At 40.9% G+C, this 144,179-nt stretch overlaps 1 protein-coding gene and 1 pseudogene across 1 annotated transcript; both read left to right on the forward strand.

Annotated features, from left to right (window-relative positions):
* Nucleotides 1–1,614: 1,614 nt before the first annotated feature.
* On the forward strand, nt 1,615–1,993 carry LOC122422022 (annotated as a pseudogene).
* A 35,474-nt stretch (nt 1,994–37,467) lies between these two features.
* LOC122422023 (translation machinery-associated protein 7-like) lies at nt 37,468–108,926 on the forward strand. Its single transcript, XM_043438192.1, has 4 exons — nt 37,468–37,476; nt 40,058–40,144; nt 43,366–43,422; nt 108,735–108,926. Exons 1-4 carry the CDS (start codon nt 37,468–37,470, stop codon nt 108,924–108,926), a joined length of 345 nt encoding a protein of 114 aa, XP_043294127.1.
* Nucleotides 108,927–144,179: the final 35,253 nt, after the last annotated feature.

Raw genomic sequence — 144,179 nt, forward strand, 5'->3', positions numbered from 1 at the left:
TGTGACCCCATGGACTGTAGCTTGCCAGGCTCCTCTGTCCATGGGACTCTCCACTCCAACTGGAGTGGGTTGCCATGCCTTCCTCCCAGGGATCTTCCCAATCCAGACATTGAACTCAAGTCTCTTACATCTCCTGAATTGGCAGGCAGGGTCTTTACCACTAGCGATGCCTGGGAAGCCCCCCCCCCTCCACCAGTGACAACTAAAGCACTATTTGTTTTCATTTTTATTTTCAAGAAGGATAACAGCTGTTTCCCCATGCATGTCATCCAAGTGAACTCCTGATAATTATTATATTCTCTTTGATTTGATTGTAACTGATTACCAAAAGACCTGGGAAGTCTGGCCTTCTTTGAGCACTTGACCTTACACATTTGTATGGAATTCCAAAAGTGGTGATGCAGGACTAGAGCAAGAACAAGAAGGGGGCTATTGATTGCTGACTCAGTAGCCACACCTCCCTTCTTTCCTGTTAATTCAGTGTCCACTACCTTACCGATGACTCCATAGCAGATCATGATTGAGTGGTAGGGCTTCTCAACAGGCGTATTGTTGGCATTTGGGTGACATAATTCTTCATCACAAGGGACTCCTCTGAATGCCACATATCTCCTTCCTGTATCCTGGATCCTAAGTACTTCGGTAGGGCATTTAGTCACTTTGTAAACCTAGAACAGGCCTACTCATTTCTAAATCTGTCTATTGGTGCAGGGACACCTCCATCAGGCAATCTGGTTGTCTCTTTACATTAGTAGTCATGGTTTGGTGGCCAGAGTCATCCAGGTCTGGCCAATGTAGACCTGAAGGGAAATCCACTTGGAGCTTCTAAAAAAGATTCCCTCACTAAGTGAAAGAGAGCCAGGGACAGAAGAGTGTCTCTTTCATCACTGGGTGTGCTTGTGTCGATGTGAAATGTGGAGCTACCACAGCAATTTTTCACCTGTGGGGGCAAAAACTGAAAATGGGAAAATGGCAAAGTGCAAAAATGGAAAAATCCTGGGCCCATGATGACATCACTGAGCTGCAAATTAGCAAACCTTGGGACTGCCTGACTTGAAGCGTGTTATCCTTGTTAAAGGCTCTAGAATGGGGGAGGGGGGCACTCAAGCCACTTGCAGCTCAGAAGACCCAACTGTTACATGATCCAAGGGCCCTGGACATTTGAAGGGAGGGCAAGGAAAGAACTATGATGGGTGTGGGGTGCCAGAGACAACTTTGGCAGATGATGGTACAATTATAGGGGGAGAGGGGAAGGGGTGAAATCAGAGTAGTGGAATTAGAAGCCTAACTCTATCGCTAAATAACTTTGCAACCTTGAGTAAGGTCAGTCATTATCTCAGCCTTACATTTCCAATCTGAAAACTGTGAGGATGAAATTTACAAAAGTTTTTAGCTCACACCTACGGGCCACCCTGCACCTACAGGACTGCTGTTTTTCACTGGCCCCTCCTCCTGACAGCTGTGTGGTTCAGCCATACAGACCACTAACCCCACAGTCTTATAGCCAGGCCTCTTCACTCATCACACCTGTGCATTTTCTGAGCCACTTGAATTCAGGGACCCAACCTAAACCCACTCCCTTCACCCAGCTCACTATCTGCCTACACTGCAGCCATGGCTCCTATGAAAAAGCTTGTGGCAAAAGGGGCAATGAAAAGAAGCAGGTCCTGACGTTTCCTCTTGATAGCGCCCATCCTGTCAGAGATGGAATCATGGGTGCTGTCAGTTTAGAGCAGTTTCTTCAGGAAAGAATCAAAGTGAATGGAAAAGCTGGAAATCTTAATGGAGATGCTGTAACAATCGAAAGAAGCAAAACTGAGATTACCGTAGCTTCTGAGCTGCCTTTTTTCAAAAGGTATTTGAAATATCTCACCAAAAATATTTGGAGAAACATAATCTATGTGATTGGTTACAAGTAGCTGCAAAGTTACAAATTGCATTACTCCAGTTTAATCAAGATAAAGAAGAGGAGGAAGACGAATATTTTGTATGATGTCTTGAATAAAATTTGGGCTTCCCAGGTGGCTCAGTGGTAGAGTCCACCTGCCAATGCAGGAGACGAGGGTTAAAAACCCACCCTCTCCCCTCCTAGGAGATGTAGATCTTGTATTTTACGGCTCTAATATGAGTGCCATTTGGGTCAAGAATCAGCCTCAGGATCTCTGCTATTTCTATGCATCTTTATGTCTGCACCAAATGAATTCCATGTTAATTAAAATACCAAAACCCCATTCCAAGACACCCACAGTTAAAAAATCACCAATTTTTACTTTCAAGGAGCACCTAACATACAGAATACATAAATGTTAACCTTGCACATTGCATCCCATCCTGTTAAACTTCTTATTAACGTTTATTTGCAGAAAAGTAAAAATTACTCCTCTTCATCTACTTAGGAGTATTATATAAACCACTTAGATACAGGATTCTCTAGTGCCATCTAGGGGATTTCAGACCACAAAAAAAAAAAAAACCACGAGAATCGTCAGCTCAACTGAAACAGAAAAACAAGAACTGAAAAATCAGCTATGAGTCGCAATGCAATTTCGTATACATCCCCAATAATGTTTCGGTAATCTTTTATTTTTCAGTTTGGATGGCTGAGCAAGATCACACATGGTGCAGCATCTGGGGACACATAAACGAGCAAAATGTGTAACATTGCACCCGTGCTCTGTAGCCTGATATTTCAAAAACATAACCCTGAGAGAAAAGGTTTCCCTGTTTAAATCAATGCCTCTTTCTAAAACCAAATCAAGCAGGGTTGCTGATATCTTAAAATGTGTTCTCTGCATTCCTCATTCCTACATATTAATCAGGTGCAGTTAAAAATCTCAGCAAGCTCCTTATAAAGTTAAAGAGAAAAACCGAAAAGTGATGCACTTTGCAAAGACCTCACCTTCATCCTCAGGCCTGAGCACAGGGCCAAGCAGATTGAGGTCACAGCTAAGATTTCATTTTACTGAGCTGAGGTCAGTGGAGTGAAAGTTGCTCCGTTGTGTTGGACTCTTTGCAACCCCATTGACTACACAGTCTGTGGAATTCTCCAGGCCAGAATACTGGAGTGGGTAGCTGTTCCCTTCTCCACGGGACCTGCCCAACTGAGGGATGGAACCCATGTCTCCCATATTGCAGGCAGATTCTTTACCAGCTGAGCCACCAGGGAAGCCCAAGAATACTGGAGTGGGTAGCCTATCCCTTCTCCAGGGGATCTTCCTGACCCAGGAATCGAACCAGGATCTGCTGCATTGCAGGCAGATTCCTTACCAGCTGAGCTACTAGGGAAGCCCAAACTGGGCTCAGTAACTTCTAAATGGTGTTGATTGGCAATGTGCAGTCCATCACTTCTAGCATGCTATGGGTGACCCAATTACAGTCGTCTCCATGGACCTAAATAGCACATTTCTGGGGAGGTTTACTTGTGTGATGACCCTGTGTGAGGCACTTTTCCCATTGGGGAGTGTATTTAATCCTTCCCTCCAAACCTCTGATTCCTATAAATATGTAATTCCTATTTTATACAAGAGAAAACTGAGGCAAAGAGAATGGAATAGCCTCTTCAAGGTAACACAGTAAAAAATGTATAAGCAAGGTTTCAAATCCATATCAGACTTCAGCCTCAAGCAGTGTGCTTCTTCCAATAAGTGGAATTTCAAATATAGTATTTAAATATGACTACCAAATGTCTTGCAAACTATTTCAACTAAAGGGAAAATGCTCATCAGGCTGAACCCTGTGAAATTCCTGACAATCATTTTGTGCTACAGAAAGAGCACTTACATGCAATTTAGCACATGGGAAGGCACACTCAAAGAAGTCCGGGGAGAAAAGAGACCTGTGTCTAAGGGTGCGAAGTACCCTGGGCTCTGCTGTGTGCTCACCACCCCTAGACTCCAACCCCAGGCATCTTTTACAAGCAGCAGAATTCCCACACAGAGAGACGGTCTTCATGGAGAAGCCTAGGAAGGGAAGAGATTTTTGTGTCCAGGTCAAGAGTGGGGTACGTGAAGAGCCTGACCACCTGAACAAGGGGCCAACATCTGGCCTGGGTTTCCAGCACCCGCATGTGAAATGACCCCACTCCAGGATGAGGTCACACTTGCGGGGAGCCCAGCAGGGCCCCAGTGATGTCCCAAGGTGAGGACCGCTGGCCTTCCCTCCCTGCTCCTTAAGAGGACGAGCTGAAGTTCTAACAATTCCATCTGGTAAGTGTAGCTCTTGTAAACAGGTCCCAGGTTCCTGTCACTGTGCTGGTCTTCTGGCCCGAGGTCGTATCCTCTCTGTCTTCTTCCCCCTCCAGACACGGGCTGCCCTTCCTACATACCTCCTGCCTGCAGCTGGCAAGCTCCTCGAGCCTTCAATCTTGCCTTCCATATTCCTTTTCCTACGGAGGGTTCACCTCGCCTCCAAAGCTAAATCCATGTCCTTTTTATGTGATCCTTTAAGGCTGGTAGGAGGAAAAGGTAGCTTTTGTTGTATATGATTTGCCATAAGTTTTTCAATTCTTCGCTACTTCAGACATTCTTCATTAAACTGAATTACCTCCAATGATGCAGCTTCCTCATGTATACTCACGTGCCTGTCAAGATGACGGTTCCTAAACTTCACCTCCAAGATGTATTGATTTTATTTATCCCACAAGTATTCTGTGATAGTAGGTGCTGGCAAGGCAGCTCTCACATAATTTCTTCAGATTAACTTTGCTAATATCTGGCTTAAATAAATGCTCTTTCTCGGTTGCTTCATTTGGCTGGAATAAGTCTCCATGAAAGAGTGAATGTGTTGAGTTTGATGGGGTGATCAGGAATAGATGATGGGTGGGTAGATATTTTATCTAGTAATGGGTCAGAGCACCTTATTATTTTACAAAACTGAAAGCATTGACTGTTTAATGGTGACTCTCAAGCAACACTGATGGAGCCTCAATGGGCCTTACAAAGGCCATATACTTGAAAGTAGAAATGATCAAGGCTTATTGGTTCTCATTCCAATAAAGCTAATGACTTCTGCTTAATATGCAGTCAAAGGCTAATTGGTTTTAAGCAAAGATTTCATAACTGACTTATACTTTGTTTCAAAATACTTTCTCTCCATCCTTACCTTTCAAATATAGCAGGGGAAAATATAATTTATATATGAGTATATACAACCTCCTTCTTTTGTTCAACCCATCTCCATCTACCCATAAAGGAAATATTTTGCAGAGTTGTCAAAGTAAACAAGGAGGGACAGAAACCGGGGTCCACAGAAATGGCTGTGCAGAAGCATTTCATGGAAAATTAAAAGACAGGAAAGAAAACAAAAATTGAGCATGGACAGATGCTGTGCCAAACAGGTAGGAGAATGAGAGGAGTGTGAGCAAAGAATTTAAGAAATACTATCATGCATGATGAAGGGGAGCATCTTTGACTTTATTGAAAACAATCAAATAAAATAACATTTCTCTATTATTTCAGAATGCTGAACTATAACCAGTTAATTATGATCCTACAGTGAGACCAGGCCATGTGGAGCCCTAAGATTTACTCCTGATAACCTGAGGTGAAGAACTGACTCATTTGAGAAGACCCTGATGCTGGGAAAGATTGAAGGCTGGAGGAGAAAGGGACAAAAGAGGATGAGATGGTTGGATGGCATCACTGACTCAATGGACATGAGTTTGAGTAAACTCCGGTCCGGGAGTTGGTGATGGACAGGGAGGCCTGGCGTGCTGCAGTCCGTGGGGTCGCAAAGAGTCAGACATGACTGTGCAACTGAACTGAACTGAAGATTTACTCAGATTACATCACCTCATGGGAAAGAGATGGGGAGACAGTGCAAATAGTGGCAGACTTTATTTTTGGGGGCTCCAAAATCACTGCAGATGATGACTGCAGCCATGAAATTAAAAGACGCTTACTCCTTGGAAGGAAAGTTATGACCAACCTAGATAGCATATTAAAAAAGCAGAGACATTACTTTGCCAACAAAGGTCCGTCTGGTCAAGGCTATGGTTTTTCCAGTGGTCATGCATGGATGTGAGAGTTGGACTGTGAAGAAAGCTGAGCCCCCAAAAATTGATGCTTTTGAACTGTGGTGCTGGAGAAGACTCTTGAGAGTCCCTTGGACTGCAAGGACATCCAACCAGTCCATCCTGAAGGAGATCAGTCCTGGGTGTTCATTGGAAGGACTGATGCTGAAGCTGAAACTCCAATACTTTGGCCACCTCATGTGAAGAGTTGACTCATTGGAAAAGACCCTGATGCTTGGAGGGATTGGGGGCAGGAGGAGAAGGGGACGACAGAGGATGAGATGGCTGGATGGCATCGCCGACTCGATGGGCATGAGTTTGAGTGTACTCCGGGAGTTTGTGATGGACAGGGAGGCCTGGCGTGCTGCGATTCATGGGGTCGCAAAGAGTCGGACATGACTGAGTGACTACTGAACTGACACTCATGTGACGTACAATAAGAAAGACTAGTAGCATTGTGACTAGAATTATCCTGCCCTATTAGCCTGCCCTATTTCCTCTAGGGCCCAGGATTTATGGCATTATTTGTTTTTCTGATTTTTATTGTCAGCTCTACACAGCATCCTGACAACCAGTGTCTCTGCTATTCCCCTTGCCTCAAATATTCCTCACCTGAAAAAAATCTCACAGTATCAATTCTGAGTTCTTCTGAAAGAGAAGAGGATTATAGATAGAGAATGAAATAACAGTTGAGATTAGACCTTTAGTGGGAATCTACTCGACCATTTAGCAGGGCCTCAGCAAGTCTGCAAACCATCAGGAAGCTCACTAAAACCCAAATTCCAGAGTTCCATCCTCAAAAATGATGACATCCAGACATCCAGTATTTGGAGGTCCAGTGATTTTCTTTACAGCCTTATTAACAAAGAGAACACTAAGAAAGTTCTCTTTGCTGACTTCTTTTTTGGCTTTTTTTTTTTTTCTTGTTTGTTTTCTGTTGACATTATCTGTCAACAGAAAGGCACTGAAGATAGTAAGCTTCATTTTAATTGTTGACAACACATTCTATCACCTTATACCTCTTGCTTATCACAATCTTGGTCACTAATTTTGGATTTCACTAAGCCCCAGTTTTACTAGTCTATGAAATGAGATGTTGCAGCTTTCCTTTCTTCAATATGGTTTTTTTTTTTTTTTAATATCCTATTGGATGGTTTGAGATGCACATTAACTATTCCTGACCATGAAAGGCTTATTACGTTTTAGGCATTTAGGTGTTTAGCTAAATTTATGGCATTACATTATAAGTTTTTGATGTAATATTCATTAGTGACATCTGAAATGTGTTGACAAGTACACTGGCATTGATTGGAATTAGAAAAATTAAGTTGGTTTAACTTTTAGATTGTCTACAACTGCATATTTCTGACTCTGTGAGCTTAAATAGGTAACTTTACCTCTTTGATCTTCATTATTTCATGAATAAAATGACTATTAGAAAATTATTTTAATAAAGATAGGAAATGACTAAAATAAACACAATAGAATCTTAGTGGCTCGATACAACAGAAGGTTTTTCTTATTCACCTAGTGTTCAGTATGGGTGTTTAACATTGTCTTCCGTGCAGGGATTCAGGGATTTAGGCTCCTTTCATCTTACAGATTTGTCATCCCCTTCACTATCTGTTGGGCTCCCCTTGTAGCTCAGTTGGTAAAGAGTCTGCCTGCAGTACAGGAGACCTGGGTTCGATCCCTGGGTTGGGAAGATCCCCTGGAGAAGGAAATGGCAACCCACTCCAGTATCCTTGCCTGGAAAATCTCATGGACAGAGGAGCCATGGCTGCAGCCCATGGGGTCTCAAAGAGTCGGGCACTACTGAGCAACTAACACTTAACACTTAACTTCACTATCTGTAGGACTTCCCTGGTGGCTCAGATGGTAAACAGTCTGCTTGCAACACAAGAGATCTGGGTTCAATCCCTGGGTCAGGAAGATCCCGTGGAGAAGGGAATGGCAACCCATTCCAGTATTCTTGCCTGGGAAATCCCATGGACAGAGGAGCATGGTGGGCTACAGGCCACGGGGTCTCAGTCGGATACAAATTAACAACTAAACAACAACAACAAATGGGCATATATGACTCCAAGGAAGCCTAGAAAATAACTTGTTTTGACCCAGGAGAAAAAGAAACTAGGGTCTTACAAATTCATAACATCCTCTGCCAAAAACACTTTTTTCCATGATTGTAGAGAGGGTCATGTGAGGTAATGAGCATGCAAAACTACTTTGTAAATTATAATCTGCTGTGAAACTACAGAATGCTATTTTTATTATAATTACTATCTGTAATGTCTCTGTGAATACCTTACCACCAGGGAGTGGTAGCCCCTTTGGAAAGAAGAGAGTTTATGGATATAAAAAACACTTAAAATTTTGGGATTAAGCAAACTCTAAAAATTATGTTTTATGAAACAGGGCAATCAGAGCCCTTTTCTCCAACTTGGGCACCTTGGAACCCTGAAATTTCTTCAAGTTTTGTATGCAGAGAAACAATTACTGAAGCACTTTCCAGGTTATCTCAGTGGTCAGATTATTTGCTGTAAAATTGAAGTTTATATATGATACCCTTCAATGCCAGAAACAATGAGTTGGAAATATAAAAATGAATCTACCCATAGTATTAACTAATTAGCTAAAAATCCATGCTTAATATTCTCGAAGAGTAGGGCACTGTGATGGGGAGATAGGGCACATCAGAAATCATATAAACCAAGATAAAAACAATTCTCAGTGTGATCTCTTCAATCAGATTTTGAAGGTCTCACTTCTAAACCATTTAATGTTTGAGATCAGGTCATGGTATTTTTTTTCAACAGCCTTCTCACAAAGTAGCATGAGGAGCACAATTATTCCACTAATTTTAAAAGAGTTCACTTCTGTTTGTGTCTTTTAAATGATGGAACATGGAGAAAATGAAAATGCAGAAGACTGAATTAATTATATTGAATAGGGATAAAGCAGGAATGATTCATTTATTTAATTTTTAGCCAAGAGAAAAATTGAAGGGACTTCCTATGAGGCAATTAGCCATTCAACCTTTGTAATTTCAAACAAAGCAACTGAATCAGACATTTAAAAGGGTTTACAAAGATCTCACAAACTATAGGAGGTAGAGTACAGATGCATTTGCAGACCACTGTATTGACTAGTGGGGATGATGACGCCTGGTTCAGAGTGGTGACCTGGGTGAGTCTCCATGTCTCCATATTACGTATAATCTCCGCACTTGTAAATAGCCTGTGTTCAATGGATAGGGTATGAGTAAAGCAGTTTGTTCAAGCCAGTCCAAGTTTACGCTTATTCTCCAGCATAACTGATGGCTCGGTGAGTCAAGAACCTGCCTGCAGTGCAGGAGACACAGGAGACGCGGGTTTGATTCTTGGGTTGGAAAGATCCCCTGGAGGAGGGCATGACAACTCGCTGCAATATCCTTGCCTGGAGAAGCCCATGGACTGAGGAGCCTGACGGTCTACAATCCAAAGGGTCATGAAGAGTCAGACACGACTGAACAACCAAGCATGCACATTCACTCTGTAGAGTGTTCCCAGTTTGGACAATTCATTATGTGGACAGGCTGTCAGTGGAGATGTGTTCACGGCTTGATAAGCGGAACTTGGGAAGCTGGCCCTCATGTCACCTCATAACAGCTTCAAAGATGATTAAAACATCAAGATGCACAAATAACTGAGCACAGAGAACGTAATCGTATCTCCAGCTCACAACTAAAATTCTTACTTTCCTTCCCGGTAACATGGCCAGAGAGGTCCGCAGCAACAAGGAGATGGCCAATCAGCACTGATTTGTGAACTTCCACCCCAGAAATAAGTGGTGGGTGGTTATCTGAGAATCTGTATGAACTTGTTTCACCATTGCTAAAAGCCTAAACTTTGGCACCCGAAGTAACTTGCCCAGTCTTATTAAAATGCAGTATTCCTCGCTTTGATCCAGTAAAAACAATGTCTCTGTTAATCAATTTAATCCTTTACTTATATTTTCCAAGGGTGAATCTTGGGTATATTTATTTATTGCCTCATGATTGATTCTGAACTTTATTAATCATAATGATAACATTTCATATGACAAGAGGTCAGAGAGAACTTGGGCAGCATCCAGTTCTACACACTTCAAGTTACAGTACCCAGAGAGAACTAAAGCATTAGCTTATTGGAAACCTGGGGGGACTCTCCCAGCCCCCAACTCCTCACCTGGTGTTCCTGCATCCCATATCCAAGTCATCACAGACCAACACTTGACTTCTGCTGGCTTCCAGTTCCTGCATTAATGTTTGGAAGCATTAATACTGGAAATGTATTTCTTTCTCTAGAAGAATTAAGAAAGAGAAAATGAGTTTAGCATTCAGACAAGATCAAGTAAGTTCAGGTATGATCATAGACTAAGCTAGCACTTCAGTTAGAGAAAGATCAGTTCACCCAAGCCATTCTTTCTAATCTGGGGAATAACTGTAAAACTCTTGATTCCTCCTGAGATAGCATCTTGCTTGCATGTGTGCTAAGTCGCTTCTGTCGTGTCTGATTCTTTGCAACCCTACAGACTGTAACCCACCAAGCTCTTCTGTCCATGGGATTCTCCAGGCAAGAATACTGGAGTGGGTGCCATGCCCTCCTCCAGGGATCTTTCTGACCCAGGGGTCGAACCTGTGTCTCTTACATATCCTGCATGGCAGGCAGGTTCTTTACCACTAGCACCACCTGGGAAGCCCTGGGATAGCATCAGTCAAGAGCAAATGATAAGCTTTCTCCCCTTAAATGTTCTCGGAGCCCACAATCAGCCATAAAAATTCTTAAACCTTCCATATAAGGATCTTTCCTTTGTTCACTGTTGTGTCCCCAGGGCCTGACCTAGTGTCTACCCAAGAGCTATTTCGTACATATTTGTAAATTCATGAAGAAATGATGAAATTCCCCAAGGGAAAATGCAGCCAGAATATGAGTCTGCTGGGCAGTAAGCAGCCACGTGTCCGCCTCACTGTCAGGGCTCTGTAGAGTTGAGGAACCACCAGAGTCCCTGGGAAAACTGAGAACTGCCTTAGAGCCCAGAGAAACCAAGTAAGAAAGAGGTTTGCAGAAAAGTCATTAGCACTGCAAAAAGAAAAGAGTCCTTCCTGGATGAGAATACTAGCATAGAAGAGACACAGCAAAAAATATATGCACAAGGTAAATTGCTTATTGCGGAGGATAATGAAAGTGAAAGTGTTAGTCGCTCAGTCGTGTCAGACTATTTCCAACCCCATGGACAGTAACCTCAGTCCATGGAATTCTCCAGGCAAGAATACTGGAGTGGGTTGCCATTCCCTTCATTCACGGAATCATCCCGACCCAGGGATCAAACCCATGTGCCCTGTATTGCAGGCAGATTCTTTATCATTTGAACCATCAGGGGAGGATAATAACATTTGGGATATGAGTGGAGATGGTTGCTGATAGCTGTAGACAACAGAAATAAGAACTCAAACTGGCTTAAATAATCCTAATGTTATATTTTCTGACATAATTGCTAGCCCAGGGTAGCTAGGCTTGTGGGCTGGGGAGTTCAGAGAGTCAAAATGTCATCATGGGTCCAGGTTCCCTCCAACCCCTGGCTTCTCAGAATCCTCACTATCAACATGACCTCTGAATGGCAGCACCATGGCTGAGGCAAGTGTCAAATCTAGATAATAATGCCCACAGGAAGAAGAGAGACAAACACTCCCTGTGGCTCTCTTTGTTTTATTTATGTATGTGTTGTTCATTTATTTTTGAAGAATGCATGCTCTTTATTACTATTAATGAGGCTTGTAATCCCCTGACTATCATTTTCTCCCTGAACCAGAGCAAACATAATTCTTAGAGTCAGAAACTGCAGCTCTCCTTTACCAGCAATGAAACTTTTCCAAGAAGCTCTCAGAGTCTTTCCACTCACATCCCATTGATTGGACTCCACTTCTTTTCCTAACACATTCCTCAAAGCAAATGGACATCCCCTTGATGCTCTTATAGGAGCTGTGATAAGCTTAAGCTAAAGCCTATGGCTGCATAGGGTGAATACCTAAAAAAAGAGTTATGCTAGAGAGAATAAAAAGAAACTGCTGTGTCAGCACCCATTAGGACTCCAGAGTAAGAGCATCAATGATTAATTAGCAACCTGGGTTAACTCTGTGACAGGTGAAGACTGTAGCAATCCCCAAAGAAATATCTCACACAGGTAAGGTACTTAGTTTAAACAATCTTTCCAGATCTCTGAAGAGGATGACAACTGTTATCCTACTATCCTCTTTCCAGATAAGGAAACATAAGAAACAAAGGTTCAACTGACACACACACCAAGTTATATAATCAGGAAGTGGCAGTTGTATATGAGGAGTCAAACAGTTAGTGAAGATGTGTCTGACTCCCTGTAATCAAAATTCCAAGTCACAGAGTTTTGAAAGAAAACTTCCAAGCAAATGCCCAAGACCCTACGAAACCATATGTTAGATGTATTTCAAGAATCGTAATCACATTATTTTGGTACATCATTTATTCATTTATTCAGTGACTTATTATGTGCAAGACAAATTGCCAAATACTTGAGACTAAAAAGATGAAAAATACTCCACCTCTGTGTAAAGTCCTGAGTTCACCTAACAGGCAAGAGTAAAAGGTAATCATCAACCATATTTCCTAATCCTAAAATGTCATCAACTGGAAAACATACAAAACCACACTGAGAAAGGAAAGGGGAGAGAAAATACAACATTAAGTGCACATATTGATTGTAAACCATGTATAAGTTTCAGAATGGTTCTAACCTGGAGGGAAAGACTGTCAGAAGAGGAGCGCTCTGCCAGCCACAGCACAGGTTCTATAATAAGGCAGACATGCAATGTTTCATGCAGGCACAGAACTGAGTGTTCTCCAAGGAGGGTGTGGGGGTGGTCGATGGAGAAGTTAACATTTTAAATAGGAGCACAGGAAAATGAGTTGAGCTTTCCAGCTAGAGAGAATCTAGGAAGAAAGAACACAATAAGAAAACTGGTACAGATGAACCTAGTTCCAGGGTAGGAATGGAGATGCAGGTGTAGAGAATGGACATGTGGACACAGTGAGGAAGGGGAAGGTGGAATAAATTGGGAGATTAGGTTTGACATAAATACACTCCCATGTGTAAAATAGCTAGTGGGAGTCTGCAGTGTAGTCCAGGGAGTTCAGCTTGGTGCTCTGTGATGACTTAGAGGAGTGGGATGGGGGCAATGGGAGGAAGGCTCAACAGGGAGGGGGTTTATGTATACAATATAGCTGATTCACATTGTTGTCCTGCAGAAACTTCCCTGGTAGCTCAGCTGGTAAAGAATCCTCCTGCAATGCAGGAGACCCCGGTTTGATTTCTGGGCCAGGAAGATCCCCTGGAGAAGGAAATGGCTCCCCACTCCAGTATTCTGGCCTGGAGAATTCCATGGAGTGTGTAGTCCATGGGGTTACAAAGAGTCGGACATGACTGAGCAACTTTCATTTTCACTTTTCCCTGCAGAGACAAATAAAACATTGTGAAAGAATTATACTCCAATAAAATATTTTTAAAAACACATGGCGTGGGAAACAACAGTGAATAATCAGTTCATTGTAGCTTCAAGGCAGAATCTTCCTCATTAAGGCAAGGGGAAAAAGACACAGTGAGAAAGGCAGTGAGACAAAGAGAAAGAGAAAGAGGGAGAGAGAGAGAGAGCTGGGTACACATATAATTTAAGGCTTTTCAGCATGAAACATTCGCTACCCAATTATTCATTGAGCTACTGGAGCCGAATGCCTCTTGATGAGAGTCCTTAGCCCCCCGCTTACTGGCCTGGCCCTGTAACTTTGTTTTCCTGAGCCTCATCCCCATCCTATGTAACAGTGGCAGAGTTCCCAAGCCTACTTCTCAGTAGGAACTCTCAGGGCTTACTGCCAGGCTACCCAGGAGGCCGAGAGCTCAAAGCTTGATGTGTGGCAAGCATCCAATAAATGATAGCAGGCTAAGAAAAATGAGGAAAAGAGTTCATTACTCAGTCCTGACATTCAAAGAAACACCTCTCTTGGGTGCTACTCACACCCCTTCAGGAGAGCAAGAGGGTTTAGACAGAGAGACTGTGACCCTAAATGTAAAAACAGCCCAGTGCCCCTCATTTCTGCCACCACCTGGGAAAAAAATGGCAGGGTTGAATCTAGGGGAGAGCAGAATGGAGATGACAGAGAGAGAATTATAAGCTGTACCACATAGTAATTTCTGGAGACGGCATGGGTGGGGGAGGATGAGAGAATCTCCCCTGAGGTGTGGATGATTTCAAAATAAGGAGACTGGTATCCCATTTCATTTGAAGATGGTTGAAAAATGGGAGGTTTACAAATGAATCAGTGGGGTGTGACAGAAGCAGATTGAAGTGTTTCTTGTCAAAAGAATGGATCTCACCCCATTCTTTATGCTCTGAAGGCACTGAAGGGCTCTCAGTATGATTCTAGGCCACTGAAGGGAGAGGCACAGAGGCTGGTGGGGCATCATGCTAGCACACTCCTCTGGACAGCGGTCCACAGTGTGGGCACTTGGGCTGGCAGAAGCCCAAGTGACAACCCCTCCACCCCAAGAAACAGAAGTAAAGCTGAATGCTAATGGAACATGGGTGGAGATGGGGACACACGTGCCCCCACATAACACAAGCCCACCACCCTAGCTGTGAACCCAACATTAAACAAGTCCAGATAGAGACAGCGTATGCCACCCAGTCCCCCTGCCAGATCTCAGGTCTTCTTGCTGTGAGCCTTGAACAACTCCCATAGTTGAGACCAACCCAGTGATGATTTGGAAAACTGTCACCAGCAGAAACTCAGGACATGAAACACACAGGCTAATCTCCTTCCCAGTAACCCAGATGCCATCCTGGGAGGACAAGAAGAGGAACCTCACTGAATATCTACCTCAAGGACACTAAGCTTTAAACCAGTAGACCTTTGGGATTATGTTTTCTGCCATGTGTTAGTCTGTCCAGACAGCTGCAACAAAACAGCCTAGACTCGGTAACTTATAAATAACAAACATTTGTTTCTCACAATTCTGGAAGCTGGGAAGTTCAAGATCAAGACGTGGATAGATCCAGTGTCTGGTAAAGGCCCAGTTCCTGGCTTCTTGTATCTTCAAGTGGAGAGTAGAGTGAGCAAGCAGGCTCACCTGTCTCTTCTTTTTTTTTTTTCATTTATTTTTATTAGTTGGAGGCTAATTACTTTACAACATTGTAGTGGGTTTTGTCATACATAGACATGAATCAGCCATGAATTTACATGTATTCCCCATTCCCTCTCCACCCGATTCCTCTGGGTCTTCCCAGTGCATCAGGCCCGAGCACTTGTCTCATGCATCCAGCCTGGGCTGGTATCTGTTTCACCCTAGATAATATACATGTTTTAATGCTGTTCTCTCGAAACATACCACCCTTGCCTTCTCCCACAGAGTCCAAAAGTCTGTTCTGTACATCTGTGTCTTTTTTTCTGTTTTGCATATAGGGTTATCGTTACCATCTTTCTAAATTCCATATATATGCGTTAGTATACTGTGTTGGTCTTTATCTTTCTGGCTTACTTCACTCTTTATAATGGGCTCCAGTTTCATCCATCTCATTAGAACTGATTCAAATGAATTCTTTTTAATGGCTGAGTAATATTCCATGGTGTATATGTACCATAGCTTCCTTATCCATTCGTCTGCTGATGGGCATCAAGGTTGCTTCCATGTCCTGGCTATTATAAATAGTGCTGCAATGATGACATGATCCTCTACATAGAAAACCCTAAAGACTCTACCAGAAAATTACTAGAGCTAATCAACAAATATAGTAAAGTTGCAGGATATAAAATTAACACACAGAAATCCCTTGCATTCCTATACACTAACAATGAGAAAACAGAAAGCGAAATTAAGGAAACAATACCATTCACCATTGCAACAAAAAGAATAAAATACTTAGGAGTATATCTACCTAAAGAAACAAAAGACCTATACATAGAAAACTATAAAACACTGATGAAAGAAATCAAAGAGGACACAAACAGATGGAGAAACATACCGTGTTCATGGATTGGAAGAATCAATATTTTCAAAATGGCTATACTACCCAAAGCAATCTATAGGTTCAATGCAATCCCTATCAAGCTACCAACGGTATTTTTCACAGAACTAGAACAAATAATTTCACAATTTGTATGGAATTACAAAAAACCTTGAATAGCCAAAATAATCTTGAGAAAGAAGAATGGAACTGGAGGAATCAACCTGCCTGACTTCAGACTCTACTACAAAGCCACAGTCATCAAGACAGTATGGTACTGGCACAAAGACAGAAATATAGATCAATGGAACAGAATAGAAAGCCCAGAGATAAATCCACGAACCTATGGACACCTTATCTTCGATAAAGGAGGCAAGGATATACAATGGAAAAAAGACAACCTCTTTAACAAGTGGTGCTGGGAAAACTGGTCAACCACTTGTAAAAGAATGAAACTAGAACACTTTCTAACACCATACACAAAAATAAACTCAAAATGGATTAAAGATCTAAATGTAAGACCAGAAACTATAAAACTCCTAGAGGAGAACATAGGCAAAACACTCTCCGACATAAATCACAGCAGGATCCTCTATGACCCACCTCCCAGAATATTGGAAATAAAAGCAAAAATAAACAAATGGGACCTAATGAAACTTAAAAGCTTTTGAACAACAAAGGAAACTATAAGCAAGGTGAAAAGACAGCCCTCAGATTGGGAGAAAATAATAGCAAATGAAGCAACAGACAAAGGATTAATTTCAAAAATATACAAGCAACTCCTGAAGCTCAATTCCAGAAAAATAAATGACCCAATCAAAAAATGGGCCAGAGAACTAAACAGCCATTTCTCCAAAGAAGACAAACAGATGGCTAACAAACACCTGTCTATTCTTTAAGGGCACTAATTACTTTCTTAAGGGCTCCATCCTCATGGCCTAATCAACTTTCAAAGACCCCACCTCCTAACACCATCACATTGAAGGTTAAGGTTTCAACAAATGAACTTGGAGGGTCATATACATTCAGCCCACAATATATTAAAAGAGGCCATGAGAGATGAGTTAAAATGAGTTTAATCATAAGAAACCCAAGTTTTGTGCATTCTAGTTTTTCCCAGGAGTTGAGAAAATTTCAGCTAACATTATTGAACCTTTGATTTTGTCAGTGGTTAAGTTACACATTTACATGGTTTGCCGAATTTAATCCTTCTAAGTAGATAGCTGCTACTGTTATTTCTATTCCACAGGTGAGAAAACTGATGTAAGAATTCTGTGCTCTTATGTATGTATTGAGCAGAAACAAGAGTTAAAGGAGTAACAAGCTATTTTATTCTATCTCTCAAACACAGCAGCAAACATCACCTTCATGGGGGAGGAGTACAAATAGCGCCTGACACCCTTGAAATACTATCTAGTAAAAACGTGTGTTCCCAGCCCATGGGGTCTCCCCGCCCACATCAGATGAGAAGGACAACAATATCCCAGGCAAATTTGTGATGGAGTTTTGGCCAGCACCTCTTGTTCTAAGTTGAAAGCCTGGACTCTGGATCTAAGCTGACCAGCCTTTTAATCCTACATCTGTGTAAACTGGGTAACATAATTTCTCTGTGCCTCCGTTTCCATATGCATCCAAGAAGATGAAAAATCCCAATGTGTCAGTATTGTAACAAGGACAGGAAGCAAGATATGTGCAATGCTTTGTGTAACACCTGGCATAATGCTGTTACTTTTGCCATCTTCACAGCCTCATTCGCAGATACCTGTTCATTTATTAATAGGGAGCGAAGTTCTCCTCTCTGACTCATGAAAGGTATATTTATGAATTTAAAAGTTTTCTCCCTCCCAGGGCATTTCACTATCAGCATCATGAAAGTCATAGCACCTTTAAAGACACAAAAGGATCAATTTATAAAAGAAAGATTTAAAATTCCCTGTCAGGATGGGGATTTTTTTTTTATTAGATTAAGATTTTCCATGGATCAAATTAAGATTAAGATTTTCCATGGGTCAAATCCCTTTCCTAAAACAATAAGAACATCATTTTAACTTTTCCTTTATTTCTAAATTCACTCTCTTCAGAAAACAAGTGAGATGGTCAAGAAATGAAGGTAATATATTTTGTGAAATATTTGTTATTAAAAAAAAAATAAATAGAACATCAAGAAAGGAGATAGAGACAACCTGTTCTTCCAAAATCATGCCAAGCTATAGAGTCTAAAAACAACAGACCTTGATCTGAGTGTCTTATGAGCTAAAACAAAAATGTTTGTGTTGTTCCTGGGAATTTACACCTTTAAAGCATTTCCACCTACATGTTTTATTTGTTCCTCTCAGGAATCCAGTGAAGAAGAAATTATACTCCCCATTAAGTGGATAAGGAAACTGAGATTCCAGAAAACAAAACCATCAGACCCAGACATCTTACATCTTTGTTCAATGGCTCTTTGACTCTTCTGTTACCCCATAGCCACCTACTTTCCAGGACAAGGTAGAATTTTGAAGCAGAAAAGGACTTTCGAGGTTATATAGTCCAGTTTTTAGAGAGTTGTTTTGAATTATGCATGTGTTTCAATACTCACATAAATAGTATTAAATCTAATAAAATAATATTGAAATTGATGGTTATCAGTGGTACATGATTGACAACACATCTGGCCACTTCCTTTGGGTTTGAGATTGTCTATTTGATGACACGGAAGTAGCTAGAAGGTCAAATTATATATTAGGGCCTGATCCAGGTCCCTTTGGTTTTCTAATTTTGGGCATCAAGGGTCTAACAAGAGTCATATCATTATCCCTGATAAGTCATGAATTACTCATGTTTTTAAAAACTCTCCATGGTTAAATAATACTTAGCAACATCATCCTCCAGAAGCATTTCTCTCCAGTCATGATTAGCCCTTTCTAATGATTCCACTCAGCTAGGATTTTTAGTGTTTTTTAATTGCATATTTTATGATATTTTAATTTTATGTTTATTCATTATTAATCATCTTTATTATATTTTAATTGTCAATGCAGCATCCTAAGCAGTGAGAGGGAACACTTCACAAATAAGAATATTAATTTATTTGCCTTAAAATAACAATTAGGATTTTAATAAAATTACTTCCCTTAATAGGTCTCTGTGGAATGCTAATTCCCCACCCTTTAATGAACTAATGAGATACGAGGTGAATTTCATTAAGCACTGTGCTCACTTCTAACCAAAAAATTGTGAGCAACAATAGTAAAACGTTCAAAATATTTACCTAAAGCTAAGTTGCTGATTCCCTCTAAAACGAAATCTAAGAGTTGTGTACAAAGAACTAAACCTAAATGCATCCTCCCTCATTCTGGTGACTGTTGAGAGGATTGAATACATTGACACTGCCCATCCCATTGTGGTCTCCAAACCACTTTGCAGTTTACTTGCTCCCCTATCAGGAAAGGGCTCCCTATGAGCACAGTTCAGTTCAGTTCAGTCGCTCAGTCACGTCCAACTCTTTGCGACCCCATGGACTGCAGTACACCAGGTCTCCCTGCCCATCACCAGCTCCCAGAGTTTACTCAAACTCATGTCCATTGAGTCAGTGATGCCGTCCAACCATCTCATCCTCTGTCGTCCCCTTCTCCTGATTTCAATCTTTCCCAGAATCAGGGTCTTTTCAAATGAGTCAGCTCTTCGCATCAGGTGGCCAAACTATTGGAGTTTCAGCTTCGACACGAGTCCTTCCAATGAATATTCAGGACTGATTTCCTTTAGGATTGACTGCTTGGATCTTGTTGAAATGCAAGGGACTCTCAAGAGTCTTCTCCAACACCATAGTTCAAAAGCATCAATTCTTCAGCACTCAGCTTTCTTTATAGTCCAACTCTCACATCCATACATGACCACTGGAAAAACCATAGCCTTGACTAGACAGATCTTTGTTGGCAAAGTAATGTCTCTGCTTTTTAATATGCTATCTAGGTTGGTCATAACTTTCCTTCCAAGGAGTAAGCGTCTTTTAATTTCATGGCTACAGTCACTGTCTGCAGTGATTTTGGAGCCCAAAAAAATAAAGTCTGCCACTGTTTCCACTGTTTCTCCATCTATTTGCCATGAAGTGATGGGACTGGATGCTATGATCTTTGTTTTCTAAATGTTGAGCTTTAAGCCGACTTTTTCACTCTCCTCTTTCACTTTCATCGAGAGCTCTTTAAATCTTCTTCACTTTCTGCCATAAGAGTAGTGTCATCTGCATATCTGAGGTTATTAATATTTCTCCCAGAAATCTTGATTCCAGCTTGTGCTTCTTCCAGCCCAGTGTTTCTCATGATGTACTCTGCATTTAAGTTAAATAAGCACAGTGACAACATACAGCCTTGATGTACTCCTTTTCCTCTTTGGAACAAGTCTGTTGTTCTGTGTCCAGTTCTAAGTGTTGCATACAGAGCACACAACTCTGCAAAACATCCTCAGTTGCAGGACCATTCAATGTAATAATATTGACTACTGATGATGCTGTCTTGCACCCAAAGATGTCACAGGTCTCTAGAAACATCATGTAAGCCCCACAAGTTCTCAACACCAGGAGAAGACTGCTTGTCCAGTCTTATAAACAGGGGAACCTAAAGGCAGGGAAAGAAAGCCACTTCTGTGATGCTTCCTGGACATGCTGGAAAGTCACATGAAGGAACAAGCTGGCCACAAGCAGGCTGAACTTGCCTGGCCCTTCATTAGACACGGACTATCTTAATGGCTCTTGAATTTGCCATTAAGTTCTCCTACTTATGTTGTCAACACAGGAAAGAAGTTGTGTGTGTTCTTTTGAATGATTATATTTTTTTTTTGTTAAAAAGCAGAGACATTGCTTTGCCAGCAAAGGAAGAAGTTGTGTGTGTTCTTTTGAATGATTATATTTTTTTGTGTTAAAAAGCAGAAACTTTGCTTTGCCAGCAAAGGTCTGTATAGTCAAAGCTATAGTTTTTACAGTAATCATGTACAGATGTGAGAGTTGGTCTATAAAAAAGGCTGTGCACCAAAGAATTGATGCTTTCAAACTGTGGTGCTGGAGAAGACTCTTGAGAGTTCCTTAGACTGCAAGGAGATGTAATCAGTCTGTCTTATAGGGAATCAACCCTGAATATTCATAGGAAATGTTGTTGCTGAAGCTGAAATTCCAATACTTTGGCCACTTCCCAGATAACTCAGTTGGTAAAGAATCTGCTTGCAATGCTGGAGACCCTAGTTCAATTCCTGGGTCAGAGAAGAAATAGGCTACCCACTCCAGTATTCCTGGTCTTCCCTTGTCACTCAGCTGGTAAAGAATCCTCCTGCAATGCAGAGACCTGGGTTTGATCCCTGAGTAGGGAAGATCCCCTGGAGAAGGGAAGGCTACCCACTTCAGTATTCTGGCCTGGAGAATTCCATGGACTACAGTCCATGGGGTCACAAAAAGTCAGACACAACTGAGTGACTTTCACTTCACTCACTGACGTGAAGAACTGACTCACTGGAAAGGACCCTGATGCTGAGAAATTGAAGGCAAAAAGAGAAGGGGTTGGCAGAGGAGGAGATGTTTAGATAGCACCACTGTCTTAGTGGTCATGAATTTGAGCAAATTCTGGAAAATAGTGGAGGACAGAAGAGCCTTTCAGGCTACTGTCCATGCATACATACTAAGCAGCATCAGTCATATCCGACTCTTTGTGACCCCATGGACTGTAGCCCGCCAGGTTCCTCTGTCCATGGGATTCTCCAGGAAAGAATACTGGAGTGGGTTACCATGCCCTCTTCCAGGGGGCCTTCCTGACCTAATGACTGAATCCAGTGCCATGTCTCTTGCATTGGCAGGTGAGTTCTTTACCACCAACACCACTTGGGTGGCCTAGGCTACAGTCCATGGGGTCGCAAGGAGTTGGACACAGTTTAGGGACTGAACAACAACTACAACTTTTTTGTATTGCTGTCAAGGTTTGTTTTAATACCACCCATCGATCCTCAGCTTTCTTGTCACTTGACCGTTTTAATAATCTGCTTCCATGTTGCAGCAATAATTTTTGAAGTTGATATTTCCTCTTTTGGCAGACAACGCTACAGCCATTGTGGAATTAACCTAATATTCTTCCAGTATCATTTTAAAAATAATGCCATTATAATGGCTTTTTTGGTCATATCTGTTACTGTAGGAGGTATTGTGATGTGTTCTTATATTGTTAATTTTCCAAACACACAATTTATAAAAATCCTTCCCCAGAAAAGAAATACAAACATTAGTAAATCTTCCCATGTAGGTAGAAGTTTTTTGTTTTGTTTTGTTTCAATCAGTGGTTAAAACAATTCCTTTCACATGACTTTATTGCTTACCTTTGAGGTCTCTGAGAGTAAAATAATTCACTTCAATGGAATCACTGCCATTAGTCTATTTACCACACTGAAGTTTATCAGAACATGACTACTAAATGCAATTAGCAGGAAAAAAGAAAAGCAACTCCATGAACTCTCAATTAACAGTATGATTCGTGCTCTGACACCCACTCCTATACACACATACACACACACACACAGACACACACACATCTTTTGCAGTGTAGTTTTGCCTCCAAACATCTCTTAAAAAGTATTTGGTTACTTATTAGGAGAATGAGTTCCTCTCATTTTTTAAATGACCCAGTAAAGTATCATTGTAAAACCTTCTACTATAAAGTCCAATTCCCATGATATCACAAAAACCAGCCCAAAAAGAAGAACCACAGAAATGTTATTTGTTGAGACTAGAAATAAGAAGGCCTTCAGAGCTCTCATTTCCAAGTTCTCTTTTGATCAATCAAGAAGTGAAGTCTAACAGAGATGTCATAAATCTAAAGATATTTAACACCATAGCAACCTAAGGAATAAATCTAACAACAGCAGGACCCACTTCAAAGAGCAGAGGGTAAATGTTGGAAGTAAAATTGTCTTCAGCAAAGTGACAAAAGAGAGGGACAGTTCCAAAAAACACTTGGGTTAATTTTATTTCTCTTTCCATGAATCAGTCATGAATTCTTAGAGGAAAGTGTTGATCAAAATATCTTTACAAATAACAGTAATCAATAGGGATGACACCAACATATAGTCTGATTTTTGAGGATTAAACCATAAAGTCAGCATTAAGAAATGTAAAACATGCAGCAGATGCCTGAAAGACACAATGATTTTGTATAAACAAGCAAGTAAATCAAAATGGACTTTACATAATGAAAAGTACAAGCTTATCTAAAGAATGAGAGGACCAAGGGCAAGGGATGGAGAAGGGGCCCCTTGAAGCTTAGGAAAACAGAGTCAGAGGGCCTGGTGTTGGCAGAAGAGGCGGGGCCTGGCTCACAGGCTTGAGTCTTCTGGCTCCTCAATGTTACTTTTGTGGAGAATAGACTTGAGTTATCTTAGCTCATTATCACTAGACATTAAACACCATCCTAACACAAACTTCCTTTGCCATAGTGCTGTGCTAACCAGGCAGTCTTCTAATTCTCAACTCACTTCCATTACAGATGTGCCACCATTCTAGTCTAGCTATGTTGGTAGTTAAATTTATCTTGGGAAATCACCAAAATTGGCATTTCAGTTGATACTTTCTCCATTGTGAGTTTGTTTAATCTGGTTTATAGAAACAACTGGAAAAATAACAAAATATATCTAAAGAGTTTAGGTCTGAAACTGCCTTATCCATCTTCCCCTCTTAGGCTGTATCTCTTCCTCAGAGTCGTTGAATTCCTGTTGTCGGCCCACCATCATCACATCTCAGTGCCTATTGCTAACTGGCCCCTCTAGTTGATCTCTGCAGCTTCAGACTAGCCCCCTAGATTAGGTTATCCTCACTTCCCCAGCTTAGAGGTTTTAGATCTCTATATTACAATTGTGACTAAGACCCCTGACATCTGGGCACCCTACCCAGCTTTAATCCAATAAGAAAATAGATCAGATAATGGAGGACTCAACCTTCAGGCAAAAGATAATAAAGTTGACAATTTAGAGTGAGACCCTAATGCCTTCTTAACAATTTTGTTATATTTTCTTCTTCTCTTTATTGTCCTTCCCCCAGACTTGGCTGAAACCCAGAGAGAAATCTCCTGACTTCAGCCCCTACTGAAAACCACCAGCAGACTTCCTGTTATTCTTAGCTGGAAGGCATGCTTAGGATTCTGTGTCTCATATGAAACTTGGGACCCAAAGGTCGAGGGGACAATTTGAAATGCTTTCATCAAATACCCATGGCCCTTTAGGTGTAGAGTCAAGGAACTTATGAGCTGGAAAGGACCCAAGAGATCATCTAACCTCACCCATCTATTATGACTCCAGACTGTTCCAAAGTCACATATATAAGAAATGAGAGGGAAAACTATACTTACCCTCAAATCCAAATATTTTTACATTCCACCAAGCCTCTTCTTAATTTAATTCAGTTCAGTTCAGTTGTTCAGTCGTGTCTGACTCATTGCGACCCCATGGACAGCAGCACACCAGGCCTCCCTGTCCATCATCAACTCCTGGAATTTACTCAAACTCATGTCCGTCAAGTCTGTGATCCCATCCAACCATCTCATCCTCTGTTGTCCCCTTCTCCTCCTACCTTCAATCTTCCCCAGCATCGGGTTCTTTTCAAATGAGTCAGTTCTTTGCATCAGGTAGCCAAAGTATTAGAGTTTCAGCTTCAGCATCAGTCCTTCCAAAGAATATTCAGGACTGATTTCCTTTAGGATGGACTGGTTGGATCTCCTTGCAGTCCAAGAGACTCTCAAGAGTCGTCAACACCACAGTTCAAAAGCATCAATTCTTCAGCACTCAGCTTTCTTTATACTCCAACTCTCACATCCATACATGACTACTGGAAAAATCATAGCTTTGACTAGACAGATCTTTGTTGGTAAAGTAATGTCTCTGTTTTTTAATATGCTGTCTAGGTTGGTCATAGCTTTTCTTCCAAGGAGCAAGCGTCTTTTAGTTTCATGGCTATAGTCACCATCTGCAGTGATCTTAGAGCCCAAGAAAATAAAGTCTCTCACTGTCTCCATTGTTTCCCCATCTCTTTGCCACTTTTTAATACTTCGATAGTTAATTTCATTATCAGCAAATAAATGGGTTGAATTTTAAAACTTGTTACAATCTCTTTACAATTGTAAAGATTGTTACAATCTTTTTAACAGTTTGAGATAATCTGTTATAGTCTCAACAATCTTGCTGAGTTGTTGAGACTATAACAACCTCGGCAATATTTCTGGTATCAGATTCCTATCCCTATTTCAATTGAAATTGTAGAGGGAAGGAACTATTAGGACACTATTAATTTGCAGGAAGTTCTGGTAGCATTACCCACCTGGGGGAATGTAAGACATTATCCACCACCTACGAAACACATGCTGCCTGAGAATGAAGCCAACACAGAGAGAAGGTAGATCTGAGAGCTAGAGACAGCATCCTGACAATGTCCCTGGGACATCTGGAAACAGGTAAGCTTAAAGTCAGGCCTGACTTCACACCTGAAAATTGTAGTTCTATGAATTTAAGGGGAAAAAAAATCTCATTTTTACTTCAAGTAGTTTGGGTTCTGTCTCCTTCACTTGAAATCAGGAAAAAACCTAATACAATGATAACATTTTCATGCAACTTGAAGGAAAGTGATGGTCAATAAGGTTCTGAATTGCAGAACAAAGTATTAAAAAGTGGACTGAGTATTCCAGAAAGGCTTGAGTCAGAACTGTGATTTGGGAAGGAAACTATCTTCTCTAGAATCCAGTTTTCTCATCTGTAAGACAAGATGGTACCTCTCTCATAGCGCTATTGTGAGAACTAAATTAGTTTATAAATGTAAAATGATTAGATCAGTGTCTGGCACATATCTTTATAGTAGTGTGCATTTTTTTTTTTTCTGGAAACCTTGAAACAATTTATTGTGTTGCTTTATACAAGATTAACAATTTCCACACCACCCCCAACACCAACATAGTCGCTGCACAAAAGCCACAGCCCTTTCACACACAAGGATTGCCAGCAAGGGGAGCCCGCAGCGTGGTGGCCGGGATGCCTCTGCCTGCAGCCCTCCTTGCTGTGGCTCAAGTCACTCACTCTTCCGTTACTACAAATAAAGCATCAACAAGGAAAAGAAACCTCATCAACTCCCCATCAAAGAAACGTTTCCCTGAGGCAAGAGGCATCGCTAGATTCCTAAGAGGAGGGCATCCTGCTCCGGCCGCAAGCTGGGTGGTGCCGGGAGGTGGGGCACGGTGGGAAGGGGCCCGGTGTCCTCCCGCCGCTCAGCGCTCTCGGACGGATGGCCTCTGCGCCGCTCTGAGCTCAGCAATACCAATCTCTTCTTTGGCTCTTTTGCTACTACCTAAAACTAGTCTGTAAACTGGAAACCCAAGTTGTAAAAAATAGATATAATAAAGGGACAAGGACTCCACTTGGCCCCGTGTGACACACATGTTGGTTTTTCTGTTAAAAAAAAAAGTCAGAGCAGAGGCCTGGCCAGCTGGCTGGCTGCGGTCTTGCTCCCCAGGGAGCCGGGCAGCCTCTGAAAAGTCACGAGACACCAAGCATCATATCCTGGGAGTCAGGACCCAAAAGAACTGCCCATATCTCCACATAGGCAGGTGCACATTCTGAGGAGGCTGTTTACTCTCAACATAAGGGAAATGACTTAGCTGGAGCAGTCGGTTCAGACTTCACAGGACAAGCAAGTGCCTGAAAATCCTTGAGAAGCAGCCACTGGCTGAGTGGGACGCTGCCCGGTCCATCTCCCAGTGAAGGCAGAGCCTGCTGTCTGGAAAGTGCGGACCTCAAGGCCTGCTTCTGCAAGGCAGACACTTCCCAAGGGCCTGTGCCCGCAGCCTGAGCATGGTTTTACAATAAACTGGAATGTCTACCTGTAGCCTGGAACTCCTCACATCCTCAGCCCTCAAAGAGACGAAGAAGGAATTCGGGGCTCTGCAGCCTACCTGCATGAACTTGGGAGAAACAAACTGGAGGCCCTGGCTGAGCTGGGACCTGGGAGGCGGGGGGCCTGGGTGACCTTCCAGTCAGGATGGCCCAGGTTGTGATGTGCAACCATAGAAAACTCAAAGAAGCTGGCTCTGTCTTAGATACAGACATGTCTTTAAAAAGGTCATCATCTGAGACCCACTCAGAGGGCCGAGTGGACGTGTCCAGTCCTGCTCCACCATAAAGGCACTGGAATTATGTCTTCCTAGGAACAACATGACGTGTGGAGAACAGTCCAATTCTATCCAATGCGTTTAATGGTTAGGATCAAAATTTTACATTGCTGTTGTTGTTGAGTCGCTGTCATGTCTTTGCAACCCGATGGAATATATAGCCTGCCTGCCTCCTCAGTCCATGGATTTCCGAGGCAAGAATACTGGAGTGGGTTGCCATTTCCTTTTATATTAGACATTAATTAAAAATGAAAGCTAAAGTGTAACTTATGGCAAAGGCCACTTGGGCTACACTCAAGTTGAGAGACCTCATTGCCCCTGGCCCAGCACCCAAGGAAGCTGGGGGAGCCCCAGATAGCAGGGGTTAATAAAAGGGCTCACTTCCACAGCTTTGAGCATCACATACAGGTTCCAAAAGCGACCCTGCCAGGTAAGTGCTTCATTAATATGAGTGCATTTGTGTGTACATTTTAGCTTTACTTTTTACATTCTGGAAGAATCAAGATCTTATTTTATGCTGTGGCAGCTATAGTCATCATACTGCCAATTGAATTCTTCAACCCAGGTCCAAAAAGACAGTGACTTGTCTCTCTCATCATTTTTATTACAGTGATCTTGCCAAGCTCTTAGGTTTTGAGGAAATCCCTTACCCATCTCATTTCCAGGCAGAGCACAAGTCAGAAAAACTGAGTAACAAACTTCTCCACTTAGAAAAACACTTCCTCGCCACAATGAACTGACAGCATTCTTTTGAACTCTGCCTTTTCCATGTTTGTGATGTGAATAGATCTTGCAATTAATTATCAACATGAATAATATATGACTGTGAGCCCAAGAAATAAGTCAAAGGTTCCAATTTTTTTTTCTCTAGTTTCACCCGTGAGTGTTCTTGCAAATTCATGTTCCATTTTAAACATGTCAACATATTTGGGGATAGAAACATTTTGGTGCTGGTCTTCTCAAAGGTGGCTCATTAGTGAACAGCTCATGCAATTGATAAGTTACCAAACGAGGATGGAGAAACTAACATTTCTTATCTCTGCCTTTGCATGTTCAAGTGTCTCAGATGTACTGATGAAACTTTATTTTCTGTCTCTGACTCTGTCTCCCTCCTCTTTCTCGTTTTCTCTCTCTCCACTGTGTATTACAATAATTAGTTAGAACAGATTGGAGTTTTGCCAACATGTAAACTCTTTCAATGTGTCCTTTGGTCACCTTTATTTTCCCTCTAACCACAAGCTGGTGGGTGGTGATTTAGTCTCTTAAGTCGTGTCCAACTCTTGCGACTCCATGAACTTTAGACCACCGGTGGCTCAGTCTGTGGGATTTCCCAGGCAGGAAAACTGGAGTGGGTTGCCATTTCTTTCTCCAGGAGATCTTCCAGACCCAAGGATCGAACCCAGATCTCCTACATCGCACGCTGATTCTTTATGGACTCAGCCCCCAGGGAGTGACAGGCCTTTTTGATAATAAATGGAGGCTTTGCAGCAACTGCAAGATTTCAGTTACAATGTCTGCTATCTTAAGACATAATAAATGTTCAGTGAAGGATATAGTTCCAAGTTCCATAGGAAAAAGAGTTTGGGCTAAAACAATAGTGGTTTTTTTGTTTGTTTGTTTGTTTTTTACATTCTGGCTGCAAGGCATGTGGGATCTTAGTTCCCCAACCAGCGATCAAACCCATGCTTCCTGGGGTGGAAGCGCAGTCTTAATCACTGGACCACCAGGCAAGTCCCAACGACAGACATTCTTTATGACAACACTAGAGCTAAGTTAAAATGGTGATGCTCACTTTTTTGGGCATGCTTTCTAGGTATCCTTTTTCATTTTTTTTCTCATTAATGACTGTGAAAACCAATATGGGAAGCAGCATGCACAGGCTAATTTGGTTGACCGACTAAATCAAATGGGCTGTTAGTGAATTACTAGCAGGGCTGTGGATTTGCGTGAATAATCTTGGCTGATATCCATAACATCGCAATCACACTTCTGCTAGTCTGTGTTTCATGAGGGCTGACTGGGCATAATTGCTTCCTCTCTGGTTGTGCCAGTGAACTACCACTCCTGGTGCTGGCTGCTCAAGGCATCAAAAAGCCCCACTCCTCTGAGCCTAACAGAGGTGGGGGAAAGCAGGCCATTCTGTCTCTTTCTTGACAAAGGAAAAGGGACAATCCTTCCTCCCTCCTCAATATCTCTAGGCAAGCATTTAGCAGACAACAGAGCCCAACCTCCGGAAGCAGAGACCTAGGCTTCAGTTCCAACCTGATCAGGCACTAGTGCCAAGGACTTTAGCAAGTCATTTCAGTTCTGTGCCACTCATTTCCTCATCTGCAAAATGAACTTACTAATGTCTACCTTTCAAGGCTCTTGGGAGAATCTGATGACAGATAAAAAGCAGGAGCCTAGGAGATAGTAGTTCTTGGTAAAAATTTCGAAGAAAGTAAAGGAAAAAATTAAGAAACAGAATTTCATATATATATACTTCCCAGGTGGCTCAGTGATAAAGAAGCTGCCTGCCAATGCAGGAGATGCGGGTTCAATCCCTGAGTCAAGAAGATCCCCTGGAGAAGGAAATGGCAAACCACTCCAATAATCCTGCCTGAGAAATCCCATAGACAGAGGAACCTGGTGGTCTGTAGTCCATGGGGTCACAGAAGAGTGGGATGTGACTTAGCAGCTAAGCAACAATAGCAATATGTATATATACTTTGCAGTACACTTGAAACTAATGTAACATTGTAAATTAACCATACCTCAATTAAAAACATAAAGAGAAAAGGAAACAAAATATTAATAGTATCAAAGCAACAATAGTACTATTATTAAACTAATAATAGCAGTTATTATTAAACTAATTCTATGAGATATTATCAACAAGATTATCTAAAAATGATTCCAGGGGTTTTCTCTGGATTGTGTGAATAGGAGATAGCTAGCACTGGGGTTTACTCCTTCCCTCAGCAAGAAAAACTTCTCTTTAACTCAGCTCCCAGTGGGAGGGGGCTGTTCTTCCCAGCAGGAGGATCTGCAGTGACCCACACCTCCCAAAATCTATGGGTCCTGGGGAAGCTAGTTTTCCCAGACAACCCCTGTAACAGCAGCACCTAAGTCCCGAGAATCTGGATTCCAAGCAGCGTATCTGTCTTTTCCCTCCACATCATACCCACTTGACAAGGCCCCTGTCCCATGTTAGATTTTCTGTCTTTGTCTGTTTGAGCCGCTGTAACAAAATACCCCAGACTGGGTAACATATAAAACAATAGAAATTTATTTCTCACAGTCTGGAGACTGGAAGTTTAAGATCAGGGGGCCAGCGAGGTCAGGTTCTGGTGGAACCCTCTCCAAGTGTCTTCATATGGTAGAAGAGATTTCTGTGCGATTTCCTTATAAAAGCATTAATTACATTCGTGAGGGCTCCATCCTCATGACCAAATAACATCCCCAAATTCTACCTCCTAACCCCAACCCACGAGGTGTTAGGATTTCAGCATGGGGATTTGCGGGCACACAAACCTCCAGACATAGCCCATTATAAGAAAACACGGGAACAGAGGACAGGTTTCCTCTTCGGATACTTATCCCCGAGGTTTGCCCAGCAGAGTACCTGGTCCTCAAGCACATTTCCTTGGGGATCATGCAAGATATCAGGACTGTGTACTTTTTCCTGCTAATTCTTGTTGCATAAATTTCCCAAATGAAACCTGTTCCTTAACCACACCCTGTGATACTGAGGAATTTTTCTGGAGACTATTGTGCTTAGTCACACAGTTGTGTCGGACTCTTTGCAACCCTTTGGACTGTAGCCCATCAGGCTCCTCTGTCCATGGGATTTTTAAAGCAAGAATACTGGAGTGGGTTGTCATTTCCTTCTCCAGGGGATATTCCCGAGTAGAATTGAACACACCTCTCTTGTGTCTCTTACGTTGAAGGCAAATTCTTTACCCACTCAACCATTGGAGGAGCCCTGGAGCCTATTGCACAAGTCTAAAACTCTGGAATCTTTTTTACTAATCAATTCTAAAGATCCATCAATGAATTCTAGTTACATTATCTGTCATTAAATGGCACAGAATTTGTTCTCTGGCCAGAGCACTCTACTAACCTCAGGAGGGCCAATTAATTAAAGCCTCCTCAAAGTGTTTCATTTTTGTCTTTATCATGTGGTCATTTCGTATATTTAGTGGGAAGGAAAGAAATACAATATATTTAGCAGGACAAAACAAAAATACATCCTCAGTGGTACCTGTGTCGCCCATTGATTGATAATAAATTATGAACCAGGCACCATGCAAGTCACTTAATAGATAGTATTTTACAAAATTCTGACTTACTCTCTGATAAGAGAACTGGGATTCAGGGCGGTTAAATAACTTGCCTGAGGTCACACAGCTAGTGAGTGATGAAAAGAGTTTGAACTCAGTTCTGTTCTTGTAATAATAATTTATCCTGCTTCCTAAACAACTTGAATAGCCAAAGGGAAACTCAGAGCAGATGAATTGAGCTGGACTCGACACCCACACATTTAGTCTCTTTCTTTCCAGTCACTAAAAAGGTGCCCCAAGGGCCTGAGAGACTGCATGTGTCTCTGTAAGTGATCATTTATTTCCAGAGAGTGACTTAGTCATTAAGGAATAAAATAAGTAGAGTAGTTCTAGACACACAAATCACATCGCAAAGTAACTTTGTACACTGATCAGCCCTCATAAGGCTCATATTTAAATTCCTGTCATATTCAAAATGTTGGAAGTATAAGTTGAGCTTTTTCAGTGAATAGGAAGAATAAGGACCGAGTTTCTAAAGTTATAGCAAAGTCTACAAAACATGCAAATGAAATAAAATGATATTTTTCAAGCTTCACAAGCTTCATAGTGTTTCAAGTTTACATATTTACAGTTTTTAGGGGCTAAAAGTACAATCCCCTTAGAACAGCAAAAAAATAATAAATGAGCAAGTCAGCACTACAAGTCACTTGAATATGCTTTATAAATTCCATTAATATTACCATAAATTGTAAACATGTTAATCCATAGGAAGGTAAAAATGGAACTCACATTTGTTTAGGACCAATTGTGTGCTAGATTCCGTTCAGGAATATAATCCCATTTAATCTTCAGAGAGTAAATATTTGTATTTATTTTTGCTTCCCATCATCTTATTCCCTCCCCTACATTTGAGTAATTCTCCACCTGATGAGTCTTGTTGCAAGGCTGAAACTGCCTCTCACTTTGGAAGTTGCAACCCTTTCAGCCAAAGTCAATAATATGCTCCAGTTTCAGAAAACCAGTTATGCCTGCCCCAGAGTATGAACAAGGAATCAGTGAGACAAAGAAGCAGCAATTCCACCACTATCCGTGATAATATCCCTTGACAGCATCTCTTGACTTTGGCCATTATTCTTTCTGCCTCCATGCCTGATTCCTCATCACTTCAGGTGATTCAATGAATCCCATTTCTGCTTAACTCAGCCAGATTAGGTTTCTGTCACTTGCCACTCAGAACCCAGCCTGATCCACCTTACAACAATCTATCCTTTGTCAGGAGTATTATTATCCCTATTGTATAACCAAGACAATGCAGCTTTGAGATTTCTAATGATCTTTCCAAGATCATGCAGGTTGTAAGGAACAGTGCATCAGTGACAGAACTGTGCACAATAGATTCTCTCTGTGTTATGATAAGAACTACAAAGAGGTACCCAAAGTTTGTGTTAACACTGCCATCACTTGATGAAAACTACCCAAGGAGACAGCTGCCGAATGCCTCCTTCTCCAGAGTTGGAGTTTGCAAGGTTGAACTGTTAAGCAAATTGACTTAAGAGACCAGAATCATATGCTGTCTTTTGTCAGGAAGCACTCTCACTATCCCAAGTAGAAGTGAACTTCCCAGGTAATACTGTGTGTTTTGATATTGACATTGCTATTTTGGCCTTGCAAAGCCAACCACCTGGGTTCTTGTGCAGAGTTTAACCTCAGGAGATACAGGAAGCTTCATCTGAACTCCAGCCCTGCTCACTCCATGACAAGTGAGAGGAGGATGGGAAGAAGGAGGAGAGAAGGTTTTTCCATTATGCCCCAGCACAAGAGAACTTCAGGGGCAGGGGGTGGGGGGGGGGCGGTCTGCAGCTCCTCCAAATGGAGGCTGAGTGTCACAAGGCTGGGATCTGTCTGTTTTCTGACACAAGGAAGGAGCAGTGAAGAAAAGTCATTGCAGAACGTGAGCTTGTCACTTCTGTGTTTATAAAATGCTCCTTATTTGTACATGGCAATTAATGGGAGTACATTGAAAGGAAGCTGGAGGAATCCAGTGTTTTGAAGTTCAAGTTTTTCTATCTTCCATTGATCACATATGTCGATAAATATACTTGCTGGGTAGAGAGCGGCCTGAGTGACACTCCAAGCAGTGACGACTGGGACTTCCCTACCAGCTGGCAGAAGACCTTGCCTCAAATGAAAATGGACACTGGTTCTTGTGTTTAAATACAGAAAACCCTGCAGTGTGTCCTCCAGGGTCTGCCAGATCTCTGTTAGAATGAAATAGGACCCACCAGTGGGTCTGTAGAAGCCCTTGCTTTTCAGATGGGAAAGGCTGATTCATCCCACCTCCCCTTAAAACCTTCGAATAACTGGCCTGAACATCCTTGTTGTCTTCAGAATGTGGGCTTCAGGATGTGCTTAGGTTCATGTCTTCTGAATGTGCCTGGGTTCAAACTCTGCTTCTGTGTTTGTTACTCCTAATTTTTGCCCAAGTTCTTTGCTCTTTATGTATCTCACTTTAGTTATCTATAAAATGGGAATTATAACAGGACCTACCACACTGGTTTGTCATAAAGAATAAATGAAATCTTTCCTTTAAAAGTTCTGAACATAAACTCAAAATGATGCCTGTCTACAAATATTCATGTACCTCTTGGCTTCTAGAGAAAGATGAGTTAAAATTTTATGATTAGCTCAGTGCTTCCAAACTCCCAAGTGCCCCAGTGTGGCCAAGTTACCCCTCCACTTCCCCAAGCCTCACTTCCACGTGTGTGAAAATAACCAGAGGTAGACTGTTGTTGTTCAGTCACTAAATTGTGTCCGACTCTTTGCAACCCCAAGAACTGCAGCATGCCAGGCTTCCCTGTCCTTCACTATCTCCCAGAGCTTGCTCAAATTCATGTCCATTGAGTCAGTGATGCCATCCAACCACCTTATCTTCTGTCACCCCCTTCTCCTCTTGCCCTCGGCCTTTCCCAACATCAGGGTCTTTTCCAATGAGTCAGCTCTTGGCATTAGGCAGCCAAAGTTTTGGAGCTTCAGCTTCAGCGCCAGTCTTTTCAATTAATATTCAGGGTTAATTTCCTTTAGGATTGACTGGTTTGATATCCTTGCTGTCCAAGAGACCCTCAAGAGTCTTCTTTAGGACTACAGTTCAAAAGCATCAATTCTTCAGTGCTCAGCCTTCTTTATGGTCCAACTCTCACATCTATACCATGACTACTGGAAAAACCATAGCTTTGACTATATAGACTTTTGTCAGCAAAGTGATGTCTCTGCTTTTTAATATGTTATCTAGGTGTGTCATAGCATTTCTTCCAAGAAGAAAGCCTCTTTTAATTCCATGGCTGCAGTCTCTGTCTGCAGTGATTTTGGAGTCCAAGAAAATTAAATCTGTCACTGTTTTTACTTTTTACCCATCTATTTGCCATGAAGTGGTGGGACTGGATGCCATGATCTTTGTTTTTTGAAAATGGAGTGTTAAGCCAGCTTTTTCACTCTCCTCTTACACCTGCATCAATAGTCTCTTTAGCTCCTCTTCACTTCCTGCCATTAAAGTGGTATCATATGCATATCTGAGGTTATTGATTTCTCCTGGCAGTCTTGATTCCAGCTTGTGAGTCATCCAGCCCAGCATTTTGCATGATGTCCTTTGAACAGAATTTAAATAAGCAAGGTGACAATATACACCTTGATGTATTCTTTTCCCAATTTTGAACCAGTCTGTTGTTCCATGTCTGGTTCTGTTACTTCTTGTCCTGCTTAGAGGTTTTTCAAGAGACAGGTAAGGTAATCTGGTAGACTATAAGAAGCCCAATGGGCTTGAGACAAGGGTCAAATGCAAAAAATATAGAAGCTGTCAAAAACAACTAAAAATTGGCAGGGATGATTAAAAATTTTCCTAGACAGAAATCAGGCTTCTTGCTGTTTCTTGAGCATGCAGATGATATTCTCACCTCAGACCTTTACCCACACTGGGCTCTCTGTCTGGAACTCTCTTCCACCATCACGTTCCACCGTTGGCTCCAGCTCAAAGACCAAAGACCACATTCTCACAATAGTCTACCCAACTCCTCTATCTTAGTTAAGCAACACACACATGTACACACACACACACACACAGACTAGTCCCTTGTCTTGCACTGTTTTATGAAGCCCACTGATTATATATTTGGCATACTTATTTGTGGTCTGTTTTTTTCCTGTCCCCCTCCCACCCCCACCCTACTGGAACATAAACTCCTTGAAGAGCCCTGTCCCTCCCGCAGCTAGAGGAGCAGCTGGTACATGGTAGGTGCTCCAGGAATACTTATTTGATGCATTAAAGAATGAATTCTCTGTTACTCTAGTATTTATTATATCAGTTAACACCGTGGCTATAATCTACTTACTTCAGTCGCAAGGCATTTGAGTGGCCAGGGTTTTTCAAGGTCACCCGAGGACGATGATTTTCATGCTATGCTCTCTGGCACAGCTTCCCAAGCCAGACAATTCCTGACACATTCAGCTCTCAGGGCCTTCACCTCCCTCCTAGAGCAGAGTTCTTCCCATATTCTGAATGGGGCTTGATGAGGAAAAGCTTGAGAAGCACTGTTCCTGGGAGCCTGTGATTCCAGAGAGGTGCCCCAGGACCCCTAGCTTAGCATGGTGTGGCATGGTACGGTGTGGTATGGCAGGAATCCAGTGGCTTGACTCCTGGATGCCCCACCCCATTTCCAACACAGTGTCTCCAGTTCATCTCTGCTTTATGCAGTAAATGTCTAAAAATTGTGATATGCAAGAAACGAGTCCACAGCAACTTAAATCCAGACTTGAGCAATCCAGACAGAGGCAGATTATATCCTTGGAGGCACCCTTGCAGACCCTCTACAAAAATAAACATCTACCCTTCAATGGTGAGTGCCTCATTGACAACATTCCTCTAAATCACAAATTATCCTGCAGAAGGTCATACGTCCTTGATACCTTAGAGAGAATGAATTCATTAACCCATTTTCTGAAGAATTTTCAGGAGAGCTGCTGTCCAACGAAGTGAGACAGAGCCATAGCACTAGGACATGATCAGAAAAGGCATGAAGGGAGGGGGGACACCAGAGACCAATGTCCCAATGTCACCCCTGCTCACACTGGTTATTGATTAACACTGTCCCATTGGCCCTACTCTGTCCCTTGCACAGATCTGTTGGCCTGAAGCCATTCATGAGCCGGCAGCCAACACGGCTTCTCATGCAATCCTTCTCCACATATCCTGCCAAGGAAACAGGTTTTCAATGGCCTCCGTCTGTAGGATATTGCTACCCATTCAGGGGTAAATTTCCAGTCCAAGGTAGCATAATAATTCCCATTAATGATGATATTATTCATGCAGCTAAAATCTGCATGCCCCCAGCTAAAACATTCCCTTGTAGAGGCTGCAACCCTTATCTATTCAGAAATCCTTCATTACAGGTGGGTAATGTGTTTGCTCTGTATAGGAGTATGACACACGGTAATAGCCTCCCTCATTGTGCCTCTGAATCCTTTAAAACACCAGGGGATTTTTATGTGCACCTTTAATCACTAAGCCCAGACTTCTGTTTGTGAGCACCCTGCTATCAGAGCAGATGATGGGAAGTGGTGCTTTCAAGCCCTGTATTAGGAGAGTCTCATTCATCGCAAATATCTTCTCCACTCATCCCTGGCGCTATTGACATTTTGAGCCAAACAATTTTTGCTGGGGCAGAGCGGCACTATCCTGCACATCGTAAAATGTTTAGCAGCATCCCTGGCCTCTACAAGGTGCCAGGAGCATCCCATCCACAGTGGAACAATTGAAAGTGTCTACAGGCCATCAAATAGCCCCTCTTGGGCCAAACTGGCCCCAGCTGAGAACCAGGAACACAAAATATATTGAAAGGAAAGGAGAGATATCCCCTATTGTCCTAAAGCCCAAAATGTGAAACCCAGTCTACACACAAAGAACCCACACAAAAGCAAGAAAGCAGGTATTTTTTGTGTCCGATGAAACAGGTAAGTGGGCCTCCTAGCTGGCTCAGTGGTAAAGAACCTGCCTGCCCATGCAGGAGACATGGGTTCGATCCCTGACTCAGGAAGATTCTTTGGAATAGGAAATCGCAGGCAAGTCTAGTATTTTTGCCTGGAAAATTCCATGGACAGAGGAGCCTGCTGGGCTACAGTCCAAAGGGTAACAAAGAGTCAAACAAGACCAAGTGACTGAGCACAAGACAACAACAACGGTCTCTAAGTGACGGGAGCAGGAAAATTAACTTGGGTTTTATGGGTTTTAAGCTAAATAAGTTAAGAATCCCTGATTAGAAAGGGTGATAGAGATCATTCTGGACGACTCCCCCATGATACTTGGGAGAAAACTCAAAAATGGTAAGTAACTTCTGAATGGTCTCACAGTGATGAAGACAGAGCTTGGACTCATTATTCAGGTCCCCAGACTCCAAGTTTTTAGCTTGCTACTTTTTAATGTATTCCTTTATTTATTCATCAGGCATGTATTTTGCATTTAATCCAACGTAAAGGACTGAGCCAAGGTTTGCAGATGAAAAAAGAGGCATATTTCCCAATAACGACAATGAAGACCATTCATCAGATACCTCTTATGGATCCATGGATGAGGCACTTTAGGTCTAGCACGTCAGTCAATCCTCATTTAAAAAAAAAAAATCTATGAGGTCAGTACTAGTTCTTCACTGGTGATAGTGATAGGTTCAATTAGACACTGGAGCCCCATAACTCAAACGACGTTTACAAAGCCCAGCATTGTAATTGGAAATGTGCCAAGTGTCTTTCAGGAGTGATGTATCCACCAGAGCAGAGAGAAGTCCACAATCCCTCACTGTTGGTAAGGGAACCATCACCATCTGCCAGCTACACATGATGAGTGGCGAAAGAAGGGACCGCAGCAGCAGCAGAGCTAGGGTCAAACCCTGGCTCTGACCTTTTTCTTTGCATCTTTTGAGCTAATCACATAAGTTCACTGGACCTTGGTTTCCCTGTTTGTAAAATGAAGACCTTAAGACATTCAGTAGGCAGTTAGTGTGGCTAGGAAATAGATCATATCTTAAAGTCCCCTCACGTAGCCCCTCGTAAGAGTGAATATTCACTATTTCCTTTTCTTACTTTTTCTGCACTTTGGTTTCTTATCTATAAAATGGAGATAATAAAAGTAGCTACTTAGTAAAGTCGTGAGGGCTAAGAGGGTATATATTGGATTAGCCAGAAAGTTCCTTCAGGTTTTCCACATGATGTTTCCATAAGATAAAATGCATAGGGACTAGAGGTTAATACATATCAGATTTAGTTATTTTTGCAAATGCAAATAGCTTTGGAATAACATTAGTAGATGAATCAAAGGTGAGGATTCACACATGCACCAAAGAGATGAAGTATCATGCCTTCCTTCCAATGCCCACTCCCCTCCCTGCTCATTCTATAGATGAACACGTAAGAAATCTAAGACCTTAAAAATGGAATAATTTTCCCAAGAGTTCTCGGTAAGCTGCTTTGTACCTCCAAGAGCTACTCTGAATCTGGCTGGAAGTAAGTTTCCTGTGGGTCAAAAAAGTGACACACCAGTCACAGACTGTCCATACTGAGGTCTCACTACAAATTTCTTTGTGCTATTACTTAATTTGAAGAGTCAAACGTGACTAACAACAGAGTAATGCCCACGTGAAAATACTGCCTCAGTTCCTGCAGGGTCTCCCCCAGCTGGAGATACCACTGAGTCACTCAGTTCTCAGCAATTATCACTGCTTCAGAAAGCCTTTCTCTGACTATTCTATCAAAAATAACATGTCTTCAACTGAAGGTAACATTACCTATATCACATCAGGCTTCTCAAAATTGATGTACTGAAATCTAACCCCCAGTGGGGTGGTATTTGGGGGTGGGATTTGGGAGGTGATTAGGTCACAGGGATGGAGCCTCGTGAATGAGATTCAGTGCCCTTAGAAAAGAGACCGCAGAGAACCCCCTTGGCTCCCCCACCATGCAAGGATAAAGAGAGAAGACAGTCATCTATGAAACAGGAAGCTGGGCTTCACCAGACAAGGAGTATCTGGAACTTTGATCTAAGACTTCCCAACCTCTAGAGCTGTGAGCCATAAATTTCTGTTGTTTACATTATTCATGAACCACCGAGTCTATAGTATTTGTTTATAGCAGCCCAAATGGACTAAGGCACTTGGCTAATTGCTTATGTTCTCAGAAGTTTAGGTTCTTCTTCTGCAAAACAAGGATAATAATACATTCCTCAGAGACTTCTTGTGATGAATAAATGAATTAATACGTGCAAAGTGCTTAGCACAAGTCAGGGCCAAAAAGTGATATTTATCATTATAATTCTGAGCTGGCTTAGGTGTAAACCTCAAGAGGAAAAGTCAATACCAGTGCAGGCTTTAGAAATACCCCTTTGAAAGGTAAGAAAAATTTCATGCAACAGGACTCCATAAATTGCTCTTTTACTGTGCGTGACAGTGTTAAAGCAGCTTCCCCAAGGACCTCTAATTCATCAGGAGAATCTGCTTCCTCCCTCACGCTTTCTGCTCACCCTCTTTTCTCCCATCTGCACCATTAGCAGGGAGCAGATTTCCAGAGATCTGGGAAAGCACCTGAAAAACAGAAACGCCATACCAAGAACGGTGAGGCTCTGGAGCCCGTACAGGTAATGGGGTCGAAAATGAAGATGTATTAGGGGAAGAGAAGTTACAACTCTGCTGATTAAGTGACGAAGTGAATGGAAATGAAAAACATGGCTTCAATTATTAAGTAATCTTCGCAGCTCCAGGCAAAGGTAACGGATGAAGGGGGCTGGATACCGTTAGAAGTTGTAGAAGGATCTGGCCACTGAAACCTGAGGCCTCCCTGTGACACACAAAGGCAGTAACTTTACTCCCGGTGTTTTCTGTATTTGCTCATGGTTTCTATCTTTTCAAAGGCATTTTCAATTCTCTGGTTAGCTGGCTCTGCTCACTGAATAAATAAAGGAAATGTCTTCAGATTAACACACAGATAAAAACACAAGTTTCTGCCTATAACCTGAAAAATTGAGCTGAAATATTTCAATAAGCCATTTTGGATTCTAGATGCAGCGTTTTGCTTAGTTGTTCAGGTGTGTCTGACTCTTTGTGACCCCACGAACTGTAACGCACCAGGTCCTCTGTCCATGGGATTCTCCAAGCAAGAATACTGGAGTGGGTTGTCTTGCCCTCCTCAGGGAATCTTCCCAACCCAGCGATCGAACCCTGGTCTTCCATATTGCAGGCAGATTCTTTACTGACTGAGTTAGTAGGGAAGCCCAAGAATACAGGAGTGGGTAGCCTATCCCTTCTCCAGGGGATCCTCACATGAATTTTAGTTAGTATATTTCAAATAACAATTCAGAAGTCAACTTCAGAATGTTCTTCTAATCAGCTATGCAAGGACCCCAGATAGAATTTTCAAGTTATCATTGCAGTGTCAAACAACTGATGAAGAAAGTGGAGGTGATGATGAAGATTCTCATAAATAGAAACTGTTGTGAAAATTTGCCCCATATATAGACACTTTGGACTTCCCTGGTGGCTCATATGGTAAAGAATTTGCCTGTAATGCAGAAGACCCAGGTGCCATCCCTGGGTTGGGAAGATCCCCTGGAGCAGGAAATGGCTAGCCACTCCAGAATTCTTGCCTGGAGCATATCATGGAGAGAGGAGCCTGGTGGGCTACAGTCCATGTGGTCACAAAGAATTGAACACAACTGAGCGACTAAGCGCACACACATACACACATGCACACACACATTCATAGGTACCTTGGGAGGAGGAAGGTTTGAGTATTTTTACCAAGTGATGTATTCTTCACTAACTTAAGTTGTAATAGTGGTTTCTCCCCTGACCACAGGTACTTGCTGGAGTTGAAATCTATTTCTCTCTGTTTTTCTCTGTCTTCTCTCTTTCTATCTCTCTCTCTCTCTTTTTTATCTAAGGACACAGTCTCTGGCAGTTTCCTAGAGGAAAGATTCTGTGGCTTAGAGGTTGGGTTAGCAAAGATCATGCAAGATGCCATTGCAGAGGAAAGCAAAGAACAGAGAACCTCACAACTCCTGGGAGAGAATGATGGTCTTGGCTCGCAAAGACTTTCCCAGTTCCCCCACCTCAGTTCCTAGGAGCCTCATTGTGCCTCCTGTTCTGTCCAGAGATTACAGGAGAGGGAACCTGATAATTAACTCCCTTCTCCTTGAGACTCTCTTAGTTTAAGGGAGGATCTCAAGTCTCACAAAGGTAACTAGCTGATTTATATGAGGCTAGAAGTCTCTCAATCACATTTCTGACAAGTGGCCATTCAGACTCTGCTTGAATACCTCTTATGACAGCAAACTCATTACTTACTAATGTAGCTCATGCCATTTCTGAACAATTCTTCCTGGCCAGGGGGCCAATTGGTGCAAATAAACATTTCCATTAATTAGTCAATCAACTAATAACATCAATTCAAGGCTGAGGATGCAAATACAGCCCAGAGCAAGAAAGGTTCATCACAATCCTATTATGCATCCTTCCCCCAAACCTTCTTTCCTACAGCATTGCTGGCCCATGCACTAAATAACGGATCAGGAAGCATGGAAATCTGTTTGTCAGTTTGGTCTCTGTCCACATTTGAACAGCTAGAAGGATAGTATCAAAAGAAAGACAAAAAATTGCTTAGGAAACATTATAAAGCACTCTGTCTGCCTCCATTAGATTAAAGCTGGGGAGTCATAAAAAAATGCTTTTGTGGCTCTTCTTGTCCATAGTTCTTTGAGTAAAATTGTGTTTTTTATTCTGGTGACAGAAGTAATATGTTTTCATTGTAGAAAATTCAAAAACATGGTAAAACACAAAGAAGAAAATAAAAATCATCCATAACCCCACTACCCACAGATAAACGCTGTCATTTTGAAGTATATGCTTCCAGAGGGTTTTGCTTCTTTGTTATATTCCTTAATTGGGATCATATTTTTCATTGTGTTTTATAATTTGCTTTTATTTAACGTAACAATCTATTATGAACATTTTAACAAGTTACTAGATTTCTTCTTCAATGTAATCTTTAATGGTTATAGTATTTGTATACATACAGGTACATAACCCGTTTATACATACTTCTGTTTACAGTATATACATATGCTATCTATTTATATATCTGTTTGTAATGCTGTTGATGGGCCCCTAGGCTGTTAGCAGCTTGACATAATATACTATTACACATGACAGATCAGGACCTCTGGGACTGCAGAGGAGGAGCCCAGAATCTAGACTTCAGGGGTCAGAGAGAGTTTCCTGGAGGGTGTGACAATGATTACTACTTCTCAGATTAGAAAGTACAATAGTAACATTAGCTGTTTAGTCTTCATGGTCAGCGAAGATGGTCTTATCATTTTCCTTGTCCAACTAAACTTTAGACAGACTTTTTCCTGACTCTAAGCCCTGACCTCCCATCTCTTTAAAGCATTTAGTTTAGAAAAATCTGTCAATTCTTTCTTTGCTCCTATGACAGGTCAATCTTTTTAAAAGCTTCTTGCCAGTTTTAGGGACCAAGAAGGTCTTTCTCAAGGACCTGGGAGCCATCCATTGGAAATGCCATCTTGGAGGACAAGGATGCCCCTATGTCTAAGTTTCCCCGATAAGGCAGGAGCCTAACTTTGGCAGGCACCTTGCTCCAAGCTATCAAACTACCTCAGATCATGAGAAAGTTTACTTTTTCTTTCAGTGAAGCCAGTTAGCAAACACAGACGGCCTGGAATTTGCCCCCATCTTTGCTCTTAAAAGCTCTCCAGTTCTTGGTTTCAGCAGTTAAGCTCAGACTGTGTTCTGGCCTCTCTTCCTTATTGGAATAGTCTTCCGTAGAGTCTTCTTTGCCTATTAGGCAGCCTTTGCCTCAACACCGTGCAAGTTTCAAGAGCTGCCACCCCTGATTGTGCAAGTGAGGAAAACATGGCAACAAGAGCCGTAAAGGAGCTAAGAAATTTGAGAGCACCCAGAGCAGATACCAGCAACGTGTTTGAGTTCTCTCTGAATGGCCACATGCTGAGCTGCTATAAAGAAGCTGAGATTAACTGGAGCAGTTGTGTTATGCCAATGAGAGTTCTGAAAGCTCACTGGCTGCTCTGCAGCTTCTTCAGCCACAAAATGAGAACAGTAATAGTACCCAATTACAGGGTTGTTGTGAAGATGAAATGAATTAGCACATGAAAAGTAGCCGTTCCTGGTACATAGAGAGTGCTGTTCTTATGAATGGCATTACAATTATTACCAAGGAAGAGCACCGATTTTAGATTCAGAATAGACTGGTAACCAATGCCAGCTGCATCACTTACTGAGTGAATTGTGCAGTTTGTTTGTGTCCTTATAGATTGTTCAAAGGTTCAAATTGACTAGTACATACAAAACAAATCATTTACATTGGTCCTATGGTGAGCAGAATTCTAAAATGGACTTTAAGGTTTCTAGTACCAACTTATTCATTTAAACACTAACATAAAACCTGTAACCTGTAATCTATAACCCTTTATAGGCACTGCTTATAAAGGAATTTTGCAAATATAATTAAAGTCCCAAATCAGTTAACCTTAAAATACAAAGATAGCTGCAAAGGTATAGTCTAATCACCCATGCCTTTTAGAAACAAAAACTTTCTTGGCTGGTCAAAGAAGAGAAAGAAAAATTCCAAAAGTGAGAAAGATTCAGTATGCAGTTGATGTCTGAAGTTGTAGGGGGGCACCTGGAAGGACCTGAGGGCAGCCTCCTGGGGCTGAGGCTGTATGCCTGTGTGCATGCTAAGTCATTTCTCTCATGTCCAACTCTTTGCAACCTTATGTCCTGTAGACTGCCAGGCTCCTCTGTCCATGGGATTCTCCAGGCAAGAATACTGGAATGGGTTGCCATGCCTTCCTCCAGAGATCTTCACAATCCAGGGATCAACCCACATTTCTTACGTCTCCTGCATTGGCAGGTGGGTTCTTTACCACTAGTGAGCAGCAAAAACCATTCCTACATCTCAGAGAACCTACGCTCCAGAGAACTGAATTCTCCCAACAACCCGCATGTGAGTACAAGTAGGCTCTTTCCCACATCCTACAGAGGAGAGCACCGCTTGGCCTATATCTTCATTTCAGCCTGTAAGATTGTAAGAAGGCAGCCAAGCCTGCCCCAACTTCTGACCTACAGAACCATGAGATAATAAATGAGAGTCATGTTAAGCCACTACATTTGTGCTCATTTATTATGCATAAGTAGAAAACTAACACAGTCCATTAGTTATGTGGAAAGTTTCTTTTTTTACCCCAAACCTCTTTTAACCACTGTCAAACTCAAATCAAAGGCGGATCCAGGGGCAGCCATGTAACACACTCTTTCCTGGGTGCCAATATTCCCTGACCCAAGGTCAAAGTATTACACTATTCCCCAAAGGATACCCTGGCCGCTCAGGCAGATGTCCTGGTTAAAAGTCTAGGGCAGCCTCCAGAGTCCCTTTGAACACATACTTGCTTTTCAAGCCTCAGCACCAGTGTACTAAAGAGATCAGACTGTTTTCAAAATCGAGAATTGCAGGCAAGTCCATTTGTCCCTTTTTATTGACATTTCTGACCTTGCAGGAAAAACATGTTATGTTCTGTTATAAAAATTATCAGAGAGTGCAGCTTGCTGAGTGATGTTTTATATTAAAGGACAGAATACTCAAAGCCACTCTCCTTGAAGGAGTCCTACTGCCACTAAAAATCTCTAGAATCTTGGTGAGATTTTCTTCCCCCCTAATGTCAAGTCCTCTTTGTTAACTGGGCCTCAATGTTAGTAAGTAGGTGGAACCATAGTGTGACATTTTCTTGATTGACTCTCTCCAGCAAGTTTAAGTACAGTTTTAAATCTAAAAGTAAAGGCTTAGGCCTTACAAGAAAAAAAAAATTATTTTCTAAAAGTTCTTGGTGATTATTGAGGATGCCTGTGAACACTGAGTTTGTTTAGCTGTTGATTCTTTTGACAAGTCTCAAAATAAAACCCCAAACCAAATTAGGATCAAATAAACATAAGTCCTCTGGGCTCTACATTATCCTATTCAGATGTCTTAAGATAGAAAACTTGTTCTATTTAGGATAACCCTGCTACATATCTACCCTAATCTACAGTGACAGAGTGTCCATGTTGGCCAGTATTCATTCAGAATTGAATTAAGTATTTACTCATATATGTTAGGGACAATGACAGATGCTGGAGATGCAAGTTTGAAGGAGATATAGTCCATATGTTGAAACAGATAAAGCAGATATTAACCTTTATAAGGAACTCAAGCTATCCTTTCATCCTTCCCTATGAATGGATCAAAATTAAAAGTTGGGATTCCCTCATGGCTCAGATAGCAAAAAAAAAATAAATTAATTAAAAGCTGTCCTGTGTTTTATAATAAGATAGTTGGGCAACTGAGGGTCAACTCCTACTTGCCTAACTACTAGCTATGTAACCTTGGACAGATCATTTAAGTTCTCCAAACCCCACTTCCATCATCCATAAAATGGTGGGGGGGGGGAGGTATAATGATAATGAGATAATAAAAGTATTGTGATGATGCAAGGAGATGGTCCATGTAGAAACACTTAGCACAGTGCCAGGTCCATAGCAAGCAAGGGGTGATGATGATTACCATTATTATAATGATGATGATAATAAAAGGCCTTACTTGGCACATACTAGTGCTAGGAAGGTGGATTTTTCTGCACGATTAGTGAAACAGCTAGAACTCTGGCTCCCGTGAGCTGCGGCTTTTCTAATTTGTCCCTGTAGATTGCTTGTCAGCACAGGGCAGGTGGTTTCAGTCTTCCTGCAGAGATGCCGTTCCCAGCTGGAGAGGTTTAGGGTAATAAGGCATGAGACCTGTGAGAAGACATGTTCAGTTTGGGAAGCTTCCCAGAAAAGGACAATTTTCTAGGTGGACTAGAAGAGAAGAACCAGTGTTGACAAAACGTTCTGATCCATGCAGAGGTAGTTGGAACGGCTAGATCATGTGTGAGAGAAAGGAGACGGTAAAAGTAGAGGCCACTAAAATAAGGAGAATCTTGTGAAAAATTTCCTGTACTATGCCGGGGAGTTGAATGCTGAAGCATATTGTGTACGATTGTGGTATGTTCAAGTCTACATTTTTAAAAAGATCACCCCTAGCAACCACAAGGTTGGATTTATAGAAAGGCAAATGAGAGGCTGGGATCTCAGGAGGCTTTTATGCTGGAGAGGAAGGAAGGGGTGGTTAAGAAAACAGTCATTATGCTGTGGAGTGTGGCACAGAACCATAGAAGAAGATGACGTAGTGTAATACAGACCCTACACGGACCGTGACCCCTGTAAATTACAAAGCCCCACAGTGTCTTGCTGATGCTACAAGAGCAGTTAACTGCTCTCTACTTTTTGAGCCATCTTCTCCCTTCTGATGTGAAAATCTGAGTTTCCAGTTACTCTCACGACTTAGCCTTCATCTTGTAATCTCTTGGTCCATGTTAAGCCTTAGTCTAACTGCATGCTTTGTGCAAATCTCCAAGACCTAAAGAGTTTTTTCAAAGGCATAAAAGGTAACTAATTTTACACAAACCACATTTCCACTTCTTCATGGCCTGCCTTCCTCTGGAGAGAGAGAAACCAAGTTTGGGATAATTAGGATGTGGGGAATGGTACTATCCCAGTAACTGCTAGCAACTAGGGTATGACTCTATTACCACTTTCCTGTGCAGGGAAGATATTTTCATTTCAAGGGCTGCAAACTCCCTATTAAATCAAAAATATATCAATTAATTCACCTGCAGCATTTTCTGTTGTTGATTTTCTCTTTTGATCCCCTTATTTTCCTAGCCATTCTGAACTGAACTCAAATTAATAACTTATACCTTTGCAATGAACAAAATTTAAAGAAACTTCTGGTTTGAAAATTGTCTTACTGATAATTTTCATCTTTAAAAGATATTACCAATGTTGTATTTGCATTTAGTTAAAGAAATCAGGGCTTCCCAGGAGGCTCAGTGGTAAAGAAACTGCCTGCCAATGCAGGAAACATAAGAGACACAGGTTCATTCCCTGGGTTGGGAAGATCCCCTGGAGAAGGGCATGGCAACCCATTCCAGTATTCTTGCCTGGAGAATCCCATGGACAGAGGAGACTAGCAGGCTATAATCCACGGGTAACAAACAGTCAGACACAACTGAAGTGACTTAGCATGCATGCAAAGAAATGAAATTACTCCCACTCACAATACCTATACCTAGGTGAAGAATGCACAATCGGCAAAAGTTGTAATGATTTACTCTTCGGTTGATTTCTTGATTCTGCTTTTCAGATCTAGTAATAGAGAGTAGTTATCATTATTATTATGCTTTTATATTTCAAAACAAGGTATATCCTGAAAAATCACTATGAAAACTAAAGTGCACTCATTTTTAAGTCACAAACAAGCTGAAATTGATAAAAATAGATTTTTTTGTTTATACTTCTAAGTCTGTGCAAGAAACTACTAGCAATTCAACAGGCATGAGATTAATAAATATTTCTTGATTACGAACGTTTTACAGGCTCCAGAAGATTGTCCATTACTTTTAACACTAGTCATGATTTCCGATGACTGGACTTGAAGAAAAATTTACATTTGAACAAAAGAGGTTCTAGCATCTGCTCTAACATATATTTTTGATGTTACCAATTTGTGCCATATTTCAATCTCCTCATCAATATTTGGTATGCTTAAAAGTTGATCTTTAACCAACACGATTATATAATTTAATGACATTGGAAAACAAACATCCACAAAATATGGAAATTGCCCATTAAAGTTTATTTCAAAATAAAAGCAAAATGAAGAGAGATAACTATTTAAATAAATGTATTGAGTTCTTTAAAAACTCAGCTAAAATGTATATTCATCAAGGTCAGTATCCACGCCTATTTTTCTCTTCTTTCTTTGATTCCCTTTTGTCATATTTCCATATGTGCTCCATAAATATTAATTAAAAAATTGACTGTAATTATGCCACAGGTTGACATTCATGTCCCATACTTGGCTAGAACATACAACAATGAATAGGACAGAGCCTCTGCCACCACCACAAAAAACAAATAGCAGCCCAATAACCCAGACTCTAGAGCTTAGTCATCTAATGAGGCACATAACTTTCAGCAATTTCTGTTCCATTTTCTTTACATGGAATTTTTTTGTCCTTTCTGCACTGAGACCTCACAAAAACATTTTTTGTACAAATATGCTACCTTATCTAAGCAGAGACTATGATAGATTATAATAGCTCTTTGGTCAAATATTAAAAACATAGGGAAACTTGGGAAGATAGTCCTTTGGTTTCTGCAACCCAGAGTGCTTAAGCTGATTTTAGGCAATTAGCTATCAAGGCTGAATTTTCTTCCTGCCATTTGTTTTGTTTTCTCTGGAGGTACCAATCCATCCACTGCTCCTACAAACATTCCTGAGGCATTTAATATTGGCCAGGCCCTATGCCAAATGGGAAAGTAAATAATAAATATAGTCCCTGACCCCAGGTAGTTTATAATCAAGTAGAGAACATCTGTAACCACTTAAAAGTATTACATTAGTTTCTGACTGCAGTTCCCTGTGAATATGACCTGACAGGAGGCTATGAGGTGAAGCTCAAAGGAAATCATGTGTGTAAAATGCTAAGTTTAAAGCCCGGGACAGTTCAAGTACCCCCACCAGCCCTTGCAGAAGACCATGGAATCAGGGCCCCTGGGAACAGACACTGGGAGTGCTTAAAGAGCCTCTTTCCTGAGAGATGGGTGGGAATGGTACTATTATGGGTGACTGAGAAAGCAATGGAACCGGGAAAGAAGAGGTCCTGGAGATATTATTTTCCATGTGTAGCTTTTGAGAGGATAAAGCCAAAGCCAAAATAATTTTCTTTCCTTGAATATCAACTGTTAAATACCAATTCTTCTTTTATGTACATCCTTCATTTTCTTAGCACCTGCCTGCCTTCCTAAGGTAGTTTTACAAGCCTTCACTGGATGACCTCAGTACGTACTGTGCACTAGCACCCCTGTGCCAGGAAGTATGCAGAAGGCACCCTGCTGAGCCGTCCAAGGACGAGCTGCTCTCCCCGGAGAAGGAGGGTGGGGTGGCCCTGCCATGGGATCGAAGGCATGTAACACAGCACATGGGCTTGGAGCAAGGCCTGCCAAATTTCTAGTCACGGGGATATTACTCTTCCAAATCCTGCAGGTCATCCAGGATCTGCACTCTCTCTCTCTTTCCCTCGATCCTTTTGTTTCATCAACCAAGTGCTTAAGATCCTGCCTGCTAAATACTTCTCAAAATGGCCTCTCCTCTCTACCTGACTCCACTAGACTTCTGCTGTGGCTTCCTTCTTTACCTTGTTGCCTTCAGCCCTTCAGCTCCTTAACATGTTTTACAAAGTCCTTTCCAACCTGTCTCTCCCTAACTCTCCAACCACATGTCCCACAGTGCAGTCTGCACTTCTTCCTCCAGCACACACGCTGGTCCTTGGTCTAGGATGCTCTCTCCAAACTCTTCCTTCTTCTTTGAGGAAATATAATGACATTACCTCCACATACGGTGACTAACTTGTCCCAATTTATATGGGAATTGCTAGGGTTTACCCTGGAAGTCGCATATCCCAGGAAATTCTGCTCAGTAACCCCCTTTCCTGATGGTTCAGACGGTAAAGTGTCTGCCTACAAGGTGGGAGACCCAGGTTCAATTCCTGGGTTGGGAAGATCTCCTGGAGAAGGAAATGGCAACCCACTCCAGTATTCTTGCCTGCAAAATCCCATGGACGGAGGAATCTGGTAGGTTATAGTCCATGGGATCGCAAAGAGTCGGACACGACTGAGCGACTTCACTTCACCCCCTCTCTAAGCTTTCCTTGCCCCTCAGGTCAGGACATCTTCTCTGTGCTTCCGTAGTGCATGTATTCTGTCCTCACCACGCTGTAGTATAATTATGGATTTATTTATCTTGACTCACCCTTTGACTCTAAGCTCCTTGAGGGCATATTTATTTTCTTCTTTGAATGCAATAAGCACTTAGTAGAAAGGAAGAGAAGGAAGGAGAGAAAGACAGAACAAAAGAAAGAGCACAAGACTGAAGTTATGTTACAGTAAATCTCGTTGAACTCCAGCTGACAAAGACATCATATACCTCTCTATCGCCATGCTTTTTAAATAAGGAATATCTGTTGACTTAGTTTTTCTTCATAAGTGCACTTCTTTCTACAACAGTGCAAGGGGACTTCCCTGGAGGTACAATGGTTAAGACTCCATGCTTCCATTGCAAGTGCTGCAGGCTCAATCCCTGGTCAGGGAACTTAAGATATCACCTGATACATGGTGAAGCCAAAAATAATAATAATAAAAAATAAAGTAAAAATTTTTTTTAAAAATTAAGAAAACGTTCATGGAAGTAGAGAGCAGTATACTACTCAATAAGATATCTTTTCCAGGAATATACTGACTGGGGACTAAGAATAAATGTTAAAAAGCTGCTGTGACAAATAAGTACCAACACTTCAATAGTGGGACATAATAGAAGCTTATTTTTCATTTAGATAAAGCTGAATTTAGAAAGTGAGTGCTCTTCTACAGCAGACTCTTCTCCTCCATGTGGTCATTCAGAGTCCCAGGCTCTTTGGGGCTAGTATCTCTGCCATTCCCTTGAGTTTAGAGTCCTCTAAGCCTAGGCAACACAGAAAAAGAGCCTAGAGGATAGACTATGGGAGGCTACATAGGTCAGTCATGATGCGGTTTGTGCACATCTCTTCCCTCTCATGCCATTGACTAGAACTTGGCCCATTGCCACAACTATCTTCATAGAAGCTGGGAAACGCAGCCTGTGTGCCCAAGAAGAAGCAAAAACTGGTTCGATGAGTGACTACTCAGCTTCTGCCACTTCACTGAAACAAAATTTACTCCTACTAGCTGGGCAAACTTGAGGAAGTTAGTTAGTCTCTCTCAGACCCAGTTTTCTTACCAGTAAAATGGGAATGATAATGGTGCTTAACTCACAGGGAGGTTGTGAGATGAAGCTCAGATGAGGTAATAGACATAAAATGATAAGCTCAAAGCCTGACATAGTCTATGTGCTTCATAAATTTGCATTAATTATGATTATGATTATTACCTACTGCTATTACTATTATTACTGGTATTACCACTACCCACTTTTATGCCAAGGGCATTTTGAGCAAGAAGTTATCATTAAAATTGTTTTCTGGAGCCCTTAAAAATTTTCTTCTGGAGCCATAGCTGCCTTCACACAGTCTGTCATTTCCTCCATCAATCCCACCCTCAGGTCGTCTAGCTGCCCTTATAAATCCTAAGCCACTAGGAGGAGAGTAGCAGAGAGTTCAGTTCTTTGACCACATATATACTAAATGTCAAGCTTTACAAGTGGCAGTATTATCCATCATCAGACAATGATAAACTATAATGAAATACAATTTCACTTGTACTCAACCATGTATTTTATGAAGTAGCATAAAGTTTTACCATTAGCCTCAAAACACCTATGATTCCTTTTGTTCTATTTTCCTGGGCACCTTCAACAAAAACAACTATTGATTTTGAGTTGTCTGAAGTACACTCTGTAAAAAATTACCCTCAGTCCATGGCTTTCTTTTTACTACACTCCAATAATGAGGAAAAATAGGAGGATGGCAGAGAAATACACATCCAAGAGAGTTGTATGGAATCTTACAGCTAATGGCAGCCTCCATTTTAATTGTGCTCAAACCTGAGTCTAGAAACCAAATCCTAGCACTGCAGATCTGTCTCGAATAGAAACAGACATTCTTTCTAATACCAAACTGAGTCAAAACAGAGACAATAGAGAAATATTATTTCAATTTCACAAAAGACTCTTCATAGGTTTTTTAATGACCCATTATCATATTTGATCCTCACGATACCCCGTGGTGGAGATAATATGTCCCATAACAAAATAAAGTTTTTGAAGTTAGTTAAGAGGTTGCTCAGGTGATAAGGAAGTCGTATGGTGGTAATAAGAACCCAATTCTTCTGCTCTAATTCCTGGAGCATCACTCATTCCTCATCGTGGAATTCTTTACAAAGTCAGGAGGATTTAATTCTGCAATGGATGCAAGGATAAGGTGTGAGTTCCAAGAGCAAAGCCCTTAGAACTGAAGTCACACAACACCTGAACCTGATTATATTTACTCGAGTGGCCTAAAGGAACATGGGCAGCCATGAAGTCTCCTGCATCCTTAGAGGAGAAAGATGCATCTCTCCCAGCTTTATTTGGGGTCATGGACTTTGGACTATATTGAGGTTGTGATATGTTTTCACAGTTCTTGGTTTCTGTGCCTCTCCCCCTAAGCCCACATGTTTCCAAGCTTGGCTCCTTTGACATACACCCTTCTACTTGGGTGCACCCTGGTTTTCAATAGTGCGTGATAAGAATTCCACAATGAGGAATAAATGATGCTCCAGGAATTAGAACAGAAAAATTGGATTCTTGTCACCAGCATACTACTTCCTTACCACCTTGGGCAGTAGACACAGTGGCTTGTATGAAAGGAAGCTTTTCAAACAGTGGGGGTGTATTTCTTTTCCTTGCTTATTTCCCCAAAATGCCTGCAGAAAAGAAAGATAATCAGCATCTGAGCAGCTGTGGACAATTCATTCACAAGGACATGCTTATTTCTTCCTAACTGATGGGAATTTATTTTCAGATTATCATTTAAAACATAGAGCTGACCCCAAACCATTATCCCAGTTACTTACTAATCCTCTCTAGCTTGCGTGTTTCATTACTGTGTGCAATTTCTTTTGTTTTATTATGTCGTGTTTTACCATCCCCCTCCCCCCGACTGCTCTGCTCAAGCTTGATGCAAGGTATGTAGGTGGGGGTGGTGGGTACTCATGGAGATATTTGCATGGCATCTGTCTCACCTACAGCACTGTCACCTACTAGCAGAGATCCTTCTACAGAGGCACTAAAACCACCTCCAGGAGGCACAGATGCTCCATAGCTTCCTAGAATCATTTGGAAACAAAGTTGCCTGTGTACACCCATAATTGTCAAACTCATTTGTAGCCTCTGCATTGCCACCACCAACCCCCACTGCCTTCTCTTACCCTAAATTGTTCCCTGAAAATGTAAGTTCCTCCCAAGCATGTGTTACCCAAAGAATAAATGCAATCATCTTACAGAAGCATTTATGCAGGAAGACAATAATAAAGAACGACTAGAAGAAACTGGTGGCAAGTCAAAAGCTAGTAGCAGCTGATTGCTTTTGTACAACCTGTCTCAGGCAATTTGGTAAGGGTGATTTCAAGCCACCCGTGGGAGACACCCAGCCGGTTAATCGTCTGCCCCAATCTGCATCAGATCTTTCCAGCAACGGCCTCCTCCCCCAAGTCATCCAAATGAAAAGGCAAGTTAGTACACCTTCGCCATTAGCTGTTCACTGCAGTGCCGTCTTGTTTCACCTGAACTTTGTCATTTGGAGGCTAATGTTAGATAAAAAGGATAAAAGGCTGCTTTACATTTTATCTAGCCTGTTATTGGAGTTTGAAAGGCTTCTGTTCTTCAACAAAGCCCTCAGTGGCTTGGCAAATGTGACAAATGTGATTAGGCTGGAACATCATTTTAACAGTCAAACTCAGAGGTAGTGCGGAGTTTCACAGAAGGACAATGAGGACCATCGCTAGAGCCCTTCCTCCATCACCAGGTCCTCGCAGAGAGCTGAGTGCTGCTCCAATATGCATTCCCATCAACACAAGGCACAGAGGTCTTCAGGGCACAGTGAATGCCTTTCCAATTGAATTGAATGCAAAGGAGTTTATATTGAAATAGCCAAAGGATCCTCTTACTCTCAAAAAGGTCTCCTGGTGGGTGATTTTCATTTTCTCCTTGGCCTTTTCTACATTTTTTTTTTCAGGTTCTCTGACACAAAATTTTATTACTTTCATAATCACTTACTTGAAAATCAGTTGTATAAAAATGAAGACTCCTGAGACCCTGCCTCCAAGAGGGTAAATTTCTATCCTGAAAAATACATAAAATGCAGGTTTTGCCGTGATCCCTACAACCTTAGCTTTATGAAATGATCATCAGCATAGAGAGAGGGAAAAGGTGTCTGGGACCAAGTCTTATACATCTCTGTAGCTCCCAGGACACAGTGATATATCAAAACCATATTTGTACATCAGGTACCTCATATACGTATGTGTGGTACACACGTGTGCAAAAGCTCTGACTACAGCTTCATGGTTTCAGCTTAGGCATTTAGGTAACATATATTTCCTGCTGGAAAGGTAGTCTAATCCCTAGATTCTGGGAAGTATGGCACCTTTCTGTGGCCACAGAACCAAATATGTCTTAATAAGAGCCCTCACAGCATAACTGATGAAGCCTCAGTTTTCCTTCACCCCCAAAACTTCGGTGTCCTTTTTTTTACCACACTGAAAGGGTCAGGGTTGCTGTCACCATCTGAAAGGATTCAAGTCTGCTGGAGCAAGCTTTCACTGCATTGGAGAGCTTCTCCCAAACTTCTAGGGGCTCCACAGTCAAGGGAAATACCTCGAAATCAATAGAGAGAAAGGCACTGTTCCCTCCGCTGCCCAGTCTGGACAGTGGCAGAGATACTGCCTGCCTTCTCTCTAAAGTTGCCAAGGTTTTTTCCAATTCTCTTTTGATTGGAAACAAGACTGGGAGAGAAATTCACACCACCATCCTTTCTCTTACTGAATTGACAGCTTTGTTCTTGCCCCTGCTGTTCATAAAAGGCTACTCCAAAAACCCAGGGTGATACCTGGCTCTAACTAGCTTTCTTGGAAAAGCAGGGTGTAGAGGTCAGTGGAGGGCATTGGGGTCTTGACTTAGGTAAAGCACGAAGGTGGGGAAAGAACCCAGGCTGAGGGGACTCAGGGGCTCACCGCATCCAACCCTCTTTTCCTCTCCCAGATCAGCTTCTTTCTCCGTATCAGCTGTGTTTTCTCCAAACTCCAGTAAGAAAGCTTGGTTGCTTTGCTCCTGGAAGTTCTTATCTCAGATGGTTTACACATCACAACTGGGATTAACGCTTCAGTTTGAAAATCTAGGGAAGGATTCTGACCTGGCTGAGGTTGTTGTGAAGTTAGGGTTCCAAAGCAACACTACATTCATTATCTCACTTGAACACTACCAGAAACCTACTTACAAATATTATTGCATGTTTGCTCAGTCACTCAGTCATGTCTGACTCTTTGAGACCCCACAGACTATAGCCCCCAGGCTCTTCTGTCCATGGGATTTTCCAGACAAGAATATTGGAGTGGGTTGCCATCTCCTCCTTCAGGGGATCTTCCCGACCCAGGACTCGAACCCATGTCTCTTGTATCTCCTGCACTGGCAGGTGGATACTTTACCACTGCATCACCTGGGAAGCCCACAAGTATTATTACGTGTTTCAAAGATGAGGAAACTGAGGCTAAACAGACTTAAGTGACTTCCCCAGTGTCTTGCAATTCAAGAATGAGAGCAGAGAAGCCCCTGCAGTAGAAAATAAAAATAGAAGGCTATAATAAATATGCTGTAATAGTTAAAATCAATATATTGTTTTACTGAGACCATAATAAGCATCTTTTATGCATTACCTCATTATCCTTTCAGCAACTGAATGGTGAAGTTTCTGTTATTATCTTCATTCTACAGAAGAGAAAAACCAAGAGATAATGGGGTTTAATAACTTGCTTAAAGGCCCACGGTAAGGGAAAAAGACTCAGTGACATGTGTGCTCTGAGCCACTAGTCTAGGTGGTCCCTATGCCTAAGAATCTGTTAATCTATTAGCATGCAAAAGTCCACTTTATGAAACAACAAGGATAGATGATATATAATTCAATGGGAAATTGTGTAGGATTCACCATGAGTTCTATAGGAATTCAGAACAGGAAGAAATTAAATCCATGGGACCTAAAGTAGTCAGGAAAGATGTGATCAAAGTTCTGGACTCCAAAGGATATGGGGGAGTTACTTGAACAAAATGTCTGACTAATGGCATTTAGGGAAAGAGGACAGCGTTAAGAATGGAATGCAGTCAGAAATAACTGTTTTTTTTTTTTTTTTTTAGATGTTTTCCCTCAGTATCCTTGCAATTTATTTGTTGAAGATGATGAGTTGACTGTTCCTGGACTGACCCATGCCCTTCTGCCCAACCCCCCTCCCCATCATCCTATTTCCATCACTTAGTGGTTGAGTAATCTGCTAAAATGGTGGTGGCAGAAAGGTCCTTCCAACAGAGAAAGGTGTAGACCCACTGTCATAATAAAGGGGAGTTACCCCTCACTTTCGTTCTGTGTGTGTTTGCTCCAGCTGCAGCACCACAGACTGGGTGGCTTAAGCAACAGAAATTGATCATCTCCCAATTTAGGAGGCCAGCGATCACGGGCTCGACAGGGTTGGCTCCTCCAGGTGGTTCTGAGGGACACTCTATTCCAGGTCCCTTCCCTGGGTTATGATGAGTGAGTGAAGTCGCTCAATCGTGTTCGACTCTTTGCAACCCCATGGACGGTGGCTACCACGTTCCTCTGTCCATGGGATTTTCCAGGCAAGAAATAACTGGTATTTTTGAGGATGGAGAGAAGAAAATGAGTAGACTGGAAAAGCCAGTCTCTGGATCTTTTTTTGCCATTACTTCATCTTATTATCATCATTATTTTTTTTAATAATGTGGCACCCTCCTTCAGAATCTGATAAAGGCTATGGGCTATATTTCCTCATTAAAATGTGCATACACTCTGATATCACTTACATATAGAATCCTTAAAAAACGCAGCAAAAAAGTGAATATAACAAAAAAGAAGCAGACTCATAGACACAAACTAGTGGTTACCAATGGGAAGGGAGGGAGGGACAACACAGGGGTGAGGAATGGGACGTACAAACTGTTGGGTGTAAGATAGACTATAAGGATGCATTGTTGTACAACACAAAGAACATAGCCAATATTTGTGGGATAAAATGGTTAAAATGGTAAATTTTATGTTATGTATATGTACCTTACCAGAATAAAAGAAGGGACAAAAAAATCTATCCCAAAAATAAAATGAAATAACATTCAGCATTCTTAAAAGGAAAAAAAAAAGTACATACACTTTAAAAATTGCATCCGTGCATAAACACTATAATTGACCCTCCCCATACAGAATTTCCTTCCCCAACCAAGCCCATCCATGAAATTTGCTGCAGAACTCCTGCACTACAATGTCCTAGGTTGGATCGTTTTCTAAATTAAACAGAACCAGGTACTACCAGTCTGTATGAGGACTACTCAGAACTGGAAAAACTGGATTTTATGTCCTGGTAATTTCAGCCTCAGTCTAGGTTCTCAACATGTCCTGAAGTCCTCTGCTTCCTCATTTGGAAAATCTTTATGGAATACCAAGGACTTAACCCAGAGGCTCAGAGGGTAAAGAATCCTCCTGCAATGCAAGAGACCTGGGTTTGACCCCTGTGTCAGGAAGACCCCCTGGAGGAGGGCATGGTGACCTGCTTCAGTACTCTTGCCTGGAGAATCCCATGGACAGAGGAGCCTTGTGAACTACAGTCCATGGAATCGCAAAGAATCAGACACAGCTGAGGGACTAAGTACAAGGAACTGCAAGGCTTCCCAGGGGGCCCTGGTGGTAAAGAACCTGCCTGCCAGTGCAGGAGATGTTAAAGATTCGGGTTCAATCCCTGGGCCAGGAAGATCCCCTGGAGAAAGACATGGTAACCCTCTCTCGTATTCTTCCCTGGAGAATCCCAAGAACAGAGGAGCCTGGCGGGCTACAGTCCATGGGGTCTCAAAGAGTCAGACACAACTGGGTGACTTAGCACACACTCACTCGAGTCCCTGCGAGGGAGGCTCATGCTGGGCTCTGGCAGGACCCAGTTTCCAAAAAACTCATGTCTTGGTTCTCACCCTGACATTTCTGCCCATCATCCAGCCTTACCTTTCTCATTTCTACATAGGTGGAATGATGCTTTATCATTTGGAAGTGCTCAGAGTATATACTGATATACTAAATAGTGTACTTACATACTCCATTATCCTAATACCTACATACTTGATTCACCTCTCATTTGCCTGCTGAACAAATCCTTTTTGGATCATTTCACTCTTACCTCTATGTTTCCTAAAATTTATATCTCTTTATATGTGGATGCTATTGACACATATGGAAAGTCATGTGGCCTTTTGGAAGCCAGGCACCTTTAAAGCTGGAAAGTTAAAAACTTAACTCAACCACTTCCTAGCTGATCCTGGGGAAGATGGAACTCACTGGCCTTGGTTTCTGAACCTGATAAATGGGAGTAATAATCACATCTACATTTCACAGTTATTATATTGAAAAGAAGTAATTAATACCTGGTGTTTAGCATTTTGGAGAAAGAAATGGCAACCCAATCCAGTACTCTTGCCTGGAAAATCCCATGGGCGGAGCAGCCTGGTGGGCTACAGTCCATGGGGTTGCATTTAGTTGCTGTTGTTCTTTATTGCCAAGTCATGTCTGACTCTTTGCCACCCCATGGACTGTAGCCTGCCAGTCTCCTCTGTCCATGGGATTTCCTAGGCAAGAATACTGGATAGGTTGCCATTTCCTTCTCCTGGAGATCTTCCTGACCCAGGGATTAAATCTGCATTCCTGCATTAGCAGGGGGATTCTTTACCACTGAGCCTTAGGGAAGCCCTTGGCATTTAGTAGCTGTTCAGAAAATTACGTAGTATATGTATTTTTTCATCTTTTCCAACATGTCTATTGCTTTACATTTTAAACTGTTGGAGAGCAAAACAAATCAACAAAAGTGTTAGAATCACATGCGTCATTTAATCCTGGGCAAGGGATGGAATTTCTTGTGGCAACATTAAAGAATCAGTCAGTGCTTTCTTCATATAACTCAAAGTTTGGCATTACTCCTGACTTCAATTATTAGCTAGTGTTGCCCAAACCCAGTTTCTGCTTCAAATGTGATACATGTCCTAATTATTTGGCTAACTGTGCAATAACAGACTTTTTACTTTAAAGCATCAGTTGTGAATCTCTATGTTGCTAAGGATATATTTCAGTGCCAGGGGACCTTGTTAGACCATTTCTTGTAATCAATTAGTTGGCATATAGGCAAGGCTATAAATTCTTTAACTGTCCTCTCTCTATAGGTTTTGATAATTTTCTTTCTTCTTTTTATTGAAGATGAAACACCCTAAGCAGTTGCCATTGCATTTTAGATAGTTTAAAAGTTTTATCCTTTTCTGACTCAGCTTCTCATCAAAAGGCAAGCAGGGGTCCACTGCAACCCCTCCCTGCCTCGCAGCAAAAAACAAGCCCACTCTGGGATCCCTGAGGATTCTGGACAAAAGCACACAGGCTTTGGCAAGTTACTGTGGATGCAAAGCACCACCATTAAAGGAACTATTTGAAACTAAATTGATTCTTTGTTCTTCAGCCAATTGGCTAATCCTCCTCTTGAGACGCAGTTCCATTTCAGAAATCTAAAAACACAGCTCTCGGATTGAGACTTAAAAGAGGCGAGGGATGTGCTGACATAGACATTAAGTAGGATTGAGTCGACCAGCAGCTGCATCCTGATGAGCTCGCTCAGGATTTCCCCGGGCTCCTCGCTCCTGGGGCAGAAGGGAGAGGAGAGAAGGGAAAGTGAGAGGAAGGTCTGGGTGTCTGAGTCTGTGTTGGTGCTGCTCAGAGTGGCCCATCACCTGCGCCCCACCCACTAGATTCCAGCAGTGACCTTTTCCCCTGCTGGACACTTTTTAAACAGTTCCTGACTTTCATGAGAAAACTCTGGTGTCCTGCTCCCCATCTTCACAAGATCGTACCGGGGAGAAACCTTAAGTGTAGGAGGCAAAACCGTTCAATCTGCCACATGTAGTTCGCATTGCATTTCTTTTAAGGGAGGATTAGGGGGTATGGGGAAGGGAAGACAGAAGAATGGGGGGAAGGAAGGGTGGACTAATCTAGGAAAGCAAGCTGTGGCCAGAACCTCATGGAGATCTCTCCGAGATCTTCTGAGTATTTATAACAACTTTCTCTTCTTGATTTTTAAGCTTTTGCCATTATTTCATTATTACGTGGTGTCTGTTCAATGCGCAAATGTAGAAAGACAAAAATAGAGAAAAAAAATCATAATCCCCAAATTCCTTAATCCTTCCAGTCATTTGTATGCATATATAAGTATATATGGGCTTCCCAGGTGGTGCTAGTGGTGCCAGTGCAGGAGACATAAGACCCCTGGATTCAGTCCCCAGGTCTGGAAGATTCCCTGGAGGAGGGCATGGCTACTCACTCCAGTATTCTTGCCTGGAGAATCCCATGGACAGAGGAGCTTGATGGATTACAGTCCATGCCATTGCAAAGACTAGGACACTACTGATGAGACTTAGTACACACACATTTGTATATATACATCTTTTACATAAATGAGATATACTGTAAGTATTTACTTAATTATACATCGCTCATTCATTTGGGGCTAGTAAATTATGATAGCTACTTTTATGTGTCGATTTGATCAAGCCATGGATTCTGAGATATTTGGCTATTATTTTTAAGTGTGTCTGGGGGTGCATTTCCAGATGAGATTAGCATTTGAGTTAGTAAATTAAAGCAGATTGCCCTCCCCAGTGTGGGTGGGCATCATTCAATCCCCAAATTCACTCTCTCTGATTAACTGTTTGAGCTGCAACATTGGTTTCCTGTACCATCAGTTCCCCTGGTTCTTGGTGTTCAACCTGGGACTGGAATTGCATCACTGGCTTTCCAGAGACACCAGTTTGCATCTCTGGAGAACCCCAATACATAAATATACATTCATGCTAATGTTTTTAGTGGTTGCATAGAATTTTGTTGTATTACTCAGCCATGGGTCTTCCCTGGCAGGTCAGCAGTAAAGGATCTGCCTGCAATGCAGGCGATGCAGGAGACATGGGTTTGATCCCTGGTTTGGGAAGATCCCCTTGAAGGAGAGCATGGAAACCCACTCCAGGATTCTTGCCTGGAGAATCCCACGGACAGAGGAGCCTGACGGGCTACAGTCCATAGGGTCGCTCAGAGTTAAGCACAACTGAGTGACTGAGCTCACTTGCACTCAACCATAATTTAATTTTTTAGTTTCCTGACTGAGCACATTTATATTGTTTTCAAATTTTTAACTATTATAAACAACTAAGAAGAGCTTTCTTGAACACACATTACTGCACATTGTTCTGAACATCCTGATGACCACGTGGCTTAATCATCCCCCCCCCCAACCCCCGCCCTGTCCCTAGTTTTAGTGCCTGGATTATGATAGGTGATGTAGGCCCCGGCTGTTGCCTGAGATGAAGGGAAACACAGCGCTACACACTCCATCCAAAGAACTGACAGGGGCTGGGTCATTTTAGGCCTCCTTAGAAGCTCTAACACCACCACATCCTTGAATTATGATTGAACAGTTACTTCTTGGGGAATTATGATTGAACAGTTACTTCTTGGGGAATTATGATTGAACAGTTACTTCTTGGGGAATTATGATTGAACAGTTACTTCTTGGGGAATTATGATTGAACAGTTACACAGAGCACATGCTTCTCAGACATCAGCTAATTCAACCCTACTAAGCACAGCGTGGGGAAGCACCTGATAAGGTAAACTCCAACCCAACCTACAAAGAATCTAAGTCAGAACTGACACTTTCAGCATCCACCTTAAGGGACTCAGAACAATCAGATCGTATTACATGATTCTTTTATTCTGACTCTGTTTTGAATGGTTTTACATTTTTCAATTTAGAAAACTTTTTTTTTTTTTTTTTTGCTGCACCGGGTCTTAGTTGTGGCATGTGAGATCTAGTTCCCTGACCAGGAGTTGAACCTGGCCTCCTTACATGTGAGCTCAAAGTCCCACCGGACCACTGGGGAAGTCCTTTGAATGGTTTTATAATCATGTTTAGACATAGCAGCTCTAAGCTGAATGGAGTTGGGAGGCTGCACTGGGGAATAAGTGAATTGGAGCAGGTGAATATAACTGTCTCCAGTCAGCAGTGGCATTGGTACACGTCATAAAATATTCAAAGTCTTCCCAGGGATGTCAACTTATTCATAATTGACTTAAATGAATCACTGAAAAAAAAAGCCTTTAATCTCTCATATAACATGTCTCTAAAAAATAAAGCTAGAACCACAGTTCAGTAAAAAAAAAAATATATATATATATATATATATATCCAGCAAGGGTTTCAATCACCTAGATGGATTTGTTGTTTGGTATGGTGGCTTCATTAAGCATTCCACGTTTGAAGGCGCTCAAAACTTGGTCTCAATGGTCTTTAATGAAAGACATATCTAGGAGGATAAAAGTGGCATTGTCCTTTATGTTACCAGTGGAGTTTTAATTTATTTTTCCTTCAGAAAAAAAGAAAAAAGAAACACAAAAGAAAGGAAGAGAAATACTTAAACAGCTCAACTTCACTGTTTCAACAATGTTTTAAAATTCAAATGCAAGTGTTTAGAAAAGCCCCAAATGGAAACACCTTCTTTGTGGCTTCTCCCCTGAAATCTCTTTGCAGAGCTGTAGCTGATAGTGCCACATTGTGGCAGCTGATGAGCACCAGTGGGACGCATCCCTTGGTCATAGTGGGAATTTTCATCATGGAAATGGGCAAATGCTACCAATCAGAGCTCTCCCACCCCCAGAGCCAGTTGTCAAGCCTTCACTAGTTCCTCACTGCTTCCTGCCCCATCCCTGCCCACAGCCCAGTAATCCGCTTCCTCTGACCAAGCATGGCCAGTGCAGAGAAGAGCTGCTGGCTCGCCACACACACACTCTTTGGAACATTGAAGAAATACATCTTTATTAATTAATAAAAGAGTAATCTTAGACTCATGAATAATAGGCATTTTCCTCTATCCTCAGAAAGAACTGAAATTCTACTTATAATTCTCATTTTCACTTTAATGTTCCCAAGACACATTGACACCCTGAACTCTCACAGTAGTTAGAATAAGAAATTAAATTAAAAACTCTTGTGCAGCTTATTATAAATTGCTCATTTGTCAAACCATTAAAGTTTTCGGAATGGCTGTGACTCTTTCCTGGGTTGTTCTGGTCAATGAGCAAAGTATACAGGCACGTGTGTCCCAAATGTTTGTCCCCAATAAACAGTCTTCCAGTGTGATGATTGGTTCATAGTCTACAAGTCCCAGAGTTGGATCCTAGGTGAGAGCTGCTACTTCTCTGCTATGGATTAGCCTTTCCACATGAATGCATTAATAGCCATCATTAACAATCACCCAAGCATGAAACTGACAGACAAAAGATTTGCAGGTTATGACTCTATCACACCAATTTCATTTGTTCACTGATTTATTAAAATTTCATGGCTAACATAACACAAATTTTAGCTATGCTAACATACATGGATCTTAATTCTTTCTCTACCAGGCTGCATTAATAAACAACATCCTCTTTAATTTTTAAATTTTTTTAATGGAAAAGAAGAATAGGGAGCAAGATATGTAGAAAAAAGCTTAAAATATCCCACCAAATACCAATAGAGGCTTTCATAGAATACTAATTGTACACTGACTGGCATTCTAGTAAAAATTTGGAACCTCCAACCGGCTACTTGGGCTGAAAAAAAAAAAAAAAAAAAACAGAAAAGAAACAAAAAGATGAAAAGAAAAGGCAATGCTACCTTTGTTTCTCTGAGTCCAGTTGTTGGAAATCTTTCAACTCAGAAAGACTGAACTCATTAATGAGATTAATCCAGTCACATATTGTAGCAAATTACTAAATACTTAGTGCCTTAAAACAACACAAACTCATGATCTTACAGTTCTAAGAATCAGAAGTCTAAAATGAGTCTTAGCTTAAATCAAGGTGTAGGCATTCCTTTTGGGACATTTAGGTATAAAAAAAAAAAATATTAACTTTTTTCCAGCTTCTAGAGGCTGCCTGCATTCCTTGGCTTATGGTCCCTTCAACCATTTTCAAATCCATTGACGTATCACTTTTAAATCAACATCTCTCTTCCTCTCTCTGTCCTTCCCTTGGACACTTAAGATTACATTTGGCCCACCCAAATAACCCAGGACAGATTCCCCCATCTCAAGATCCTTTACTTAATCACAACTGCCAAGTCCCTTTTGTCATATAAAGTAATATGTTCAGTTTTTGAAGATTAAGACATTGCTTTCTTAAAAGGGGTCACTATTTTGTTTACCACAGAGCAAAAATTGCCTTTGGAGGCAGGGAAGATAGTGGCTTATGGTGTGTGTAATGAAGTCAACTGGAAATACTATGGCCTATATTAATTTGTAAGATAGAGCATGGACATGTGGATCTCACTAAGGTGACTTCCAGGTAGAATGGTGAAAGTGTCAACTGGTTCTCTTGTGTAAAGAAGAGAGAGATTATTTACAGAGAGAATTGTTCAGTTTGCAGGCAGAATTGCAAGGAAATATAGATGTAATGGGTTGTAATGCAATGGGTTGAAAAACAAAACCCAGGATGTAATGAGTTGAAAAGCAAAAAACTATTTCATGTTTTCACTATCATTAGTCAGTGAAAGATTAAAAAAGTGAGACCTGACCTCAGGGTTAAGATCAAATCAGAAGTGTGTTTATAAGAGCTTTTGTTAAGACCTCAGAAGGATTTAGCAGAGTGCCTAGTTAGACCCTCTCCACTAGAATAAAGAATTTCTAAAAATCTTAAAGGCAATGTCCCACAGCACCCTGACACTCAGTCCAAAATAGAGGTCTACCTCAAAAAGAAATATGTGTGTGAGTTTAGGGGCATAGCGTGAACCTAGTCAGACTCATAGAATTCCCACTGAGTGGCCAAATGTAAAAATGTATCAGTTTGGACTAACAGGGGTATAGACAGTTCAAAATGAATAAGAGTCTCTGGGCTCTACCAGCAGCAAGTAGGTGGAGAAAGCTGCCTAGCTGCCAATACAGGCCATTTCTTCTGGAAAAAGAGAGATCAGAGGGTAGAGACAGAAGATGCAGAGAACAATGGATTAGGAAGCAGCTGGGGGTGGAGTGGGGGGTGGCAGAATTGGACCCTCAGCAAGCAACACTCCTTTCTTTGGAATAAGGAGTCCTAACATGGTGGGCCGGGCTGGAGTTCAAAATTGTTATGGACCCATGACTGCTATGAGCCCCTCCAAACCTTTGTATTTTGCTTCACTTTATCTTGCTTTGTTTTTCTAAAGAAGGGCAGAATGCCACTGGCAGTGCCTCATTTGGATATATCAGAAAGGCTTCCCAGGTGGCTCAGTGGTAAAGAATCCGCCTTAATGCAGGAGACATAAGAGACGCGGGTTTGATCCCTGGGTCAGGAAGATCCCCTGGAGAAGGGAATGGCCACCCATTCCAATATTCTTGCTTGGAAAATTCCATGGACAGAGATGGGCTACAGTCCATGGGGTTGCAGATTTGGGCATGACTACATAAATTCCTTTGGCCCATAAGACACCTGCAAACATAACAGAAATAGAGGCTTGAAAAGAGCTTATATGTTTGGGCTTGTCCTCTTGTAATGCTGCCACCAACACGACTCAGTCTAGCCTCCTTGAGGATGAAGAATCACATAGATAAAGAGGTCCCCATCTCAATGCAGTCACATAATTGTGCACGGGCAAAACCAACAGAATAATTTCATAGCAGTAGATAACTAATGTAAGAATTTAGTGTGAACATGGTCCCAGGGCTTCCCAGGTGGTGCTCGTGGTAAAGAATCTGCTTGTCAATGCAGGAGACATAAGGGACATGGGTTCTATACCTGGTTTGGGAAGATCCCCTGGAGGAGGGCATGGCAACCCACTCCAGTATTTTTGCCTGGAGAATCCCATGGACAGGGGAGCCTGGTGGGCTACAGTCCATGGGGTCACAAAGAGTTGGACAGGACTGAAGCAACTTAGCTGGCGCCACACTGTCCCAGGAGCTCTTGAGAGCAAATGAACTTAAGTGCCACTTTCAATATCTTTTCTAGAATCTGGACCCAGACTACCTCCTCATCTACTCTGCAAATCAACCTACCACTCAACTGGTACCATTGCCTTCATTGATACTGGATTATCATTCATAAATCCCATTCTTAAAATTGAGTCCACTTCTTGCCCTCACTTGCATCCACCTTGAGACTCCCAGAATCATATTTTAAATTTTGAAGAACAGTTGTCAATAGTTTTATGAGGTTTTAAAATAACATCATCCCTTATAAGATGTCATATATGGGTCCTTGGGCCTTCTGTTTGCTAATAGTTCAGATTAGAAAGTTATAACCTGTCATGAGAGTAAAGCTTCTTCATCAAGAGGAACTTCCATAATATGTTGTTTTAGAAGATGCTTCTTCCCCTCAAAATATTTTGTCATTTTTACAAAAAGAGCTGTTAATGTTTTAGGTAGCGTCTTTTTATCCTCCAGGTCCTCCTGAGCCTGGACTCCCAAGCAAAGTCAAGAAAATTAGAAACTTCTCTACCACATAGATTAATGAGGCAGATCCACATACTTCACCACCCAAGTCCCTCCCGGGAAGTAACTCCCATGTTTAGAAAAGGGCTCTTCCAGGTTGAAGCAGGCCATAGCACCAATGGGAAAATTAAAGAGGAGAATGACCCAAACAGATTCCCTTACTCACTGCCAAGGACATGGGTAAGAAACAAGTTTTCACTATTATATCACTTCACCTGCTTCTCTCCTCACACCTATGAGATGAGCAGAGCTGGTCAACATCACCACCTGAGAGATAAAGAAACTGAGGCTTTGGAAGAATAAGTAATGAGGTCACGGAGCTTGTATGAGGCAAAGCTACAGCTTTAGCTCAGGTGCCTCTTTGAAACAGTATTTTGACAATTATCACTGTTGGGAGTTGTCTGGACCCAAGTCTTGAATCTTTCTCATATGAGCAGGTAAATTTGAGCTGATTTTGAAATTTTATATTTTATCTGTGGGAGATAGCAGTTCCATTGCAGAGTTATCATGAGGACTAGATGAAACAGTGAGGGGGAAACAGAAGCAGCCGTTTAATGTGTAGGAACTGAATCAGATCGTGTGCATGCACGCTAAGTGCTCCAGTCATGTCCGACTCTGCAACCCTGTGAACTGTAGCCCTCCAGGCTCCACTGTCCATGAGATTCTCCAGGCCAGAACGCTGGAATGGGTAGTCATGCCCTCCTCCAGTGGATCTTTTGGGCCCAGAGACTGAACCTGGGTCTCCTACATTTCCTTCACTGGCAGGCGGGTTCTTGGCCGCCAGCACCACCAGGAAGTCCTATGTTGTTGCTGTTGTCCAGTCACTCTGTCGTGTCTGGCTCTTTACGACCCCATGGACTGCAACGCATCAGGCTTCCCTGTCCTTCACCATCTCCCAGAGTTTGCTTAAACTCATATCCACTGAGTTGATGATGCCATCCAACCATCTCATTCTCTGCCATCCCCTTCTCCTCCTGCTTTCAATCTTTCCCAAAATCAGGGTCTTTTCCCATGAGTCGGCTCTTCGCATCAGGTGGGAAGCCCTTGAAAGTGAGTGAGTGAAGTCACTCAGTCGTGTCCAACTCTTCGCGACCCCATGGACTGTAGCATACCAGGCTCCTCCCTCCGTGGAATTCTCCAGGCAAGAGTACTGGAGTGGGTTGCCATTTCCTTCTCCAGGGGATCTTCCCAACTCAGGGACTGAACACAGGTCTCCTGCATACCAGGCAGAGGCTTTAACCTCTGAGCCACCAGGGAAGCCCTTACAGAGGTTCAAATCCCAATTCTGCTACTTCCTAGCAGAGAGGCCTGGAGCATGTTAATGTCTCTGCCTCTGTTTCCACAACTTTAAAATGGAGATAAAGATAAAAGCCTTACATCATAGGATTTGGAGGAAGATTAAGGATGAGCTAATGTATGAAAAGCTCATCTAACAGGATCTGGCTTATAGTAAGTATCAGTTTGGCCTATAAGTCACATTCAGTTGGGTACAAGTCCTGGGCTCTTTCCACTGCTCCATGCTACCTCAAAACTTTAGGGCTCCCAGGTTCAACTTTGGTGCACCAAATATCCAATTTGCAAACCAAAAGACATAGCTCCTTTTAGGTGGCACTCTTTAAAAAAAAAAAAATAGAGAGTTTGTCTCTGCTCTGATGAAGCACAAATGACTTTTTTGTGTATGCCTGCCTATAACTGACTGTATTAAATAAATTATTTGCTATGACAGGGGAAAAGACTGAACATTTTTGAACAAAAGAAACAGTTCCACACCACCTAAGAAAGCTCCATGGTCCCCTGTGGAGCTGAGCAGACACTGGTAAGGATCAATGTCTTGGAGAGCCTAGGCTATACGTCAGCCATTCAGCAAACCTCTATCAGACTTCTGAGACTCTGAGCTCTAGGGATAAAAGAGGATGTCAATCAGAAATGCTAATAAATCCTGAGTCTGAAAACAAAGGAGCTTAAAAATAATGACAGAGTTCAGTGCATAATCAGGGGAGTTCTGTTTACGCATGTTTAGTTTTTTTTTTATTTTCTGTAATTAAATTTATTTATTTTTAATTGCAGGATAATTGTTTTACAGAATTGTGTTGGTTTCTGCCAAACATCAGCATGAATCAGTCATAGGTATACCTATGTTCCCTCCTTCTGGAACCTCCCACCTACCTGCCTCCACATCCCACCCACTAGGTTGTTAAACAGCCCCAGTCTGAGTTCCCTGAGTCATATAGCAAAGTCCCACTGGCTATCTATTTTGCATATGGTAATGTACATTTCCATGTTACTCTCTCTACACATCCCACCCTCTCCTCCCTCCCCCGCACACATACAGATGTAGTTTTTATAAACTTTGAAGATATGCTCTTAGGTAAAAAAAAGAGAAGTCAGAGAGACAGGGAGATAAGGAAATAACCATGTGAGGAATGCAGTTAATCTCAACCAAACTCCTACTCCCCATGACTACACCCGGGGATGACAATGCCAGGACAGTGACACGGCCACCTCACGGTAGACTCATGAGCCTCCCCAGTGGAAGCACTTGCCTCACCAAGGTGTGAGTGGAGGGCAAAAGGGGGCTGCTTTTCATGTAGCCTGTCTCAAAGGCAAGCTGACATCTTCCCCTGGTGCCCGACCAAAGCAAGATCCATCTGCTCTACTAATGACCCAGTTTTGTTCCATTGTATGGCTGAGTAACAGTCCATTGTATATATGTACTGTATCTTCTTTATCCACGCATCTGTCCATGGTCATTTAGGTTGCTTCCAGCTAGGTGTGTGCTTAGTCATGTCTAACTATTTGCAGCCCTACAGACTATAACCCGCTAGGTTCCTCTGTCCATGGGATTCTCCAGGCAAGAATCCTGGAGGGGGTTGCCATTTCCTCCTCCTGGGGATCTTCCAGACGCAGGGATTGAGCCCATGTTTCCTGCAACTCCTTCATTGGCAAGCAGATTCTTTACCACTGAGCCACCTGGGAAGCCTTGCTTCCGGTCCTAGTTATTGTACATAGTGCTACAGTGAACACTGGGATACATGTGTCTTTTTGAATTATGATTTTCTCAGGATGTGTGCCCACTAGTGAGGTTGCTGGGTCATATGGTCAGTGCTCTGTGATGATCTAGATGGGTGGGAGAGCAGGTGGGGTGGGAGGGAGGTCCAAGAGGGAGGGCATATATGTATACATTAGCTGATTCAATTTGTTTTTTTTTTTTTCTTCTTTTTTTTATTAGTTGGAGGCTAATTACTTCACAACATTTCAGTGGGTTTTGTCATACATTGATATGAATCAGCCATAGATTTACACGTATTCCCCATCCCGATCCCCCCTCCCACCTCCCTCTCCACCCGATTCCTCTGGGTCTTCCCAGTGCACCAGGCCGGAGCACTTGTCTCATGCATCCCACCTGGGCTGGTGATCTGTTTCACCATAGATAGTATACATGCTGTTCTTTTGAAATATCCCACCCTCACATTCTCCCACACAGTTCAAAAGTCTGTTCTGTATTTCTGTGTCTCTTTTTCTGTTTTGCATATAGGGTTATCGTTACCATCTTTCTAAATTCCATATATATGTGTTAGTATGCTGTAATGTTCTTTATCTTTCTGGCTTACTTCACTCTGTATAATGGGCTCCAGTTTCATCCATCTCATTAGAACTGATTCAAGTGAATTCTTTTTAACAGCTGAGTAATATCCCATGGTGTATATGTACCACAGCTTCCTTATCCATTCATCTGCTGATGGGCATCTAGGTTGCTTCCATGTCCTGGCTATTATAAACAGTGCTGCGATGAACATTGGGGTGCACGTGTCTCTTTCAGATCTGGTTTCCTCAGTGTGTATGCCCAGAAGTGGGATTGCTGGGTCATATGGCAGTTCTATTTCCAGTTTTTTAAGGAATCTCCACACTGTTCTCCATAGCGGCTGTACTAGTTTGCATTCCCACCAACAGTGTAAGAGGGTTCCCTTTTCTCCACACCCTCTCCAGCATTTATTGCTTGTAGACTTTTGGATAGCAGCCATCCTGACTGGCATGTAATGGTACCTCATTGTGGTTTTGATTTGCGTTTCTCTGATAATGAGTGATGTTGAGCATCTTTTCATGTGTTTGTTAGCCATCTGTATGTCTTCTTTGGAGAAACAGCAGAAACTAGCACACGTTGTAAAGTAATGACACGCCAATGAAAAAATAAAAGTAAAATTAATGCCAAGAAAAGAAGCTCCATCTACTCTAACACTGGAGGAGAAACAGCCTTCAGTAGATTTCCTGACACAAATGTCACATCCAGTGAACTGCCTTCCTAAGAGTTTTTAAGGGTAATCTTAACAACAGATTTTCACCTCAGCTGCAGCTCCATTGTTCTGTATTCTTAGAGTGTATACAACAGTGCTTCAACCTTGGATCATTAATGTAACCTAGAAGAAATAAGAAACTTCAGTCTTCCTTCTAGAATGCAATTGATCAGGCTTGTCAGTTCACACCCATACATTTAATTGGATGGCATTTTGGTAGGGCACAGAATTGCAATCTTGTGTACAAAAAAGGAAAGCAGAGATGTTTATCATTCCTTCACCCATCCTAACAATTATCGTGCTTCATCCTGTACAAGTAACAGTGTGTTCACCCTTCAGCCACTGGGCTTTGGCCACATTCCTGTGATGAAGTGTAATATTTGCAATAATGAAACTCAGCAGGAGTCATTTCCTTGGGGAAAAAAAAATGTAGAATAACTGTAGTACTATGCTTTCATCATCTGCTATGAAAGTAATACCAACTGTCAGGAGGATTTGCTTTAAGTTTATCTGAAACTAATTTATACAGAATGGGATAAAGTACTGCTTCTCCCTGGAAATTGTGTGTGAGGAGAGGGGAGGAGATACAATTAAAGAGCCTTTTTTTCAAACAGAGCTTTTAATACAGGAAATTCAGACAGATAAAATATCTGTTTTCGATAGAGTTAAAATTTCTTAAACTTGAAGCTTTGTTTTATATATAAAATGAAAATGAAATGATCCTATTGTCTCTTTCTCAGCTTGATTATCAGCATTCAATTCAAATTTTGGCCTAGATTATGTTATCAAGAAGCAATGCAAGCAAAAAAGAAAAATAAATTTTAATTGCATCTTATTTAATTGATAAAGTTATTAGTATTATTCCCATTGTAGAGATGAGGAGCCTGAGGTTCCAGTAAATTAGGTAACATACTATTGTCTCATAGGTGATAGAACTGGGTTTGAATTTAGTTAGGTCTCTTCACACCAACATGGCTTTTTTTTTCATATGACTCATATCCCTGAACCATAGGACCATATCAAAGGTAGCTAACTTTACTCTCTTTGTGTAATCAGAGATACTTCTACTATACCCTGGGCCACTGACCAAGAAAATAAAGAAGAAAACATCTTCATGCCCTCTCTCCTTGGCCATCTTATCTGATTGGATAATCTGGGACAAATCCAAAAATTATAGTGTGCTCTCTTTCAAAGGCAACTCTTCCTCTCTCACAGCTGGTGGAAAACTGCATACAGTCTATGGAAACCACAAATCAATTAATCGATCTGCTGGCCCAAATTAGAGCAAGAGATATTTTAAAACCTGTAATAATTCACTTAATCTTACAGGTGTAAAAAGTTTAGAAATTTAAGAATGTGTCATTATGAAAAGCGTGTTTGGGTACCAATGAAATTGCACCTAGACTGCTGAGCATTCAGCAGAGAACTGGTTCAATGTTTAATGTATCAGGTGCTCTCTCTGGTGGCACCTGGGCCTCTCAAGGCCTGCTCCTCCACTCAGCCTCAGGGAACCTGAGGAGCAGCAGCCACTAAAAAGCACTGGGAGCAGCAGGAAAAAAAAAAAAAGTAGGTAACTTGAGATTAACTTTCTATCCCTCAGGCTGATAAATGCAGAGTGGGCAAAAGCAAAAAATAGAAATTTCCCATCACCTTCTTGCAATCTTCCCCCAGGATTCTGCAAGACCACTGTGCTGTCGACGGTAGCAAGATGTATTCCCTCAACCAACCACAGAAGACTGGCTTCTTCAGCAAACACCCTGTTTTTCACACACCTTGATTCTGTCTTTTCTAGTTTTCAATTTTCTAATCCATTTCTTCCAATAGCTTTCAAGAGAAAAGGGGAAAATGCTTTCAAACTCTAATGTAAAAGTATACAAATGAATAATCGCATGCATGTGCACTTCTGTTTGCTTTTAAGTGAGTATTTTGATTCTGTCGACAAAGCACAAAATGAAGTGGGTACCAGAAAATAAATTCATAAATTCCTCACACATAATTCAGGCCTTCCAAAATCAAACGGAAGCCCAAATTATTTGATCAAGTGAACCTGATAATAACCAGCTCTGCATTGTCAGTCAATTGCATGTGGGAACAACTTGGTGGAATGCCATTGCTTATGACTGTTATCATGGCCATCTACAATGCAACATTTAGACACTTAACAAGTTCTAAATAAGCATTGTGTCTCGCCACTTACAATGGTCCTAAATAATGAATTCTCTGAGGTTTAATTTATTCATCTGCATAATGAGTAAGTTCAAATAAATAAGCCCTGATATCCTTCCCAGCTATCTCATTTTCTAAAAATAGTCTAAGACCATCAGTATGGCTGAAATAAGGGCATTTTGTAAATTGTAATTTAAACCAAATGAAAGACAGGAAATTATTTTAAGGAAGCAATCAAAACAATGGACAAAAGTCAAAGGAACTGAGTTTCTTGGTTAGCTATTGTGAAATAAGAAACCATATCAAACTTAATGCCGCACACAGCAGTAATCAGTTATCAGTATTTCCTCTCACAGTCTTGGACATTTTAGGGCTTGGATGTGGATGTTGTTCAGGATTTTCCATGAAGCTGGGGTCTGAAGTGCCTTGGGGCTGGAGTCATGCCAAGCTGTCCTCACTCCTCAGTCAGGTTCTTGACACCGGTGATCAGCTGGGACTTCAACAGCCAATGCTGCCCAAAATACCTTTGGGTAGCCTGCACTTTCTTGAGGCATGGCAGCTAGATTCCAAGAGGGAGCATTGCAAGAGAGAGAGCTAGGTGGTTTGCCTTCTATGACCTGGGAAGTCACATATTTTCACGTCCCTGAATTTCTAAATGTTTAGTGTTGCAGAAGCAAGCCACTAAGTCCTATCCATACTCAAGGAGAAAGGAAGTAGTTTCTACTTCTTGATGAGAGGAAAGTCAAAGAATTTACATGATTTTTGAAATTCCCACATTGGGCTTTAGTCAAATCACTTAATATTTAGGGCTTCACAATTCAATAAATTATGAAAATATGTATTTTGACGTCTAAAAGTCAAATATAAAACAGCAATGAATTCACCTGAATTTCTACAAATAGTTTCTCTTTCAAGAAAATAATAGCAATAATATTAATATTAGCATTCATTGTGTGATTATTATGCTAAATTCCTTAAATATATTTTAAATTCCCTACATCATAAATGTAATTATCATCCCCTTCAAACCTTATTGGGCTTCCCTGGTGGGTGACACTTCCAGCTGTGCCTAAAACTCAGAGTAACACGTTAACATTTGAGAAACCTAACACAATCTATGTTTGCAATTGCTCACATAAAGAAAGACTGTAAACATTTCTTTAGCACTCTGCAACAGTAATGTTATTTTGGTTTAAGATGTGTTTTCAGTACACTGATCATTATCAGGGAATGTTACTTATTCTTTATATGGAGAATAAATACAACTGCCTCAAGTCCCTTTCCCAAGTTCCTCTGGGCAATTTATTCTGTAGAATAAATCATCCCCAAAGGAGTGTGCTTTAAGGACAAATGTATGTTCCCATTCTGCCAGTAGACACTCCAGAAGGACCCTTGAAACCACTTTGGAGGATACCCAACCAATAAAGAAAACTTTTCCCCATCAGAGGAGACCACAGGCACTTATGGCAGGCCAGGCTGCAGGGAAATTCTGAAAGCAGAACTTTATCAGAATGCCAGACCAGAGCCCAAAGCCAAGTGTTACTGAGCATGGAAGAAACCTGTTCCTTCCACAGAGCATTTCATGCAGACTGGCCTCATTATTTTAAAAGACAGTCAGTCACAGCCTTAACAAGAGGTGCATGTGAAAGCCAGCCTCAGCATGATCAGGCATTCAACTGAAAAGTGAGTGTGTGCCAAGGCCAGGGGTTAAGTTAGACAGAACATGTCCCTCCCCTCCCCAGTTATTGACATATTGACCGAGCAGAACAGTCAGAAATCCAGGCCATCCCTCAGTCCTCCAAGTCCACACCACTTTACTGCAAAGGAAAATAGCCTTGCAACAAGTTGGAGAGCATGATGCTGATTATACTAATCAAGTGTTGATCTCTCATCATTTCCAAATCACCAAAATGACCATTTAGAAAAGGTCAGATTTAATTCAACACAATCGCCCACAGGGAGCATGGAATCATGCTATGTTAGGGTTGGATTAAAAAAAATTAAAGAAAAGATAAATAAAAGTACAAAGCACCTAAAGAAGAAAAGGAAAAGAACAGACACTGTTCAACTTCCCCCTTGGAATTTATCCCATTGAAAAATGTTTCCATGCACATTCAGCACCCAGGGAGGCTGGGGTTTTATTATATATCAGTAGACAACCAAGTATGAATAAACCAAAAACTGAATTTGCTCGGACAAAAATATGCCTGAAAAGAAATCAAACTGGCCTCTTGAGATACACAGAAGTCCAGATAAACTTAATAACAGAGTTTATTGAAACCGTTGCCCTGCTGTTAGACTTTTACCAGTCTCAAACACCTGGTGAGTAGTCTTCTACCCTGTGAAATTTCCATTACATAATTAGCTTGCAAACATTCCCCTGACTGCTCTTGTATATGCTCTTCCAGGGATGACTAGGAGGGCTCCATGATTGTTCTTGCTTATTGCGGAGCAAAGGTGTCAGGGGGGTGTTTAAGATGTGGCAATGGCTATTTCAAGGTCTGGACCACACTAAGTCTCCAAAAAAGGATTTGAATCCAAACTCTGTGGCTTGTTTCTAATAGACTTTGCTCAATATAGTTGGAGTATCCAAATTTTCTAACATTCTTTAGAAATACAGTGAAATTCCAGAGCAGAGAACATGCCCCCCAAAAGTCCAAGTTTCAACAAATGAACAATATTTGTATAAATTTATATATATTCACATATGTACTTATATATATTTGTATATTGTAAGTAAATTATATATAACCATGTAATCTGTTATATATATATACAATTATATATAACATATAAATATATACCTATTTATATATTTTATATTATATATATAATTTATATATTTACATATTTTATACATATGTATTAATTATAAACCACCGAGTCACCGCCTTATTTTCTATTTTCTCATACTAGATATGTTGCTTTTTTCCCCTCATAGTAGGTGGTCACTTTTCTTTGAATACAAAGACTCAGAATTAATTTTAGAGTTAATTAATGCATGTTGATAAGTGCATACTCTATGCTAAAGGCTGTGAAAGGTGCTTTCAGTTGCTTCTACCTTATTTAATCTTTCACTCCTTTATTTAATCTTCCAGCTTCTCCCTCTACTACACGATGTGGGTAAGTTAATTTGTGTCTTGGAGTCCCAGTCTCTTCATAAGGACAACGGGAATAACTATTGTACCTACATCGTAGGATTACTGTCAGAATCAAATAAAATAATGATGAAAGTGAAGTGAAAGTGTTAGTGGCTCAGCTGCGTCCTACTCTTTGAGACCCCATGGACCATAGCACACCAGGCTTCTCTGTCCATGGGATTCTCCGGGCAAGAAAACTGGAGTGGATAACCATTCCCTCCTCCAGGGGATCTTCCCAATCCAGGGATCGAACTGGGGTTTCCCACACTGCAGGCAGATTCTTTACCATCTGAGCCACCAGGGAAGCCCCAAAATAATGATAGTGTATATATATAAGGATTTTTTTGTTGCAAATAAATTTTTTAAAAAAGACTTGAATAAAAAAAGTTTGGAGAAAAAAATGGAGGAAGTAAAAAGATTAATGAGAAAACTAAAGGACCATGTTCTCACCAGCTAGATATTCCCAGAAAGTGTTCAGGGTGGGAAGCACACTACCGTATCACAGTGAAGGCACCAGTAGTGAATGAATTCTAGCTATATCTGCCAGTTACCTTGCTCAATATATACAACTCCCAAACCGGAAGCTCTGGTTAACCATATTTGAATTATGTGACTTTCCTTTGGGGCTTCCCTGGTGGTTCAGTGGTAAAGAACCTGCCTGCCAATGCAGGAGATGCAGGCCCGATCCCTGGGTCAGGAATAGCCCCTGGAGAAGGAAATAGCAACACTCTCCAGTATTCTTTCCTGGGAAATCCCATGGACAGTGGAGCCTGGTGAGCGGGGTTGCAAAAGAGTTGGACATGACTTAGCAACTGAATGAACAACTTTCCTTTAGGTATATTGGGTGAAGTAAAGAAAGATCTAAAAAAAAAAAAGCAAGATCTGGCAAAAGGAATCCCATCAACTCCAAGGTTGAGAAAGGAGACCCCTGAGTTGACAGCCCCACTAAGAGGCCACAGACCTAGGGAGAGTTAAATCTCCCACAGGAACTGAACCCTATCAGAGGGAAAGAGAATGGATGCCACGTATCAGGATAAAGGAAGTCCACTACTGTATAAAATACACGGTGCATGTGGGAACTCAGTAAGCGTCAATTATCTATAACTTCCTTAGGATGTAGCTATGGTTATTCCATTCTGCAAAATAAATAAATAAATAAAGTTCAAAATGGTTAGGTAATTTTCCCAAATTATGTTAAAAAAATATTAATAAGTGAAACAAACTACCTGAATTCCAAGGCCAAACACTTCCAGTGGGAACAATGAGGCTGAAGAGTTGAGAAAAAATAAAGAGCTATATAGTGCAATGAGTAACAAACAAAATATGTTTAGGATTTTAGTCATTAGGCTTGATTTTTCCTTGGGAACGGCCTGAATTTTCAATGTCTTGCTCTTCTGCAATCTTTTCTGTGATCTTTGGATGTGCATTCCTGTGGGGATCAAGTATCATTATTCCCCCTTGGGGAGGCCTTCTGTTCAACAAAAGAAAAGCCATACTTCTTCAGAGAGGTTAGAAGGTGCAAGTACAAGCTTTAACCATGTGTTTTCTGATGAAATAGGTAGAAAACAGTAAATGTTGATGAAGCCAGACACACAAGAATTTTGCAACTCATCCCACATGAAGGGAAGGCCACCTGAGGCAGCTGAGATGGCAGAAGGCATTGGTATCTTACGACGGTTATCTGGAGATGTTTCCCTGAAGCCTAGACCCCAGTCATCTCTAACTGATAGCAAAGCCTGTTGACACAGTAAAAATATTAAAATTGAAGAAAAAGAACACATTCGTTTTCAAGGGTTACTTCCTCATTCCTACCCCACAATCACAATTCAAAGAAAATTCTCAGTGCAGCTTGTAGCAAAGATCTGAGTACTTCAGAGTGGAGAAATGCTAGTGGTATATATGCTGCCCTCATTTCTAGCATGTTAGGACAGTTTACTAAGAGTTCCCTTTGCAGAATTTTAGGGAGAAACAGGAATAGAATTTAGGGAAGTTGGTTAGATCCTTGGACATCAGCATAAACACTCCTATGAACGAAAAAAAAAAATGAGGTCAAAAAGTATATGAGGGGACGTGGGACTTGGAGATGGTGTATGGCAGACGTTTGCTGCAAAGAGGAGCATCCCAGTGCCCAGATTCTGTCTGCAGTCAGGGGATTTCAGGGTCAGCAGTGAGGGATGCTTTTTGAGGGTGGTGATCCTTGTTTCAAGTACCAGGGCAGCAGGAAATACTCACCAAAAGTGTCGATTTTCTATGAGAGATGAACTAGAGAGAGACTCAGCTGGGACAGGAGTAGCCAGAGCTAAGAACAGAGAAGGTGCTGAGGCAGGAAAAGAAGAGGATAGCGGACAACCCGAGGGAAAAGAGAAGAGTGTTATCAGTGGGAACAGAAAGGAGGAGAATGTTCACAGCCCCAAAGAGCACATGAGCAGTCAAAGAACCAATGGGAATGAGAGGGTAAATAGATAAGCCACAGTATAACTGCTCTTTGTGCCGACATGCTCATAGGGTACTAACCCTGTGCAAGCACTCGTCTTTTCTCACAACAACAGAGGAGGTGTATTATTGTCCCCGTTTTACATGTAAGGAGATTTAGCAAGGGCAAGTAACTTGCCCGAGGTCATACACATTACAGTAGAAGCAGAGCAAAACCCAGTCTGTCTCCACAGCCCACATTTTGCGTCAGCGCTATGCCCATATTCCAACCTACATGTTGAAATACACATTTCAACTTACAATTATCATGTGCACTTTTCTCTACAATTCTTTATAACAACTGCATTCTACCAGACATATTACCTTGAAGCTTGCTTTTTTTTTTCCCTTAATGTCATATCTGGGATATTTCTTCTTGTCTGTTATCTGTTCCTTTTGTAATTTTAAAATGTTCCTTAGAATACCACAATGCAGTGGTCAGCAAACTATAGCCCACTGGCCAAATTGGGCCTGTCACCTGTTTCTGTAAATAAAGTTTTACGGGCACTCAGCTACATTCATTTTTTATATATTTTCTATGGCTACTTTCCTGCTTTAACAAGAGTTGAACAATAACTACAGATGTTGTATGACACTCACAGAAAACATTGGTGTCTTTTTATAAAATTGCTTTGATTACTAGAAAGAGAATGAATATCCTCTCATACGCTTATTGTCCATTGCATTTTCTCACCTATTGCTGCTTTGCTTTGCTCACTTTTGCACTATTGTTAGGAGTATAATGCAGGGTGAAGCATACTTTCTCTGCATACTGCTGGAATTAGCTAAAATCCTGTCCCCAGAACTTATTATTTGAGTGATATAGGGCATGGCACTTGATTTTTCTGTACCTCAGTTTCTCAGTCTGTAAAGTGGGATGATAATATTGCCTCTGTTTATTACAATTATTACAAGAATTGAGAGACAACTACCCTTTTTATTTATCACTTCTCTTTTTCTCTGTTTTTGATATCCTGTGAGTCAAACAGTAAGACCTTTTGCAACTTCCTTCTCAAAATTCCTAAAACACAGAATTTTTGAAGGCACTAAAAAGTGTGTTGTTGGCCTTTAGGTAAGATCAGCGAGGCCCATAGCTAATGGGAACAGAAGATCTTGCTGATGTGATTCTGGGTGGTGCAAGAATAAAATATCTTGTTTCATTTCTTTGCTCACAAACCTTTCCTACATCAGTCCAGGAAACCATAAGTAAATCTTACTGTGATAAGTTAAGGATCACTTTCTTAACATTAGTTTCGTTTTATCGACATGAGGAAACAGAATCCAAAACCCACTGAGATTGTGATCTGCCCATTTAAAAAAAAAAAATTTTTCCCATAAATTGCAGATTCCCTGCAATTTGGAAAAATATTTATATCCCTCTCATTGCTTCTATTATCTATATTAAACTTACGTCCTCTTTTAGCTATTAAACTGAATGGCTTGAGAACAAACTAAGCATTTGTTTTATCTTTGCATACCTCACAGCCCCCAGCAGAATATGTTACACAAATAGGTGCTCATTAAATAGTAGTGTACCATATGAACTAATTATTAGTGGTTATTACCATTAATAACAGTGTAAATAAAAATCAACCAGCTCACCTGGTTTCTTTCTTTCCCCAGAACAAAATTTTTTAAAAGGAATTTTAGTCAGTTTAGGGCTTTGTGCTATTGGGTTATGACTAATTAAATGTTTTCCAGGTTGAAGGGTGGCTTAAACATCAGAAATTTATTTTCTCACAGACCTGAAACTCGGCAAGTCCAAGATCAGAGTGTGGGAAGGTATCATCCGAGGCCTCCCTCCTTGGCTGGGTGGCCTCCATCTCACCATTTTCTTGTGTGGTTTTTCTCCTATACACATGCATCCCTGCTGTCTCCTTTTGCATCCAGATTTCCTCTTCTTTTAAGGACACCAGCCACATTGGATTAGGGAGCACCCAAGACTTCATTTTAACTTAATCACCTCTTGAAACACCCCATCTTCAAATACAGTCACATTCTGAGGTAATGGAGGTAAGACTTCAATATATGAATTTGGGTGGGAGACGCAATTCAGCTTGGAGCAAAGCAAATCAAATCTCTCTCTCTCTTTAACTGGAGGCTAACTGCTTTACAAAGTTGTGTTGGTTTCTGTCATGTATAAACATGAATCAGCCCTAAGTATACACATGTCCCCTCCCTCTTGAATATCCCCCTACTCCTCACCCCGTCCCTCACCCCTAGGCTGTCACAGAGCAGTACCAGGATGGGCTCCCTGTGTTAATACAGCAATTTCCCACTAGCTATCTATTTTATTACAAGTGGTAATGTATGTTTCAATGCTAGTCTCTAATTTTGTTCCATCCTCTCCTTCCCCTGCTCTGTCCACAGGCCTGTTATCTATGTCTGCGTCTCAAAGAAAATCTCTTTAAAACAAGTGTAAGCTATACTCATTGACCCACAAAACTGAGTACAAGTAGACGATGGAGAGATGTTCAGAGGATTAATGCTTGGAATTCTAAATAACCCAGATTATACAGCCCATCTGAAGACTTGAAGCTGAGTCATAGAGCCAATTATCTCAATTATCCTCATTTCACTGAAGCGATACTTCAGGGGTTTTGAGTAGTATTATTTTTTAAAAAGATGAATTATGATGGCAAATTTCACCAAAAAGTCTAAAAATAATTTTAAGTATGTTGCCAACCCTACAGGTCATTAAGCATCTTTAGACTAGAAAGAACAGAAAAGGCACTTTTAAAATTAGAGACCGCTACATCCTACATGGTGGGAGGGAGAAGAGGATGAATTTGTCTCTAGCTGTGTATGATGATGTGAGTCTCTGGTTAACTGATGCTTTCCTAGCCCCATGCCTTTGCTTAGGTTCATTCCTCTGTTGAAGTCCCCTTTCCTTGACCCATGAAAAAATGTTGAACCTAAATGTCCCCTTCACCATGAAGCATCTCCTGATCATTGCAGCAGGAAAGGATCTCTCTTTTTCTTGTATTTCTCAGATGACTGAGGAGTGAAAACTGAGCTCTTATAATGAAAACACCCAGAAATATTGTGGCTTGGATAAGATGAAAGTGTATGGATTTCCAATATAAGATTCTTAAAATGAGCAGTCCAGGTGAGCCCCCATCATTTACAGACCCAGACTCCTTTTGTCTTTTGGTTCTGCCATCTTTGGGGTCATTATCCTTATCCACATAGTTGAAGCTGAGTCACATAAAAGAGCTCAGAGGAAGTAGAAACAGCAAGAATCCAGGGCCTATGATGTTCTTTTAAGCAAGAGAGATAAAATTTGAATATGCCATTTTTGCTCACATTTTACTCATAAAATTTATCTCATGGCCACACCTAACTGCACGGAAGGATGGTGTACTAGTTGGGGTTCTCTAGAGAAATGGAATCAATAAGAGAGAGAGAAAAGAGGGGAATTTATTACAGGAATTGTCTCATGCAATCATGCAGGTTAAACCATTCCATAATCTTCCATCTGCAAATTGGAGGACCAGGTAGGCCAGCAGTATAATTCAGTTCAAGTTCAAAATCATGAGAACCAGGGTATGATGCTCTATACTCTACAGCAGGAGAAAATGGATGTTTCTGCTCCAGCAAAAGGAGAAAATTCACAACTCCTATGCCTTTTTGTTCTTTTCAAGACCTCAGGTGAATTGGATGATGCCCACTTGCATTGATGAGGGCAATTTTCTTTCCTCAGTCTACCTATTCAAATGTTAATATCTTTTGGAAACACCCTCTCAGACACAATCAGAAATAATGTTCTTCCAGCCGTCTCCACACTGCTTCGCTCAGTTAAGCTGACACATAAAATTAACCATCACAGCTGGGAAATGTATTTTCTCACCAGAAGAAGGGTAACTTTTGGGTAACTAGTTGTCACCATTCCAAATTCTTATAACACTTCTAAAAGACCTTTTATTAGAGCTCCTTGTGAAGGTGTTTTATTTCCTCAATTCATTGTAAGCTCCGCAAGTGCAGAGATGACTAGAACTCATGAGACTGGATGTTTTGTACCATGACAGCTCAGCGGCCCACACTTGTGTTCAATAAAAAAGAGCTGGATGAGTGAAATGTTCATCTTATTTATACAGAGGCCATGGATACTCTGCCTGATCACTCTTCTTGTAAGACATACTTCAATTAAAATGAATCACCTATAAATATATCTACTTAATATTGTTTTCTCCTCATGTGTACCATATCCCTTTGTGATACTGTAAATAAAATGAGGACAGGGACCACCAGGTCTGCAGTCTATGCTCACTTGGGACGTACATGGAAAATACTTGGTAAATAATGAATGAGTGTATTTGTCAAATGGTGGTGATGGGTTCTTAAGAAATGTAGAGGTGAGGGTAGTAGTGAGTGTGAGAGAGACTGGAAGGCATTTTCCTTTTCTCCTGGACATGCATTTAGACCTGTTGGTGACAAGTGTGGTCTTGAGGGTGGATTCTGGCCAATGGGATGTGTGGGTATCAGGGTCAAAGTGAGGTCCTTCCCTTCTGGCCTCAGGCCAGGTAACCCCTCCAGGGCCACCATCTGCCTGCATATCCTCTGCCTGCTGACAAGATACAAGAGAAGACCCTGAGGTTTTGAGGGATGATGGAGCCATCAGATGGAAGGATAAATGAATTATCATGTAAAACACTGCCAGCCAAGGACTTGCAAAGAACAGGAGACAAGTTTCTATGGTCCTGAGCCACTGGTGTTCTGTATACTTTTGTTAAAGCATTTCACCTACCCTGACACAGAAAGAAAATCCCAGAAAAAAAAAATTTTGATATTTCTTAATCCTTTTCAGCAAGATGCTCCACTTCTTTCCTCATTTCCGGACATGAAGTTCACTAACCAAAATGCCTGAAACTCTCACAATGGAAAATTCATTATTTTTAGATTTTAGAACTTAGTTTTTGCAACAGTTTTTTTGCGGTTAATAGGCATACAGTAAACTACACATATCTAAAATGTATCAATGTAATGTTTCTCCACATGTAAACACCTGTTAAAATATACCTACACAAATGCATCATCTCCAACAACTTCCTTATGGCCTATTTTAATCCATTCCTCCTTTTCTTCCCCATTCTCTCCTTGTGACATCCTGTTCCCCAGATATCAACTTATCAGTTTTCTATCACTATGTGTTAGGTTGTAGTTCCTAGATTTTTATGTAAATGGAACCACACAGCATTTACTGGGCTTTTTCCAGCTTCTATCATTCATGTAATTATTTTGATATTCTTTTATATGGTAAAGTATATCTGCAGTCTATTCCTTTTTATTACAGATCAATCCTCTATCCTGTGGATATACCTCAATGTATTTATCCACCACCCATTGATGGACATTTCAATGGTCTCAGTTTGGAACTATAACAAATAAAAACCATTATGAACATTGATATACACACCTTGATATGGACATATGTTTTTGTTTCTCTTAGGTGAATAACAAAGACTTTAAGGGCTGAGTCATACAGTAGGTATTAATATATGCTTAACTTTTTTTTTTTCTGGTACCTATGTTTTTTTTTTTTTTATTGTTCATTATAGAGATTTTTTATTTTTTTGAGCTGATGAATTGGGTGGAGAGGGAGGTGGGAGGGGGGATCGGGATGGGGAATACGTGTAGATCTATGGCTGATTCATATCAATGTATGACAAAACCCCAAAAAAAAAATATGCAATAGCATTAATATATGCTTAACTTTTAAAGTAAGCATCAAAGGAATGTACCACTTTGCACTTCCACCAGCATTGTATGACAGTTCTACTTCCTCTATATCCTCCCCCAACAGCTCACATAGTCAGTCTTTTAAATTTTAACTGTCTTAGTAAGTATATATGGTATCTCATTGGCCTGAAAGAAAAATCTTGAAGCTACTTTTAAAATGCCACTTTGACATTGTGAAAAGAACATGGACATCAATGGTAGAAGAAATGGCTACATGTCTTCAAAATAACATTTTTGTAAATTCAACTCTGTCAGACAAGGGGGCATTCTAAGGAACGGCCGCTACAAGGACTTAGAAGTATAAAGGAGCTTGTGTGACTCATGACAACCATTCAATAGTGCTAGAGTTTAGAGTGAGAAGTCCAGATTGGCAAGAGACAATGCTGTAAAAGCAAGTGGTGGCCAGTTCATAAAATGCATGGCATGCCATATAAATAGCTTAAGATTCTGATCCTTGAAAGGTAAAGCCATGATGGAGGAGGGTGCCATAATCAGATTCATGAATTAGAACTGGCAGATCTTTCAGGAACCAGCAGAGGAGAGGTGAACCCTGTGGAAGGGAGTCCTCTAAGAAGATTTCTGCATGAGTGGGTCTGAGATATGAGAACCTGATCTAGGATAGCAGTAGCAGGGAGAGAGGATGGAAACCAAGATACAGAGAAAAGAATTAACCAGGGTTGGGGAGGATTCCCTGGATTATGGGTGACTTACAGGTTTTTGCTTTGAGCAGATGGGTAAGCAGGGTGTCTCCTTGTAAAATAAGGAAGAAAAATTTGCAAACAGTTGTGTAAGGGAAGATGATAAATTCTTTCCAGGACATTCTGAGATTAAGGTAACTCTGACTATCAAAATGGAAACATTTGGGAGTTAACTTTTGCCTCATTTGTTCAAAACAAATGTATTAATCATTGTTTATGTGCCAGACATCGTAAAGAAATGTGGGGCTGAAAGTAAGACTAGACTAGGAACTAGATAGCTCGATTTCAACACTGGTAAGCCAGCCAGTCAGCTAGTTATTTTTCATTTATCTTGGATAAGACTCTTAAATTCTTACTTATCTCTAAAATTGAGGTAATAATACCAATCTTGGCCATATGCAATAGAGTAAAGAGCAGTATTATATCAGATATAAGAGGATAATTCAAAGTAGAAAGGGTTAAGAACCCTTTGGAGATTTAAAGGGTTCTGGAGACCCAGAAGAGTGTTTACTTTCAATTGTCTCTGGCCTCACATTGTAATATATGACTAGTCATGCCCACATTATTTACAGCCATATGTGAGGGGAGGGTCTTGAAGGAAGGAACCATAAATGCACTTTGATGATTTGATGAGGCAGAGAGAAGGCCAGGTCACAGCATTCCAGCTGTGGTTCAGGCAGCATGAGGACTAGAGAAATTCATGCTCTTCCTCCCAGAGGCCAGTACAAAGCGATGTCTAAGAGACACGTATAAGAGAAAACATGTAAAGCAGCTCAGGGTCACTACGTCTATGTGATTTTTGCATGTTGGCAGAAACTGTAGGCGCACAGGCTGTTCCTCTGCTACAAGGGTGCTTGTGTCAGTGAGAAGAATTCTATAGAAATCAGAAACTAGAAAACCAGTCTCAACACCACTACAAAATAGCTATGTGACCCTCAATGTCACTTACCATCTCTGGTTCTCTAGCCCCACATGGAAAGGAGAGGTTTAAATGATTCTACCAATCCTGCCAGCTCCAACAATGAATGTCTTTATGAAGTCTTTCTGGACACATCGGTCCTTGAAAAAGTAGCTCCTTTCCTTTGCTCATAAATCTAGTTGTTTGCTCAGCAAGATTAAAGAACATAATAAATATTCAAGCCAGGAACTGTTTGGACTGTGACGCAGTTTAACAATGCTAATCTGCTGCGTGGCAGTCAAAGTCTGCATCAGTTCCTCATCCTTATGAAAATATCCTTATCACCCAGTGCTTGGGTCATCATAAATTCAAATTTGCGTTGGTGACCTCATTTAGCCATCTCCCTGTCACTGGTTCATTAACTGGGTCTTCAGCATATAGGAGGTCATCTATGCAGAGGGAAAGTAAATGTCTCCATATGTTTTGAGAATCTGAATGCTATTTCAGAACTACGGCAAAGTGGTCCAAACTGTCACCTTAGGGATCTGGATTTTCTGAGGAAAAATTAATTATTGCCCTGGTCTTGGCTAATTTTTGCTAATTGTTCAGGACGTTCGACAGGTATATTGTACTGAATATTTTGGTAGGTGCAATGTGAAAATCTGAGAACCTGTTTGGAGGGTTGCAGAAAGCTGCCTTCGAACTTAAATAGGGCAGACTATCTTTGCAAGCAACATAGTGGAAAACTACCTTTGTCAAAATGTGCATGCTCTGCAAATGAGAGCTTGCTATTTTCCAAAGAAGTAATCATATAGTTGGGGGGGAGGGGGGAGGGGAGGGGAGGTGCTCATATAACTCTCACCAGTATCTATTACTGTAAAATGCCAGAAGCAATTATGATGTCATGTGTTGTCTAAAATTGGAGCAGTCAGACAGCTTGAGATGCAGTCAGAGCTAATAAACCAAATAAAATCTGCAGAGTTTTACTGCATCATATTCTTTCTTTGCACAATTATAAGCACAAGAAAAGTATCTGCCACATTACAGTCGATTTATTCCTTCTTTACTTTCTCTCTTCTTTCTTCCCTTTGTTAAAAAGGAAGCATGTGAAGTTGAATCGGTTAAGGATAAATTTCAAAGGTTACAGTGGGAAAAAGAGGTGCTGTTATTAAGTAAAACGCCTTCCCGGAGAGGTCCAATGTAACTTTCTGTTGCAAGCCTTGAAAATCTCCCCTGATTAAAATATGCCTTCCCATTTTGTACCTGCTTTAGCATCAAGCATTCGAGAAAGGAGCAAAGAGCTTCCCACATTAAAAGGGAAAAAGAAAATAAGAGATGCTTGCCACTCAGAATCCTTCTAATAAATTCTACCTAAGAAGGTCCAGCACTAAGGGCTAATTTCCAGGGTATTTCTTTAATCAGATTCCTAAAGCCAAATGTATGCATCTTTAATTTCCTTTGGATCTGACAGCATTAAGTTGAGAAAAGTCAAGAGCTTATTTTTTCATTTTCTGTGTGATAAAAAAATTCACCCTTTCCATGTGATTTTCAGATGAGATCAACTGTTTAACTTCTCTCAAAAGCTAACAGCCAGAGGGCAGCGAAGGAAACCTAGGGACCCAGAAGCCAAGAGGATCCTATGACCTTGTTCTTGGCAAGCCAGACAAGCTACTTCCTTAGAGTTTAATGGAGCAATATATTCAGGAAAAGGTTTTTTGTTTCATGTTTGCTTTATCTTCCATCACGAGCTGTAAAATCCTTCACATCTGACCGATTAAAGAAAAGAATACATCACAAGACATCAGAATGCACACCATCATTTCAATTGGACCCAAACAACCTTCAAGGTCACTTATTTCTAGTAACCTCAGGCTCCCTTGCTTTCTTTATCCATCTCTCACCAGCCTTGCATATCGTGAAGAAAATCTTCATGCAAGAAGCAAGCATCGCATTAATTATGTGAACCACATCTGCACATGGGTTGTGGGAGCTCTCAGACCGCATCTGTTGAATGCCAAGGCCAAAAACACCCAGCTCCACAGGGATGTTGTTTACTATGCCCTTTTGCTCATTGGTAGATTGATTTTCATGTTCTGGCTAAACAAATAGTTAGCAATGCTGAGCATCGTTCCTTGCTTTGCACTGAAGACCCAATTAGCAAGCATAGTCAATGGACAGGTCGAGAGTTGAGGTTCAGACAGGCTCCTCGAGGCCAAACCTCTCTGTTTGAACAGCTTTCCACTGACCTTTGTCCTCATCACAGGTGATCTCCTGTGAAACATGTCACTGAGCTCCACGTGCAAAGCCAGAGAGGAAATAAATAGCAGTTTATCCAAATATCATGTGTCACTGCACAGATAAATCAAACTGCTCTGGGAAGATCATTACTGATAAAGAATTAACTGCTGCACAGAAACGTAAAGTTGTGGGTCGGGAAAGGCTGTAAACTACAGAGGTGAAAAGATACGTGGTGAATATTTAGAGCTGGCCTATGTTACAAGTAATTTAAATAGGATGTTACTTTTAACTCATGATAGACCAGCTCTGTGGGTGTGGATGTGTTGGGGATCCCCTGTGAGTAAGTAAGTGATGGAAATACCTTGTCATCAGTTACACTTCAGTCTGCCGCTATAAATTCACATCGGATTTACAGCTTTCTGAACCTTCTTGGCAGAGTTACAGAACAACACAACCAGAATGGCAATCTGGCTAGCTGTCTTACCCAATACTCATTTTACAGACTATAGTCTTCAAGACATCAAGGGACTGTAACGCCCAGAAAATAAATCCAGGGTCAGAGCTACAGGGATCACGTTTAGACATCTGACCCATAAAACACACTTGTGCAGGTAAGATTCATCTATTTGTCTCCTGTGAGGTGCTGTTGCATAGCAGACCCATTTCTACAGAAGCTGCCCCAGAAGGAGAACAAATTAACCATCAGTCCATCCACCAAGTCCCTCTGTGAGCCAACAACTGGGGTGGTCTGGGATCCTCCGCCCCAGGAGTCATCACTGCCTTGTCCACATGATGATGGAAGCAGATTTCCAAACATCAAGGATTTGTCTCTCTTTGAGGTTTGTAAAACCTCTGAACTCTTTAAGCTGACTCCCCTCAGGCACTGGAACAGAGAGATGGTGATTAGAACAATGAAGGGAGAAGCCACACATGGATGGCCCTTTCATGAAAGGGCGAATATTTTCCAAAAGCTGGACTTACTCAACCAGAGGTACTCATGACTGGTTTTAGGCACTGAAAATGAAAACAAAACAAATAAACCCAAACAAAACTAACAATCGCCCCTGACTTCACAGCACTCACACTTTAGTGATGTAGGTGAGCCATCAGTGATATCTGAAACCACCACCAATCACTAGGCTAAGACAATCCCTGGAGCTGATCTCAAGTTCCAATAGCTATTGATCTGATCTCTTTAAAATTCTTCTAATCACTGTTATCCTCCTTTCTCACCGCCAGTAGGTTAGAGTCACCAACCCTCCATCAGTTCCTTCCAATGCACATGAACTGAGTACACTGAAGCTAAATAACATGGTTTGAGACCTACCCAAGTGAGTGGAGTGGAGTTCAGTTACTCAGTCATGTCTGACTTCTTGCAGCCCCATGGACGGCAGCACACCAGACTTCCCTGTCCATCACCAACTCCCGGAGTTTACTCAAACCCATATCCACTGAGTCAATGATGCCATCCAACCATCTCATCCTCTGTCATCCCCTTCTCCTCCTGACTTCAATCTTTCCCAGCATCAGGGTCTTTTCAAATGAGTCAGTTCTTCACATCAGGTGGCCAAAGTATTGGAGTTTCAGCTTCAGCATCAGTCTTTCCAATGAATATTCAGGGCTGATTTCCTTTAGGATGGACTGATTGAATCTCCTTGCAGTCCAAGGGATTCTCAAGAGTCTTCTCCAACACCACAGTTCAAAAGCATCAATTCTTCAGCACTTAGCTTTCTTTATAGTCCAACTCTCACATCCATACATGACTACTGGAAAAACCATAGCCTTGACTAGATGGAGTTTTGTTGGCAAAGCAATGTCTCTGCTTTTTAATATGCTGTCTAGGTTGGTTATAACTGTTCTTTCAAGGAGTAAGTGTCTTTTAATTTCATAGCTGAGGTCACCATCTGCAGTGATTTGGGAGCCCAAGAAAATAAAGTCTCTCACTGTTTCCACTGTTTGCCCATCTATTTGCCATGAAGTGATGGGACAGGATGCCTTGATCTTAGTTTTCTGAATGTTGAGCTTGAAGCCAACTTTTTCACTCTCCTCTTTCACTTTCATCAAGAGGCTCTTTAGTTCTTCTTCACTTTCTGACATAAGGATGGTGTCATCTGCATATCTGATGTTATCGATATTTCTCCCGGCAATCTTAATTCCAGCTTGTGCTTCATCCAGCCCAGCATTTCTCAAGTGAGGCAAAGGCCAAGACCTCTTCACACAATGTTCTAGTAACTTAGTTACTAACTTGTTTAGTAGCTAATTTGGTCAATGACTTAGAGTACACTTGGTTTTTACCATCCACAACAGAGACTCCATACTTTCAAGAACACAGTGCTAAAAAGACTGCCAAACAATTCTGAAATTAGAGCAGCTTTGGAAAAATTTCCATCCTACTTTTCCAGCCACATTTTATCTGCCTGCTCCTATTTTTGTCTGTTGATCCTACTCACTAAGCCCATACCCACTGCTCAGTCAGTGGTCACACCAGGGCTAAAACCTATTCCTTTGCATACTTTTCTCCCTTGTGGGGGAAGCATACATCTAAGTTTCTGGTGATTTAATGGTTCTGCCTAGAAAGCAGATTCATCTTCATATTATGCAAAGGGGAAGAAACACATAGAGTCTAATCTAGAGAATTTTAAAATGCCTTTGAACTCAAGTACCCCTCTGCCTCTAATGCCACCATTAGAGTTCCACTTGTTGAATCTTGAAGAATAGCTTTTGTTGTTCTTTACCAAAATTATTGAGATAAAAATAAATATCCAATGGGAACTTAAATCTCAATTCATGTTGTAGGAGAGGGTTCCCTAACCACCCTATCCCATCCAAGCATGAAGCTTGGACTTTTCTTCCCACAGCATCTTTGCCCCTCTTGGTGGTGTTGTTCAGTCACCCTGTCAATTCAAACTCTTTGTGACCCATGGACTGCAGCACTCCATCCTTCACCATCTCCTGAAGTTTGCCCAAGTTCACGTCCACTGCATCAGTGATGCTGTCAAGTCGTCTTACCCTCTGATGCGCTCTTCTTCTGCCCTTAATCTTTCCCAGCATCAGGGAATTTTCCAATGGGTTATCTGTTTGCATCAGGTGACAAAAATACTGGGACTTCAGTTCAGCATCTGTCCTTCCAATGAGTATTCAGTGTTGGTTTCCCTTAAGAGTGACGGGTTTGATCTCCTTGCTGTCCAAGGGATTCTCAGGAGTCTTCTCTAGCACCATAGTTCGAAGGCATAAAGTGGTGCTCTGCCTTCTTTATGGTCCAGCTCTCACAACTGTACGTGACCACCGGAAAGACCATAGTCTTGACTATAGGGACCTTGGTTGGCAAACTAATGTCTCTGATTTTTAACACACTGTCTAGATTTGTCATAGCTTTCCCGCCAAGATGCAGCCATCTTCTGGTTTTATGGCTGCAGTCACCCGCCTCAGTGATTTTAGAACCCAAGAAGAGGAAATTTGTCACTGCTTCCACCTTTTCCCCTTCGATTTGCCATGAAGTAATGGAGACAGATATTATGATCTTAGCTTTTTTAATATTTAGTTTTAAGCTGGCTTTTTCATTCTCCTCCTTCACCCTCATCAAGAGACTGTGTTGTTCCTTTTCGCTTTCTGACATTAGAGTGGTATCAGCTGCATATCTGAGGTTATTGATATTTCTCCCACCTGTCTTGATTCCGGCTTGTAATTCATTCAGCCTGACATTTCTCATAATGTGCTCAGAGTACAGGTTAAATAACAGGGTGACAGTAGACAGCCCTGCCATACTCCTTTCTCAATTCTTAACCACTCAGTGTTGCATACAGGGTTCTAACTCTTGCTTCTTGACCTGCATACAGGTTTCTCAAGAGACAGGTAAGATGGTCTGGTATTCTCATCTCTTTAAGAGCTTTCCACAGTTTCTTATGACCCAGACAGTCAGACTTTAGTGCAGTCGATGAAACAGAGGAAGATGTTTTTCTGGAATTCCCTTGCTTTCTCTATAATCCAGCAAATGTTGGCAATTTGAGCTCTGGTTCCTCCTGACTTTTCTCTTGGTGTAATGACATCTATTCTTTATTTTGGGACTTTTATGTACATCTTGGGCTTCCTAGGTGGTAAAGAATCCACCTGCCAAGCAGAAGATGCAGTTTTGATCCCTGGGTCCAGAAGATCCCTTGGCGAAGGAAATAGCAATCCACTCCAGTATTCTTGCCTCAGAAATCCCATGGACAGAGTAGACTGGCAGGCTATAGTCCATGGGGTTGCAAGGAGGAGATCATGACTGAGCAACTAAACAACAACAACAATTGTATGTCTCAGGCCACAGAAAAAGGTGGATGTCCTCCCAGGGCAATTAGGTGGCCTCAGTGAGGTCTCATAATAGGTGCCTTCCCTCTGGACAATCCATAAGCTACCTACAGGCAACTTTTCATGAAAAGTCCACATCTCACAAGGGTAATAAGACTAATGGCCCCACTAGCATGGTTTCTCTGCCCATCTGAAGATATACATTAACAATATCTTCCAAGGATTGGTTCTAGGACACCCTGTGGATACCAAAATCTGCAGATGCTCAAGTCCTTTATATAAAATGGCATAATATTTGCATATAACCTACTCACATCCTTCTATGTACTTTAAATCATCTCTAGATTACTTATACAATGTTATGCAATGTAAATGTTATGTAAATAGTTGTAAATACAATGGAAATGCTATGTAAATAGTTGCCAGCATGCAGTAAATTCAAGTTTTGTTTTTTGAACTTTCTGGAATTATTTTCCTGAATATTTTTGATCTGAGGTTGGTTGAGTCTGCAAATGCAGAACCCATGGACATTGAAATTCAGCCACACTCTCCATTGGCAGCGAGTGGTCTGCCTATGATGACTGGGCTTGCAGGATGCTCCCTTGTGCTCTGTGTGACTACCTGTATTCTTTACCCCATACCATCTCTCCACCTGATTTACACCACCTTTCCCATTCACTCATCTGCCTCCTACTTCCCCTCCACTAAGGTCACCCATCATCCCTGCTCTTCTCTTTCATGCCTTTAGTGAGGTGGAAAGAGGAGCAGCCTGACTTTCTAGTTCCTACTCTATCCTCCCTCCAATTTTCTTGTTACAGCCCTGCTTTCTTAGGACCCACTTTCAAGGTCAGAAATCAAACTTGATTGTTTCTTAAGGTTCCTAAAAGTATTGTCAATGCCTCTGATTAATAGGGCAAGGTAGGGAAGTTGAATGGGGTGATCATGTAAAGAAAATGGGAATAAAAGAAATGCAGACTCTAATACTTCAAAGTATTATTTGACTTCACCAAATATAGGTTTTTATCATTTGAAGAGGGAATTCCCTGGTGGCCCAGTAGTTAGGACTCCACACTTCCACTGCAGGTGGCATGGGTTTGATCCAGGTTGAAGAACTAAGTTCCCACATGCTGCCCAGCACAGCCAAGAGAAAGAATAGTGAAGAAAATCAAAGGACTTTGAGTTGACTGTGATAGATGCTAGAGTATCTCTTCCTCACAGGGCTGTTAAACTGTTAAGATAATACATGTGAAGTGTTTAACAGAGTACCTGACACATAGTAAGTGCTTGATAAATGTTAGCTATGTTGTTATTATTGAGAAGAAAAAGCTAAGCTGGAAGTACCCAAGGAGAGAATAAAAAACAAAGAAAAACACCAGGGTTCAGTCTTAATGATAGTCAATAAAACCAGCCCGCCATCTTGATTTCTCCTTCCTTGGAATCTTTTGACACAATTTGTCTCTCATGGCAGCTAGGAAGCTTCATCTTACTTACTGCCACAAATTATTAGACCCCAAGAAAGCCCACTTTATCAACACTCGAATGCTGAGTTAATTTTTGACCTATTCTTTGAAAATTTCCAGCAAGGATTTTGCTGTACCTGTAATTATATCAAAAACGCTTACAGAAATTCAATGTCAACCTGATATTGTGGCAGATAATACTATTTCAGAATGGTACCATGTGTCTCTAGTGACAGGATGCTGCAGGAAGTGGTCCCCTTCAAGTCACCACAGAGATCCTCTGACAACAGGTAAATACTACAAAACTGTTCATTAGAACCAGAATATAACATGCCATCACCACAGGGAAAGCCAGTTTAAAATCATAAATGTCAAGACATAATTAGCTTAAAGGTCAGGTTTAATTACAGTTGTTGAAACTGAAATACACTAATTATTGAAACCATGTCAGAAAATTATTTTAATGGAGTATAATGTTTTGTCAGTGCCTTTGTTTCTACAGAAGAATGGTTCTTATTGCTTGATGGGAAAAAAAAAAAAAAAAGATGACGGGCATTTGCTTCCCTGCGTGGATGGAAGCAGAGAACAAAACAGATGATAAGGCTGATAAAAAGAGCCCAGAACTCCAAACAGTTCCACAGAGCAATAGTCCATGTTATTGTATTATTAATCATTTGCTTATAATCTGTGCTTTAGATATAATTTTAATGAAGCTTCAAGGAAAGCTCAATGCATTACATTGTAACAACAAAGGAAGCACATTTATCACTGGGTTCGTAGGTTTAATGGTAAACCAAATCAATAAATAAACAACTGGTGAGAAAATAACTCAATAACTGTAAAAAGTTGTCATACCTTTATGATTTCTAAGATTTCTACCAGGAATATTTATTGACTCACCTAAATATTTTTGTTGAGTTTTATCATCTTTCTCCTTTGGGTTTCCGAGGACAAGAAACATTTGAACAATCTTTCATTTAATTTCATTTTGTTTTGTCCCCTGTTTTGTTTAAGAAAAAATAAGGTATAATACCTCTTAAAGTTCAGCTCTGTTGAAAAAGCAAATAAAAGGGAAAAACTCCACAAGAAATGCAAGTGATAAGTAACCATGAGCTACCAGAAGCTCCTCATAATTGGTAAGAAAAGTCCTTTGGAAGATTCGGTCTGAATACTGATATATCCCTATAGGGAAAAAAAAGTTTTATGCAGTGTAGTTCTCATATGGAGATTAGCACTCCTGAGGAGAACTAAAACATCAGTTTCAGAAGGAAAAAAATTGTTAAAATGAGGCAAAAATCTACAGATTATGTTTTGTCAAAATGGAGTACAAAGGGCTAAGGAAACAGTATTTTGCTATCTGAAAGACACATTGGGAGAGACAGTTTTTGTTAAGAGAGGAGAAACTGCATGACTCCAAAGCATTTTAAATAGCTCCGAAGAACCCGCTTGTGACAAAGCAAGAGCTGAGCTGTTCCCCAGTAAGCCACAGACAATGCCAGCAGAGTCTGCACTCCGCTTTAGTTCAATAATGGAAAAAGAAAATGACATTTAATTAAGAGTCGCCTGCCTTCCAGGTACTTATGACATTGAAATCAGTGTGGACATAAGGCATTAAAGCTGACATCAACATAGTTCACCCAAGAAGTCATTTACTTAAGATTTACAACTGACTGTAAGAGAAAAGTGAAAATTTATGAAAGGTTTCCATCTGGCAGTCTATATCGTTAGTATTCACACTGATAGCAGTAATGATTTAAATTTCATAATCTAAGTGAAGATATGCATCAAAAAATTCTCCTAAAATATGTCTAATAGCTCTAACTGACTGCTTTATTAGAGTCTGTCTGTGGAAAAAAAATGTTAGATATCAATGAAGAAGTCATCAACCGTTAATTTCAGTCTATTCAACTAATATGCATAATAAAGTGGCAATGATGTGGCTGAAACCCCCACCCAAACTCTCTGAAAGAGACACAATAAACTAACTACCTTCCATTGCTTTAAGAAGTAAAAACTGATTGCCTTGTTTGATCTGGTTATAGCAAGCATTTCAAGTCATAGCAATGATTATTTATTAAATATTAATGACTGTTTTGGAGAATGGAAGGGAGTGAAAAATGCAGCCTTTTGCATGTGTTGTTCAGGGGGTATGAATAAATCCTGTTAACAGAGAGGAGGAAATATGTATAAATCTCCTACTGCAGAAGAATCCCTGTGCCATCCATTTTTCTGAATTAAAGCACACTGTCACTGCAAAACACCCTCATATTGTCAGAGCAGGCCTGTGTAAGAAGACAAACCCTTGATACCCTCTCCTAAAACTGTAGATAGAGAAGTGTTTAAAACAAAAAGAAATGTGGCTTGCACAGCAGAACACAAAATTAGAATACTATTGGCTGGCGCTGGGTACAGATTAAAAACATCTTTAACTTTAAAAGAGGTTAATATAATCCCAGGGGTTTCATGTAAGAGGCTGCAGAAATAAAGGAAAGAACAAGAATTCCGGAGTCAGGCTGCAGGCAGGCATTAAATTTGGCTCCGCCGCATTTTAGCTCTGTGACCTTGAGCAAGTTATGTATCCTCTCTGGTTGTCTGTATTCCCCTCTGGAAAACAGCACCCAGCTCATTGGGTTGTTGGACTAAGTGAGTACATGCTCAGACATATCCAACTCTTTGTGACCCTATGGACTGTAGTCCACCAGGTTCTTCTGTCCGTGGGATTTTCCTGGCAAGAATACTGGAGTGGGTTGCCATTTCCTCCTCCAGGGGATGCTCCAGACCTGAGGATCAAATCCTCATCTCCTGGGTCCCCTGGGTTGTCAGGCGGATTCTTTCCCACTGAATCACTTGTGAATCCCAGGTAGATGTTATATAGGAGTTTCCCAAAGCAATGGTTCACAGAGAGATTTCAGCTATGCAAATCTTATCATGGATGTAAAACATTTTTTTTTTCTCTATTTGTGGATAATTGCTTTACCATGCTGTGTTGGTTTCTGCCATACAACATGAGCAAGCTGTAAGTATATAAACGTTCTCTCCCTCTTGAACTTCCCTCCCACCCCTCTCCCCCATTCCACCCTTCTTGGCTGTCACAGAGCACCAAGTTGAGTGTCTCAGTGTTATAAACTTGAATAAACAGAAATCTCACTTAAATAGAGTTGGGAGACCAGAAGGGGGAGCTCTCATGATGGAGGAATGAAAAGAGAGAGATGCACAAGGAAAAGATCTCCTTCTTCCAATTCTTGTGCAATTGTGTAAGCAGTCAATTCTACCAGAGTCAGGGAGGAAGTAACAAGGTAGACATCATAGAGAAAGTAAGGCTTGAAATAAATTGTGATTTTAAAATATTTGAGCTTACCAAGTTGATTGAAGGGGAGGGTGAAAATATTGCAGAAGGAGAGACCACGTTGAACAAGTAGACGGTGGAATTGGTACTCTCAGAGGTTTGTCTAAAGAGATAAAATATCAGGGAAGTTCTTATATAGTGTTCATGGAATTTGGAATTTATTTGGTGAGTTAGAGGCTTTTCTACTGTAAAATCTGTGACAACTGATGATGCAATTCAGGACACATATCCCTGGAAAATCCCAGAATTCGAGTGAAATACTGAAGGACATCATCACAGTCATTGCTGGTAGTGGCCACATGTTGTATGTCATGACAGAGGAGAAAACTACACACAACCTCATTTCTTGCTATTCCACTCAGGAAAGATGTTGAAGTTCAAAATGGCAAAATTCACATTAAAAATTAAATTACTACTGATCTTCAATAGGTTAACTCAGTAGCAGACATTCAGTTCACACTTCACCAACTATCCTAATGCACTGATAGGTCCTTACAAAGAACTTCCACTGTGGGTAAGGGGAGGATCAAAGGATTTTAAGCAGAGGAGTAACAGAGATGGAGATGTACATTTTAGAAAAAATTTTCTAGCAACATGGGATGAATGGAGTGAATGGGGTAAGATGATGGCTAGGGCATCATTTAGGAGACTAGAAGTCATAGTTCTTACAACTTACAAAGAAAGACCAAAAAAAGCATGTGTCTGTATGACACATTTTGAGAAAGAGAAAATTTGTCTTTCTTGGTGTCTCTGCTTAATTGAAAACTATCTTCAAGTAAGTTTTTTTTTTTCCTCCCAGTAATCTGTCAGTAACAGTACTTATCCACTTAGTTCTACCTTCTGTCTCTCTTCTCTCTCCCTCTCTATTCCCTCAGCATTACTTCATCCCTTCCTTGGGAGAACTTGTAAGTATGTTTCAAGATCTTAAGCAGTTGTGCTGTCAGTGGAATGGAGTGGTTTCCTCTTAATGCCCAGAAACCCATGAGGATAACAGCCCAGGTTATGATGATGAGGTCCTGAATTGAGATAATGGCAAATAAAAGGAAGAGAAAGAAATAGAACAAGTGAGTGGTAAACTATGGAACTTGGTACACCCTGCTTGTTGTCAGTGGAATCCACTTTCTGACTGAACAGATTCCCAGAATATTGTAGGTACTCAGCAAGTATTGCTGAATAAATAAATAAGTTTGAGAAGCAAAATGCAAAGCACTGAATTATGTTAGGATGAATCAAGTTGAGTCAACCATGACTCTCGCCCTAGAAGATTTTCTGTCATTACCATTAATCTGAAACCTTAAGACATGGATAGCAAATATCTCCTTCATTTTATGCACTCATGGGATTCACTTTAAGTTGACTACTACAGTTTTTCACTGTTGAATCTGAACACACCATCAGAAGCCTTCAGAAGACAATGTTCCAGAAAGTCATTGCCAGTTGATCCAAACTGACAAGGGAAATGGAATCCAATTGCCTATTCTTAGACTTACCAATATATTTAATGAGTTGAAAAGGAATCAAGCAGCAAACTGAAAAAGAAAGAGCTAATTCTTGTTTTCTTCCTATGCTCCCTGTTACTGTATTTCTTGAGATTCTTTCCTAATGAAGGAAAACGAAAGCATTTACCATCAGCAGATGCCAGCTGACAAGTTTTCAGTCTCCAGAGGAGTAGAAGGGGAGGCCTATGTGGGTTGAGAAAGGACGGGAAGGATGGAGTGAGTGGGTTGGCCAATGTAAAGAACTTATTTTGAGAGAAAAAGATGAAATTTGTTCTATTTATTTTGTTAACACAAAATCTGCAAAAATGACTCCTACACAGATCTTTTCAGCATAAACCATCTAGGACAAATAAAGATTATGAAAACCACATCAGGCAAGAAATCAAGGACAAGAACATTTAACGCTGCTCTCACAATGAATTCATAGAATAACCAGAGATATCAACCACCTTTCAATTTCCCTATTGGTAAACAGGGGCTCAGAATTTCTTCCAATGATAAAAACCACTTATCTAATGTATACTAGACATTCTAAGCATTTTGCATGTATTATCAAAGCCTGGCACATATCTCCCTTGGAACCAGGAATGGTGAAAATGCATTCTCCTTTTACTTTATTTGTATTATTGTCCCCACTTGTTCCATGGCAGAAACCAAGGCTCAGTAAGATTAAGAAACTCAAGCTCACCTCATACTAAAAACAAAGTCTGCCTGGTCCCAAAGCTAATCAGAGTAACCACTATGTCATATAGAATCTGCTCACTGTCATTTTTCAAATTACATCCAGGCAGTTGGTTAGGCTAAGACTGAGACTTCAGAAAACAGTACAATCCCCATGTGTGGTGGTAACACTTCTGTTTAAGAACATAACACCGACAAGACTGAAAATGAACACCATTCAGCAGACACAGCCTGCTTAATGACTACCAGTGTCCTGCTATATGCTGACTGACATTGGCATATAAAACACCTCATGAGGCCTTTATTGACCGGTTAATGTCGCTCCCAGGGCTAATGCAGTAGTACGTTATCCACAATGGAACTGTGGAAACCTGTATCCAGTGGCAGTCACTAAGACTAACTCAGAAACATAGTTAACCTGGGCTGCCTGCCATTGGATAAATGAAGAACTTTGGCTGCTTTATCTTCCTACAACACAGATAACAGTAATGCCCTCGTGAAAAGACTGGTTCTTTTTTTTAAGAAGTAAATATCCCCTTAGCATTCACGATTACTAGATGATTCCACATTGTTGCCAGGCAAGAAATAGGACCTTCTGGAAATGTGCTCTCTCAACATTTGGCACCTCAAACCTAGAGGAAGAAAAGAACTTGGCAAAACCACTTAGAAGGATGAGAGATGTAAGTCCCATCATGAACCATTTTCCAGTGGTAAATAACCAAGCTTTTATTGGGTGAATGTAATTAGAGACAGATTTCAGTGCAGCTTGGATACAGCTGTTTCTGTCCTCCCAGTGCCAGGCTTTTCCTGGATCGTTCTGTGGCCATTGGCAACTTAGCCAATCAGTTCTGCCTTGGTGCACCCATTTGATCTCCTTCTTCACTGAGATGATAGACCTGCTTATTAAGACTGCTCAGAACTCCAAACAAGGGCCCCAAATCTCAAAGTCACCTTGAGGTATATACCTCCAATGGCATATCTTATCTTGATAGTGTTTGTTCTGGGTTTGCTTGGGCTTTAGGAGGTGCGTGGGGAAAAAATCCCTACAAACAGCCTGATGCCTCCCTGTCCCTGCCAGTAAAGGTTTTGCTTCTCCTAGAGATCAGAGGAATTAAAGAACAATGTCTATTGTCTATTCTTCTGAAGGAAGAAATGCAAAGACCTCTATATACAGTTAAGAGAGAGAGTGTCCACAGCAAAAAGAGATATATGTAGATGCTCAAGTCTCCTGTGTTTTTAAACTATGATTGCTTGCTCTTTATGGATTTATAAAATTAGGGAACCTGATGCTGGGAAAGAATGAGGGCAGGAGAAGGGGCGGCAGAGGATGAGAGGATTGGATGGCATCACAGACTCAATGGACATGAGTTTGAGCAAACTCTGGGAGATAGTGAAGGACAGGGAAGACTGGAGTGCTGCAGTGCATGGGGTCACAGAGAGTCAGACATGACTTAGTGACTGAACAACAACAACAAAAATTAGGAGAGAGCTTGTCTCTCAAGGTCCCAAATATGAGCATATAAGATAGTGATAGGACATCAGGATAAATTCAGTTTCTGTGCCTTGATTGAAACAGTAGAGGGCTAAGAACATCCTTGGTCTTAGATACGTCACCCTTTACTTGTACGTAGACTTAAGACAAAAGCTTCATAGACATAAGCTTCAGATTAACCCCCTCAACCATTCACCTTAACAACAGGAAAGCCTTATCCACGCCTGGGCCCAATATTCTTTAGATGGGAAAAAGTCTCATAGTTTTATATAGGTCAGGAAGCAATATAAATAGTGCTTGTATTTGTTAGGAAATAAAGGAAGAGAAAACCCTTAGACCAGTCTTTGTTTTTGGAGTTTTGCAATTTTAGTCTCCTTGTTAACAGTAGGAACAAAGTGCCATCTGGTCAGGAGAAGAGAAGTGCCACCAATTTGCACAGAGCCTAAAATAATCTCTCTCCACCCTAGATGGTGAGTAACTACTAGAGGACAGGAACTGTTATTCTGGTCATAGTCCTTGTCTCACAATGCTGAACACAGAACTGTTCCTCCAAGTTACTCTACAAAAGTTCATAGAGTAGACAACAATACTCGAAATGTTTCTTCTTCAGTTTGTACTGAAGAGAGGAACACTACTTTGTTAAATCTCTAAATGTAGTTCTGTCTTTGTTTTCAAGGCAACTGCAAGTAGTACACCTTCTTCATTCTGTTGGCACTTGAGTCCTAAAAATAAGGAGACTGAATGTAACATTGTCGACAGGGAAGAAGTCCTGCAAACTCAATGAACAACAATCTCAAGAGGTCAACTGGTCAACCTTCAAGCCAGTGATAATTGCAGTGATCCCCCCTTTCCCGTGGCTCAAAAAGGCATTGTATTTAGATGAAATCAAATTCCTTACTATATAAGATCCTATTGCTACATAACAAAGGACCTCAAGTTTAGCAGCTTGAAACAACAATTTATTATCTCACAGTTTCTAATGATCAGGAATCTGGAACTTGTTTGCTCAGTCATTCAAGCACAGGATAAGCTCATGAGATTGCAGTCAAGCTGTTGACTGGAGTTGCAGTGATCTGATGGTGTGATTGGGACTGGAGGATCCAGTTCCATAATAACTTATATGGCCTTAAACAGGAAGCTACATTTTCTCACCACGTGAGCCTCTTTGCAAGATTGTTCACAAGATGGCAGCTGGTTTCCCCCAGAGCAGATAATCCAAGAAAGAGAGAATAAGAGAAAGTCAGGGAGAACCCACACCCAAAATACAACCCATGGTATTATTTATAACGTAATCTCTAATGTCCCATACCATTACTTCTACCATATTCTACTGGTCACACAGACTAATCCTAGTACAATGTGTGGAAGGACCACACGAGAATATGACTGGACACCACCTTGGCTTCCACACTTACCCAAACCCATAATATAAAACATGGTCCCCTCTCTTCTGACACCTCCAAATTCACCTCATGCCATACTCCACATGCAAACCCTGCTCTCGTAACCTGCCCTTTCAACACTTCCTAGATGGTTCCAGTGGTCATGTATGGATGTGAGAGTTGGACTGTGAAGAAAGCTGAGTGCCTAAGAATTGATGCTTTTGAACGGTAGTGTTGGAGAAGACTCTTGAGAGTCCCTTGGACTAGAAGGAGATCCAACCAGTCCATCCTAAAGGAAATCAGTCCTGGGTGTTCATTGGAAGGACTGATGCTGAAGCTGAAACTCCAATACTTGGGCCACCTCATGCGAAGAGTTGACTCATTGGAAAAGACCCTGATGCTGGGAGGGATTGGGGGCAGGAGGAGAAGGGGACGACAGAGGATGAGATGGCTGGATGGCATCACTGTCTCAATGGACATGAGTTTGAGTAAACTCCGGGAGTTGGTGATGGACGGGGAGGCCTGGTGTGCTGCGATTCATGGGGTCGCAAAGAGTCAGACATGACTGAGTGACTGAACTGAACTGAGGTAGTTCCTTGAAGTATTTCCTTCCTCAGTTTCTTTTTTTGCTCTTTCCTATGCCTAGAATGCTTTGCAGCAGTTCTCCAAATAGGCAAATCTTTTTCATCAGGTTAAACATCCCCTTATCATAAAGATCTTCCCAAAGCACCTACTTTAAAGAATCTCTTCCATTATGTGATACCCTATTCTTTGTTTGTTTGTTTTCGTAGCGTATTTGGACTTAATTTTACTCCTGTATCTAGCTGCTTATTTCCTTTCTATAAATATAATAAGCATTATGAAGACAGTGATCCTGTCTGTCATGCTCACAGTTGCATCTTGGGTAGCTGGTACTAAATTGGTGCTTGATAAATATTTGTTGTCTGAAGAAAAAGGTACGATCAATAGATCTTCTCAGTCAGTATCCCATACTCTAACCACCCTGACCCACCCTTGCACAGTGGGCCAGCGGGCATTTTCCTCAATCAGGCATCAAAACAAACCTCAGGACACCTATTTCTTTCCATATCCTCCATCTCATGACTCAACTTCCTCTAAGCAGTCACAGGCAGAGATCCAAACAGGCTTAGCACCTCTAAGGTTTCCCTCCCACCTTCAGGTATGGCATTAGGCTTTTCTTTTAAAGTTCCTATAATGTCAACACATAATCAACTCATCATCTTCCAGCTAACCTAGCCTTTCTTGCTCTGCTGCACCAAGATACCAAGTCTTCCGCCAGTTGCCTCATATTCAATTTCTACTACTTAGACCAATATTGTCAGTTAGCTGCTTGGGCATTCTGTCTGCGTGGGCTGTCAAACTCAGCATCACCCAAGGATATTAAATTCCTGACCTCTCTCAAGTCCTCATTTTACAATCTTGTGTCAAGGCTGGTTCCACACCCACACTCAGCCAGAACTCCCAGAACCCCTGCTTGGGTCCAACAAGCAAGGCTCAGTCTGAACTAGAACAATCTAAGAAGTTCAGACAACTGCCCGTTTCTTATTTTTCTATGGCCTTTTGTTCTCTAGAGATCTTGTTATCATTTGAACTCCCGCATATAAGATGTTCAAATGCTGAATTGCTTATTTTTCTTCCATTGGTTTTAGTTAGAGCCTAATTGCCGATTTTAATCAGGTGCAGTGTATGCAGAAACATTTTATTGAATGTTCCCCTTCCTTTAACCTTAATTCTACATTGTGAAGTGAAATCTGCCAGTAGATCTAGGTTCTAGCCCAAATGCTAAATTTATCATGAGGTTCCTGATCTGTAAAGTAATAATATAGATGTTTTGAGATGCTCACCAAAGCCTTCCTAGATTTTCTAAGTGTAATATAAAATGTCAAGGCACATGCAGCTTTCTGTAGTTTTTGTTTGTTTGTTTTATTCTCTGATCCTTTAGTTACTTCTGAAATCAGATGCCAGTTCCCTCAACAACAGACATGAAATCCAAAGCCCAAGTTCCCCCTCTGCATGTATTCTCTTGACCCAGGTAGCCTCCTTGCTCTGCCTGGAACTTCCATTCTCCTTTCCTCAGAGATGTGTTAGAGTCATCTTCCATAGAGGTGAACAGGTCCCTATCCTGAGACATGTACTAACCTCTAGAGACTTTACACCAATCAACCCTGACAAGGTTGCCCCCATCATTAGCACAGCTTGACTTTCTAATCAACTGAGACACAAAGTCTGTCACATTCAGAGAAGACTGAAGGATTTGTCTATTAGCTTCCCAGATGTGTCCAGGGACAAAAAGAAAGAAATGAAAAAAGAAGTAAGAAATCTAAACTGTTTAAACCTGAGCGCCAATATACAGGTACTCTGTCCCCTTTTATTCACTGGGAGATGTTACAAAACACAGTCTTAAAATCAGTTTATACAAAATGTTTTCAATTCTTTTTGCTTTCAGGGTCTATAAACAAGAATTCGTGTTAAGTTTTGGACTTTAGAATGATAGCTGGAGTCACGCTCAGGATTTGTTGAGTATTTGCTTTTTTTTTTTTATTTGCAATGTTTTATTAGTTTTAGGTTTACAGCAAAGTAATTCATATTCATATATATACACACACACACACATTCTTTTTCAGATTCTTTTCCATCGTAAGTTTTAAGATTTAAGTATAAGATTTAAATTATTAAAAGATTTTTAAATTATTTTTAAAAATTATAATTTTTAAATTATAAAAAATATTATTATTAAAAGATTTAATTATATTTCCCTGTGCCATATAGTTGGTCCTTGTATTTTTATCTATTTTACTTATAGTTGTGTGTATCTGTTAATCCCAAACTTTTAATTAATACATGCCCCTCCACTATCCTCTTTCCCATTTGATAATCGTAGTTTGTTTTCTATGCCTGTGAGTTTTTTTCTGCTTTGTAGAGAGGTTCATTAGTATCATTTTTTAGATTCCATAAGTGATATCATATGACATTTGTCTTTCGCTGTCTTACTTTACTTGGTATGATAATCTCCAGGTGCATTCATGTTGCTGCAAATGGCATTATTAAGTAAACTTTGTGCAAAAATAAAAGGAAAAAGTACCTTATTTAAGCAGGTGTTTCTGCACAGGCCGTTGACTTGGTCCATGGAGAGATCCTCTATGAAAAGTAGAACAAATTTCTTTAGGGCAAATGCAACTTCACCCTGAAGTTGTTAGCAGAGGACACAGTCTGTCAAGCAGAATGGTGACTGTATTTCAGTCCCTCCTCACCTTTGGCTTGGATGAATATTTGTTGAATAAAAAAAAAATCATAAAATAATATTCTGTGCATATTGCATTCTGTGTTTCCACCCACATTCATTGTTCTCTGTTATATTTAGGGTACATAAACAATCAAAAGAAGAGACTAGATTGTCTCTACCTGAAGGCAAAGTATCTTATCTTTTTTATAATTTTTAATTCAATAACGGTGCCTAAATCCAAGAGTCTTTTCATCTCTTTACACACACACACACCAAACAAGCTCCCAGGAAAAATCTCCAGCGAATAATTATCATAAAACATTCGAACACATCTACTTTCATTACTGAACAATGAGTGATAAGCAAAACTACGGTCATTCTACTCAGGCTCCTGGTACCTTGGGAAACTTTTCAAGTTTGTGAAAGTGATAAGAGATTGGTCTTCCTCAGTCTGAAGCCAGTTTCTCCACATTCTCTTAAAACAACTTGTTTCAGAAAATACTTTTTTCTAATCTTCTTTTTTTTTAATCCTTACTGATATTTTCCTATAGAAAAACTAAGAGATAGTTCAGACTCTGTGGTTAAAGAAGGCCACTTGTGCATTCCTATCGAGGGTTTTAAACTAAGAGGATTTCTCCAAAGTCCATCATGAAAGAGTCTTTCAGTTATGCAACACACCAAGAAAAATAAAATGCCTCAGAATTATCTCCTCCGAGTACTAGTCTCTTCTGCTTCCTACCACACACATTTTAGCTACTGTGCCATCTGTTAAAATTCATTATTAATTATTTTACTTTTCTTCTGGGGTTGTTAATTGTTGTTAATCTGCCTTCAAGACAGGTTAGAGTCATGCAAGCAAATGAACAACTCAAAGCAGAAAATACATTTCACAGACCTGGTTCATTGTCATAACTCATCCAATTATTTTCAATGAAATGGTTATTTTAAAAACTGGCTAGAGAGAAGGGAGCCATATAACTTTGAGAAAGTTAAAAATAATTCCTTTAATATTATAGGATTAGATAGCTATTGTTCTATATAGATATACAGACAAAGGCATAGGTTACATATTAGGGTTCTTTAAAATAATCATTTGCCCTAGGGAAAAAGAATAAGCAAATCATTGTTTTACTTTATAGAATATACAAAATTAAATAACAACTGCTTTGCTCTGAAAAACGAACAGGTATCATATATCATGTATCCCAAATGTTAAAAAAAATATGTATCAATAAAAAGGAATGATTAAAACAGCAAAAAATAAATTAATTTTTAAATCTTAATTTACTGAAATCATTCTTACCTTGTTTTGGATTCTCTTATAAGCAGAACCTATGACATGCTATATGTGATTTTGCATTGCCTGAGGATATTCTTCAAAACTTGGTTCTAGAATCTTTCTTTCTCTATATGTAGTTATGCCTTCATCTGCTTCTAAGTATTCACTTGCTTCCATGGTTTAACTTACCATGGATTTGGCTCTCAGACACTTCTTCAAGCAACCCCAGGACTGTTCTGCTTGGAATTCAAACCAAGATTTCAAAACCCAATTTTATCATCTTGGATTCCAATAAATCCAGCTCTTCTCATTTTCCTACCATTGATGTAGAAATCACCATCTTTATGTCTATGCAGTTAGGCATTCTTGAAAATAATTTTTCATTTGCCCCTTTCTTTTGTCTACAGATCAGTTTCCCAATACTGTAGATTCTCAGTGGTATAGTTGTTCTTAATGCATTTCCTCTTTCTCAGTACTTAGCATTGGGGTTCTACCTCAGTTCAGTTCAGTTCAATTCAGTTGCTCAGTCGTGTCCAACTCTTTGAGACCCCATGGACTGCAGCACGCCAGGTCTCCCTGTCCATCACCAACTCCCAGAGTTTACTCAAACTCATGTCCATTGAGTCAGTGATGCCATCCAACCATCTCATCCTCTGTCGTCCCCTTCTCCTCCTGCCCTCAATCTTTCCCAGCATCAGGGTCTTTTCAAATGAGTCAGCTCTTCGCATGAGGTGGCCATAGTGTTGGAGTTTCAGCTTCAACATCAGTCCTTCCAATGAACACCCAGGACTGATCTCCTTTAGGATGAACTTTTTGGATCTCCTTGCAGTCCAAGGGACTCTCAAGAGTCTTCTCCAAAACCACAGTTCAAAAGCATCAATTCTTTGGTAATAATAAGAGGTTCTACCTCTTATTATATTAAACCCAAACTATTTCTGTAGCTACTTTCTGGTCTTAAACCCCCGACTTCAAAAGGATCCCCATCAGTTAATTAGGACTTATGGAAACACATCAAAGCTATACACTAGCTGTCTAAGAGGGATATCTTCTTCCTGAGTTTTTTCCCAGATTCCTGAGTTTTCTTTTTCCATGATTATGTGTGCATGCTCAGTCACTTCAGTCATGTCAGACTCTTTGCAACCCTATGATCCATAGCCCTCCAGGCTCCTCAGTCCACAGGGTTCTCCAGGCAAGAATACTGGAGTGGGTTGCCACGCCCTTCTCCAGGGGCTCTTCCTGACCCAGGGATAGAACCCGCATCTCCTGTATTTACAGGCAGATTCTTTACTGCTGAGCCACCAGGAAAGCCCTCCCATGACTACAGTAGTGACCTATTGTTCCCTCTTCCAGAACATCCAGAAAAATTATACTTTCCAATTTCCTTTGGGTTGAGGCTATCTGACTGAGTTTCAGCCAGTGAAATGGCTATAATCCTCATGGTTATAAACATCTCAGACAGGCATCATATCAGGCCTCGAAGGTGACAAGAAGCAGCCCAAGAAGCAAGCTGAGGAGCTGGACAAGGAAGATAAGTCATTCAGTCAGAAACAGAAGGAGGAGCAGAAGAAACATGAGGCGCTAAAAGCAAAGGCCATAGAAAAAAGCCACCTGGCTACAGGTGGAATTAGGAAATCTGGCAAAAAGTAAGCTGTTCCTTGTGCCTGAGGCAATGATGATCCTTAGTTCCATTCCTGTTTGAACATCTGTGTTCCCTGCCGTAATATCTGTTGCCACCTATAGCTAGAATGAAGTATTGTCTTGGAATCTATTGTACATTTAAGGATAAAATTTTGTTAAAAAAAAAAAAAAAAAACTCACAGGATACCCCATATATCTCTGTGACTGGTTACATTGGTGGCCACCTGTTCCAGAAGGTATAGCTAGAAGATAAAGAAGAGCCACCCTGCCTACATGGCAATGTGGTTGAAGAAAGAAATAAACTTAAGTGTGTTCAACACGCATGACTCAAGGTTTTCTTGACACAGGAGTGACATTACTACATGTCACTTCATTCTACCTGCTGATCCCCAAGCCCTTAGATGAGGTAGCCAAACACTGGGGGAGCAAAAAGTGAGTAACTTTCTCAATCTACATTCATGCAAAACGAGAGACTACAAACTAAATCATCTTTGATTTAAATGAATCAGGAAATAAAAATGGATCCAGGAAAAATTATTATCGGGTTATATGACATCATCAGTACACTGCAAAGCAAGACATCAGACATAGCGCTCCACCAAATCATTGACAACAAGGCTCAGTCAGCTCCAGTTACCTCAGGTCTTAACCCGCTTGATTTTTCGGTAACAATGGGGCAGGAGGTAGACATCTCAACCATATTGACTCTTTTATTCTACAAAGACTAAGAAACTCTCCCCAGCACTCCTCTCAACCTTTGACTGAAGTAAAATATCCACATTCTGTTCCTAATCGTTTACCTTGTTTTCCACTTTCTTCTGACTCTTTCAGATTATCTCGTGGGTTTGGACTCTCTGCCTGGCTCGGCTTCTCCCGATAGCACTGCTCTTTAGGTCGTTTTGGGCTCCAGTCTCGATGGCATGTGGGCCGGCCCAGAATATGCATTTCAGCTAGTCCAGGCTTTGGGAACTTCAGCCTGGCTTGAGATTCTCTCCTCGTTGGTTCTGAGATACTTCAGTCCTTTTACTTGAGACCCTGAACCCTGCCCACACACTTATAAATAGTTTTTCATTAAGTCATCTTTAAAGTACCAGTTGAGACCTCTTTTGTTCTCTGCCAAGAACTTAGCTAATTAAATAAAGGAAAAAAGCAATGGAACCACCCCAGTCTTTGTTGTTGTTTAGTCGCTAAGTCATGGCTGACTCTTTGTAACCCCATGGACTGCAGCATGCTGGGCTTCCCTATCCTTCACTATGTCCTGGAGTTCGCTCAAAAACTCATGTCCGTTGATTCAGTGATGCCATACAACCGTTTCATCCTCTGTCACCCCCTTCTCCTGCCCTCAATCTTTCCCAGCATCAAGGTCTTTTCCAATCAGTTGGCTTTTCACATCAGGTGGCCAAGTATTTGTAGATTTGGCCATTATAAACCTGGAGACTTGTATAGTTCAATCAGAACACCCTATCCAGTAAAAAAAAACAGCACAACTACTAAAGTGATTGAAAAGTAGCTCACGGACTCCTGTGGCAGTTCAGTGGTTAAGACCATGCACTTTCACTGAACAGGGCACAGGTTCAAACTCTGGTCAGGGAACTGAGAACTCACACGCCTCATAGTGTAGGGAAAAAATAAAATAGTTCAAAGCCACTTGTAATCCACCACACCAGATACAAATCTCACTAGAAGCAAGGTGTTCCACAGGGTGGATCCAGATGCATGACATGGGCTCTTCCCCTGTCATCTGCCAGTGACATTCTTTATGTTAAATAATAATAATTAAAAATAAACACCTTGCTCTGGTGCTTCCATTGCCATTCCAAAAGAACTAACTATCCCTACAAAAGATTATTTACAAACACTGGTCTTTCCTGGTTCTTGAACTAAACCCAACAGCATCTAAGTTTGGGAAAGACCACATCTTCAAGTAGGGAGTGAACAAAACCTCTAGCCTTGCAGAAACTCAGATGTTACTTTTCGATTTGTACCACAGTTGGTCCTAAGTGTGGTATGTGTGTGTGCTAAGTCACTTCAGTCGTGTCTGACTCTTTGTGAGATCCCATGGACATTAACCCACCAGGATCCTCTGTCCATGGGATTCTCCAGGCAAGAATACTGGAGTGGGTTGCCATTCGCTCCTCCAGGGGATCTTCCCCACCCAGGATCAAACCCGGCTGTTTTATTTTCCTTCATTGGCAGGTGGGTTCTTTACCAGTAGCACCACCTGGGAAGCTCCCTAAGTATGTTATTTGCCCTGAAAACAAAGAAGGACTTGAAATTTTTATAATACAGTGTGCTCCACACAGAAGACATGGAGATGTCTTGTCTCTCTGCCAAGCAAAGGACATTGAACCATTCCAAGTGACTCTTTGTAAGGTGCAGGGTTAAAGTACTTTTCTGCATGTAGATAAAGCCAGCCAATTACTCAGCGAAAAAAATTCCCCGTGAAATAGCTTTTAGATGTACTTGTTCATTGTCCATACAAGCATTTATCTTAAAAGGATATGCTCATCTGTTCCACTCACTAACGTTTATACCTATCCAAACCACAATTAAATCCTCTTGAAAATTTTGTTTTCATGATTATTATGGAACTTAATCATATTTATGGCCAAAACCAGTTTAGTCATTTGAACCAGGCATCTCTTGCAGAACAGACCACCTCATTGTAGACAGACCATATAACACCTTTCAGACAAATGCTCCCCACAACCTGTCCCCAAAGCAATGTGAACTCAATGTTCTATGAATGAAAGGGAGGGGTAGGAGGACTTTCCAAATATTTTTATTCTCTGAGATATGCATATACACAAGGGTATGAATATATAACATTTCAATATTGTTGGAGTATACATGTATATTTCAACCTGTTGCCAAAATATACCAGAAGTTTCTCTTTAAAAACATGTAATCTTTCCAGATGTGGCACTCATAAGTCCACAGTCTTTGCAGGGCCCAATCAGAAGACTCTACTCAAAGAAAAATAGCACAACTACCAAAGTAGTTAAAAAGGATGTCAAACCCAACCGTAATCCATCACAATCTCTCCTTTTCTCTACACTTCTCTCTCACCTCCATCTTCAACCAACAGTGATATTTTTTTTTTTGAATAGCCAAAAACTTTCTCCCTCGCATATCCTCTGTGGCCCCTACATGGATCACTAATGTAGACTGGCCTAATATTGTTGACTCTCAGCCAACAATAATCTTTCTCTTGTTGGGAGCAGAGAGAGAAGTTGGAAAACTGAGGATAATAATACATGTGGAAAGTTTTTCTCTAACACAGTGCTAACATTTAAATAAATATTATTTAAAAGTTGTGAATTTTACTATAATCAACTTTCTATTGTGAGAAACAGAAATTCAAACTAGCTCTTGAAAAATAGAGTAGTGGAGAAGGGGAGAATTGTCCTTCCTATAAGCATACAATAGGCATTTGGGCATTCAAAGACAGGAAATTAAACAGAGCTGGGCCTTCCTGGAAATTATAAATTCAGAAACTGAGTCTTCTGTTTCTCAGGGGCCTATCTCCATCTTTGTTTATGTGCTCTCTGTTCCCTTTATTCCTCTTCCTGAATTGCTTTGTTTACTCAGCCTCCACTTTGCCCATAATGAGGACATCAGCCTCTGATCTTTCAAATTGGTCTTCTTAGTTAAACCACCTCCTATGTGTCTTAGTTCAAAATCCGCCCCCCCCCAAATTAAGATTTAATTTAGTGAATTGATTTACTTCCTTGGGTTAGGGATTCTTCCCTGGCCCAAGAAGCCAGAGCTAACAAACGGGATCTCATGGGATGTAATACTTCCACTTGTAGAAAAAATAGCATACTTTCCAGCCACACCTTTGGAATTCTGAAGTCTAGATGAGAGCTGTCAGTATAATCCTGATGTTTGACATAGGCTGGTGACAGGTTCTGGTAGATGAACTGACTCACCATCCTTTCCAGCTTCCTTCTTAAACTGTGGACAGCTAAGAGCCATAATTCCCAGACTCCCTTGAAGACAGATTTTGGATATAAAGTGTTTTCCATTAAATCTTAAATACTGCCCTGATACTTTGTCATGAGATTTTAGAAGGTGAGCATGAGAGAGGGCTTCCTTCTGCCTTCGTTTTTGCCATTGCAAACATGGTCATGGAAAATATTGGGATTTACTATGTGTAGGAGCATTTGAGGTCTAGCCCTTATCCTCATGTGAGTGGGGTAGAAAAAGCCAGGAAGTTGACCCTGAATCACAAACAAGGTGATGTGTTCCTGGGGATACTGTTCCAGGGGCAGTCTCTTCATTCAGTAGGGGCAGTCTCTTCATTCCCCACATTGTTGGCAAAGTGAACAACTTCCCTGATAGCAAGCCTAACAGGCTTGTTCTGGAGGTCACTCCCAGGGACTGGCCCACATCTGAAACCTATGGCCCTTCCAAAGATTGTGTAAGCACTAGTTTCTTATATTAAAACTCGTTCTACTAAAACTAGCCACAGTGGTTTCTATTTCCTGCAACTGAAAAGTCGCTGGGCCCAGATCAATAAGACGCAGTGTAGCAATCAAAATCTAGAGGAAAGAGAAAGCTGAACAGTCAAGAAGTGTCTCCCAGGAATGGAAAATTACTGTGAGGTTATTAAGAAGCTTATTCTCTGTTCTAGTTGCCTAAACACGGAGGGAGCTTTGAGTACAACCATAAAATATCCTCTGTTAAAGGAAAAACAGCTGGGCAGTACTTAAAGCAGTAGGAACAGACTTTATTCAGGAACTATAGCAATAAGGGAAACAAGACCCACGTATAGAACCAGCCTCAATCTGAATATAACAAGGAAAGGTAGAGATGTGTAGCCCAGAAGCAGGGTAGGGTGTCAGTGGATGAAAAAAAATAGTACAAGAAAACATCACGGACAAGGGGGATTCTGGTGAAACAGATTCAATAGGATTCTAGCTGAAGGCAAACCAAAGTGATCAGACACCACCTGGGGAAACATACAGGATGAGGGATCTTATCAAATGATCAAACACTGAGGGTGGAGAATTCTCTCTAAAGGGATTTAGCATGATTTTTGCGAAAATTGGGTGATGCAAAGATGGACATGTAAGTTCAAAGGTCAAGGCCTACTTGAGAAGAGCATTCAGAGGCATCGGACTGAAGTTAAGTCAAGGACAGACTCTTTGTCCCGTCTACTCCAACCCCAAAGGTACAGGTCTGGATTCTTATAGTGGGGGTTTTAAGGAAATGAAGGAGTAAGCCCAACTTCTTAGTAAAAAGTAAAATGACTGTCACACTCTGAGACCTATAACAAACTAAGAGAATAAAGTTAACATTGATGAGAAAAAAAAAAATCATTCCCCTGAACTGTCAAGATGATCAAGTTCTATTTGAGAACTTTAATAGGCACAGAAATCACAGGAACAGATAAAAGCTAGATACGTGAATGGAGACTAGCCAGAGTACCTTCAGCAGGTGAACTTTAGTAGATAGCAGATCATGAGACACTCAGAACAGTAGGCAAGATGTCCACGCTCATCGATCAATGGTACAGCCCAGCCCTCCTAGTCTGAGTCTCGGGGCCATTCCTACTGATATCATTGGTGGCCGCATTGCTGATGTTTCAGGTGAACACACTCCTTTTATTTTTCTTGACAAAAGTAACACAGATCTAAAGGAAGATTCAATTAGATACTTTCTTATCAGGATTCTAGCATGATGTGAGAAGTAAAGGGAAACTGTGGATTTGAAAAATGGGGAAAACATGCATGAACATACACACAGTTAGAAATAAGAAAATGATAAAAAGGACTTGGAGGCTGATATAAGAAAAATAAGAAAGATCAATTTCAGAAGGAAAGAGAATAAAAATGGCAATGGTAAAATGCGATTTAGTAAACAAAATTTATTGAGTACCTACTCTGTACCAAGCATTGTTCTAAGGGCTGGTGATATTGGAATGAGTTATAAATACAAGGAGAAAAGACATGGTATAATGAGACTTAGATTCTGATAGTGAATTAGGATAAAAATCTACAAAGAGCTTTTTTAAAGCAATTTTGACATTTTCCTTTAGAAAATTGGCAGCCATATTTTTAATTTTTGAAAAATAATTCTGGCTCATGTTAGAAATGGATTATAAAGAGATAACACTCCAATCCATCTACTCTTGTAGATAAAACAGTTAAGGGGCTATTGCAATGGTCCAAGCAAAACTCATTATCATCTTCACCACCATGATTATCACTTGATCTTGTAGAATTACTTTCTAATTGCTTTCATCACTTTCTATCTTGAATAATTAGGTAGCAAGAATCACATTGGTAAAGGAAGAATAGGAAGTGTTTTCTGTTTTGGTTTAGGTTTGGAAGGGAACTCAGAGCACTACTGTGGCCTGTTGAATTTGAGGGACCTATATCATAACCTGGCTTCCCTGGTTGCTCAGCTGGTAAAGAATCTGCCCGCAATGCAGGAGACCCAGGTTCAATTCCTGGGTCGGGAGGTCCCCCAGGAGAAGGGATAGGCTACATACTCCAGTATCCTTGGACTTCCCTGGTGGCCCAGACAATAAAGAATCCACCTGCAATGCAAGAGACCTGGGTTCTATCCTTGGGTTGGGAAAACTCCCTGGAGGAGATCATGGTAACTCACTCCAATATTCTTGCCTGGAGAATCCCCATGGACAGAGGAGCCTGGTGAGCTACAGTGCATGCAATGGTAAAGAGTCGGACACAACTGAGCGAATAAGCACACATATCATAACTAAGTTAAAGTGAAAGTGAATATGTTAGTCACTCAGTCATGTCCAACTCTTTGTGACCCCACGGACTGTAGCCCACCAGGCTCCTCCATCCATGGGATTCTCCAGGCAAGAATACTGGAGTGGGTTGCCATGCCCTTCTTCAGGGGTTCCTCCCAACCAAGGGATCGAACCCACATCTCCTGCATTGGCAGGCAGGTTCTTTACTATCTGAGCCACCAGAGAAGCCCAACTAAGTTAAGGTTAGCTCCAAAGATCAATCATTATAGTTTGAGAAACTGTAATTAGCATATAGTTTATGCTTTCCTACTGGGCTTAAGGAAATGTTTGCTAGATCAAAGAAAGTCAGTTTCTCCGCAGTATACACCACTAGGGGCTTGGAGCTTCCCTTGGTTTTATGTTCTACTCCAATTGCACTAACCCTTTCTTGTCCCTCCAAAAATTCCCTCCAAGGATGAATTCCCTGCACTGTCACAAAAAGTTTTCATAATCTTGGAAAATATTATCAGGTCAATGATTTCTGAAATGGGGAAACCTCCAAGCAGGCTTTTAAGTCAAATCCAAGTAAACTACGTGTCTGTGTCCAAAGACAGTTCAGTTTAGTTCAGTTCAGTCACTCAGTCATGTCCGTCTCTTTGTGATCCCATGAATCGCAGCACGCCAGGCCTCCCTGTCCATCACTAACTCCCGGAGTCTACCCAAACCCATGTCCATTGAGTCGGTGATGCCATCCAACCATCTCATCCTCTGTTGTCCCCTTCTCCTCCTGTCCTCAATCCCTCCCAGCATCAGGGTCTTTTCCAATGAGTCAACTCTTCGCATGAGGTGGCTAAAGTGTTGGAGTTTCAGCTTCCACATCAGCACTTCCAATGAACACCCAGGACTGATTTCCTTTAGGATGGACTGGTTGGATCTCCTTGCAGTCCAAGGGACTCTTAAGAGTCTTCTCCAATACCACAGTTCAAAAACTTCAATTCTTGGGTGCTCAGCCTTCTTCACAATCCAACTCTCACATCCATACATGACCACTGGAAAAACCATAGCCTTGACTAGACAGACCTTTGTCGGCAAGGTAATGTCTCTACTTTTTAATATGCTATCTAGGTTGGTCATAACTTTCCTTCCAAGGAGTAAGCGTCTTTTAATTTCATGGCTGCAATCACCATCTGCAGTGATTTTGGAGCCCAAAAAAATAAAGTCTGACACTGTTTCCACTGTCTCCCCATCTATTTCCCATGAAGTGATGGGACCAGATGCCATGATCTTAGTTTTCTGAATGTTGAGCTTTAAGCCAACTTTTCCACTCTCCTTCACTTTCCAAAGACAACTAATATATAATCAGGACCTAGTACCAAGTCCAAAGGACTAGTGCCTGAAATGAGTTTGAAATAACTATAATACTTTAAAGAAGTTTAAATATATCCTCTGGCCTGGGAATACCACATTATTTATTTCTCCCCACACCATCATCCACCCTGCCAAGCTTACTAGCTATACTATGCCCTAATGCACCTCCACGTGGCCCCTGCCTTCTTTGACTACAGTTTATTGGACCAGAAGTAAATGACTGAACCAAATTGGGCTATTAGATTGTCTCTCTTGGGAATCACTTAATTAAAGCAATTCATTCTAAAAGATCATTAAAAACACAAAGGCTGCCCTTTTAGGTGGTCTGTTGTGAAGAAACAGATACAGGCAGATGAATGACAAAGAACCTGGAGAAAAGCCAGGCAGATAAGCATAAATGAGAGACCATCTGACCAAGGATGAGAGAGATAAAGCAGCAATTGTCTGACATTGTCTCAGGTCCTGGGAGCTCCCCAGTGATCCAGGGGCATCAGGGAACAGAAGAACTAATGTGTAGATGCCCCTTGCCCTCCCCCTTCATCTCCCCCATCTCTTCTGATGACAAATTGAAACTGAACTGAAACATCAGAGTTCAGCATAAAAGAGTAGACTAGGAGTCCATTGAGAATCTGGTCTCAGATGCATCTCTCTGCACCACTGAGAACTTAAACTTTCTGTGAACGGTACCTAGCCAAGGATACCTGCTGCTGCTGCTAAGTCGCTTCAGTCGTGTCCGACTCTGTGAGACCCCATAGACGGCAGCTCACCAGGCTCCTCCGTCCCTGGGATTCTCCAGGCAAGAACACTGGAGTGGGTTGCCATTTCTTTCTCCAATGCATGAAAGTGAAAAGTAAAAGTGAAATCGTTCAGTCGTGTCTGACTCTTAGAGACCCCATGGACTGCAGCCCACCAGGCTCCTCCGACCATGGGATTTTCCAGGCAGAAGTACTGGACTGGGGTGCCATAGCCAAGGGTACCAGCAGTTTTTAAAACATGTGCCAGCTGCAACTTTGTGTCTCAAGGTCTCCGCTTGTAACTATGCAACCACATCCCACTCCAATGGATTCTTACTTAACAAGCACCATTTCTTCTTTTCAGCTCCAACTATAATTTTTGATAAACAACTCATGTAACTAACTGTAATCTTGCCATTTCTGCCTTTCATCAGCTTCCCTGATTTTGAAGTCTGGGGCAACACAGTTTAAGTGCTTCTTGTATCTATGTTTCCTGGGCTGCAGTTCTCACAAATCCAAATAAAAACCTTTTAGTTCATTCAGTTGTCCATTTCTGACATTTTGGTTAACACTTCCAATCATCTTACCTCCTTTGTACTTCAAGGAAGTTTATCTCTTTGCTACCTAGTTGCTTTTAATTAAAAGCAAAGGAAAAATTCTGGCAAGACAGAAGAAAACAGAAGAAAACAGAAGAAGTCTTACTTGAATCAGAAATAACGCAGGTAGCGTGGCCGAGCGGTCTAAGTCTTACTTGAATCAGAAATAGGAATAAAGTCAGAAAATATGGATCAAGATAGATAAAAATTCTAGGAGCACGCATATCAGGAAGAGTTCTAAAGTAGTTTGTTGAAGCAAAAGAATCTAGAGAGGGCTGGGAATTAAGACACGTACAAAAGGGATTTGTGAAAGTGTTGCTTTAGCTAGCAAATTATTTTTGTTTAGTCGCTAAGCCACATCTGATTCTTTTGTGACCGCACGGGCTATAGCCAGCCAGGCTCCTCTGTCCAGGGGATTTCACAGAGAATACTAGAGAATGAGAATAATAGTGAAAATATTAGAGTGGGTTGCCATTTCCTCCTCCAGGGGATCTTTCTGACTCAAGGATCAAACCAACGACTCCTAAGTTGCAGACAGATTCTTTACCACTGACACACCTGGGAGTTTACAAATTAGGTTATTTTAAATCATCTCCAAATGACCCAAGAAAATAATATTCTTATTTGATATATTTCAGAGGCTAGACTATGCATGCTCGTGTGCTAAGTCACTTCAGTCATGTCTGATTCTTTGTGACCCTATGGATTGTAGCTCACCAGACTCCTCTGTCCACTGGGATTCTCCAGGCAAGAATACTCCAATGTAGTGCCATGCCCTCCTCTAAGGGATCTTTCAGACCCAGGGATGAAATCTGAGTCTCTCATGTCTCCTGCATTGGCAGACAGGTTCTTTACCACTAGCGCCACCTGGGAAGCAAAGTCTAGACTACGCTGGTACAGAAATGTTAGTATACTGAGTCATAGTACATAGGCCCTAGGTTTACATGGGGTGAACCTATATTAAATTTTCACTCTTTTAAGCTAAACTGAGTGAAGTCCCGTTTCTTGTTTCTGAATTATTCTTTGGATATCATCTTTAAAATTTTAAGATTCAATCCCAAACTTATCTCACTCATCAAACCATCTCTCCATCCTTTGCTGTAGTGCAGAGTTAGGTATCTTGTTCTTCCTTTACAGAGAGAAAACCAGGAGCTCTGAAGTTCTATTTGGAATGAAGAAATATGGAATCTGACTGTCTTTTCTATTAGCCTGATCTCCTTTTAATTTAGATGGAGTTTTAAGAATTGTTGAAAGTGAAAATAAATGGATGAATATTAAATCGTAAAACAAGTATTAACACTTCTGTCTCTGGATTTTAATTCCCAGTCCTCTAGCAGACTGACTTGCCCCACACTCAGTATTCAATGTCCCCTAAATTTAATGATATCAAGTCCACTGCCATTTCCGTCTTTCTTCATTCAATAGCTGGAGAAATTGTCATTGGTATGCAGACTGGTCTCAGGCAAGGAACATTACTCTTTAATCTCCTAATTTTAATTGGTATGCCATCACGCAGACTGGGGCTGCTAATGGCCTAGTTTGTAGATTAAGATCAGCAGACCTGAACTACAGTATGCCATTAGTTACAAATAAAGAGGAAAAACACTGAACAATGATAAAAGAGGCCATTCCAAATCAGACAGAAGATGATTCTTCCTCATATTCTCCAAGGTTCGTGACCCTATTTCAATGCCCATTTGTAACAGGATCCGGATTAATGCTTTCTGCTTGGTCAGATAATTTCAGAACAGTTGGTAAATTGAAATGATTTGTTGTGTGTTTACTGCTGTCATTGGCTGGCTCAGGAAATGTTGCTGAATTGTTTGCTCATAAAAGCATTGTTCCAACTGATAGAGTTGTTCCTTTCACTAGGAAATAAATATTTTAAATGAAAAGATTATTTCATTATTTAAGGAAAGCATGTTTTTCTCCAATGGAATTATGACTTCTAGCGTCTTTTCATCCTCCAATAAGGAAAGAATCTAATACAAGTTAAGCACTCATAGAGTTCACACATATATCTGTCACCAGTAAAGTTCCAAGTGAAAAAAAGAATATATGTTTAGATAGATAATTGATAGACACAGACATATATATAAACACATAGATGGACAGACAAATAGATAAGGGAGACAGTTATCAGACATTATGAGACAGGAGTAAAACAGTTTACTTCCCTGACCTTGTCAGTGGTTCTTATTTGCTCCTTCTGAGAAGTTAAATAAGAGTCATTGCCAAGGTTAAGAAAACAGACAAAAAGAAAAGAAGGTCGTGTTACTCTGAAAACTAAGGAAATACGGTACTTTTGTTCCTAGTTTTTTAAGGACCCTCCATACTCTTCTCCTGAGTGGCTATATCAATTTGCATTCCCACCAAGGACGCAAGAGGGTTCCCTTTCCTTCACACCCTCTTCAGCATTTATTGTTTGTAGATTTTCTGATGACGGGCCATTCTGATCTGTGTGAGGTGATACCTCATCATAGTTTTGATTTGCATTTCTCTAATAATGAGCAATGCTGAGCATTTTTCGTGTGTTTATTAACCATCTGTATGTCTTCTTTGGAGAAATGTCTGTTTAGATCTTCTGTCCACTTTTTAGTTGGGTTGTTTGTTTATCTGGTATTAAGCTGAATGAACTGCTTATATATTTTGGAGATTGATCCTTTGTTAGTTGTTTCATTTGCAAGTATTTTAACCTTGGAGATTCCTTTAAAAGCTAGGAATAAAACTACCATATGACCCAAGAATCCCAGTACTGGGCATATACCCTGAGAAAAACATAGTCAAAAAGACACATGTGCCCCAATGTTCATTGCAACACTGTTTACAATAGCTAGGGCATAGAAGCAACGTAGATGTCCATTGACAGATGAATGGATAAAGAATTTGTGATATATACACACAATGGAGTATTACTCAGCCATAAAAAGGAAGGCATTTATTAATGAGGTGGATGAACTTAAAGCCCACTATACAGAGTGAAGTAAGTCAGAAAGAGACAAATATTATATATTAATGCATGTGTGTGGAATCTAGAAAGATGGTACTGATGAACCTATCTGCAAGGCAGCAATGGAAACACAGACATAGAGAACAGACTTATGGACACAGGGAGGGAAGGAGAGGGTGGGAAGAATTGAGAGACTAGCACTGAAACATAGACATTACCGTCTGTAAAATTATTAGGTTGGTGCAAAAGTGATTTTGGTTTTACATTGTTGAACTTTACCATTTGATATTGAAATGCATTCTTAAATAAATGTGGCTATGTTATTTAAAAAAAAAAGTTAACGTATCTCAACTGAAAAAAATCTAAGGAAATAAAATACAATAATATATTAATGCCTATCAAGGGTTGAGTTGTGTCCCCTGAAAAGATACAATGAAGTTCTGATTCTCAGTGCCTATAAACAGGACCTTATTTGAAAAGCAGAATCTCCACAGATACTCAAGTTATAATAAGGACATCAGAGTGTGTCTTGATTCAAAATGGCTATTTTTGTTGTTCTTCAGTCACTCAGTCATGTCCAACTCTTTGCAACTCCATGGACTCAAACATGCCAGGCTTCCCTGTCCTTCCCCATCTCCTGGAGCTTGCTCAATCTCATGTCCATTGAGTCAGTGATGCCATCCAACCATCTCACCCTCTGTCGTCCCCTTCTCCTCCTGCCTTCAATCTTTCCCAGCATCAGGGTCTTTTCTAGTGAGTTACCTCTTCACATCAGGTGGCCAAAGTATTGGAGCTTCAGCTTCAGCATCAGTCCTTCCAATGAATATTCAGGACTGATTTCCTTTAGGATGGACTGGTTTGATCTCCTTGCAGTTCAAGGGACTCTCAAGCATCTTCTCTAACACCACAGTTCAAAAGCATCAGTTCTTTAGCACTCAGCCTCCTTTATGTTCCAACTTTCATATCTGTACATGACTACTGGGAAAACCATAGCTTTGACTATAGGGATTTCTGTTGGGGGAAAAAAAAAAGACTATTATCTATTTAAAAAAGGGAAATTTGAACACAGAGACAGACACAATGGGAAGACAATGTGAAGACACATGGGGAGAAGATGCCATGTGTTTTCTGGAGTGATGTATCTACAAGCTAAGGAACACAGGATTGTCAGAAAATACCAAAAACTGGGAGAAACAAAGGAAGGTTCTCCCCTAGAGCCTTCAGAAACAACATAGCCCTGCTGACACCTTGATCTGGAGACCTTGGACTCCAGAGCAGTGAGAAAATAAATGTCTGCTGTTTAGAGCCACCAAATTTGTGGTGGTTTTTTTTTTACAACAGCTCTAAAAACTCACACAATGCTTACCTTAATTCTGCACACACATACCTTATTTTATTTTATTTCTTACAAATTGAAGGTTTACGACAACCCTGAGTTTTCGGGTGATTGTTAGCATTTTTTAACTACAAAGTATTTTTAATTAATATTTGTGCTTTTTTTTTTTCACATATAGTGCTATTCACACTTAATAGACTCAGTTCATTTCAGTCGCTCAGTCGTGTCCGACTCTTTGCAACCCCATGCACTGCAGCACACCAGGCCTCCCTGTCCATCACCAACTCCCAGAGTTTACTCAAACTCATGTCCATTGGGTCAGTGATGCCATCCAACCACCTCATCCTCTGTCATCCCCTTCTCCTCCCACCTTCAATCTTTCCCAGCATCAGGGTCTTTTCAAATGAGTCGGTTCTTCACATCAGGTGGCGAAAGTATTGGAGTTTCAGCTTCAACATCAGTCCTTCCAATGAATATTCAGAACTGATTTCCTTTAGGATGGACTGGTTGGATATCCTTGAAGTCCAAGGGACTCTTAAGAGTCCTCTCCAACACCACAGTTCAAAATCATCAATTCTTTGGTGCTCAGCTTTCTTTATAGGCCAACTCTCACATCCATACATGACTACTGGAAAAACCATAGTTTTGACTAGATGGACCTTTGTCCGTAAAGTAATGCTGTCTACATTGGTTATAGCTTTTCTTCCAAGGAACAAGTATCTTTTCATTTCATGGCTACAGTAACCATCTGCAGTGATTTTGGAGCCCCCCAAAATAAAGTCTTTCACTGTTTCCATTGTTTCCCATCTATTTGCCATGAAGTGATGGGACCAGATGCCATGATCTTAGTTTCTGACTGTTGAGTTTTAAGCCAACTTTTTCACTCTCCTCTTTCACTTTCATCAAGAGGCTCTTTAGTTCTTCTTCGCCTTCTGCCATAAGTCACGTCCCCACTATCATTCTTCTAGCCTGTGTTCCCTCCTTTGTTAAGGAATTTGGTTTTGTAGAAGGTCACAGAGAAATAACAGAAAGTAATATTTCTTGAGATCATTTATAAACCATGTTATTTAATCCTTAAACAACCCTGAGGGCATATATTATCACTGGAGCTCTGAGATGTGGAGTGTTTTGCCCAAAGAAACACAGCTAGAAGGAAATACAGCTGGGATTTGAGCCAACGCCAAAGCATGCTACTCCCCTAGGCATTCTACTGTGTCACCCTGCTGCTACTAACTTTACGGGGTGAGTAAAACAAAGTGCTAAAATTCTTGGTCTCTGGCATATAACTGCATCGTTTCAAAGCCAACATTGCCACAAGCTAGAAGGGAAGATTCTGGGGACTGGAGAGAAAGGTAGGTATGGGAATTGGTGAGGCGAGGGGATGGGATTGCTCCCAAGGTCCTGCTCCTCTTCGCTTTCTGGGGCTGGCACTCAGGATCCCTGGGTGTTCACCCACGTAGGCTGGGGGAAAGTACAAGGAAGGCAGCCTTACTGCTCTGCTACAAAAATTATGATATTCTTCAGTCTTCTCCAGGGATCCAGCTTTGCAATGAACCACACACACACACACACAAAACAGACTGTTTTTGCAGAGATTGGCCTCTAAACAGATGTCTGGGCCCATTTTTGGAGCTGGCATTAAAAATAGAGCAGGATATCCAGAAACCAGCCCTGTGGGTGCAAAGTAGCTGAAGGTGCTTGGGGAGGACAAAGGTATGTAGGGAGAACAGAGGCCAGGAAGGCTGCTCCTTTCCCCTGTCAGATAAGAGATGCTTCCTGCCCTCATGGGGGCAGAGGGTGACCGACGGCTCTTCCTGTCACAGGAGGCTATTTGGAAGCTCTTCAAATGCACAGGGACCTCAGAGAATAAAGATTCTGCTGGCCTCTCTCTCTCCTTTTCACAGTCGCAGTGATTGAAAATAAGTATCAGCCCAGTTTGCTGTTGTTTTGTTCTGTGCCAATGATAATATTTTTAAGCCTGTGCCTCTGAGACACTCTCCAAAAATAGTTGACAACAACCACAACAAAAACAATTAACTTTCCATACAAGTGAAATAATAGTGACTTCTTTAATAACAACAATGACCATCGTATTGTTCCTGATTGTTACACACCAGGCCCTGAAGGAATTGCCTTAGTAGTAGTCACGTTAGTTGCTCAGTCGTCTCTGACTCTTTGAGACCCCATGGACTGTGGCCCTCCAGGCTCCTCTGTCCATGGAATTCTTCAGGCAAGAATACTTGAGCGGGCAGCCAATCCTTTTCCAGGGATCTACCCAACCCAGGGATCGAACCTGGGTCTTCTGCACTGCAGGCTCATTCTTTATTGTCTGAGCCACCAGGGAAGTTGCAAGTATTAAATCATAGAATCCTCTTAGCAATACAGTAAAGTCGTTGTTATTATCCCCAATTTATGGATGAAGAAACTGAGGCTCAAAGTGAACAAATGAACTTACTCAAAGCCAAACAGCTAGAAAGTGGCGAAACTCAGGATACAATTTGAGGTTTATTTTGACCCTAGAGTTCATGTTCCTCCCCCTAGAAATGAAGACAGGTGGTTGAATGGGAGGTTCAACTGATTCACCCTGAATGAATCAGAGTCCCTATTCCAGTCCACATATTGTGGGAGGGATTCTCAGGGAGTAGCAGTGTCTTCTTGTAATAAACAAAAGCCTTTTCATGTTGCTCCTCCAAAAGCCCCGCATCCTGCAGGGGCACTCATATGTTTAGCTGGCATGACCAAAAAAGTGAGGAAGTTCTCTCATCTTTTCCTGTTCCCATCTTTCCCTCTGACTCAGGCCAAGGTCAGAGATGATGAATGTGAGGCTCCAAATGAGCAGGTCATGCGTTTCCTGAAGGAACATCACTATTGCAAACAAATGGTCCTCAGCCCTCTCCTGCAATGCAGTCAAAACTCTCCAATCGCACACCCCATTAGGGACAATGACCTCCAGAAAGTTGTAGGGGATTGTGGATTCAGTTCATTATCTGACTGGCACACTCATTAACAGCTGAGGCTAAATCCAAGGCACCCACAGGAAATGAACCTGAAGAAGGAAACCGTTTCTCACTCACTTTACACTCAGAGAAGTGCAGCCCACAAAAATACACTCAGAAAATATTTGTGGTAGGGCTAGATAAATGACTGGATGGTAAAGAGAAATTATTAAATCTTTGGTAAGCAAAAAATCAACAGTCATTGTTGGAGGGAAAGTGTTGAAAGAAAGCCAGAAATTGGAAACGAATAAACTGTCCAAAGGATAGGAAGCAAGAGCACCATTCATTCACTCAGCAAATATAGAATTGACTATACGTCAATTAAATTTTTTTACCAAGTTCCCACCATATGCCAGGCACTATCTAGACATTGAGGGTACAATAGCAAAAATCTCTGCCCTCATGGAACTTATATTCTAGAGGGTAAAATATAGTTGAAAATATAAAAAAAATCAGTAAAGCACATAGTATACTGCTAATGGAAGCAAAGACAGCAAAGAAGAGGGAAAATGTTGCAATTTTATAGAGTGTGGTAACAAAAGGCTTTGCTGAAATGATATTTGAGCAAGGAAAGTCTGGGAAAGTTGAGAAGCAAGCCATGAAGATCTCAAGGAAGATAACTGATGTCAAAGGGAACAGTCAGTACCAATGCCTGAAGCTTGGAGTAGCAAAAGAGGGGCAGGTATGTTTTAAACAGTGACAGAGGGAGAAAGATCTGGGAGATGAGATCAAAAAGGTTAACATATAACTAATGAGAACCTACTGTATAGCACAGCAAAAGTGAAAGTCGCTCAGTCATGTCTGACTCTTTGCAACCCCATGGACATAGTCCATGGAATTCTCCAGGACGGAATACTGGGCCAAGTAGCCTTTCCCTTCTCCAGGGAATCTTCCCAACCCAGGGATTGAACCCAGGTCTCCGTCATTGCAGGTGGATTCTTTAGCACAGGGACCCACCTAATGCACTGTGGTGACCTGTTGGAAAGAGATTCAAAGGGAAGGAGATATATATATGGGTGCGACTGATTCATTTTGCTGAACAGAGGAAACTACCATGGCACTGTAAAGCAACCACACTCCAATAAAAGCTAATCTAAAAAAGAAAGAAAACAGTCTTGCTGTGGGCAGATAAAACTTTTTTTTAAATGGTTATCATAGAGGGGTAGGTCACAGGGCTTTGGAAATTCTACTGCATCAGAGGAAGATTTTGAGCAGAAGACTGGATTAGTCTAACTTCCACACCCTCACTTCTATGTCCAGACAGGAGATGGGAGAAAAGAATGGTATCCAGAGACCATCTAGAAGATGATTGTAACTTACTGTTGAAAGGCGTAACATTGTTGAAAGGTGATGCAGTGGTAAAGAATCCTCCTGCCAATGCAGGAGATAGGTTTGATCCCTGGACGGGAAGATACCCTGGAGGAGGGCACGGCAACCCACTCCAGTGTTCTTGCCTGGACAATTCCATGGACAGAGGAGACTGGAGGGCTACAGTCCAATGGGGTCACAAAGATTTGGACACAACTGAGTGACTGAGCATGCATACAATCATTATTGAAAGATGTCACACGAGGCTGGTATGGTGATGGCAGTGTAGATAGTAATAATTATCACATTCTTGGTGCATTTTCCAAAAGAGAGCCCCTAGATTTTCCCAACTTGCTGAATATGGGCATGAAAACAAACAAGAAAAGAAGCCACAGATGGTTATTTATATTATTGGCCTGAGAAATTAGAGTTATAAACTTAAATGGGAATGCCAGCAATGGACCAGTTATGGAGGGAAGCTGAGGAGTCAGATGTAGACATGTAATGTCTGAGGTATCTATTCAGTGGTGATGCAGAGTGTTGGAGTTGCATGCATGGATCTGGAGCACAAGGGAGAAGTCTAGGTTAGAGACAGAAACTTAGGAATCACCAGTTACATATGATATTTAAAGTCCTGAGACTGGATAAGTCCACCACGTAAGTGGGTGTAGCTGGAGAAGAGAAGAGGACAAAGAACCGGGGCTTGGAATTCTCTAACATTTGGAAATCAAGGAGAAAAGATTTTGTTTTGACATCCCAATGAAATCCTCCCCAAGTTGGGATGGTGCCCCAGAAGCCAAGAAAAGCAAGGAAGAAGAAGTAAGCAAGAGTGATAAATGTTGCTAAGTCAAGTAAGACCAGAACTGACAATCAGCTGTCAGATCCACACAAGAGCTAACTGGATGAAGTGGTTGGAGTCGAAGTCTGGCTGATGGAGCCTTTGGAGAGAATGGGAAGAGAGACAAAGGAGACGATGAGAACAGACCAACGCTATAACAGAAGGAGAAGAGGAAAAGAAAAAAGAAGGAGGAAAGGAATGAGTGGCATGCCAAGGAGGCAGGGACATGAGAGAAGCCCACCCTGGTGCAAGCAATAAGGTGATTCATTACCTACAAAGAATTTCTAGACAATTTTTTAAAGCTGACTAAAAGTCAGTCTGCTTTGTATTATCACCATGGTACAGGTAGTCTAAACAATATCAGCATAAAATACTCCCACTCATTAAAGCAGGCATCTCTCTCTTGCCACCTTCACCCTTTGGGTTAACAATTATAAAGAAGGAAAGGAAAAGAGTGCTTTTTAAAAAACCTTGTTTTGACCTCCACGTAAAACCCCTCTCTATTTATTGCAGTAGGTGAGATAAATGTAACATAACAATTGCCGTTACCTCCTTCCTGACAACAGATACAAAGGCACGTTGGATCACTTCCCAACCTCTTGATTTTGAGATCTTGAGTCATTCCCTTTTGTCTCATGAGGACTGTAAATTTCCCAGACATGCCTCTAGTAAAATAGAGCAGCCCTTCAGCAGCCTCTTTCCCATACGGTGTTGAGAAAGGCTTCACTGGGCAGGTGTCATCAATGGATTTTTACATGTAACATAAGCAAATGATATGGCCCTCAAGCCTCATCTTGGGTTTATCAATCTATTAGTCAATTAATGAACCAACAATTATGGATGGAATGCTTACCACATAGACAGTTCCAAGCTGAATGCTACTGAGAATATCGAAAGAATCAGAATTTTCTTTATGAAACATTTACCTGATTATTTCCCTGTGGTCAAGATGACTAGGTGCCCACTGAAGTCACTCTCATGATAGAGCTGCAGCCAGGTCTTGGCTGTCCAGCCAGACTGCAGTTAGCCGTGGTCACAAGGCTACGATATTGTCGCAGCAATGTGAATAGCAGTGACATGTGCCACTTCTATGCCTGGGACTTTAGTCAATTTAGTCAATTGTCTTTCCTCTTCCTCTTTTCTGGAACCCAGAAGGCAGCAGTGATGCAGTTTTGAGGATGAAGAAGACAGTGTATGGAGGATGAAAAAGAAATGACTTAGCAAGAGATGAGACCCTAAATGATCATATAGGACAAGCCAACCAACTAGATATGGCAAATGGAAGAAAATCAGCTCAACTTTAAGTCATTATTCTCACGGTCTATTTGGGATGGAACTTTGCATCTGCCTTGACAAATATGTTTACCAGTCCTCAAAAGTGTCTACAGCCCTTCAATGCCTAGAACATAAAGGGCTGGTTACTCAGTACAACAATGGGCTTCCCAGGTAGCTCAGTGGTAAAGAAACTGCCTGCCATGCAGGAGACAGGGGTTTGATCCCCAGGTTGGGAAGATCCCCTGGAGGAGGAAATGGCAAACCACTCCAGTATTCTTTCCTGGAAAATCCCATGGAGAGAGGAGCCTGGCGGGTGACAGTCCATGGAGCTGCAGAAGAGTTGGACACAGCTGAGCAACTAAACAACAACAAAACTCAGTACAGCACACGGCAGGGGACCGGGGGTGGGGCCCGTCACTGTGTAGCCCTGTCTTGCATCATCCTGCATCCCCAGTGCCATTGTGAGTGACCAAACTAATGTTCTCAGAGACCCAGCACAGAGCCAACACATTCTTTAAAAAAAGTGTCTAATTGATAGTAACCAAAAGAAAAAAAAAAGAATTTAAGGCCCTAAAAGAATAAAAGATGCTGTCTTTTTTTTTTTTCCTGTCTTCTTCAGTAAGTAAAGGAGAACACAATTTCAAGATTGCATCTTCTCTCCTTAATAGAAGGGGGAAAAAATGATTCTGAACTGAATAGGGTAGAGGGACAAAGTTTGCAGGCATTTTGAGCATATGGATTTTTCAATGTGACCAATACATTTCTTCCCTTTTCCTCAAGAGAAATTCAGTCCTGACCTATTCATTCATTCTAGTAGCAGCCAGAGCTGCAGCAGTGTTTTCACTTCTGATTATAACCTAAGAGCTTTACATGGGCCTATGATTAAGAATATACTTCTGTCTCCTTAACAACTAGAAAGTCTGCAGTTACATGATGTTAGGGAAAATTAATTACAACTTAGAGTCATATTGTGTAGTTTTTGAAATTCTTCCACATCCATAGGTTCATTTGCTTTCATGCATGTCTTCCTCCCCCTATGCATGAGAGTTCCTCCTCCAAGTGAGGAGGCCCATGGTAGTACTTATTCCTCTCTCTCTATTTTTGTATTGACTTTTGTTAGGCCCAAAGCAAATGTTATGTACATTAAATTGATCTTGATCCTCATAGTAACTCTGGGAAAGGTGAGGCAGATAGCAGCATGACTATTAGACTGAAGAGGAAACTGAGGCTCCAAGAAGTAAAACGACCTTCTCGTACAAGATCCCTTCTTAGACAATTCTTATACAAGTTGCAATCTGCTTATTTCTCCCTTGTTGTTGAACTTCTCTCAGGAGAAACCAATGAGCCAGATCAGAATCTTAACATGTCATTTCCATTTATATCTCATACATCTAACTCCTTGTTGGGTTTCTTTAAGCTTCAAAGTATTAAAATGCCTAGGGAGGAGAAATACTTTTAATTATCTTATAAATTATCACATGCACTTGAATTTTATAGATGCAAGCAATAAACAGAACACAGAATAAAGGGCAAATTCTCCCTCCATTTTTCATCCAGGCCTTCTTGAATGAAAGCTAAAGTAGCACTTTCAGTTTTCAGCTCTTCCTTCAGTAGATTAGACTTCAGGCCCCAGGTTTCTCAGCCTCAGCAAAAATGTCTATGCCCTCACATGGCATAAAAATGATGAAATGCCTGACATCAGGGGACCACAATAGTGTGTGGACTAAGGCAGGAGGGGAATCCTCAGAAAGAAGGTTTGTGTGAAACTCCAATGATCTTTGTGTTATTCAAAGAAAGCTAATCTAATGACTAAAAGTATATATCATATTTGAGATTTTTAAAAATAGAACTTTATTTCTTGCTCAAGTAAAGTTGATCTGGGTGGTCCCAATTAGCCTTCCCCCAACCCAAGCTTGTTCTTCTAGGCTCCCTTCTCTTCTCAGACCTCAGTGGCCTCAAATAGCAGAGGGAAGAGGGGTGGGAGAGCCAAGCCTGGAAGCAACACACATCACCTCCACTCATGTACCGAGAGCCAAGCTCAGTGACTCACCCATGACCACTTGTCATGGAGCCTGGGAAATTCTAGGTATCCCAGAGGAAGAGGAAGGAGGCTTGGCCCAAACTTTAACTACATGGGTGGAGGTGGGGAGGAAAATCCCTAATCCTGACTGTGACTGAATTCTTATCAAATTAGCAGGGTAGATATCATAGCTTTATTTCATTAGATTCAAAAAAAGAAATGGAACATTTCTCATACACTTGGATTTTTGGAATATGACTCATATTTGCTACAAGCTAATGCCTTTATTCTGTGATTTATCAACCCTGGATAGCACCTGTTAGCTCTTCGCTGTGAAGGATGAAGAATTTAGTTCATCTATTCTGTCTTCCACCTTCCTTCCCTGCCTTGCTTTTCAAATTTTGTTGGTGATATGGCTATATTTGTTTCTTTTATGACTTGAAATATGACAAACAAACTCTGTGTTCTGGAGTTTGAAATTTAACCAATATCTGTTGACTTCTTGCTATGAAATATGAGGAAATTACTTTCTTTACTATTTTTACCTCTCTTTTTCTTCTCTACCCTTCTTTTTCAGTGGTTGTTCTTTTCCAGGCTTGCTTTATTTTTTATTTTATTTTATTTATTTGTTTTTAATTGGAGTACAATTACTTTATTATACTCTGTTAGTTTTTGTTGTACAACAACGTGAATCGGCTATATGTATGCATATACCCCTTCCCTCCTGAACCTCCCTTCCAAACACCCCATCCCTTGCCTGTAGGTCGTTAGAGAGCCCCAAGCTGAGGTCCTTGTGATAAACAACTTCCTATTAGCTATCTGTTTACACTTGGCAGTGTATAGATGTCAATGCTACTCTCTCAATTCATCCCACCCTCCCCTTCACCCACTGTGTCCACAAGTACATTCTCCTTACCTGCATTTCTATTACTGCCCTGCAAATGGGTTAGTTCTTATTTTAAATTGTCAAGGTTTATGACCTTTACATTCTCTTCTATAACTCTAATATCAAGTGTATCAGTTTTTATTTACAAAATTAATGCATAAATTGAAAAACAGAAAACATTTTCGTGATTATGCTTATGTATTATTTAATGTAGAATCATATAGTGTGTTTACAAAGACAGCAAAGGTAATGTAATGTATGCCACTGAGGCCCTGTTGGTAAAGGGAAAACCTTTTCAATGTCTTTAAAGAATGCTTCTCAAACCTGAATATACACCCAGAATTTTGCTAAAATGCATTTGGTCTCAGGTGAGGTCTAAGACTGCATTCTTAATTACCTCCCAGGTGATGCCAATAATGCTGGCGTGTATCACTCCCTGGATATCCAGACCCTCTTTTCATATCTTTTTGACTTTCATCATTTCTTCTGGGTCATAGAGAACCCCTAGTGTTTTGAAATCCGTTATTGTCCTCCTTTCTTGAATTTCTAATTCCATATAATCTCTGCTTTCCATTTTCAAGTCCCAACAAAATGTTAATCACTTATCCAGGACTGCTTTTTCAGTTGACTATATGTTTCGAGATATTTAGGTGAAAGACTTTTGACTGTTAGGTTAGTACTCTGTGACCAGTTCATACCCCTTTCTAAATCCATTCGCTCCTATTTCCCTGCTTAGAACTCCAGAATTAACATTCCAACCCAGTTCTAACTAAACTAGTTCCAAACAAGTGACCAGAGTTTTTGAAATATATTCATCAATCAAGTCAACTGCCTCCAAATCACCATTTCTATCAAAATATGCCAATCTGAGGCTTTATTGAAACTAAAATGTTTCCTTCTTGAAATCTGGTCGTTAGACTTGACCCCTTGAAAGCAAAACCCACACCCTTTCCAAAAATATATCTCATTTGCTTACCAGAAAAATCAGTTTAATGTTGTTTTCTCATCCCTGTGACACTATGATGATAGTGTCACAAATGATACAGGGGAGAAATCATCTAGTTATTTTAAAAAGTTCTTCTGAAAAGGTCTATAATATGTTCTCATTTCACAAACTACAGCATTAAGAGAAATGTGATCAATAAATCCTTTGTAATGAGAAATACTGTTACAAGAAAGAAGAGTACTCAGTTAATACATTTTAAAATAATCATAAAATAATGCCAAAGAGTAATCTCGATTCCACATCTCAAGATATGATTAGTCATTTTTTTCCTTTATCCCACAAACCCTGATTACACAAAAGCAATCATGAGAAAATGTGTAATAAAACAGCAGGTGATACCTAATGGAATTCAGAAGACTGCCTAAGGGGAGAAAAAAGAGATTCATTCATTGCTAAGCATCCCTAAACACGATACTTTAGGAAGACTAGTGAATATTAATTTTAAATATTTAGAAACTCAGGGCATGTTGAATACAGATCACCAGCCTCCCCTCCATTCTCAGCTTGGAAAAACTGAGTCAGCAAACCTCAATGCCGCAAACTTCTGCAGGGTTTAACCCCAGAGGGCACTCAGAGCACAATTTGATTTAGAAGTGTAATTAGGAACTCTTCTCTTACTTAGCTGAGTCACCTGGTGTCTTATTGCACACTTCTACTAAAATTAAATGCATTAATTTTTTAAATTGAGTCAGGGAGAGACCCATCTGCAGTGTAATCAAGGTAAATTATATTATTAAGTGTCAGAAGGCCCAAGACACAAAATAAAATAAAATAAATATGTATAAAAGACTAACAATGCCCTAGGCAAAGAGCTAGGAAACTGTTGATCATATTATTATTTGAAGCCATTACCAGCCCTAGACTACAAAGATTGAAGCAGAGGCACAAATATTATTTTTCCTAGCAGATCATTTTTTCCAGTGAGAAAGAAAACATACTAAAATTAGAGCTGCTAGTTGGCTATTTGATGAGATCCTGAAATAAGTACTTAGCTTTTTAAGCTATAATTTAAGTCTCGTGGGAGTCAATCTATAAGGCTCTGCATTGTCACAAGGAGAGTGTTGGCTTCAGGAAACTTCACATCCTTGGGTCTGCTCCCCTAATGGAGCAAAACACTCTACTCACTTGCTTCCTAAATTCTATCTGTACCAATAAAGACATCTTCCAAAATTAGACCTCACTGGGGTCCAGGGATCACTCTTCATTTTAGGAAAGCTTCTTGATCATCCCCTGCTCAGAGCATTTCCTGGAGTTTGCAGGCATTCTGTTCAGAAATGGGGGACCTTACAAGTTTATGGAATTCACCAGGATCACAGGCCCCTTTCTACCTAAGGGAATGTAACAGATATGATGCAGTTCCCAACAACCTGAAAAATACTGAGGCAAGGGCAAGGATGTTGTTAACAATGAAAAAGGACTCAAGCAAGGAAAAGAAATGATGAGCCAGAATACAACAGAACAAAGTCCAAACGGAAATGCAAGGAAGCATTCCTTCCACCAAGTGCAGGCAAGTTGTCTAAGGCACAAGGAGTGGTGATGGCTAAATATATTCAAGAGGTGTCTTCAGGGCATGGGGACATATATATGGAATGGAAAATAGATATCAACCTGGAAAAATAGATCAACCTCTGCTCTTTGCAGACTGTAGTCTGCCAGGCTCCTCTGTCCATGGGATTCTCCAGGCAAGAATACTGGAGTGGGTTGCCATTTCCTTCTCCAGGGGTTCTTCCCGACCCAGGACTTGAACCCAGGTCTCCTGCATTGCAGGCAGATTCCTGTAATCAGGTATATTATTAATACATGCATGAAGACCAACGACCTCATTGGGGATGTTAGGGAATATATATGTAGACCCTGTGTTACTGTTTCTTGTTGTCCTTTAGTCTCTAAGTCATGTCTGACTCTCTGCGACCCCATGGGTCATAGACTGCCAGGCTCCTCTGTCCGTAGGGTTTACCAGACAAGAATACTGAAGTGGGTTGCCGTTTCCTTTTCCATTAGTGACTTGTGAGATTCCCATCAAGCAAGTACGTTTCACTTTTACAAAATTAAGAATTCCTTGGTATATCCACGTGCCCACAGAGGTCCAGGGCGGGAATTAGCACACAATAACCTGCAGGCTAAGTCCAGCCTAGTGCCTGTTTTCGTAAATAAAATCATTTGGGAGCACAGTCATGGCCATTTATGTAACTGTTGCCTATGACTGCTATTATGCTACAGCACCAGAGTTTAAGCACTGCAGCAGAACCAGGCGGCCCACAATGCTTGAAGCACTTCATGACTGTCTACACAAAGTGTTCTGCTGACCCCAAGATAGGTACGGACCCCTCAGTCCCAAAGCAGTGTAACTGACTTTTAGGACATTGGATTTGGCCCATCACCTGTAGTTCGGGCTTCCCTGATGCCTCAGATAATAAAGAATCTACCTGAAATGAGGGAGATATGGGTTCGATCCCTGGTTTGGGAAGATCCCCTGGAGAAGGGAATGGCAACCAACTCCAGTATGCTTGCCTGGAGAATTCCATGGACAGAGGCTACAGTCTATGAAGTAGCAAAGAGTTAGAGACAACTGAACAACTAACACTCTAGTCCAAAGAGGGTTTGAGACGTAATTGCTGATAACATTTCATCTGCTACACACAGTGAGCATGACATCTTAAAAGCACAGGCCCTAGAGTTGACTAGTTGTGGGTGTTTTTTTGTTTTTGTTTTCATTTTATTTATTTATTTTTGGCTGCATGGGTCTTCATTGCTGCAGGCAGGCTTTCTCTAATTGCAGTGAGCAGGGGCTACTCTCTAGTTGTAGCGCTCAGGCTCCTCTCATTGAAGTGGCTTCTCTTGTTGTGGAGCGTGGGCTCTAGAGTGTGTGGGCTCAGTAGTTGCAACACATGGGTTTAGTTGCACCACAGCATGCATAGTCTTTCTGGACTAGAGATTAAACCCATGTCCAGTGAGTTGGCAAGTGGATTCTTAACACTGGACCTCCAGGGCAGTCAGATTACTTGTATTGTGATCCTAGCTCTGCCACTTGCTATCTGTGTGACTTTGGGCAAATTGTTTACCATTTCCATGCTTCTGTTTGCTCACCCATGGCAGACAGCCACTACCCTTGACTTTAGGTATTCACGCCCTTCTATAATCCCTTCCTGTTGAGTGTAGGCCAGGCCTAGTGACTTGCATCTAATGAACAGAACATGGCAAAGTGATGTGATGTCACCCCTGAAATTGGGTTACAGAGACGAAGCCTTTCTGTCTTGTTCCGCTCTCTGTTCTCTCTTGCTTGCTCTGCTGAAAACCAGCCACCACATAACAAGATGCCACGTGAGAGCCTCACATGGCAATGGATTAAGGGAGGCCTCGGACCAACACCCAACAAGCACCCAAGTCCTCGGTGCAATAATCCACAAAACACAAAATCCTCCCAACCCCCATTTGAGTGAGTTTGGACTTAGGCCCTGTGATGACCACAGCCCCAGCTGACACCTTGAATGCTGCTTTGTGAGAGACCCTGAGTCAGAGGTCCCCAGCCACGATGTAACTGGATTCCTAGAACACAGAAATTGTGAGATATTTAATGTTCTGTCTCTACAAGCAACTCCGTTTCATAATAATTTGTTATGCAGCAGGCTACTGTTTAATATTGTTATAACAAGTAATGCATGCATACAAAGTGTACACAATTATTTCTGACAAATGTCTTACAAATGTTACCTATTATTAGGTGAAAAACTTTTTTTTCTTTCTTTCTTTATACTTTCATTGCTTCAATTAGTAGTTAGGATCATGAGCTAACTACGTCAATTTGGCAAGTCACTTTACCTCACTGAAATCAGTATCCTCACCTGTAAATGTGGATTAGAAAAGAATGCCAAACTCGGGATTTTCATGTGTATTCATGATGCATTAGTTTGCTAGGGCTGTCATTAAAAATATCCCACAGATTAGGTGGCTTATTAAACAACATAAATATATTTTCTTGGACTTCCCTGATAGCTCAGATGGTAAAGAGTCTGCCTGCAATGCAGGAGATCCAGATTTGATCCCTGGGGTGGGAAGATCCCCTGGAGAAGGAAATGGCAACCCATTCCAGTATTCTTGCTGGGAAATCCCATGGACAGAGGAGCCTGGCTGACTAGAGTCCAAGGGCTTGCAAAGAGTCGGACTCGACTTAGTGATTCAACAACAACAACATACTTTCTCACAATTTTGGAGGATAGACATCTAAGACTAAGGTGTCAGCAGGTTTGGTTTCTTCCTGAGACCTCTCTCCTTGGTTTCCAGGTGGGCACCTTCTCGCTGGGTCTTCAGGTGGTCATTGCTGTGTGTGTGCACGTGTCCAGAGGCTTCCCAGGTGGCTCAGTGGTAAAAAGTTCACCTGCCAACGCAGGGGATGCAGCTTCAATCCCTGGGTCGGGAAGATCTCCTAGAGGAGGAAATGGCAACCCACTCCAGTATTCATGCCTGGAAAATCTCATGGACAGAAGAGCTTGGTGGGTACAGTCCATGGGGGTTGCAAACAGTCAGACATGACTGAGCAACTGGCCACAAACTGACATGTTTCTAGTATCTCTACTCTCTCTCTCTCTTTTTTCCTCTCTGTCCTAGTCTCTTGTTATAAAAACACTAGCCGTATTGATTAGAGTTCACTCTAACATACCCATTTTAACAAATTGCCTTTTTAAAGTCTTTCTCTCAAAAATACAGTCACATTCTGAAATGCCTGGGTTTAGGGCTTTAACATATGAATTTGGGGTGGGGTTAGGTGGTCACAAATCAGCCTATATGAAATGGATAATCTAAAGAAATAACTTGGAAAAGAAGAAAGTCCATAAAAGGTACAAATCCAGGTTAGCTCTTATTGGCATTCTTTCCAAAAAAAATTTAATTTTGAGCTATAATTTTAAGCTATAAAGGGCTGTAGAGGCCCAAAATTCAAAACCCCTTACTTCAGAGATGAACAACCTACAGAATTCCATATTAATCATAGTAGAGAAAGAGAAATAGAGGACATTTTTTAAACTTCCCTAGAAATGGACTCAATATTTTCTCTGTCTCAGCTCTGTTCTTCTGCTTATGTTAATCCTTTTAACCTTGAACATGGTCAGATCATGACCCTTCAGATTTTAATTCTAGACTTCCCTGCCCAGATAAAGAAAGAAGAGGGAGTAGAAGTCATTAATGTTTTGCTGCTCATTAACTATTTCAGGCTTTCTGTCTTTCTGGCCACTTGTGCTGGCCAATGAGTTGTTTAAAAAAAAAAAAAAGCATATATCATTTCTGAGCCAATGTGAGATTCTCCTGCATTATGTGTAACTGTGGCACAGTTTCTGACAATATTCAAAATAGAGATCTCTTAAGAGACCAAGATAAATAGATCTCCTGCTTATCCTCCCATCCAAAAACCCACAATGGACTTTATACTGAATGAGAAGTAAGCCTTTTATTTTAAGATGCTGAGTTTGGTAACTATTTGTTACCACAGCAAATTTGGTCTATTCCACTAGTAAAAAGACCCATTGTTTTATGGACTACTCAAGTATTGTTCAACATGTTTCTTTGCATACTTTTGTAAAAAAAAAAAAGTTTAAGCCTAATTTAAGAGAGGAAAAAAGAAACAGTTGACAACAGTACCATAAGCCTGACCTTAATTTGTACAGTTGTTAATATTAGCATGTTCATTTTTAATAATTACCACAATGCTACTTTCATCTGTAAGTGAGTTTTGTTCTCTAGTTAACACTCTTTTCTGATTCCAAATGTAAAATGTGTTTACTGAAGAAAATATGAAAATACAAAAGGCATAAATAGAAATTTTCAATCATTCATAATCCCCAAACTCAGAGATAACCACTGAAAGTTTGGCAAATATCCTTCCTGTCTTTAAATTGGGAACCACATTTTCTGTTTAGTTTCTTAATCTTCTACTTTACCTAAAAATGTATTGTCAATAATTCCCCTTATCATTAAATATTCTTTCCACCATTTTAATGACTAAATGGTATTCCATCACATGTCTGCATAAAGATTTGTTTAATAAACCCCTTAGAGCTGAATTGCTTCTAATCATTTTCCACAAAATCAACATTTTCCTAAATCTATAATAATTTTCTCAAGACCAGTTTTTAAAATTTGAAACCTTTTGATCTATTTTTGCCAAACTGCACTTTAGCAATTTAAGTACATTTCACAATCCATCCAGCAGTATATGAGAGTATTTAGTTCTTATATGCTCTTTAACACTAGAAATTTATCAGTATTGTCTCAAACATGAAAATCAGTTTCAAATTTCTTTAATTAAATGTTTAATGCCTTTTCTACCCCACCATAAAAAATATATTTTTTCTAGATCTTTTATTGTTTCATTTGTTAATATTTCTTTAGATAAGCCAACAAGGTTTTGGTTTGGTTTGGTTTTTTGTTTGTATTTAGTGTATCATGTGAAAGACAGATATAACTTAGTTACCAAGTAGCCATTTCTTCCAAAACATCTATGAAATAAACTATCCACAGTCTCTATATATTTAGATTTGTTTCTTGGCTTTTATCAGTTACGTAGTATTTTAATTACTAAAACTTTTATAGTATTTTCTTAAGATCTAAAAAAGTGCACACGTACATCTCAAGGATAATTGTTGTTTTTCTTTCTCAAATTCATCTTTCAGTTCTTCAGATTGTTTTAATTTCTGTTCTCCTCTTTTAATGCTCACATGAGGTGAGAAGATAGACTTAGGGCTTTTATGTTAGGAGCAACCCCAGAGCAAGTGCAAGAACTATCAGTGGAGGGAGCTTTAGACAAGTTCCACAGGGCAGCTGACAGCATGATCATGGCTATGAGACAGAGTTTCTTCTTCCCAAATGAGGTTTCATTCTTTCAGTCTGAAAATATTTATTTAATTCCTTAATGTGCCTGTGCAATGGATAGGATACCATCCCTGGCATTTCCACAATAGAGTGGGAGAAACAGACAAAGAGGCAATTGCTACATATTGTGATCAACTGCTAGAACAAAAGGGAACATAGGACTTCCTGAGCTCAGGTCCTTCTGACAGGCAGAAAGACTGACTGAGACTAATCACAAGTAGGCAGGCCATGCCTTGGGAAGCCACAAACAGAAGTACTGAAAGTCTCTGTCCTTTTCACAGAAGTCAGGATTTTTCATCCACCAAGTCCCACAACAGGGCAGCAGGTCTAGACTCTAGGTGATGCCAATAGCATACTATACCAATCTGCTTTCGCCACTGATTTTATTAGGCATGCACCACTACAAAATATAAATACTAAATAATTTACTTAAAGCCCTTTTTTCCACTGAAAATACCATGCATGATTAACTTTGTCCTTGATAGTGAGATGCAAGCTGAATTGTTTCTGTCTAATTGGCAGTTCCTTTCAACAGCTTATTTTCATTAGTAAGCACTTGTCATTGCTTTTCTTGATGCAAAGTAAACATCATAATGATTCCAAATGTTTTTAGGAATGAGATGAGATTTGCTGCCTCTGACTCCAAAGAGAAACAATTTCATAGACAGTCCCTCAAGGAATATGAACTAGGACCTTGCCATTCATAAAGTGGTCAGCTTCCCTCACTAGCTTGTTAGAAATACAGAAACTGAGACACTGTACCAGACCTACAATGTCAGAACCCTTAACAAAAAATCCATTGATGGTGTGCACATTGAATATGAGAAGTTCTGACCCAGAAGGCATAGGAAAAACTCATGGCCCCAAATATCTTTCTCCTCTCACTATTCCATCACAACAGGTTGGTGGCTTAGCCACTGACCTGAAATATTCAACACAGAGAAAGGATACAACCAAATAATGAAGATACCCACTCTCAGTTTTGCCACTGGAGCTGTCCTGGAGGATCCAACAGCCCACTCTTGTCAGCTTGTCCACCCAGGGAAGTGACGAACCCAGGACTGGTGTTTTTTAATTTGGAAAAATAAAATATCTAACATTATATATTTTCTAATATTTTTTGGGTTCTTCCACATAATGGAGAACTTCCCAGCTATGAAAAAATATGATAGTAGATGACATGCAGTACATGGCTATCACATTGCAGTAGGATACTTTGTTAGAAACACTCTTGCTTCCCTCTCACGTCTGTAGAGTTCTAGAATTTTAAAGCTGAAAGAGACCTCAGAAGTCTTCTGATCTGACCTCCACCTTCCATGAACTACTTATCCATCTTTGAGCATCTCTATGATGGGGAGCTCACTATCTGAGCAAGGTGGCCCATTCATTTTATGAAAGTGTGCCTGCATAGAGAGCAACTTTTTCCTCTTGTTTAATAAGTGTGTCTCTCTGTAGTTCCTTTCCCATGAGCTGGTGTTCTAGTCTTTGAAATCCATGAATAATTTAACCTCTTCTTTCCAAGCTAGTCCTTCAAATAGCTGAAGCCACTCACAATGCCTTATCTTCTGAAAACTCAGCATCCAGATATGTTATAAGCTGTAAGAGGAAAATCAGCTACAATTAGAATCAACAATAATGTCTTATGGTTTGGAATTCTCTGGTCTGGCTACTTTCCCCCAATTACATTTCAGTTTATATCCAACAGGATCCATGTGTTAATACTTTCACTCATTTATTCAGCAAATATTTATCAAGCAATTGCATGCTTGCTGGCAGTCAGGCACTGTGCCAGGCACTAGAGATACAGAAATGAATATAATCAACAAAATTGTAACCCTCATGGAGCTTACATTCTAGCCGTGGGAGAGAGCAACAAAAAAATATAACAATAATAGGAGTATGTTACACTAGAGAACAATGTGTTTAGGTGGCACTTGTGGTAAAGAACCCACCTGCCAATGCAGGAGACGTAAGAGATGGTTGGGAAGGGGTTGGGAAGACTTCCCTGGAGGAGAACATGGCAACCCACTCCAGTATTCTTGCCTGGAGAATCCCATAGACAGAGGAGCCTGGAGGGCTACGGACCACAGGGTTGCACTGAGTCCAACATGACTGAAGCAGCTTAGCATGCACGCGTAAGAAATGGTAATTGCTATGTAAAAAACTAAACTGTGTAGGAGGGCTAGAGAATTGCCTTTTTATACAGGATAGCCAGAAAAGCCAATATTTGAGCAGAGACCAGAAGGAAGTGAGAAAGTAAACCATATGGGTATGGAAAAGAGCATTCCCAGCGAGAGGAAACAGCAAGGACAAGCCTCCGAAGGAGGAGCATACTTGGTGTGGTCCTGGAACATAAAACAGCCACTACGGCTGGAACTGAGTGACTGCGAAGGTCAGGAGTCAGGGGCTGATTAGAGACTCTGGAAGACTGAAAAGAGTGGCTTTTTTTTTCCTTTGCAGTAGAAATCCAGTGGTAGGTTATAAGCAAATGAATGACGTAATCTGATTTAGCGTTAGATGGACCCCTCTGGCCGCTGTGTAGAGAATAACTGGGCAAGGTGAGGAGGCCGGTCAGGGAGAGAAGAGCAGCAAAGGAAACAAAGAGAATAAAAAGGCAACCTATGGAGTAAGTGAAAATATTTGCAAACAATATATCTCATAAGAGGTCAGTTTTCAAAATGTAAAAGGAACTCTTACAAACCAGAGCAAAAAAAGTCAAATAACACAATGAAGAAATGGGCAAAGGGCATGAATATACATTTCTCTAAAGAATACATAGAAATGGCCAACAGGTGTATGTAAAGATGCTCAACATGACTAATTATTGGGGAAATACGAATCAAAATCACAATGAGATGTCACCTCACAACTGTCAGGATGACCATTATATACATGGCAAGTGTTGGCAAGAATGTGAAGAAACTGGAACACTTGTGCACTGTTAGTGGGAGTATTAATTTGATGCAGTTGCTACATAAAACAGCATGGATTGTCCTTTCAAAACTGAAAATAGAACAACCATGTGTTGCATTCAGTCACTGAGACTTGTCCAACTCTTTTGTGACCCTGTAGACTGTAGTCTGCCGGGCTCCCCTGTCCATGGGATGTCTCAGGTAAGAATACTGGAGTGGATTGCCATTCCCTTTTCCAGGGGATCTTTCCAGATTGGTATCAAGCCAATGTCTCCTGCATTAGCAGGAGGATTTTTTTACCACTGAACCACCAGAGACACCAAGAACAACCATATGATCCAGGAATCCCATTTTTAGGTATTTACTCAAAGAACTGAAAACAGAATCTAAAAGTGTTTGTATTCCCATGTTCAGTGCAGCAGTGATTTTAATAACCAAGATTTAGCAACAACCTAAATGTTCATTGACAGTTGAATAGATAAAGAAATTGTGTGTACATACAATGGAATATTTTTCAGTTTGAAAAAAGGAAGAAAATTCTGATACATGTTACAACGCAGAAGAACCTTGAGGACATTACGCTCAGTGAAATAGGTCAGCCATAGAAGGACAAATACCTCATGTGTGCTGTGCTGTGCTTAGTCAGTCAGTTGTGTCTGACTCTTTGCGACCCCATGGACTGTAACCTGCCAGGCTCCTCTGTCCATGGAGATTCTCCAGGCAAGAATTCTGGAGTGGGTAGCCATGCTCCCCTCCAGGGGATCTTTCCAACCCAGGGATCGAACCCAGGTCTCCTGCACTGCAGGGAGATTCTTTACCGTCTCAGCCATCAGGGAAGCCCACGGCTCTACTTATGTGAGGTACCTAAGGTAGGAAAACTCATAGAAGAAGAAAGTAGGATGGTGGTCACAAGGGGCTAGAGGGAGGGGGGACTGGGGAGTTGGTATTCAGTGGGCATAGAGTTTAATCATGTAAGATGAAAAAGTTCTAGAGATACACTGTCCAATAATATTCATATAGTTAACAATACTATACACTTGAAATTTTGATAGGAGAGTAGATCTCATGCAGTGTGTAAAAACAAAAAGTAAAGCAAAATTTGCCAACAATATTCATGAACACATATGCATTAAATATAAATTTATTAATATGAATTTTCCTTTATAAAGGTGGATAAACCATTTTGGATGAAGCTTGTGCCATCAATCTAGAATGCCTATTTTCCTTTCTTCTAGTTTTATTATTCACAACCTTCATAACAATGAGCAAGTCTCTCATCTTCTCTGAGCCTCAGTTTCCTCAGTAAAATGATTAAAATAAATTAACTCTAAAGTTTATCCCCCACTATGGAGAACAGTGTGGAGATTTCTTAAAAAACTGGAAATAGAACTGCCATATGACCCAGCAATCCCACTTCTGGGCATACACACTGAGGAAACCAGATCTGAAAGAGACACGTGCACCCCAATG

Source organism: Cervus canadensis, chromosome 19, assembly GCF_019320065.1.
Source record: "Cervus canadensis isolate Bull #8, Minnesota chromosome 19, ASM1932006v1, whole genome shotgun sequence".
In the NCBI taxonomy this organism is placed as follows: domain Eukaryota; kingdom Metazoa; phylum Chordata; class Mammalia; order Artiodactyla; family Cervidae; genus Cervus; species Cervus canadensis.

What these genes read in the sequence shown, in the direction of transcription:
- LOC122422023 (XM_043438192.1), top strand. An exon ending in AGGCTCTGGAGCCCGTACAG is followed by an intron (nt 40,145 to 43,365) that starts GTAATGGGGTCG and finishes TTTGCCTATTAG; the next exon opens with GCAGCCTTTGCCTCAACACC. An exon ending in TGCCACCCCTGATTGTGCAA is followed by an intron (nt 43,423 to 108,734) that starts GTGAGGAAAACA and finishes TAAACATCTCAG; the next exon opens with ACAGGCATCATATCAGGCCT.